A 144,179-nucleotide genomic window follows, 5' to 3' on the forward strand; every position below is an offset into this window, starting at 1 on the left:
ATATCATACAGGATACAAAATACTTTGCCGTAAACACCAGGCTTTTTCTATAAATTTTGCTAAAGCAAAAACATGATTATCAAACAGCCAGCACAAAATCTCCCCTTCATACTTCCAAAATATATCAGGATTTTTTAACTGAACTAATTCAAAAAGAGAGTTCCTTAAATCATAGTATAAAGGGCAATAAAAAACAAAGTGAAATTCATCTTCCACAACCTTGAGATCACAGAATTCACATAAACGTAAATGTTCAGGTATACCCTTAAATCGACCCACTTCCACTGCCAGAGGTAAGGTACTAGTTCTCAATTGCGCACAGAGAGACCTCTGCCTTCTCTTTAAATTAAGGAAAATATAAGGTTCTGTTACAAAATCATTCTTAAACTGAACATAATTTCTGAGTTTTGGCTTCTTCCATATATCTTGTTTCCAGTGATTCTCATATTTACTTAACAGTCTTTGTCTGACATCCTTTATATTACATTGAAGCTTATTGTAGTACCTTATATGCAAGTCAGACACAGAAAATATTGACAAAACTTCTCCACACCAGGGGTGATGATTTGCTCTGTCCCAGTTAAAAATTTTCTTAGTTAGCCTTTCCTCTGGCAGACTAACAAGACGGTTCCACAATCGCACCATTTCACACCTTTGTTTTACAATACATGGATCCCATCCTGCATCTCCATTCACAGCTACCTTCGCTGCATATTTATGTACCCCAAGAAAACATCTCAAAGCACGATTTTGAACAGAATTACAATCAAAAACCTCTTCAAATCCCCAAACTCCTGCAGCATAAAACAAAACTGAGTCAACCAAAGATTTATATAGTTGTGTAAATGTCAAAAAACCAAGATCTGTACATAGTTTCATTTTACTCAACACAGAACCCAATGCCCTTCCAGCAGACTCTGCTAGTATTTTTCTTCCCTCTGTAAACTTCATATTTTCATCAAAAACAAAACCAAGGTATTTATAATGACTGGTATATTTTAAGGACACAGGCCCAAACTGAAATATATAAGTACTCTGTAATTCACTTTTTTTTCCTAAATTGAACAACTTGTGTTTTTTCATTATTAATAGTAAGACGCCATTTCCTACACCAGGAACTCATAATATTCAACATATTTTGTAAACTTACTTCATTTTCAGCTATCAAAACAATGTCATCTGCGTAAAGCAGAATACTTAGATTCATGTCCTCAATTTGTACACCCAGATTTCCCTGCTTAATTTCTTGGGCTAAATCATTTATGTAGAAAGCAAACAGGGAAGGGGAAAGTAAGTCACCCTGCTTCACCCCAAAAGGTGTCGGAAACCAGTCTGTTCTCAAATTATTTATCTGTACACAAGCAATGGGGTCTCTGTAAAGGAGTTTTATAGCATTATAAAATTCCCCATTAATACCAAATGAAAGTAATTTAAACAGTAAAAGGTCTCGATTAACACAATCAAACGCCTTTTTGAAATCAACAAAGCAGGCAAAAGTACTTTTACCCCTATCCAAACGCGCTCTCACCACCGAGGATAGCACATAAATATGATCAATACAGGACCTGTTTTTCCTAAAACCATTCTGTTCATCTACTAATCCCCCATAAGCCTCCAAAAAAGCATTAAGTCTGTTGTTAAGGACTCCTGAGTAAATTTTATAGACTGTACTAATCAAACTAATCCCTCTATAATTCAACGGGACCCTATGGTCATCTTTTATGGATTTCGGGATAGGTTTGATAATTGATCGATTCCACACAGATGGTATAATACCATTCTGAAAACATATACGACATAAACAATGTAGAACATTACACAAGCTAGGGTTCCTAAGTACCTCGTTAGGGAGATCTTCAATGCCCACAGCTTTATTTACCTTAGCTCTATCTAGTACTTTAAGTACTTCCTCTAACGTAATATCACTGTTCAGTATATCATTTTGATAGTATATTGTGTTCATCCCGGTTTCCAACTCCAATTTTACTTTACAAGTTTCTTCTAAGAAATGATCATCAAATAAAGAGAAACTACTATAGGAATATAATTCACGATAATCCTTTTCCCACTTTTTTAATATTTGTCCACATTCAAAAGAAGATTCGCCAGTTTCAAATAAAACCTCCATAGGAATTAATGTTTTCTTTTTTGGACCTAACTTAAGTAATTCCCTCCAGAATTGCTGAGGGTTACCAGTTTGTAACTGTTCTAATTTGAGGGCCTGGCCTCTTTTAAACCTTCTTTTACAAAACCTAAGCTTTCTATCAAAGCTAGTCTGGCACTGTACAAATTCACTATGCAAAGCCCTCCTCTCCCCAAATTTCCCAGGATTACCCTTAAGAAATAATCTTTCTGCCGATCGCAACTTCAACCATAATTCATTTAATTCATTATTCCAGTAAGGTTGTTTAACTCTGTAATATTTCTTTGTAGCACCCATATTCTTTACAGGACAATATTTGTCCATCTCAGCATGTAAAAAATTACAAAGATTAGAATAACGTTGGTCCATATTTTCTTGATTTTTATGTACACTCTGTAATTGGCCTATTACCTCCAATAGGGCCCTACAACACATATTTGAAGACAGGAAATCAACAGGGTAATTCCTGTCTCGTCTTGCATATTGTGGACAGTCAGCCTTACTCTGAATATTGACCACCTCCCCCGCTTGAAAACGTAAACAAAGAACTGAATGGTCAGGGATTCTGCTATGATCATCAATCAGATCAAGACTTCCTGGACCAACCCTGTCAAAAAGTTGTGAAGGTAGATAAACATTAAATCCAAGACATGTATTCAAATTAACATGAGGCGTTACAATATAATCCACAACAGCTTTGCCCCTTACAGAGATGGAAGTAAAGTTATCATTTTCCGGATTCAGCCTCCCATTAAGTATACAGCATTTAGAATCCTTCAAAAACTCAAGAAAGGTATGACCATGCTTATTTACATTGGCATCCAGAGCTATTCGAGGAGGAAGATCATCTCCTTCCACATAATCCTTAAGCGCCCCGATCCGGCTATTAACATCACCACATATATAGATTGAGTCCACCTTGTCGGTAACAGTATATATCAATGCCAATAGATGGTTGAAATAGAGATCTGCATTCCTGCCCCAGACAGATGATTCTGGAGACAGGTAACATGAAATTAAAATGAAAGAGAATTGCGATTCTCTATGCTCAAAACATAAACAAAATATCCCATCAACTGTTTTATCAACAATGCAAACTAAATACTGTTCCAACACAGCATTTTTAACCAAAAATCCCACTCCACCCGAGGCTTTAACAGCCCTCTTATGAGCAATACGATTGTGTCCAAACCAGGTGAATCCATCAAAATCCAAAATGTCATTACATAAGTGAGTTTCATTCAGAGAAATAAAGTCAGGCTCTAAAGATTTAAGTAACAGTCTCCGGAGTTCACAGTTTGACCGCGTCCACCCATTAACATTCCAGTGGACTAACAAAAACTGTTCATTCACAAACCTGACGGGCTGGGCAAGCCCCTCTCAAGCATCTCCACTAACAGCAGTCGATCCCTCTCTCGTTGCACGGCGAGGCACCCGCGTCTGCTTCATCATGCGTCCGTTGGCTGCCAAATAGAAATCCCTCCCAACCGCAGTTTCACGAATCAAAGTTCTAAAGTTAAATTCCATCATCCGTTCGGCATGAGTTTTCACTGAAGAGACGTATACATCCTTGAAGCCGTCGTTATCTTTCAACTCCGATTTTCTGCGTAACACGGCCACTTTCTCTCGAACCAATTATGGTAATTGATGATGCACTCTTTGGGGAGAGGCAGAGGGGTTTTGCCATTTAGTGGTCCGTGTACTCCTGGGAAGACGAATGGCATTGATTATGATGCTAACAGAGTACATTTTTCTACTCCAGTGTCTCATGATATACCACCACTTGAACTGAGCTTATCAGAATCTACTGTAGCACTATCTGATGAACAGGTAAAACAACTGAGCTCTGATATTTGTCAGTCAATTAAAGCCAGCTTGTTTCCTGACAGTCAGCTACCTACATCCAACTTGTTTCATGACTGTCAGAGGTGCTCACAAGTGAATCAGTGTGGTGCCACCATCATTGATGCTTCAAAGATGAATCTGGTACTGAAAAGTGGTAGAGAGCCACCATACTTTCGTGGTGACAGCTCAGATAAGTGTTCAATCTTTGAATGGGAAGATTTGATGAGAGCTTACCTCAACAAAGGGAATTATTCTGATTTGGAACGCATTGATGAAATCATAAATAAATTGATGGGCCATGCAAGGGATGTCATTCAGATATGGCTGCGCAATAGCGTCTCAGTCTCTAGGAGTGGTGATATAGATATGGTGTTCCGTATCCTCAAGCAGCACTTTGGGGGTGTGATATCCACAGGTCTTCCTCTGGCTGACTTTTATGATACCAAGCCATGTCATAATGAAGGCCCTTTTGATTATTGGATCAGATTAAACAAAGCTGCTGACCTAGCTGAACAGCATCTTAAAAGTGAGGGCAGAACATTGCAAAATCGGGACATGGAGCTTGCAGTTATGTTCATACGTAATTGTCCCGATAAAGGTCTCTCCATGATGTTCTTGAGCAAACCACAGCGGGAGTGGACAGCTGCAGAGGTACAGGACCGTTTGGATGAATTTGTAAGAGACCGCAAAGTTTATGAGTGTCAGCTCTCACAACAAACAGCTAGTTCTGTCATTCCTGATGTGGGTGGTATACCACCTGGTAGAACCCAAGTGGTTAGGGCTACAGGGGGTGCAGTTGAGCCTGATAATGCAACATGTGAAAGTAACACAATGGATAGGATACTAGATATGCTGGAGAAAGCATTGACATGTAACGCACAGTCCTCCAAACCAGCCATGCATCGCAAACAGAATGTTAAGAGACCACAGGTGTGTAGGGTCTGCCAGAGTCTTGATCACAGCACGGTTGCTCACTGTAGATTGCACAAATTGTGTTCCACTTGCTACCTTCCGGGACATACACGTGACATGTGTGAGATGTCTGCTTCACAGGTTCGACCAAACAGCTCGACTGCTGCTGTCGATGGTCACAGTCAAAGGCCCCCTCAGGGAAACTATTGAGCCTACATCTGGAGGAGGGCGATGGTAGGCATGTGAGTTCAACCTCCTTTGATAGTGATGACATTGAGTCTGTATATGCTTTCTTTTGTGAAAATGTCCCAAAGTCTAGCAAAGTAATCTTGCAAAACACCATGAGAACAGCTCAAAGCGAAGGTTTGTTCTACACTACTATTTTAGTGCAGGATAAAGTTGAGTTGAAAGGAATGTTGGATACTGGGTCAATGGCGACTACCATCAGTGCTGATATAATACCCATGTTAAAACAGGCAGGCGTCATGACAGAAGACATGCTGGCGCCTGCAGATATTGTTTTAGTGGGTTGTGGGGGTAAACAAACCAGTCCTTTAGGACTATGCGATTTGAAACTTGAAGTTTATGGGTACAAGTTTTTAGTCCCAGTCCTGTTTGTTGAAGGACAAATTGATCCCATTGTTTTGGGTACAAATGTGCTTAAGCCACTTATACGACATTTCAAGTCAAATGATGAATTTTGGCGTGTTATGAGTAAACCTGATGCATCGGGCCAGAGTGACAGTAGCCAGTTTCTTCGTCTTCTGTCTAACCTAGAGAGATGGCGAGGGGGGGGCCATCCCAGACAAGGTCGGAACTCTGAGGTTGAAAGGTGCTATAACTCTTCAGCCTATGACTGAACATTTGGTGTGGGGTCGTTTACCGACGGGTACAGTGTTATCGGCTGGTAGTACGGTACTCGTTGAGCCATGTGCATCACCATGTGTGAACAAACGCATAATGGTTGGGCGAATAGTTTCTCCACTGTGGGGAGATGGGTGGCTACCCATGAAGATTATCAACCCCACTACGGCAGAAATAACTCTACGCAGAAACTCAAAAATTGCAGATGTTTTCCCCTGCGTTGCTTTAGAGGATTTTGATCAGTTGTCTGACACTGTTCACCAAAATGTGGGGGAAGTGCAAAGTTATAGTTCCTCTGGTAGCCTTACTGCCAGAAGCGTGTGCAGTGACATCTGTGATGTGAATGATAAGCTGGACAAGCTAGAGCTTGGCTCCATTCCAATTGGTGGCTGCGAAGTTTCTTGGCAGTGTAAAGACAGACGGTAACACTTTATAATAACTACACGCTAATAATCATTAGTTAAGCATGAGTAAACAGTTAATTCATCATTCATAAAGCATTAATAGACATTAATAAGCAGTTTATAAATACAGCTATAAATGCTTTCTTCTTGATTTACAAGCATATCTATACATTATTTAATACTTGTATTTTCATCCTTTATTAATGATCAATTTATTATTTCTAAATGAATAATTGCATTTTTTATAAACCAGTTATTTAAGAGTTGTCAGTGGTTCATAAGATTACTTAGAACGTGTAAGTAAATGATTAATAAACTATTTAAATGTACATTCATACATATTATTATTCAGACATAAAGTGATGGTTACTTAGTGTGTTAATAAATGCTTTATTAACATGTATTTATGCTGTATTTCAGGGTTAATTCGGGTAGTTATAAAGCATTTAGTAGTGGTCAGTTAACTATGTTTGTGAGCTCATCTAAAGTGAGGACTATTCATGCCTTGTAAAGCATTTATAAAGGATATTTAAAGGCTGTTAAATATTTCTATGTTCTGTATCACTGTGTTGTGTTTGTTAGATTTTACTGTTTAGAAGATTGATGCACCTTCAAATCTCCTTTATAAATGCTTTACAAGGCATGAATAGTCCTCACTTTAGATTAGCTCACAAAATATTTAACTGACCACTACTAAATGCTTTATAACTACCTGTATTTACTACATTTACTTACACTTTCTAAGTGATCTTATGAATGACTGACAACTCTTGTTTGTAAATAATGCTATACTTCATTTAGAAATTATTAATTGATCATTAACAAGGTATGAAAATACAATTATTAAACGCATTATAGATATGCTTATAAATCAAGAAATAAAGCATTTATAGCTGTATTTATAAACTGCTTATTAATGTCTATTAATGCTTTATAAATGATGAATTAACTGTTTACTCATGCTTAACAAATGATTAATAGCATGCAGTTATTATAAAGTGTTACCAGACAGACTTGTTGATTTGATTGGGGCCTATGAGTCTGTCTTCTCGAGACATACTCTGGATTGTGGTGAGGCGCAGGATTTCTGCCATCGTATTAGACTAACAGATGACCGACCATTCAGGTTACCATATCGCAGACAATCGCCTGCTCATTATCACAAATTGAAAGAGACCTTGGATGAGATGGAGGCAAAAGACATAATTCGTAAATCCTGTAGTGAATTTGCCTCTCCCCTGGTTCTCGTGTGGAAAAAGAACGGCGATCTACGAATCTGCACAGATTTCAGATGGCTTAATGCCAGAACTGTTAAAGATGCCCATCCGCTTCCACATCAGAGCGATGTCTTGGCTGCGTTGGGGGGAAACATGTTCTTTAGCACCATGGACTTGACGGCTGGCTATTACAACATACCTCTCCATGAGCTTGACAGGAAGTATACTGCATTTTCATCACAGTTAGGATTGCACGAATACAATCGTCTCCCACAAGGGCTGTGTAATAGTCCAGCCACGTTTATGCGCATGATGCTTACCATATTCGGTGACCAGAACTTTTTGAGTCTTCTGTGTTACCTTGATGATTTGTTGGTATTTGCCAAGTCTGAAGAAGAGAGTTTAGCCCGATTGGAAATGGTATTTCAACGCTTGAAGGAGCATAACTTGAAACTTTCACCTTCAAAATGTCAGTTTTTGAGGCGCTCAGTTAAATTTCTGGGTTATGTAATTTCCCAAAATGGTATTTCGAGGGATCCAGATAAAGTGGAAGCAGTAGTCAAGGTGGTAGAGGCTGATTTAATGGAGTTAGATGGTGTGACTCCATCGCCTTCCAAAATACGTTCCTTTTTAGGGATGGTGATCTACTACCAGCATTTTATTGAAAACTGTTCTGTACTGGCCAAACCCTTGTTTGCTCTGACTGGTGGTCAGAAAAGGCCTCGGAATTCAAAGAGTAGAAAAAGGCCTTTGCTGTCCCGCAAACTTGGCCCAGATGATTGGACCCAGGAGTGTAAACAGGCGTTTCAAAATCTTAAGGCAGCGCTCGTTGAGGAGGTACTTTTGGCTCATCCTGACTTTAGTAAGCCGTTCATTTTATCTGTTGATGCGTCTACAGCTGGACTTGGTGCAGTATTGTCGCAAATTCATGACAACAGTGACAAAGCACAACCAATAGCTTTTGCCAGCAAGTCTCTAAATCATGCTCAGGCAAAATACCCGGCACATCGCCTTGAATTTTTTGCAATGAAATGGGCAATTTGTCATAAATTTAGCCATTGGTTGCGTGGTCACAGGTTCACTGTGTGGACCGACAACAACCCCTTGAAGTACATACTGACCAAGCCCAGGTTGGATGCCTGCGAGCAGCGCTGGGTGGCGCAGTTGGCACCATTTGACTTCGACATCCAGTATATTCCAGGACCTAAAAATGTGGTGGCTGATGCCCTCAGCAGAGAACCTTTTGTGCAATCGAAAATTTTACACAGATTAACTAGAGCTCCTTATTCCACCCTCCTCAAGCAGGCAGACAATTTCAAAACCAATGAAGTTCAGAATATGTTTCGGCTCTCGGCGGAGCTTCCTGAGATGAGGGGGGTAATGCTCAGATTGGCACTGGAGACGCTACCACGAGAGATGTGGGTATTACAGAAAGTGTACATATGTGTAGTGAAGAGATTTCTGCTGTCATGCAGACACATCAGCATTGGGAAGATGCAGGTACTATAAGAGCTATTTCACATGTGCAGTACTTAGTGTTACGATGCGGCTGAAGCAGAGGCAGAACCAGGATCCACGTGCAGTAGTGTCTTTATTTAAATAAACTAGAACCTAAACAAATACAGACTCAGGAACAGGACAGCCAACATTCAAAATTACAACATTAAGAACTCATAAAGACTGAACAAGACACAGGGCTTAAATACATACTGGACTAACAACGAGACAAGGGACACCTGTGAACATTTAAACAATCAACCAATGACAACATGACACAACAGACAGGGGAACACAAGGCAAGATCACATGACTAAAACAGGGGATCACATGACAGACAAGAACCAGGAACAAGAAACAAAACCCAAACCGTGACATAGCCCCCCCTCTATGGGCGGCTCCCGACGCCCATCAAAACAAAACCAAAAACACAAGTTCAGGAGGGTGGTGAGTGGAGGCGGTCTTGGGGGAGGGACGGAGGGCCAGGCTCACACTGGGACCAGGAACCAGGACACAGGGATGGCGAGCCTGGGCCACGGAGCATGGGTGGACCTGGCTCGTGAGCGACCAGGACGGAGCAGGAAGCGCAGGCGGCGGCCGGGGCAGTGAAGAGCCCTCGGGCGGCCACGGCGGTGAAGACCCTTCGGGCGGCCATGGTGGAGAAGACCCCTCGAGCGGCCATGGCAGAGAAGACCCTTCGGGCGGCCAGGGCGGAGCAAACAGTCCATCGGGCGGCCAGGGCGGTGAAGACCCTTCGGGTGGCCACGCCGGTGAAGACTCTTCGGGTGGCCACGGAGGTGAAGACCCTTCGGGCGGCCACGGCGGTGCGGACCCTTCGGGCGGCCACGGCGGTGCGGACCCTTCGGGCGGCCACGGCGGTGCGGACCCTTCGGGCGGCCACGGCGGTGCGGACCCTTCGGGCGGCCATGGCGGTGCGGACCCTTCGGGCGGCCATGGCGGTGCGGACCCTTCGGGCGGCCATGGCGGTGCGGACCCTTCGGGCGGCCATGGCGATGGAGGCCCTTCGGGCGGCCATGGCGGTGCGGACCCTTCGGGTGGCCATGGCGGTGCGGACCCTTCGGGTGGCCATGGCGATGGAGGCCCTTCGGGCGGCCATGGCGGAGCCCTATGGCCCCCCCCAAAAAATTTAATGGGGAGAGTGACAGAGTCATTACTAGTCTCTGGGCTGGACGGAACCAGCGGTGAAGGGGTCTCTGGGCTGGACGGAACCAGCGGTGAAGGGGTCTCTGGGCTGGACGGGACGTGAACAGTCTCTGGCTGGGCAGACGGGACGTGATGCTCAGTCTCTGGCTGGGCAGACGGGACGTGAAGCTCAGTCTCTGGCTGGGCAGACGGGACGTGAAGCTCAGTCTCTGGCTGGGCAGACGGGACGTGAAGCTCAGTCTCTGGCTGGGCAGACGTGACGTGGACGGCGGTCTCTGGCTGGACGGCGGTCTCTGGCTGGACGGCGGTCTCTGGCTGGACGGCGGTCTCTGACTGGAGGGGCATGGGAGTGATGGTTCTCTTGGTAGCACGAGCTGACATCAGCGGGGGGTCAGCCACACTGGAAATAAGTCCTGGATGGCCATAGACCGATCCGATGGCTGGGTTGATGGTTGGCGCGACGTGGGGAAACTCAGGCTCTGCAAGTGCCGAACCGCCCAAGGAAAGGGCCAGATCAACAAACCCTTTCAGGGTCCAGCCACTATGATCATCCGGCATAACTTGAGCGATGTGCCAATCCAGCCCGCTACAAAACAGGTCCACGAGCTGGGCGTCATTTAGTGCTCCCAGATGACAACACGCCAAAAAGTCCCTCACATACCTCTCCAAGGGCTGGCCATCTTGAGACAGAGATGATAGAAATTTCCCTAAGGCCTGATTGCTAACAACTGCTGGATCCATTGGCGATGAGTTCTTCTGTTACGATGCGGCTGAAGCAGAGGCAGAACCAGGATCCACGTGCAGTAGTGTCTTTATTTAAATAAACTAGAACCTAAACAAATACAGACTCAGGAACAGGACAGCCACCATTCAAAATTACAACATTAAGAACTCATAAAGACTGAACAAGACACAGGGCTTAAATACATACTGGACTAACAACGAGACAAGGGACACCTGTGAACATTTAAACAATCAACCAATGACAACATGACACAACAGACAGGGGAACACAAGGCAAGATCACATGACTAAAACAGGGGATCACATGACAGACAAGAACCAGGAACAAGAAACAAAACCCAAACCGTGACACTTAGGATCTCTTGTCGCAGTGGGTCAGAACCCGGTCCCCAATTTCAAGCATGATGAACTTCTTACCAAACAAGTCAATGATGTTGTTGTGGGTCGGGTCAAGTTTTTTATTGACCGCGGTCGTCGTCCCTCTAGGCGCGAAAAAGTTCATGAATCACGTGGGACGTTAAGGATTTTGAGACAGTGGGGTAAACCGACCATGCGCCTGGGGATAGTGTATCGTGTGTCCAAGCACCCAGTTACCAAACAGAAAGCTTATCAATATGTTGTGCCGGAATCGCTCCGAATGGCAGTATTGAAAGGCATTCATGATGATGCGGGCCATCAGGGTCAGCAGCGCTCATTGGGGTTAGCCAGACAGAGGTTTTATTGGGATACAATGGAGAAAGATGTCAACGATTATGTACACAACTGTAAGAGGTGCATTGTGAGCAAAGCTCCAGAGCCTGAGGCTAGGGCCCCATTAGTTTCCATTACCACTTCGTCGCCACTCGAATTAGTCTGTATAGACTTTTGGTCAGCTGAAGACCACAACAATAAGTCTGTTGACGTTTTAGTAGTCACTGACCATTTCACGAAGTTGGCGTGTGCATATCCTTGTCCTAATCAATCAGCGAGAACAGTGGCACGGGTTCTTTGGAATAACTTATTTTGCGTGCATGGTTTTCCTGTTAGAATTCACTCTGACCAGGGCGCCAATTTTGAGAGTCTTTTGATTGCGGAGCTGTGTCAGTTGGCTGGTATTGACAAAACGCACACCACACCATACCATCCAATGGGCAATGGCCAGGTGGAACGAATGAACCGTACTCTTGGTAACATGATCCGTGCACTGCCCCCCAGATCTAAAGTCAGATGGCCGCAAATGTTGAACACCTTGACTTTTGCATATAATTGTACAGTTCATGAAACTACAGGTTTTCCCCCTTTCTTTCTCATGTACGGCCGTACTCCGAGACTACCCGTTGACCTTATGTTTGAACCCGTACTGTTGAGTGGAGAAACAGTTGACATTGACAAGTATGTGCAGTTACTCAAGCGAGACCTCTGTGAAGCTATGGACCTTGCACATTTTGGAAAAACAACAACACAAACAAGCAGAAATGTATAACAAAAGGAGTAAGGGACAATCAGTTGACATTGGGCAAAGAGTTTTATTAGCCAACAAAGGCGAAAGAGGTAAAAAGAAACTGGCAGATTGTTGGGAGAGTACAGTTTATATAGTGATTGCCAAAAATTCCTTGTTGAACACGTACAAACTCAGAAGCCCTTCGGGTGTTGTTAAAACGGTTCATTGGAATCTGATTATGCCGGTTGACTTTCTGCCATTGCTTGATGCAGACGCTGTCGAGGAACAGTTATCCAGTTTGAGTGGTGATGAACCTGAGGACTCTAGTTTTGAGCAGCTTGCAGAAGAAAGGACTACTCAGTGGGTTGCTGACCTCTCTAGCAGCTCTGTTGGTTCTGTATCAAATAGAGATGAATTGGATGAGCAGAATGTGATGTGTGAGGAAACTGTTCAGGCAAGTGATGGTGTAGGAATTGAAGGGGAGTTGGTAACATCTGCTACCAGTGAGTGTGATGTTACGGTTACTGGTGTTGACTTCCATGTGGGCTATGATAAACGTGATTGTGACCCCTCTGAAGACAGGAAGGGGAATCAGCAAACTGAGCGGCTGAGGAGATGGCTGAGTAACGCGAGATTCACGCAGAGAGGGCGAGATTCATCATGGCGGCGCGCGCTCACTGAGAGAGCTGTACCAATACTGGCAATATTTTTGAACCGCATACCGGTCACCGCGGGAACATATTACCCTACTCTACACTGGATAAATTAACAGACTTAGAGAAATACATCGATCACCACTACAACCGCTATACAATGGATACCACTACAACTCAGCAAACTCCGAAACCAACCAAACGAAAGAAGACATCATCTACTGACACCAGCGATTTACAAACTACAGAAATTGAGGTCAGTGTACTCGCATCCATTAACAACAAACTGGATTTACTGGTCACGGTACATGACGAAATAAAAGAACTTCGATCAAGTCTGGAATTTGCATACACACATATTGAGAAGCTAGAACAGTCGAATAAATCTCTACAAATTAATGTTGAATCACTCAACAAACAGATGGATACAGTCATAAAAGAAAACAAATTAATGAAAGAAACCATTCTGGACACTCAAACGAGAAGCATGCGCGATAACCTGATATTTTCTGGCATCACTGAAAACTCCCCCGACGATCCCGAAGCAATGATCAGAGACTTCATGAAGACTCAACTCAAACTTCAACCGGACACTGTAAATGAAATAACCTTCCACAGAGTTCACCGTCTCGGAACACGTTCAAATAAATCACCTCGACCGATCATCGCTAAACTGGAACATTACAAACACAAAGAACTCATAAAAAGCAAAGGCAAAGAACTGAAAGGAACCAACTACGGATTAAATGACCAATTTCCACGCGAAATAAACAATCGGCGCAAAATTCTCTACCCCATCATGAAAAAACACAGACAAAACAATAAACGTGCAAATATAATTGTGGACAAACTTTTTATCGATGGACAGCTCTACCATGACTCAAAAATTACTCCATGGCTCTTTTAATACAGTAGCTATAACATCGAACAATTTGTGACTGTCATATTATATATTGATGATGCATCACCCTCTCTCTGTTCTTTAAACGGATACGTGGATCTTAATCCACCGATCCTTATGTTTTTGTTTATTCTGTCTCACTATGTCACTCTGTACTTGTTTATATGTATACTCTACATGTGTATAGCCTACAGTCTCTTTCCTTTTTTGTTTTTATTACTATTATCATCATTTTCCCTTTCTAGACATTTAATCAACAATCATGCAAACACTTAAAATAGTATCATGGAATGTGCGTGGCTTCCGGACCCAGGCAAAAAGGACTAAAATAATTAACCATCTGATGAAATTAGGGGCCGATATATCTTTTATACAGGAAACACACTTATCAAAATCAGAACTTGGAAATCTAACATTTTATCAATTTAACAACATAATATCATCAACATACAATAGTAAACAACGAGGAGTTTCAATATTAATAAATAAAAATATCCCACTAATTCTTAACACGTCTGTTATTGACCCAGAAGGGAGATTTGTCATCATCAATGTATCCATTAACCATATAACATACACACTAGCTAATATTTATGGGCCAAACAATGATGATTCATCCTTCTTTCATAATTTCTTCTCACTACTACCCGATACAAATAATATTATTATTGCTGGAGACTTCAATACTGTTATAAACCCACAAATGGACCGATCAAATTCATCAAATTCTACAAGAACCTGGCAGGCTACTGAAACAATCAAACAATATATGACTAATTTTGGACTTGGCGATAGTTGGAGAATGAATAACCCTTCACTCAGAAAATATAGCTATTTTTCTTCTTTTCACCAGTCCTTTTCCCGAATTGATTTCTCTCTCATCAGTAACTCACTAACCCAACATGTAGTAGAAACTTCAATTCATCCAATCATAATCAGCGATCATGCTCCCATCTCCATCTCATTAAATACTCAATCCTCTATTAAACGCCCCAATAGATGGCGCTTCAATACCTCATTACTTCGCGATTCTGACTTCGACAGTTTTATTAAGAAAGAGTGGGCTTTCTTCCTGGAAATGAATGACTCTCCTGGGATTTCACCATCATTATTATGGGAAACAGGCAAAGCAGTAATTACAGGAAAAATAATATCATATTCATCATACAGGAAAAAACAACAACAACAACTGGAAATTAACTTAGAACAGAGAATTAAACTCCTCACAGATACCTACTCTACCAGCCCTAGTGAACAAATACAATGCGAACTAAACCGTCTTAAAGCTGAACTCGATAGCATCATTAACCAAAAAACACAATTTATTATCCAACAACTCAAATACAAACAATACCAATATTGTAACAAAATGGGTAAATATTTAGCAAATCAACTAAAGCGTAAACAAGAAAAAGCAATTATTCCATCCATATACGATGATTCAGATAAAATAACCCAGAACCCACAAGAAATTAATAATGTATTCCGAACTTCCTACCAAAAATTATATTCTTCTGATCGCAATCCAGATGAAGTAGAAATAGAACATTTTCTAAAAGAATTAAAGCTACCATCAATGTCAAAAGAACAGGCAAATGCATTAGATACACCTCTCACTCATGCTGAACTCCATAAAGCATTAGACCAAATGCCAAATAACAAATCACCCGGACCTGATGGACTACCAGCTGAATTCTATAGACACTTCTGGCCAATTCTATCTCCTTTATTTATCAAAGTTATTAAAGAAATTAAAACTACTTCGACAATACCAGCACACATGAATACGGCGGTTATGACACTTTTGGTAAAACCAAACAAAGATCCAATGCACCCCTCTAGTTACCCCGCCCCCTTTCATTAATAAACACAGATTTAAAAATCATTACCAAAGCATTAACTACTAGAATAGAAACAGTTATCCCGATGTTAATTCACCATGATCAAACAGGTTTTATTAAACACAGGAATGCTTCGGATAATATGCGTAGATTATTCAACCTAATTAACCTTGCACAACAAAATCACACTAAAACTATAATTGTATCACTTGATGCCGAAAAAGCATTTGACAAAGTTAACTGGACATTTCTTTTTAACACTCTACATAGATTTGGCTTTGGAGAGTCATTCATCCACTGGATTAAAATACTATATACTTCACCTAGGGCCACAATAACAACAAATGGGATCACATCACAAAATTTCACACTTCACAGAGGGACCAGACAAGGATGCCCACTTTCTCCCTCTTTATTTGCCCTGTTTATAGAACCACTTGCAGCAGCAATACGACAAAATGATAATATCAAAGGAATACAAAACGTCAATACACAACATAAGATCTGTCTTTATGCAGATGATCTATTGTTATGTTTACAAAACCTTTAAAATTATTAATATTTTTTCAAAACTTTCTGATTATACAATAAACTGGAATAAATCAACAATATTACCCCTTTCTGAGGGCGCCTGGGATTCCACAGCTCATGATTCTTCTCTCCCAGTCCACATTGGCAACGTTACATACTTGGGTATCAACATTTCCTCCAGACTGTCAGAGTTGTTTAATCTTAACTATACCCCACTTTTTAAAAAAATTGGAGATGACTTAAAACGCTGGACTAACCTACCACTATCACTTATCGGTCGCATTGCTACAGTTAAAATGAAAACTTTACCACAAGTCAACTATCTGTTCTCAATGCTTCCAACAACACCCACTAATAAATGGTTCAAATCACTGGATTCATTAACCTCTCACTTCTATTGGAAAAATAAAACACCTAAAATATCACTGGAAAAATTACAAAAGACAAAATCACACGGCGGCCTAGAATCTCCAAATTTTCAATATTACTTTTGAGCAAACCAGCTACAATATTTATATAAATGGATTCATAAAAATAATCATAATAATTCATGGATGGCATTAGAACAAAACCATTGCAAAGATACTTCAATTTCAGACCTTGCCTTTCTACCAAAATCAATTAAGAAAATGCTCTATTTTAATAATATTACAATTGCATCAACACTGACAGCCTGGTGGCAAGTAAACAAAATGAATAATTCACCATTAACATCATGTAGACACACCCCCATTTGGTTCAACCCTGATTTTCAATTATGCAATAAACCGATCAATTTTCCATCTTGGAAACAAAAAGGAATCACTCATCTCCATCACTTATTTGAAAACAACCAATTCGTATCATTTAAAATACTAGTCCAGAGGTACGGTCTTGGGGGAGAACAGTTTCTACAATATCAACAAATTAAATCCATAGTTAAAACCAAGATCAACATAATTAATAACCCACTTCATCCCTCTCAGTTAATGGAAGATATAATGAAAATCACTAATACCAACAAACTAATATCCAAACTACATAAACTTATATTAAATAATGATACTACAATTATAATACCCATGAATAAATGGGAAAAAGATTTAGCCTTCTCCCCCAACACCGACCTCTGGAAGGAAATCTGTAACAACACATTTTCAATGACTAATAACACTAACCTCCAGCTCATACAGTTCAAGATTATTCACAGGATTCACATCACCGAAAGAAAGATGTTTGTAATGGGCCTGAGGGACACAGACATTTGTTCACAATGCACACTGGGGAGCACAGATGACTATTTTCATGCCCTATGGACCTGTCAATCAGTTCATTCATTTTGGATATCAGTGACCACAAAACTCTCCGTTATCATGGGTTGTGGAATCCCTCCATCCCCGTCACTCTGTTTACTTAATAACTGCATGGAAGTTGATAATCTCCCAAACAAATACAAAAACCCCCTCCTCATCTCTCTAACTATCGCCAAGAAAGTAATTTTGCAAAACTGGAAGTCCAAGAACTGTATACATATTAAACACTGGACTAACCTTCTAATAGAATACATCACATTAGAAAAAATAACATACACTAACAAGAATATTATATCTACATTTCTTGATATCTGGAAACCATTCCTAACTTATCTTCATATAAATCAATAACCTGGAACCGGACCAACGCATTCTCCAAACTACACGTTTATAGACAAATAATGAATAATCTCTGAGTATTACTGTACAAGTACTATAATTATTCAGTATAGATGTCCTTTATATATATATATATATATATATATATATATATAATATATATGTATGTACATGTATCTATTTGTATGTGTGTGTATGTACACTCACCGGCCACTTTATTAGGTACCCCATGCTAGTAACGGGTTGGACCCCCTTTTGCCTTCAGAACTGCCTCAATTCTTCGTGGCATAGATTCAACAAGGTGCTGGAAGCATTCCTCAGGGACTTTGGTCCATATTGACATGATGGCATCACACAGTTGCCGCAGATTTGTCGGCTGCACATCCATGATGCGAATCTCCCGTTCCACCACATCCCAAAGATGCTCTATTGGGTTGAGATCTGGTGACTGTGGAGGCCATTTTAGTACAGTGAACTCATTGTCATGTTCAAGAAACCAATTTGAAATGATTAGAGCTTTGTGACATGGTGGAAGTAGCCATCAGAGGATGGGTACATGGTGGCCATAAAGGGATGGACATGGTCAGAAACAATGCTCAGGTAGGCCGTGGCATTTAAACGATGCCCAATTGGCACTAAGGGGCCTAAAGTGTGCCAGGAAAACATCCCCCACACCATTACACCACCACCACCAGCCTGCACAGTGGTAACAAGGCATGATGGTTCCATGTTCTCATTCTGTTTATGCCAAATTCTGACTCTAACATGTGAATGTCTCAACAGAAATCGAGACTCATCAGACCAGGCAACATTTTTCCAGTCTTCAACTGTTCAATTTTGGTGAGCTCTTGCAAATTGTAGCCTCTTTTTCCTATTTGTAGTGGAGATGAGTGGTACCCGGTGGAGTCTTCTGCTGTTGTAGCCCATCCGCCTCAAGGTTGTGCGTGTTGTGGCTTCACAAATGCTTTGCTGCATACCTCGGTTGTAACGAGTGGTTATTTCAGTCACTGTTGCCCTTCTATCAGCTCGAACCAGTCTGGCCATTCTCCTCTGACCTCTGGCATCAACAAGGCATTTCCGCCCACAGAACTGCCGCTCACTGGATGTTTTTTCTTTTTCGGACCATTCTCTGTAAACCCTAGAGATGGTTGTGCGTGAAAATCCCAGTAGATTAGCAGTTTCTGAAATACTCAGACCAGCCCTTCTGGCACCAACAATCATGCCACGTTCAAAGTCACTCAAATCAACTTTCTTCCCCATACTGATGCTCGGTTTGAACTGCAGGAGATTGTCTTGACCATGTCTACATGCCTAAATGCACTGAGTTGCCGCCATGTGATTGGCTGCTTAGAAATTAAGTGTTAACGAGCAGTTGGACAGGTGTACCTAATAAAGTGGCCGGTGAGTGTATATTTGTATATATGTGTAGATGTATGCATGCGTGTGTGTGTATATGTATGTGTGTGTGTGTGTATGTATGTATACATGTATATGTTCGATAAGTTGTACTTTTATTTTATTTCTGCATACTATTGCTATTATTTTTATTTTTATTAAAGATGGTGGTAGTAAGGATGATGATATTGACATTATTATTATTATTATTATTATAGAATGATTAGTCTTCCCTTCCTCCCTCGTTCTATATAAATGACAATTCAGAAAATATTACGTATAAATATGTATAAAATTTTGTTCAAAACATAAATGGTCTGGGTCGGGCGTCTGTTCTAGGTGCTGGTGGTGGGTACAACTGGCATATCCTGTTGGCATAATCATTACAGACTTAGTGATTGGACTGACTGGCCCCTCCCTTTCACTGCCTCTGGCCAGATCCCTCCCTCAAGTTAAAGAATAATAATGATTTGATACCTGGGTTGGATGTGGTGTCTCTGGCTGGGGAGCTAACCAGTGCACACCTTGCTCAAAGCCATGGAAGAAAAAAAAAAAAAAGAAAAAAAAAAGGGGGGCAAGAGGGCCAACCACCCATAACATTTGGTTATGTCAGGTCACAAACAAACTAAGGGAGCTTGGTTTGGAGGTGCCTGTTATGGTGCCCCGGCGCACTTTTTAGAGGAAACCTCAATGGAGCCTTAAAACATAACTACGGGGGTTGGGTGTCGCTGGCGGCGGTGAGGGGGAATCGGATTATTGAATAGAGGAGAGGTGTCGGTGTTTGTGTGGGTAGGGGGGTGGGGATGTCTGTTGGTTGTGCTCACTGGCAGCTGTGGATCAGCCCCCTGACCTAGAGTTTAGAGCAGGTACGGTGACATTTTTTTGACTGACCTAAATGTATTGTTATTAGTACTATTGTTACTATTATTATAGATTTCTAGAGCTAATGCTCCTATTATTGTCATGAATTATCATTATAAATATTATCATTGATACTATCACCACTAATAATAATATATTGCTGTTGTTGTTGTGATTGTTGGGATAATTAATACTTCACTAAAACTATACTGATACTACCGAACTGTCCCTATCCATACTTGCATCACAGAAAGGATCTCATGTCCCTACATACACCACTTTATCGATGACTGTACTGGGCTGTTTTGTATTTCGTTGTTTTTGTTTTGTTTTTGTGCTTTTTCTCTCTTATGTATTGTATATGTGTCTCACTACCTTGTATGTATTATTCCTTTGTTAATTTGCAATAAAAAAAAAAAAAATAAAAAAAAAGGAAGGGGAATCAGGATGATTTGGCAACAGGTGCCAATTTGAGTGAGGAGTATGTCATTGAGGTTGAGGCAGTTCACGGAGAAAGCCTGGTTAATGAGCCTTCCCCTACTGTACGACCATCTACCTTTGAAAAGGACTTGTCAGTGGAAGGACCAGATAAGAATGAGGGTTATCGTACTAGACATGGCAGACTTGTAAAGCCGTTAAATAAGCTCATTCAGACTAGGTCTAGTCAATTTGTTAAGAATCTTTTTGGATAAAAGAAAATGATACTATGAGTAATTGGTAGATGGTTACTTATTATTGTATATGTATGTGTATGTATATTATATATATACTTTTCTGTTGTTACGATTTCTATTGATACATTTTCTGTTTTCTATTTTGTTAAAGAGGTATAATGTGTAATAGTGTATAGTCTGTTAAGACTGGTAAAGCCGTTAAATAGGCTCATTCAGACTATGTCTAACCTATTCGCTGTCAATCTCGTTTGGAGAAAACGAAATGATGTGATAAAGAGGTCATGTTTTTTTTTTTTTTTTTTTTTATGTATTTCACGCTTCCAATGTCCTTAAGAAGGAATAATGCACATTTGCGTGTAGTCTATGAAGATAGACAATTATGCAATTTTGGATGTAATCTGTCGATAAGATGTGTATATGGCATGTCTTCCTATGGTTGGGTGAAGGAGTAGCTAACCTTTGCCTTTCCTAGTCCATTTGTGGACAGCAATGATGTTGGTAGACTTTCTTCAGTCTGTATGTTTGGGGGTTACACCTGATTGCTAAGTGATCTCACTGTAAAGTTGAGTAGTTTGTGAATGATTTTGTTTATTTTATTTTGTTTCTTTTTGAGGATGCATTTCGTTTTTGTATGATATTAATTATGTTACGCAAAATCTAGTGAAATCAGTGGGGGTGAGTGTAACGAGGTTAAAATGGTTTTATTTCACAAGATTTTTCTGTTATTATACAGTTAAAGCTGTTCTACAATTGTTTATAAAAATATATTAAAAAGGGTCTGTAAGGTGGTTACCCCCCCCCCCCCCCCCCCCCCCTTCTTACAACAAAGTGGTTCGGGCCAGGCAGCTCTATCTACCGTATTGCTCTTTTATCGGTCTTTTCTGCCTTTCTCCGAACTAAGAGGTATGCTGTGTTCCATGCTACAGATTAGCATTGGTTGAAAATAATTCACACACAGAAATACACTGTTTAAGTTGTTTTTATTTATTTTGTTATTCACAAATGTAGGATCATAAATATACAATATGGATTGGTATATTTGAGAATTGTATTTTTGTTGGCAGTGTTACTGCGAGCTGAAGCTGGTGTGACGGCCTGTTTATATAAAAATACATTCTCTATGCAGGTATGCATTGACGAATCATACTTTTGTGTTTTTAAGTTATATACTTTTGATTCATGTGTATAAGTTTAAGTGTACGGAGTTACTGTGTTTTCTCCGTTTATGCTTCTTTTTTTTCTGCCTTTCTCCCGAACTAAGAGTGTTACTGCGAGCTGAAGCTGGTGTGACGGCCTGTTTATATAAAAATACATTCTCTATGCAGACCCAATCCGAAGCTCTCCTGTCTTTCTTCATTGGTATCCAACACAACGCAGACTAGAGAAGCATACGGTTACACAAGCATCGCGGGAAAAACGCCCTGGAATGGCGAATCCATCCTTGGAAGGCCTCCATTGGGATGTCAACACAGGCCAGCTCCATTGCCCTTAGGAGGTTCTCTCTAGTGTATGGTTGTCTGTCATAAACCTTCCATCTCCACGATGAGAAGAACTCCTCTGTAGGGTTCAGGAAAGGGGAGTAGGGTGGCAGACAGATGTTTAAAAAGTGGTTACTGTTGGTGGTGAACCACTCTCTGATTTGGTTTGTTCTGTGGAAGCGTACATTGTCCCAAATGATCACATAAATGTGATGTGCGGGCCCAGGATGGTGTTGTTGGCGGTCCAGGAGGATGTCTTTTAGCTCCTCTAGGAAGGTGAGGAGACGTTGGGTGTTGTAAGACCCAAGGACAGCATCCCGGTGGACAAGCCCCTCCAAACCCATGGCCGCACAAAGAGTAATATAACCCCCCCGTTGGCCAGTGTAAAGTATTTGGGCCATTGGGGAATATGTATTCAATATTTAGTAATTACAAATTAATAACTATTGATACGGGTTTGACCCAGATAACAATACATGTTAAAAATCACCCGGCAAAGGGGTTACGTTGCCAATCTGTTATGAACGACTGAATATAATGGATGTATAATCAATTATTCATACAGATCGGCAAGATAGATCAATTGTATTTATCAATAATCAAATCATAACGAATTATAATTCAATATTCATATACAAATCGTCTGGAATATATAGATTCTCAGGATACTCCTCAATGGAATTAATTATTATCGAATAATCTGTTTGTCCAGCAAACTGGTCATGGATCTTCATCAATTTCCACAGAGAAATTACCTTTAAGAGACTCGCAGGAAGAGACGATCTTTACGGCCGTAAAAGATAGCTCTCCTGTTTCGTCACAATACTATTTAAAGTATTATACCATTTCAAAGCTTATAGCTATTCGAAACATTTAAGTGATTTGAAGTATGAGCACAGGCAGAATCAATCAATGAATATATGTATTTAATAAAGGTGATTACGTATACGGTTAATAAACGTTACAAGGAATAAGTGTATTTACAAACACAATAAAACATCGAGGAAGGAGAATGCATATAGAAAGAGAGAGAGATAGAGAGAGCTGGTGAGTTTGGCCAAATTCATCAGACACAGAACCGTTAAGAGAGACAACTAGTCAAATCGTACCCTAATTAGGGCAGGCAATCTTAGCAGTATTTAGATCTCGGTAGGAAACGAATACTTGCTGATCATGTTCTCTTGTGTAACGTTACGTGTGTTCCGAACCCGGTCAGAGGTCCTTTCCGGCGCGCCCGTGTGGCGGGATGTTCAAATCGTCCGTTGAAGGTGTTGCCAAAGAAATGATTCAAACTAAGTTCATTTCACTCGCCGGTGAGAATGAACAAAGGAGAATACAAAAAGGAAAATAAAACTGAACTAGACAAACAAAGGAAAGATGGGTCATCGCATGAACACGAGGTCCCGATGGACCAAGGAGTCACATGATGGAGGAAGGGAGAGTCCAGAGTATGAGCGAGCGAGAGAGTCAAGCGCGCGTCACATGTTGGAGGAAGAGCAGTCCAGGGTACCAGCCAGAGAGGGAAGAGAGAGATACCGGCCAGAGAGGGAAGAGAGAGCCAGGAAGAGCGAGTCCAGTTCTCTTTAAAGGAACAGGAGTCCACACCTCTGAGGTGCGAACTGGCCAATGACATTCAACGAAACTCTTGGCGGCAAAATTCTCTTTGTCTTGTCAAAGCTAAATTATGGCCGCATTCACAGGTTTTACGATCAGTCAGAATTTGTTCAGAATCATTTAAAAGATGGTAAAACATAGTAAAATACATTTTATGGCTTGTTCAATTACATAAATGACCTTGTCAGCTCACTAGGATCCTGGACATAGGAAGAAAGACATTTAAGGAGAGTTATATTGCAGAGTTACATTAAAAGCATAATTAACTGCACTTGCAGTTTGTTTTAAACTAACACACACTCATAGATCCCTTCATAGGACCTGGGCAATCGACAAACATAACAACATATCAAATATACCTCAGTAAATGTCTTTAAATGAGGAGAGTAGTAAAAGTTCATATATGTGTGTGTGTTTGTATCTGCGTGCATTGAGCATCCAACAGGGGGGGTTCTCTGGAATTCCTTTGAAGCTTGGATTACGTGAGTGGGAGAATGCAGGGTTAGTCTCTGGCGAGTGTTCCAGGGTCGTAAAAGTGTTAGAAGCAGACTTGTTGGCACCAAAGTCCAGTAATTTTCATTAATCCTAAAAACTTTGGGTTTTAGGACGAATGTGCTTTATTTGCGTTCAGGACAGAGTCATGGATTTACCCCAGATACCTTACAGTCCCCCTTTTCGTCCGATGACGTCCCTTTGTGGACATCATCGGACGACACATCACAATGGGCGGATGGGAGGTGAATCATGACTCATGCAGCAGGTGGTTATTAGGGCTGAGGATTCAGCTCTATGAGGTTCGAAGCTGCCTCTGGCCTGGTCTCTGACTTGGCACCCCCTTTTTGCGGGTTTCGTCCGAAACCTTTCATGAGCTTGGCTGAAGATGTTTGCATCTCGTTCAGTCTCCTGTATAGGATGAAGGCCAAGCCCAGTGTCAGGGTGTGTCTGACTACCATAGAGGTACACAGTGCAGTGTCGGCTGCGGTCCAGGCTTGGACAACAGGTGAGGTAGTCAGAATGGGTAGTCGAGACAAGGCTTGGAGGGCTGTGTCGATAGGAGCAATGTCAATTAGCTGGGATGGCACCTTTCAGTACTCGACTCCACATGCTCTGGTTGAGCAAGGTGACACGGGTGACAGTGTCGTGCTGGTCGTAAGTGAGTGTACCTGTCACCTGCAATCTCTGCTTGCGTCTTGGTGACTTGAGTGCGAGGCTTGGCTTTGGCAGGACAGCGGGTGTCGCTGAATATAGGTTGCAATCCACAGATTCCGTCAGTGTTGTCTCTGAGGAAGGGTTTGCTAGGACAGGGATAATGAATGTCTTTAGTCAAGGTGCACATGTGCCGGTTTGGGGCCAGGTGCATTTGTAGAGGGTCAGTTGGGGTGGTGATGGCGGAAGCCAGCACGGTGTTTACAAGGCTTAAGGGTATCAGGTGCGGTGGAATTTTTACCCATGGCTAGGCTGGCAATGGGGGAGGTCACCTCCTGTAGCATGTCTGTCATCAGAGCTTTCTGGAAAACAGTAACCAGCTGTTTCATCGAGTTCACTGTCTGGTTCAGCAGAACGCTGTGGGTGTTGAGAATTACCACGGTTCCCTTAAATGTCTTGTCAGTGATCTGCAGGGAGGCACTCTGTGTTGTGAGTTGCTCCTTTAGCAGTGGGATCTCAGTTTGAATTTCAGTCACATGCCATCTCACGGTGGCTAGGTTCACTGCGTTGACACTGGACATGTCAACGTTGAACAGAGTTCCGACAGCAGCGGCGGCTCCGAGCAAAGCTACCAGGAACCGTTTGGAACGGCGGTTGTGTCCACCTAAGTCTGCTTGTGTGACAGTCATTTTATCACGTTGGTTGAGCATGTGTTCGAGAGAGTCCTCTGTCCATCGGGCACGGGTCCAGATGTATTGGGCTACTGTGCTGGGGTGAGGTGCTCTGTAGACATTGCGTGGGTCGCGTCGAACACACACTTCCTGGGTGTGGGTCCTGTGCTTGGTGATCAGGATTCCCGGTTGTTCTCTCCGGACGATGCCTGCTGCCGGACCTGGTGAGATGTCCGATTGCGGCTGTCCTCTGGTTGGCTGGAGGCACCGGATGAAGAACCACACCAGCATCCTGCAAAAGACAAAGGGGAGAGGGAGAGAGAAAGGGAGGAAAGATCTCAGCGGGTGTCGTCCTTGCTTGGCTAGGACAGTCTTTTTGCTTCGAGGACGCCGGTATGCCACTTGCTTCGGTGTTCTGGTGCTGCGGTTGGCAGCGCATGGTGCATCGTGGGCATACACTGGCATGACCCCCCTTTTGCACTGTGGCATCACAAGCTGTGGCGCAGTGATGTCACCAGGTGCAGAACACGTAAAGTTGTCCCGTGCCCGCAGCATGTGCTTGGTGAACTGCAGTGGTCTGGGGCACCGGGCATTGAATTGTCATTGGTGAGCTGGAAGGTGCAGGGTAGCGAATTCAAACCTTCATGTGGTGCTGAGGCTGTGTCTTCATGGCTGGCTGCGGGAGTTCCCGTGACCTTGAAGTCTGGCTCTGCGGGAGTTCTCGTGACCTCTGTGACCTGACAGTCTGGCACAGGTGGCCTGTCTGATGGGAGGGGGAGAGGTTCCTGAACTTGAGCCCAAACTTTCAGCTGTTTGAAGTCCAGTAAAGGCTCAAAGCGATCTAACAGGTCTTTGCCAATTAGAAGTGGGTGAGTGTTCATTTGTGAGATGTACACTGGGTGGATCAGACCCATAGAGCCAAGTGTAAGGTGAACTGGAGCTACCTGTTCGAGCCGAATGTCGTTCTGGCTGTATGACTGCACAGTCAGCTCACACGTTTGAGATGTGAGAGTTCGATCTTGTTGTTTAGCTTTGAATCTGAGTCTTTCAAAAAGTTCAGCTGATATCAAAGTGAGGTCTGAGCCCGTGTCGACCAGGGCTTCAAGCCTCACCTCATTTTCCAGCGTGACTGCCAGGTAGAGTTTCCGGGCCACCCCCTTTTGGATTAGGTTCCCCAGAAATCTTTGCGTCGGGGCTGGTGTGGTGATCGATGGGTAGTTAGGGCTGGTCTCGGGTGGTTCGCTGCGGAGGCAGTTAACCAAAACAGCCTTTCCTGGTCCTTTGTGGTGTTGGACCCAGTTGTGGGAAACTGTGCCGTCATGCTCAGGAAGTGCAGCTGTCAGCTGAGGTGGCTGGACGATCCTGTCACTTTGTGATGTGACAGTTGGCTCTGTGGCCTGTGGCCGACGAGCAGTGTTCAGGGTGCTTGGTCTTACGCTTAGACACAAGACGTCGGGCTCATCCTTCCTGTGTCCCTTGTGAAGTTTCCTGTGAAGAAGCTCTTTCAGCACCTTCAGGATCTCCGCCGTCTCTGACGGGGCCATACGATTTCTATCTGATGTGGGCTCAGACCTGGGCTCGTCGGTGGCATGTCGAGAGGGGCTCCATGGCCTGTTTTCTGGGCTTGGGGTTCTTGGTGATGGGGGTCGGCTATTTCTGGGTCGCCGGCTGGTTTCCCAGAATCTTTCAGAGCGCTCGCTCTGGTGTCTAGGACGCGCACCATCACAGTTGTGCTGCCCTCTGTTAGCCTGGAACGGTTCTGACTGTCTGTGAAAAGGGCTGTGGTGTTGTGGGGCGCCCTCTATAGCCAGCTCTGAGTAGTGCTCAGAGACAGAGTAGATTGTGTGGTCTTTCAAAGTCTTTTCGGACACAATCTTTTGCTTAATGTGAGCTTTGTGGGCCAAGTCTCGTAGCTGTTGGGTAGACATGCTACGGGGACAGGCCAGGATGCCTAAGTGATGACTCACTGTGGGATGCAGATTTCGAAGGAACAAAGTTCTGAAATTGACATCCTCTTCCATATAAGGCTGGTTCCGTGCTCCGAAGTAGGCTTGTCGGAGTCGGCTGTAGTAGGTCTGTGGGGTTTCAAGTCGGGCCTGCTGGAGGTCCATGGCGGTGAACAACCCTTGGTCTGATTCTGGATCAGAGAATTCACGGATCAAAGCTTGTTGCAGCTGCTGGTAGTCCGTTTTGATAGTCTCTGTTTGACGGTCAAGGAAGCTGCGCACATCACGACTGGACGTAATTCTTAGCAGGTACAATCTGTCCCAAGCGGTCGCGTTGGTGACAGTTTGTAAGTGAAAGTCAATGTCTTGCAGGTAGGCATGCACGTCGTGGCCTCCTGCAGGGTTCGGAGTGAACGTAGGGATGTGTCTGGCCAGCTTGTCAAGTTCTTTGGGGGCCGTGCCGTGGTTAGGGGCAGGGGTTCTCTTGAAGGCCCCCCTCCTTGCTGCTGGCGGGGGTTCTTGTGCGCTGGCTAGTGGTGTCTTGAACGGTGGACTTTCGCCCCCCTTTTCAGCTCTTAGCTCTTGGCTGAAAGATGCGGACCGGCTGGTCAGGGGAAACTGTGTGGTGTGTGTTTCCCCTTCCCGGTCACTCTGCAGTCTATACGAGTGTTCCAGCTCTGTGCGGACAATGTCAAGTTCGTATTCGAGATCGTGTCTCTGCTGAACAAGCTCGTGGATTTTAGCTTGGGCCGCTAGCAAGTGTTTTTTGCAGGCCTTGGCTTTAGTGTCTCTTTCTTTTAATTCAGTCTCTGCTCTTGCAAGGAGAGCTTCGCCATGTCGGAGTTTCTTGTCGAGTTCCTCTCTGCTTTCTTTCTCCGACTGCTCTCTTTGGTCTGTGTCCAGACGAAGATCAGACAGGGCTTTTTGGAGTTTTTCCACTTTTTCTTGTAGCTCTGGGTCTGTTGCATCCTTTTTCCCGCGCTGGTCGTGGGTCTCAAGGAGTAGCTGGTCCAGACGAGACTGAGCGTGGGTTTGGTTCCTCCGGGCCTCCTCCACTTGAAGCTTTAGCGTTGCGGCTTCCTGCTCCAGGTTGATGCCGTGTCTTTCGCTGAGCCGTGCCTGGTTGACAAGTGTGTGAGCGAGATGTCCAACGATTTTGGCCCAGTCTTTGTATTGGTAGCTCTGGGTTGGATCGTGTTCCATCAGCTTGTCCAAGTCGGCGTCCAGCTGCTCTTGGCTCGGGGGCTCTGAGTCACCAGCTTCCTCGGGCAGGAAGGTAGCCGTCATGGCTGTCAGCCATGTGTCGAGGTTGTCCCAGTGGGCTGCGGGACTGGAGGCACGGGACATACTGGCTCACTGTGGGCGAGAGAAATACAGCACACACACAAAGAGACCAAGGCAAGTTCGTTCTACCGTTAACGAATTTATGCTAATACGGGCTATGCCGTCTATGAGAATTTTGGCTAACTGATGCAGACAGTTAGATTGGGACAATTTGCGTAGGTCAGCGCAGGGCCTAAATAAAGATTTTGACAGGGCGGCAGCCTAGGGAGTCACGTGGTGACGCTAGCTGCTCAGTGGTCGATCTGTTATTTAGCTGTCCTCCAGTGTCTCTCATAGGTTCTGTCTCAAAACAAAACAAATCACAACAGAACGGAAAAATAGTGAGATAGAAAAGATTGCAGTAAAATGAAACAAAACAAATTATTAGGTCTGTAATGAAATGGGAGATATACTAACACAGAGAGTGTTGCAGGGGATAACGAGGCCTGAGCCTGCTCTCCAGATGGGTTTTACCTTATTTAGTTTGCCTGGGTGACTTGCGGTCACTCTGGTTGGAGCCAGCGTCGTGGTTAATCCTTCCGTCGTCCCCACACTCAACCGCCGTGTCCCCGGGCCTCTCTGTTCATCTGTACCAAGGTGCGTTCCTCTCAAACAATCTGCGACTTTGGAGTGCCAGATTGCTGATGACACAGTTCATGTGTCGCACCAAATGGAAAGAGACAGAAAAGTCCGAGACTCACTCACGGTCCGCGTCGGTAACGCCGGTCAGACAAACCAGCTTGCCGGAAACCAACCAGAGATGCCTGTCGAATCACCACAGTGCCCTAGGGAATTCTACGTACAAATACAGAACAGGATTTAGCAAGTGAAACCTAAAGTGAATTAAGGCTTTCTTGTTTATCCAAATTGAGTAATTATGTGTGTAGAAATAAAGGCAAAGGCTTTACTAAATAATAATAAACCAAAAGGAAATTACGATAATGTTGGTAATTATCAAAATGACCTAACCCAAAAGAGAAAATAGAGAATAAGGAAAGCCAGATGAAACACGGAGGAAGCAGGCTGTCGTAGCGTGTTTGTGCCACAAGGGTACGTACTTCCTCAGTGGTGGCCCACCTGACTTGAATGGACAAACTTAATTCAAATCAAATTCAACGAAGGTTAAATCAAATTTAAATAAGCATGTAAGAAGAATTAAAAGGAAAATCAGAATAATATCCGATAATCACCAATGATAGCAATGAAGTATCATTAATAATTATGAAATAATCAAGAGAGAAAGGTAGAACTAAAGAGCAGGCTGAACGCAGGAGGAGGTGTACCGTAGTAGTGGGTTTTCGCCACAAGGGGACGCACTTCCTCTCTGTCGTTAACCTGGTTGAATCAGCCACCTTAATTTAAATTTAAATTCAAAGTTGTTTGAACCAAATTTAAATAAGCGTGTACAGAAAGTTCAAGATCAGAATTATATCTGATAATAGATCAGATGGCTGAATAGACAAACTTAATTAAAATTAAAATTTAAACTTGTTAAACTCAATTTAAATAAGCGTGTACCGAAAGTTAAAGATCAGGATTATCTCTGATAATAATCAAGATTACTGCAAGGTATCATTAATAATTATGAAATAATCCAAAGAGAGAAGTAGCAATAAGTGATTCAAAACAGAATTGAAAAGAGAGAGAGTGAAGAGACTCGACAGCTGCGAACCGACTTAGCAGGAGACGGCCATTAGATGGCTTAATTCCCTCCAAGTGGGTCAAACAGCGGCTGAGTCTGAGCTGAGACTTCACTCTAAATTTTAATCCAAATCCTGTTTGAATCAAACTCAAGCCAAGTACAACAGTCAGAGGCAGGATAACTATCTAACGTTCAACAATATTAACACAAGCAAAGCTTTCCAATGCGAATATGTATTGAAAGTTAGACTGCAAAGTTCCTAATCACAGGGAAAATGAAAAAGAACGAGAGAATTTTTAGAACAGAGTGACCTGTTTGCGAATGCCCACACGATGGCGCAATTTTCGTTCATGCGGGGTGAAGTAAGGGCGTGGTAGTACTTTGAGACTGTCACACACTTAAAGGTTGCCCTCTTGTGTTTGTCAGCGGAATAACAACCAGCCTGCTTCAAATGTGATTCAAATCTAAGGGCACGCCCCGTTACTGCATAGATCACAAACATAAAATTTAAATCTCGGCGGATTTTTGGTGCTATATTTCACAAAAGTGTGTGGCAGGATTTCTTCGCTGCACTACACGTAAATTGTGGACAACAGGAATTAGGCATCTGTTTTTCGGATCCAAATAACATTTATCAAATAGCATTCATGATGAAAAATGTTTTCAGTGTTGGATTTTTCCGGTGCTATGTTTTACAAGCACATCTAGCAGGATTCGTCGCTGCGTTGTGCGAGAGAAAACAGGAATTATTCATCTGTTTTTCGACTCCCATAACATATATCAAATAGCACCTATGATTAAATATGCTTTAGGTTTTTACAATTGAGTAGCTACGTCAATGTTTAACCAGGAGTTTATCGTTAATCTAACGATTATAAGGCCTTTTTAAGAATAGTGAAAGAGCATCGTTTCACTAAATCTTGTCTTCACCCTGTTAGAATAATCTCGTTCGGGCAGGGGAGCTTTTAATATTGAAATGTAGCGCGTCTTTACAGAGGCAATTTTAATATTATTAATATAACTGCAGTTTAATTTAGCAATTAACAGTGACTAAAATGTTAAGACATATTTAGCAGCTGTTAATGTGCTTACCTAAATTCGGCTTTGTGCCTTTACTCAGTTTAGTCAGTGAGTTCGCGCTGCTCGCTTTGGCTCACGATTCGAAACGCGCATACAATACTAAATAACAATATACACACAGATTGAAACTGAATTGCTCATAAACAAATTTAAAATGTGCCCGCATTCTCCACCAAACTCCTGTAAAGTATTTGGGCCATTGGGGAATATGTATTCAATATTTAGTAATTACAAATTAATAACTATTGATACGGGTTTGACCCAGATAACAATACATGTTAAAAATCACCCGGCAAAGGGGTTACGTTGCCAATCTGTTATGAACGACCGAATATAATGGATGTATAATCAATTATTCATACAGATCGGCAAGATAGATCAATTGTATTTATCAATAATCAAATCATAACGAATTATAATTCAATATTCATATACAAATCGTCTGGAATATATAGATTCTCAGGATACTCCTCAATGGAATTAATTATTATCGAATAATCTGTTTGTCCAGCAAACTGGTCATGGATCTTCATCAATTTCCACAGAGAAATTACCTTTAAGAGACTCGCAGGAAGAGACGATCTTTACGGCCGTAAAAGATAGCTCTCCTGTTTCGTCACAATACTATTTAAAGTATTATACCATTTCAAAGCTTATAGCTGATCGAAACATTTAAGTGATTTGAAGTATGAGCACAGGCAGAATCAATCAATGAATATATGTATTTAATAAAGGTGATTACGTATACGGTTAATAAACGTTACAAGGAATAAGTGTATTTACAAACACAATAAAACATCGAGGAAGGAGAATGCATATAGAAAGAGAGAGAGATAGAGAGAGCTGGTGAGTTTGGCAAAATTCATCAGACACAGAACCGTTAAGAGAGACAACTAGTCAAATCGTACCCTAATTAGGGCAGGCAATCTTAGCAGTATTTAGATCTCGGTAGGAAACGAATACTTGCTGATCATGTTCTCTTGTGTAACGTTACGTGTGTTCCGAACCCGGTCAGAGGTCCTTTCCGGCGCGCCCGTGTGGCGGGATGTTCAAATCGTCCGTTGAAGGTGTTGCCAAAGAAATGATTCAAACTAAGTTCATTTCACTCGCCGGTGAGAATGAACAAAGGAGAATACAAAAAGGAAAATAAACTGAACTAGACAAACAAAGGAAAGATGGGTCATCGCATGAACACGAGGTCCCGATGGACCAAGGAGTCACATGATGGAGGAAGGGAGAGTCCAGAGTATGAGCGAGCGAGAGAGTCAAGCGCGCGTCACATGTTGGAGGAAGAGCAGTCCAGGGTACCAGCCAGAGAGGGAAGAGAGAGATACCGGCCAGAGAGGGAAGAGAGAGCCAGGAAGAGCGAGTCCAGTTCTCTTTAAAGGAACAGGAGTCCACACCTCTGAGGTGCGAACTGGCCAATGACATTCAACGAAACTCTTGGCGGCAAAATTCTCTTTGTCTTGTCAAAGCTAAATTATGGCCGCATTCACAGGTTTTACGATCAGTCAGAATTTGTTCAGAATCATTTAAAAGATGGTAAAACATAGTAAAATACATTTTATGGCTTGTTCAATTACATAAATGACCTTGTCAGCTCACTAGGATCCTGGACATAGGAAGAAAGACATTTAAGGAGAGTTATATTGCAGAGTTACATTAAAAGCATAATTAACTGCACTTGCAGTTTGTTTTAAACTAACACACACTCATAGATCCCTTCATAGGACCTGGGCAATCGACAAACATAACAACATATCAAATATACCTCAGTAAATGTCTTTAAATGAGGAGAGTAGTAAAAGTTCATATATGTGTGTGTGTTTGTATCTGCGTGCATTGAGCATCCAACAGGGGGGGTTCTCTGGAATTCCTTTGAAGCTTGGATTACGTGAGTGGGAGAATGCAGGGTTAGTCTCTGGCGAGTGTTCCAGGGTCGTAAAAGTGTTAGAAGCAGACTTGTTGGCACCAAAGTCCAGTAATTTTCATTAATCCTAAAAACTTTGGGTTTTAGGACGAATGTGCTTTATTTGCGTTCAGGACAGAGTCATGGATTTACCCCAGATACCTTACACCAGGAACCTCAGTGATGGCTCTTTGGCCAATGATGTTACGGCCTCTTTGCCTTCGTTTCTGCAGGTTGAAGCCAGCCTCATCCAGGAAGAGGTACTCATGAGGTCTGGCCATCGCGTCCAACTGTAATATCCTCTGTGAAAATGTGAAAGTGCACAGGTGTTCAGAACAACAGTCAATCAGGTAGCACAGTATTGTCCAGAAGTAATGTAGGCCACTGAGCAACACAGTATGTCCACTAGCTGTACTGTGAACATGGATGTATACTTACTTGCACATACTCGTAACGTAGGTCTTTGTGTCGCGCAGAGTTGCGCTCAAAGGGAACCCTATAGACCTGTTTCATCCGCATCTTTTGGCGCCGGAGAACTCGGTCTATTGTGGCCAAGCTGACATCATCAATGCTCTCAAAGTTGACATTATCGGCAATGACTTTGTCTCTGATCTCCCGGAGTCTGATGAGGTTGTTCTCACGAACCATATACACAATGAGGGTTTCTTGTGCCGCTGTAAATATGGCAACCCTCCCACCTCTAAGTGGCATTCTTTCAACTCTAAAGAAAGAAACATGTGTTATCAATTGACATGTTTTACAATACAGTAACAACTGATTTGAAACCAATAGACTACTTTCACAGGCTTGTAAAATTGTATTGTGGCAAAGAAAGCAAGTACAAAGTACTGAATGCCCTGATAATGGTGGCCACGGTGAACCTACTCAGGTTTGGACGGACTCTAGTCCTGCTTCAGCCATTGTCATGCCATGGACAATGACATGGTCAATGACTGTTGCTCGCATCTCGTCCGTAATGATGGTGCAAGGTTGTCTTGCTCTCCCTCCTGGACCTTCTCCTCTCCCGTGTTGGCCTCCTCCTCTTTCTCGTTGGCCTGCTCCTCTTCTTCCATGGCCAGCTGGAAGAAGAGTCCCTCCTCTGACTCGAATTCCTCTTCCCCTGACTCTGCCTTCATCCATTGTGTTTGTTTGGAATCTTCAGCAAACTGTGCACTCTGAACTTGCTTTTATACATGTGGTCACAGCATTAGCAACAAGTGTCTTCAATTTTGAGTCGTTGTGTGTAATGAATGACGCCAGGTGTGTTCATTGTGTTCAAATATTGCTGACTGTGGCAAGCATTTTGCATCACTTGAGCTTTCATTTGAGAATATGAGCAGAGTTCTTTTGCAACTTGTGTTTTAGCAAGGAAAAATGTGTTAAGATTTATGAGAACGGAGGATTGTGTTTTGTGAATTGTGTCTTCATGTGAAATGTGTTTATGATATTGGAAAATGATGGCTAGATTTAGTAAATGTGTTTAGACAACTGGTCATGTGGTTTAGAGGATTGGCTTTTGTGTTTTAGCATTTGAGAAAAACTGTAATGTAAAATTAAGGATAATTTTTTGGCTTCAGTATTCTCGAGAAAAGGGATTTTCCCGTAGCGTAAGCTAGCTTATGCAACACGAGAGTACTCTCGTAAGAGAAGCACATTTTCTTAGGGTGTGCATTTAGCCCCATTGTACCCTACTATGCTAAGATACAACTTATTTAGAACATTTATGGTATATTATCTTTTTTAAATTATGTATACCATTAATATGGTCTTAATAAAATATTATAAATATGATGTATGTTAAAGATACGAGTATCAACTAAGACAATTGGGTAACACTTTATTTTAAGGTGCTTGTAATAAGCAGTAATTAACAGTTAATAAGACACTTATAAGACCTTATAAGATGCATATAAGATGCATATAAGCATTAACTAATGATAATAAATAAATTAAATTAAATAATAAATTTCTCAAGTATCAATACATTGCACTTTTAGAACAGCCGAACAAACATAAATGGTAACACAAACTCCCAGTCCCTTAAAAATTGACCTTCCCAAGAGGGAGTAGTTTGCCTGATCTCTTCAGGGCCTGGACCTTTAAATAACCCTTATATGAAGTAGTTAATGCTTATATGCATCTTATATGCATCTTATAAGGTCTTATAAGTGTCTTATAAGGTCTTATAAGTGTCTTTTTAACTGTTAATTACTGCTTATTACAAGCACCTTAAAATAAAGTGTTACCGACAATGGATTATAATGGGAAGTATACTTTGCAGGAGTTAAAGTGTGACAAACTGTCTGCTAAATATTCTATTTGCATGCTGGGGCTTTGAATCCGTGTTTGCAATGTTGAGTGGGTATTAACAGCCTCCCTTTGCTCTTTTTTTGCTACATATCAGGTACCAAAATCTGATTAGACATGAATTCTAATAATCTTCCAAGAACTTGGATATTTTGCACAAGTTGTTAGCACTATTAAAAGACCAAGAGCAAAACATTACTGACAGAAATACAAAAACAAACTACCAAACTACTAATTCCACGGATCAACCACTGTCTGTAATGTTGATTGTAATTTGTAATCTACCTTTAAAGGGAACGACGTTCTGGAACTATCGTTTTCACTTTCCAGAGAGCGGGCACTGACTGTGAGTGCTCTGCAGACCGAGCGGGAAAACAGAGCTGATTAGCGGAATCAGTGGATCTTTAGCGGAGCGATAACAGAGTGCTTTAATGGGAATCCTCTGGAGGGAGACTCCATTGCCTGTTCTATTTATGCAGTTTTTCTTCGACTACCTTGTAAATCCACGTCCCCAGGGCATGGTTGCCACCTTGTGTATAAAAAAAAGTGCGGTTACAAAAATACAGCGGTGCACATACTTGAGTTGGGGTACTCGAACTCGGACTCGAGTCCAATTTTGAATGAACTCAGACTTCACACACTCGGGTGAATTTGTACTCGGACTTGACACGGACTACTTGAAAACTACTTGCATTGTGTTGTTTCAGCGTTGAGCATTGTTGCCAATCACAGACATGTATTTATCAAGCGCATGAACAAAGTGGCCAATCAATCAGATGCGTTTTAGAGTCACCATGCGGATAATTCGCTCATAATATACACTCACCTAAAGGATTATTAGGAACACCATACTAATACTGTGTTTGACCCCCTTTCGCCTTCAGAACTGCCTTAATTCTACGTGGCATTGATTCAACAAGGTTCTGAAAGCATTCTTTAGAAATGTTGGTCCATATTGATAGGATAGCATCTTGCAGTTGATGGAGATTTGTGGGATGCACATCCAGGGCACGAAGCTCCCGTTCCACCACATCCCAATGATGCTCTATTGGGTTGAGATCTGGTGACTGTGGGGGCCATTTTAGTACAGTGAACTCATTGTCATGTTCAAGAAACCAATTTGAAATGATTCGAGCTTTGTGACATGGTGCATTATCCTGCTGGAAGTAGCCATCAGAGAATGGGTACATGGTGGCCATAAAGGGATGGACATGGTCAGAAACAATGCCAAGAAAACATCCCCCACACCATTACACCACCACCAGCAGCCTGCACAGTGGTAACAAGGCAAGATGGATCCATGTTCTCATTCTGTTTACGCCAAATTCTGACTCTACCATCTGAATGTCTCAACAGAAATCGAGACTCATCAGACCAAGCAACATTTTTCCAGTCTTCAACTGTCCAATTTTGGTGAGCTCTTGCAAATTGTAGCCTCTTTTTCCTATTTGTAGTGGAGATGAGTGGTACCCAGTGGGGTCGTCTGCTGTTGTAGCCCATCCGCCTCAAGGTTCACGAGCTCACACTTACATACAATTAAAGGGAATAAAGTATAATGCGTATTTGCCGTGCTGTCCGGGGGGAGGGCTCCGAGCTCGGAATTCGGCCCGAACCCAGAGTACTCCCCCCGTATGTAAGGTGGTTTAGGATTAGAAAGGTGGAGAAGGGGTGGTGGAGGGACGCTGCTAAACTGTCAGAGAAATGAGGTGAGACTGCTGAGTCTATATGTACACGATTTAATCATGATTGCTGAGTGCTCTCCACCTGTGTTAATTATCTGAACGTGCTTCACCTGAACTTGTTAATGAGACATCATTTAATCATGATTGCTGAGTGCTCTCCACCTGTGTAAATTATCTGAACGTGCTTCTCCCGAACTTTGTTAATAAAACATCATTTGTGCGTGTTGTGGCTTCACAAATGCTTTGCTGCATACCTCGGTTGTAACGAGTGGTTATTTCAGTCAAAGTTGCTCTTCTATTAGCTTGAATCAGTCGGCCCATTCTCCTCTGACCTCTAGCATCAACAAGGCATTTTCGCCCACAGGACTGCCGCATACTGGATGTTTTTCCCTTTTCACACCATTCTTTGTAAACCCTATAAATGGTTGTGCGTGAAAATCCCAGTAACTGAGCAGATTGTGAATTCCTCAGACCGGCCCGTCTGGCACCAACAACCATGCCATGCTCAAAATTGCTTAAATCACCTTTCTTTCCCATTCTGACATTCAGTTTGGAGTTCAGGAGATTGTCTTGACCAGGACCACACCCCTAAATGCATTGAAGCAACTGCCATGTGATTGGTTGATTAGATAATTGCATTAATGAGAAATTGAACAGGTGTTACTAATAATCCTTTAGGTGAGTGTATGTTCAGAATCAGAGCGAGCTTTATACTTTCGCAAATCCCTTCATAAACAACAAAGTCTAGATGTGATATAAATAAAAAGAGATTCACTGTGCAGTATGGACAAATTCAGTGTTTATGACGAGAGTTTTAGTGACAGTGCAGAACACGGTAAGTGATGGCTTAAAGGGAGCGCTATTGATCTAAATAATAGTTTTGTTTTTCATGCTTTTAGAGGACCAGTGGTTACGTTCACTCTGTAAAGTTTAGGGAGTGACAACTGCATTTAAATGTGGGAGTGAATCCGCTAAATTATAGTCCTGTGTGAGTCATGAAATTGCGATGATTGACATAGTAACCATAGAAACATTTTGGCGTCTAATAATGTTATGATATTTGTTACATTTACACGTTAGTCATACGTTTACATACACCTTGCAGAATCTCCCAAATGTTACATAGGCAAATTACAAAATTACATAGGCCTACGCTTGATTTTTAATATTGTGTGTAATTACCTGGATGATCCACAACTGTTTTTTTTTTTTTTTGTAATGGTTGTTCATGAGTTCCTTGTTTGTCCCGAACTGTTAAACTGCCCAATGGTCTTCAGAAAAATCCTCCAGCTCCTGCACATTCTTTGCCTTTCCAGCATCTTCTGCATATTTGACTCCTGACTAGCAGTGATTGTATGATTTTGAGATCCATCTTTTCACACTGTTGACAACTGAGGGACTCATACACAACTATTACAAACGCTGCAAACATTCAGTGAGGCTCAAGAAGGAAACATCCATTAAGAGCCAGGGGGTGTAAGTTGGTGTAGTTTCAAGTTTGAACTTGAAAAATGGTGTGTATTGGCATCTTTTTATTTATTTATTTATTTTATTTTATTTGTAGAAAAAAAAGACAAAAGACAAAAGGGACAATACATATTAATGAACATTTTTCACAAATGTAAATATGCCAGATTATAGCCATAGGCTAATTTCCATCTGCAGACCCCCAAGCAGGTAGATGTTACACATAAATACACATAAATGCATACAGACACACAGGCTATATGCAGAGAAGCAAGGACAATAAGGGTGCTTTCACACCTGGATCGATTTGTTTTGTTCCGAAACAGATCCGAAACAGAATACTTTGTTCCGAATCAATTTAATACGTCACTCTGTTCACACCACACTGTTGTAAAGCGGTCCAAATCGTGCACCCTTCCAGGGCTTTCCTTACGCCATTACGTCACTACCTCATGCGTGCAGGTCGCGCATTCCATTGTGGGACATCGTCATGACAACAGTAGCCTAACACAAAATGAATCGCGGTTGACTTGGTGCTACGAAGAGGTGAAAATGCCTCATAGATATTTGGTCGGAAGAACACATCTCCCGGATGTTGGACACTACACACAAGAACACCGAAGTGTACAAGAAGATCAGCTATAAAATGAAAGAGAGGGGTTATGAACGGTCCGTCGAGCAGTGCCGCGCAAAGGCGAAAAAACTCCGACATTGATTTGTTCCGGTTCGTGGGTCGGTTGTGTTCTCACTACAAACGAACCGCTCCAGGGTTCGTATGGAATTGAGCCGAGACCACCTCTTCTAGGCGGTCTCGGCTCGGTTGTTTTGTTCCGATTCAGAGTGCGATTGTTGTGTTCACATATGACCAAACGAACCGGGCCAAAAGGGAAACGCCCCTTTGTTTCGGAACAACGTCTCCAATCGATCCAGGTGTGAAAGCACCCTAACAGTGATAACAACATACAAGCCCATATTACACTGACCCCTTTTACACAACCCATCCTATACTAACTCCTATTACACAACCCATATCACACTGATAATTCTATCCCCTTTATTTTTGTAAAACACTAACTCTATTTTACATCTGATATATATACTAATGATTACTAAACATGCTCACATATTTGTTTGTCCCTCAACCATACTTTTAAACGACTCCTGAAAATAGGAAAACTTGTGCTTTCCCTCACTGACTGAGGAATACTATTCCAGGAGCTCACCCCCTGATATGATAGAGCGTTCTGTGAAAAGGCGGTCCACCTAAACGCCAAGTCACAGTCACCTCTCAAAGTGGCTCTAGTCACTCGAGACCCGACAGCACTGATAGACTTTTGTTTAATAAAATCACTCAATGGTGGAGGTGCCAGACCATGTATAACTTTATAGATTAGACAGGCTGATTTAAATCATTTGAAATTCGCAAAATTTAAAAACTTATATTTATCTAGAATATTACAATGATGATATGACGGTTTCTTATCTAATATTTTCAATGCTCTTTTGTAGCATACTTCAATTGGCCCAATAGCAGCATAACTCGTATAAGACCAACATGTGATACAGTACTCAATATGAGCCAGTATCATAGAGTGCAAGAACGTAATCGCTGCTGTATCCGTTAATGATGTACGAATCTGTTTAAAGTTCCGTAAATTAACATTTACAGTTTTCACAACTTTTTTGACATGTTTTTTAAAAGATCATTTCGAGTCTATCAGAACTCCCAGATACCTAAATTCCTCAACATTAGTTAATTCTTGTCCACCCAAGCAAACTTTTACTGTGGCCACAGTTGTTTTAGGTTTACTAAAAAACATTGATACAGTCTTTTTAACATTAAGACACAAGCATGAATCATTCAGCCATTTTTGCAGATCATTTAAAGCAAATGAAAGCTGATGGGCTGCATCATCAGCACTTTTGGCATGTGTAAAAATTACCGTATCATCAGCATACATAATCGTGTCGACATTTTTGCATACATTGGGCAAACTATTCACATACAGTGAAAATAGCAGAGGTCCCAAGATTGATCCCTGAGGAACACCCTGTGTATATTGAAGATAGGGTGACTTACAATTCTTTATTTGCACACATTGTTTTCTATCCGATAAATAAGACTGTATCCATTTAACTGTTTGATTACTAAAGCCAAAAGTTAACAGTCTAGACAAAAGCTTAAAGTGATTCACAGTATCAAACGCATGCTTAAAATCAACAAAAACAGCAGCAACATAACTCTTTTTATCTAAATAAAACTTCACCTTCTCGACAAAAACACAAACAGCCGTTTCAGTCGAGTGAAGAGATCGAAATCCAAATTGCATAGGGTGCAGACCCGGATTGGAATCATTAAGATGTACAATGATAGAGTTGGCGACCCACTTCTCTGCTATCTTAGAAAATATAGGAAGTATGCTAATAGGTCGATAATAATAATAATAATAATAATAATAATAAATTTTATTTAAAGCGCCTTATCAGGACACCCAAGGACACTGTACAAAGCAGATAAAAAACATTAAAACAGTAAACAATAAAATTGGCAAGACAACATTGAGGTGAAATGGGTCAAGCGGAATATGAATGTCTAAACAACAGAGTTTTGAGTTTGGATTTGAAAAGATTAAATGAGTCCATGGTACGTAGATCTGGGGGGAAGGAATTCCAAAGATGGGGAGCAGAGCGACTAAACGCCCTGCTCCCCATTGTGACAAGACGAGCAGGGCGAACAGAAAGCAGGCAGGTGTGGGAGGATCGGAGTGAACGAGTAGGGATGTTTAAATGGAGAAGATCTGAAATATATGGAGGGGCCATGTTATGAACTGCTTTGAAAGTAATGAGAAGTATTTTAAAGATGATCCTCTGTTTGACAGGAAGCCAGTGAAGTTGTTGCAGGATGGGAGTGATATGATGAGAAATGGGGGTCTGAGTGATCAGGCGTGCAGCAGAGTTCTGTAGGAGCTGCAGCTTCTGGAGCGACTTATTAGGAAGGCCAAACAGGAGTGAGTTGCAGTAATCTAACCGGGATGTGATGAGGCTGTGAACCAAGATGGCGGTGGTTTTGGGAGTAAGAGAGGGACGGAGGCGGGAAATGTTACGCAAGTGGAAATAGGCTGACCGGGTGATGCTATTAATGTGAGAGTGGAAAGATAATGTGCTGTCAAGGACGACACCCAGACTCTTAACCTGAGGGGAGGGGAGGACAGTTGAGTTATCAATGGTAATGGAAACGTTATTAGCTTTGGAGAGGGTATGAGGTGTGCAGGTATTCAGTTTGAGAAAGTTGGATGAAAACCAAGAATGAATTTCTTGGAGACAGAGGGTAAGAGAGGTTGGTGGGAGTAGAGAAGATGGTTTAGAAGAGAGGTAGAGCTGGGTGTCGTCCGCGTAGCAATGAAATTTAATGTTATGTTTACGGAGGATGTGACCAAGAGGGAGGATGTATATGATAAAAAGGAGAGGCCCCAATACAGAGCCTTGGGGCACTCCAGCGGAGACGGGGAAAGTAACGGGTTTCTGGGTTTTTAGTTGTATGAACTGTGTGCGATCAGAAATGTATGAAGTAAACCAGGCTATGGGAGTGTGAGTGATACCAATAGATGATAATCGACTAAGGAGGATGGGATGAGAAATGGAATCAAAAGCTGCTGTGAGGTCCAGAAGAATGAGAATTGAAAGTAACCCAGAATCAGAAGCCATGAGAGGGTCATCTGAGATTTTGATGAGTGCGGTTTCAGTGCTGTGAAGGGGACGGAAGCCAGATTGAAACTGCTCGTAGATGTTATTCGACATGAGGTGATTATGAAGTTGAGAGGCGACTGTTTTTTCCAGAATTTTGGATATGAAGGGTAAGTTCGATATAGGACGGAGATTGCTAAATTTAGTGGGGTCCAGACCAGGTTTTTTTCAGAATGGGTGTGGCCGAGGCAATTTTGAGTGAATGGGGGACTGAACCGGAGCTTAGGGAGGAGTGGATAATCTCAGTGATGAGAGGGGCAAGATAATTAGCAGGGTCTAATTTATCACCCGATTTATATATTGGAATGACATTTGCAACCTTCCAAACTTAAGGGGACGACTGCCTGCGTAATTGACAAATTAATAAGATGGGTCACAGGCACCAAAATACAAGATTTAAAAAGCTTCAGAAGATTGGTATCAAATCCAAACACATCCCTTGCTTTAGAATTTTTTAATTTAGAGATTATGTTATATACTTCATTTTCTGTAATTATTTGAATATTAAACTTAGAATTTAGAGTTACAGCATCTATATAAAGGTCAGTGTGGACAATATTTTGTTAAGAGTCACAAGAGCTAGAAAACAATTGAGCGATCTCATCAATGGTATTTTGAAAATAATCATTTAATTTAGTTGCTAGGTTGAGAGGCTCTGATACCAATTCATTAGCAAATTTGAGTTCAAAGTCTTTATCAGCAATATGCTTACTTTTACCAAGGAGTTTGTTAATATTTTCCCAAATCAACTTACAATTTCCTTTGGCACCATTAATTACAGACATGAAGAAATTTGCTTTTGCCATTCTCAAAGTTTGTGTGACTTTATTTCTTGCGGATACAAAATGTAATCGATCAGTAGTTAATCCAGATTGTAATGATTTTTTTAGTAATTTATCTCTGAGTGTCATAAGCTGTTTACACTTACTATTGATCCAAGGCAAGGAATAAACTCGTTTCTTTAAATGACCCACTTTCTGAAATTGAGACAGAACCTTTTTAATAGAAGAATATATTAAATCACAACATTGATTAGTGTCATCACATAATACTATACTAGACCAATCAAAAGTATTTAGAGCTGCAATTAAACATTGTTCTTGGCTCTGTGGAATGTACGTTTGTTTTATATTAATGTTTTTACTGACACTTCTCAATCGTTTTTTAGTCAGCTTTCTAGAAAAGAATGTGGCATTGTGGTCAGACAAGCCAGTCAGGAAATTGTACGTTTTTCTTATTCTATCTGGTTTGTTAGAAAACACCAGGGGCCTGTACCATGATGGTAGTTGAACAAACTCGGGGTTACAGGATTGGTTTTGAGTCGACAAAACCAAACCGATGCAATCAGGCTTTATTGGTACCATGACGCAGCTCATCAACTTTCTCTGTCAACTCAGGCTTTGATCCTTAAGCTATGATTACTCCACGCGCGCATGCACATAAAAGAGTGACATCGGCTCCGAACAACCAATCGCGTTCGATATGGATAGAGCGAGAGCTATATATTTTTCTGCGGAGGAGCAACAGATAATTCTTCAGAAATACGAAGAATATAGAAATGTCTTCCAAGCACGCAGTAACACCGTCTCTGCTGCCAAAGCAAGAGAACAATCTTGGAGGAAGATTGCTGATTGCGTTAATGCGTAAGTTAAACAAATACATTCTATAGGCCATTAATGTAAAATTATGTACATATTATGTACAGATTTTAAATGATTATGTACTACATAATCATATTAAAAATGTATTAAATAAAATGAAAATGTGTGTATTCATGTTAATATATAAAACATTTGTGTGTGTGTGTGATATATATATATATATATATATATATATACACTCACCGGCCACTTTATTAGGTACACCTGTCCAACTGCTCGTTAACACTTAATTTCTAAGCAGCCAATCACATGGCGGCAACTCAGTGCATTTAGGCATGTAGACATGGTCAAGACAATCTCCTGCAGTTCAAACCGAGCATCAGTATGGGGAAGAAATGTGATTTGAGTGACTTTGAACGTGGCATGATTGTTGGTGCCAGAAGGGCTGGTCTGAGTATTTCAGAAACTGCTAATCTACTGGGATTTTCACGCACAACCATCTCTAGGGTTTACAGAGAATGGTCCGAAAAAGAAAAAACATCCAGTGAGCGGCAGTTCTGTGGGCGGAAATGCCTTGTTGATGCCAGAGGTCAGAGGAGAATGGCCAGACTGGTTCGAGCTGATAGAAGGGCAACAGTGACTGAAATAACCACTCGTTACAACCGAGGTATGCAGCAAAGCATTTGTGAAGCCACAACACGCACAACCTTGAGGCGGATGGGCTACAACAGCAGAAGACTCCACCGTGTACCACTCATCTCCACTACAAATAGGAAAAAGAGGCTACAATTTGCAAGAGCTCACCAAAATTGAACAGTTGAAGACTGGAAAAATGTTGCCTGGTCTGATGAGTCTCGATTTCTGTTGAGACATTCAGATGTTAGAGTCAGAATTTGGCGTAAACAGAATGAGAACATGGAACCATCATGCCTTGTTACCACTGTGCAGGCTGGTGGTGGTGGTGTAATGGTGTGGGGGATATTTTCCTGGCACACTTTAGGCCCCTTAGTGCCAATTGGGCATCGTTTAAATGCCACGGCCTACCTGAGCATTGTTTCTGACCATGTCCATCCCTTTATGGCCACCATGTACCCATCCTCTGATGGCTACTTCCACCATGTCACAAAGCTCTAATCATTTCAAATTGGTTTCTTGAACATGACAATGAGTTCACTGTACTAAAATGGCCTCCACAGTCACCAGATCTCAACCCAATAGAGCATCTTTGGGATGTGGTGGAACGGGAGATTCGCATCATGGATGTGCAGCCGACAAATCTGCGGCAACTGTGTGATGCCATCATGTCAATATGGACCAAACTCCCTGAGGAATGCTTCCAGCACCTTGTTGAATCTATGCCACGAAGAATTGAGGCAGTTCTGAAGGCAAAAGGGGGTCCAACCCGTTACTAGCATGGGGTACCTAATAAAGTGGCAGGTGAGTGTATATATATATATATATATATATATATGTAGATAAAATGTATTGGCCAATGTATTGGCCATGACATCCTAAGAAAGATTGATATTCATTGGTTTTTAGATGCAACCCCAACTCCAAACGTTCTTGGCAGCAGCAGATCAAGACAAAATATAAAAATATAATTCAAAGTGGTGAGTATTTACAACAACCTTTTATTATTTTTTGTGAACATTTTATCACAAACACTTGTTTGCAGCAAACAAAAAAAAGTGTGAAATCCGGAAAACTGGGGGAGGGCCACCTCCTCCAGAATACACTGTGGCGGAGGAGTTGGCTCTGAGTAGCAATAAGGGGCGCCCGATTATGGATGGGATTGCAGGTGCTGTGCAGTCTGACCCTGGTGCTGGCTCCTCGAAGCAAGTGACACTGGGTATGTGTGTGCAATGCATAACTAATTTTTAAAACGTGTTAAATATGGCTGACTCTATTCTGCAGTAGAGGGAAATACAGTGTCTCTGTTGAAGCCAGCACACATGCACACAGTCTCCCACACAGAGGTCAGTATACAGCAGACAAAACACAACAGTTTTACAACAGTTATGCTTTATATTGGCCTACTTTTATTTATTAGGGTGAAGCAGATGAAGACACTCTGTCTGTGTGTTCTGAGGCAGTTGCTGAGGTGAATGCATTGGGCTTTTTATTATGGCACACATTTAAATGTCTTAATTAAGTGACATCTCTTTTATTGTAGGATTTTTCACAACCTGCCCCAGAAACTGAAGCCTCTACCTCAATGGGCTACAGAAGGAATGTGAACAAGGTAATACTTTAAACCATTGACTTAAATTACAGTCAGTCCTATGTTTGTAAGGCATGCCACTTTTTGTGATTTGATGAACATCCAGAAAACTTGTAATGATTGTTTCAGGTGGAAACCGACTCAGTCAGGGCCCTTTACAAAAGGAGTCTAGAACTAGACTGTTCACTAATGGCGCTTTTCCATTACCAGTACCAGCTCGACTCGACTCGCCTTGGCTCGCCTCGACTCGGCTCGCTTTTCGCTCCGTTTTCCATTGCAGAAAGTACCGCCACAAATAGTACCCGGTCGTCATAGCGACGCATTTTGTTCCTCGTTGCCCCATCAAGCTCTCGCTGGATCCTCTCTTCGGCAACCAAACAAAGGAATGTCTGCACCTCCTCGTTTGACCACGGCGTATTCTTCCGAGTTGCCATAATAATAGTAGTAAGTTTAGTAACTATCTCTGGCCAAACTATTTAAAAATGGCGGGGTTATTCTGGATACTCCATCTGGCGCGTGCAATGATGACGCAGATTCTCTGTGACCAATCAGCAGTCGGCATTGTTTTCACGTCACATTTTAGTATCGGCTTAGCTCGCCTCAGCTCGCTTAGAACCTCGCCGGAGGTGGTACGAAAAAAAGTACCCGAAAGCAGGTACAGGTACAACTTTTACACAGTGGAAAACCAAACAAAGGCGAGTCGAGTCGAGCCGAGCCGAGCCGAGGCGAGCTGGTACTGTGTAGTGGAAAAGCGCCATAAAAGAGCTGGACTGTGAGCTGAGGAGGCTCCAAATTAAAAAAATTAAATTGGAGATCAAACAGCTGGAAAAAACAGATATCGGTATGTGAACTTATATAACCAAGTAACCCTTTAGTATGAACACTATGAATGTTTATTAATGTAACTTTCTCTTGCTCTTTCTTCCTCCCTGGCCACATGACCAATAAAACAATGAGACCTATCTGCAGTGTTAATGTGCTTTTTATTAAGTAAAATATTGTGTTGTGATTGCATCTCTGACAGCTGCGCCAGCTGGGTGGTCAAGTGTGATGGGGTCAATTTCATCGAGTAGAAGCTGGTTTTGTGGTGGTACTCGCTCCTTTCTGAGAGTGGCTATATTGTGCAGAATGGCACATGCAGCCACTATCTGTGATGCCCGCTCTGGTGATACTCTTAAGCGTCTAAGGCAGTTGAAACGTGCCTTTAGGATGCCGAAGGTCATCTCAATCTTGACCCTGGTTTTACTGAGGGCCACATCGAAGCGGTTTTGTGGCCCTGTCTGAGGGTCAGGATAGGGGGTTAGCAAAAACCTCTGGCATGCATAACCCCTGTCTCCTACCAACAGGCCATCAAAAAGCCCTGCCACAGAAAAGGGAAAATTGTGTAAGTTTTGCTGTGTCACAATTAACCCTCTGGGGTCCTTCGGCCCAAATGGACCCGAAGCATTTAAATAATTTTTTTTAAAAACTCATAGCTTTATCGGAATGGTCCGAAATTTGGTGACTTTGTTGGTACTTGGTATATGAACACCCAAAAAAATTGGGGACAGGATTTGAATAGTCTAAGTGGTTGTAAAAAAAATAGTCACACTCAGGACCTTCGGGTCCAAATGGACCCGCATAGGAAATGAATGGGAAATTGGTAAAAATGTGAAAATACAGAGTTTTTTTGTGCGTACAATCTACAAATCAGCCACGATCCAGAAAAAAAGCACACAACAGTGAAGGGGTGAATCTATAAAACATCAAGAGTGCAAAACAGACACATCCACACACACACACACACACACACACACACACACACACACAAACACACTTTTATACACATACACACTAATAAATTCAGATTACATATGGGTTTTGAATTTTTAAAATGCTCAGTTTGTCCACCAGATGGCATCCATCTCATTTCAAAAATTGCTTTCATGAGGCCTAGGCTTGACTCTAAAATGAAATACAGCTTTAAAAAAAAAAAAAAAAAAAAAAAAAAAATTCTATTATATTCAATGGGGAAAAATGGGTCATAATTATTGAATTAATACTAATTATAAATCATTTTTATTTTTGAAATTATCTCAAAACACCAAAAAAGAAAAGAAAAAATATTATAAAAAACAAGTAAAAAAATATATATATATTTTTAATAAATATTAATCCCACCCTTCCGGCCCATTTGGACCCGAAGGTCCTGAGTGTGACTCTGAAATGAAGGACCCCAGAGGGTTAAAATTAACACTTTTAAAGTGTTTTGTACTGTACCAAATTTAACTTGCCTTCCTCAAAGCGCTGACACAACATAGACTCACGGAAAATTCGTGAGTCATGCACTGAGCCGGGCCATTTGGAATCCAAGCTTGTGATCATGCATTCATGATCACAAGTCATCTGCAGATGAAATGTACAGTAAATCATTGTCCTATGTTAGTTACTATTCATTTAAAGATTGATCTAAATTGCAAATAAAAATCATCTCACAGCCCTACCTGAACATTAAGGCTATGAAAGGACTTTCTGTTCACATAATCCGCCTCATGTTCTCCTAGAGCTGTGGAGATTGCAATATGTGTGCAGTCTATTGCTCCAATGACTCTAGGGAATCCTATCATAGGAATAAAAAAATAGGCTACATATTTAAAACCATTCTTAACATGTAGCTACTGTAGTGCTTTAAGTGAAATCTTTTTTTTTTTTTTTTCTTCTTTTTTTTTTTACTGAATGTGAAAGGTTAAATTTGTTCATGTCACCCTATCAATATATCTTACCGGCAATTTTATAAAAGCCCTCTTTTATGGACATGGTCGATAAATGTCCAGGGAACACAATGAAGCTATTTATGTACCCCTGCAGTGCGAGGACCACCTTGTGAATGCTTCGACAAACTGTGTTTTTCCCAAGGTTCTCTGCATCACCGACCGCATACAAGTATGTACCACTTGCAAAAAAAACGCAACGCAATACATACCATTTGCGGTACAGTAAGTGCATGGCTTCGACGAGTCATATTTGTTATGTGCGGCTCAAGAAGTTTGCAAAGATAAGATATTCCTTCCGTGGAAAATCTGTATCTTTCATACAAGTAAGTATCAGGAAAGTCAAGGGGATTTTGTCTGTCCCTAAAAACTCGTTCTCTACGAAGTGCTCGTCTAACAATTTGAGCGGAGATGTCTACAGGATTTGGAAGAAAAGGTGAAGCCATTGTAACAGAGAACAGAAGCTGGGAATTAGTTACGTCACCTATGTTTCTTTGCTCACAGCTGATTGGTCAAACTTCAGTCTGAGATCTCGAATCCAGAACATAACCTGCTCCGGAGTAGGTTAGCCGTGCAGCGTAAGATACCATGGCGACGAACACCAATTAAAGCCGAGCTACTTTCATAGTACCTAAAACCCAGGGTTGCCGAAAAATGGAAGCTTTAGCGTTAAGTTCTGCCAGGGAGACTCAATTGCTACGTCACTTATGACCTTCTCATCTATCCAATCGTGTCTAATACTTGTGGTATAAAAGACCAGTACTTACACATGTTTGAGTTCGCAGATGCTGACGCTTTCATTCATGCTCTCGTTCAGTCGCCAGCCAACATGTTTATGGACACGCATATTGTTTACTATTATTGAGTTCCGATGATGGATATGTCCCGCCGTATCTCCTGCTACACGTCGAGGTTCCCGCGTTCAGTGCCGCATCTCCCCGTAGGCACAGTGGTCTTCGGAGAGTTTTTGATCAGCCAAGGCCTCTCATGAGAAGTTCTGCTCCTCTAGGCCTAAAACACCCCGGGTAACCAATCAGTTTCCATTTCACGTCATCAAAAGCCTCAACAGCGTCAGCTCAGCCAGGATAATCCGGCAGGAAGAGAACTATGTCATCCTCAACAACTTGTCCAGCAAAAGAACCTCGCTGTCTGCACGGGTGCATTATCCCGCAGATCACTGATCCACCGTCATGAATCAACAACTCTGCAAGTCACGAGAGGCGATCTTCTCTCGCTGGTTCAAGTTCAAGCTCCACTTCCAAGGCTTTCAAGTCGGTTTTCAAGTTTTGGTAGGCGCTTCCATCAGCCACTGTTAAAATGTCCCCTCTTTCATGATTAAACTTCATCCAGGTAAGTATTTCTCCGTTACTTCCTACACCAGCGGCAGAGTTCAAATTGGAGTCCACGGTGACGTGGCGTACGTGTTCATAATTACTACTGTTCTGCAGATTGCAACGGGCCCGGTTAGCTCGCCTTAAAGGGGAAATGTTCATAGCAAGTGTAAGCAAGTTCGCGTCACCGATATTCCACAGTACTAATCTAATAATATCAGCGTTGTCGATACCACGCTCTCGTGGGCAGTTTGCAAATACCCACTAACAACTGAGTAACTGATTTAAAAATAAATAAATAAATAAACCTGAGCTAAAGAGAGCAAGTTGTTCATTTGGCTGTTATGCATACTGTAGTGGATATCTCTACAATGGCAAGTTAATTACATATTTACATAAGTGTTGTAATTTCACAAACAACTATTTTCAACATATTTAGGCCTACTTTAAATTCATATTATAAGTCCCTTAATGAAAATTAGATCTACAATATTGGAAATGTGTACAATCGCTGTAATATTCAACCTTTCCTGGTGACTACTTAATCCACTGATATGTGTGATAGAAATATTTTATGTGATGGGTATTTCCACATTAATGTACAGAAAAATGCAGACTAAGGATGCTCCTGTCAAAGGCCACATATCCTTAGAAAAAACTGTTAACTCAGTAGAACTAACAGTCATATTAGTTTTATCAAGTCAAACCAATCAACAGACTAATCAGTGAAGGAGACTCGAGTGGCATTGTCTTTGCTCAACTGTATGAATCTTCTAAGCTTACTCAAGGTTCGTTTCGTCCGCTCTTCACAAAATCATCCTATAGCGGTCGTTAGCGTCCTTAGGGATTTGACGTGGTCGCAAAATATATTATATCGTTGTGCTAACAAAGCATGGTTGTCATCAAGGCAGATCTTATTGTTAGGCGATCATGCCATTCCTGAGACGTTAATTTGGCTATCAATCGTCTTCAATTTCATAATTAAGGTTGTGCTTATTCCTGCCAATGCAAAGCATAGCTACGCGCTTTCATTCTTTGTTACAGGCTTTCAGACGGCTTTTGCCGTTCAGCAACCCGGATCCATCACCCTGCCCTCCTCTAACAGAGTTTGTTAAATTAGTAATGTTTGCTTTTCTTTTCAGATTCCTGTTTTCACATCCTGATCACGGCCGATTGTTCCTTCCTCGTCTACAATTACGAATCGTAATTTAATATTTCTTCCATTCATAGTTTGCTCGCAGTTATTCAAATTCACGCAAGTATTTTAATACTAATTATCCAAGTCTGTTCACCGTACCTTCTCTTTGTTTGCTACTTAAGGCATAGCCAAGACTTGTAGTAAACCTCCGATAAACGCCTGCCAATCACATTGTATCACAAAGATAAAAAATTTGTATAATTGTGCCCTTTTTCGCAGGATATGTGGTGGGTCTCCGGTGTGTATGCGGAGTTTGGCTCGGAATGCCCCACAGATAATTTTGAATAGCATGTTGGAATGGTCATTTCGAAGGTGATTAAGTATCGTTTGTCTATCCCTTTGGATGTGGCAGGGCTGCTACTCCCGGCACAGGGGTCAGAGTTTTGCTGCTCGTTTTGCAGCTTCGATTACCTCTCACCAACAATTTTAAACTTTTCACTTTGTTCAACCAGAATCATTCAAGATGGAGAGACTCAAGAAGTGTCAACATATAGACAACATTCCGAATGGTCGGTGATGAATTATGTAGCTCATCGTAGCTATCTCTAGTCACTAATTAGCTTATTCTGTCTTGATATTCTTTAAATCATGTCCCGTGGGCAGGATTCATGTAAATTTAGGTTGTGATGCACTAACCCAGGAGGAATTTCGTTAGCTCCTCTCAGCGCTGTTGAAGTCTTTAAAAAGCAATTCTTAAATTAATTTCTTCCATTGCTCGAACTTTGAGTGTTGTAACCTTGAAGATGTTGGTTATGCTTATACGGCAACATTTCACACTAAGTAAGTAAGTTAGAAAAGCAAAATCCATCCAACCCCCTTTTTATTACTTCCTGTCCGCAATGGTCTCTTTTCTATTGGTATTCAGATTGTAGCTGTCTGTTACAGCGTCATGGCTCATGCATCCAGGGGATTCACTCCAGGAGCTAAATACTCCGATTTCTCCATGGTCTTTTTCTGATTTGCGTTTCTCACCTAATTCTTTACTCTCTTTCTTAAGAACTCTAAGAATGACTCTCAAGGCTCTGTTTCACATTATCAATTTATTAATTAGTAATAAATTCTGTCCCTTCTCATCTATGATTAATTTCTTTAAATTCCCCTCCATTTATCCTAACTAACTGAGCACTTCTCTCTAAGCCTAGTTCAGGACTCATCAGTTTCTGTCCTCAAAAGCTGCAGTCTATCTCCCTCCCAGTATACTGGTTATTCCTTCAGGATCGGGGCAGCCACTACAGCAGCTGATCATGGCATTTCTACTTCAGCTATTAAGATCCTGCGCAGATGGTCTTCCTCTACATTAGAGTCTATATAAGACCCGATTCAAAATCATCCTCGAAGCTCAGCAAGCTCTTCACTAAAACGGTTCAGGTAAATAACCTTTGCAACTACTGGTGGTGGTGCCATGATAATCCATTCTCACAATTGGTCTTAAATTCTGCTTGCATTTACAAATGGTCAATGAGTCATCGTCTATATGTGGCCTAGTGGCCTTGTCTTAATGTGGCCTTGTCTCTATGTGGCAGTAGTAGCCGTTGTGGTCTTGTCCCATGTGGTCTTTATGGTCTTAAAAAATTAAAAAAAATTAAAATCATGCATGTGCATGATATACATGTTCAGTGTGGTCTACTGTGACCATGTAGCCTAATGTGGCCTTGTCGCGTGGTCTTGTGGCCAGTTATGGCATGGTTCTCTGTGGCCTAGTGGCTGTGTCTCGTTGGCCTTGTATCCGTGTGGCATTAGCAGCCTTGTGGCCCAGCAGGCCTTGTCTCTGTGCGGGTCTCAAGGCCTTGTGGCATAATGTTGCCTTGTCCTATGTGTGGCCTACATGGTCTTGTGGCCCATATGGCTTCGGTTCTGTGTGGCCTAGTGGCCGTTGTCCCTGTGTGACCTCGTCTCAGTGTGGGCTTACGATATCGCGGCCCTTGCGGCCTCATTCTATGTTCAGTGTGGTCTACTGTGACCGTGTAGCCTAATGTGGCCTTGTCCCGTGGTCTTGTGGCCAGTTATGGCATTGGTTCTATGTGGCCTAAGGCCTTGTCTATGAGTGGTTCTGTCTCTGTATGGCTTTAGCAGCCTTGTGGCCCAGCGGGCCTTGTCTCTGTGTGGGTCTAGAGGCCTCGTGGCACAAAGTTGCCTTGTCCTGTATGTAAAAAATGGCCAGTGGTCTGTGGCCCTTAGTGGCGCGGTTCTATGTGGTCTAGTGGCCGTTGTCTGTGTGGCTTGTTCTGTGTGGTCTATAGTGGCCTCGTGGCACAAGTTGCCTTGTCCTGTATGTAAAAAATGGCCAGTGGTCTGTGGCCCTTAGTGGCGCGGTTCAATGTGGCCAAGTGGCCGTTGTCTGTGTGGCCAAGCGGCCTTGAGGCATTGTTGCCTCGCTAAAAAATGGCCATGTGGTCTTGTGGTCCTTGCGGCCTGGTTTTGTGTGGCCTTGCGGCCTTGTCCAGTCTACCTCGTTCTATGTGCGGCATTAGAGGCCGTTGTGGCTCATTGCGGCCTTGTCTCTGTGGTCTAGCAAGGCCATGTGGCCGGGCGGCCTTGTCTCTGTGGTCTATCATGGCCGTGTGGTCCAATGTGGCCAGTTTGCGGTCTAAGGAGGCCTGCTCTGTGTATGGCCCTAGGTGGCCTGCTCTGTGTGGTCCAATGAGGCCTGGCCCAATGTGGCATTGTCTGTGTGGTCCAATGAGGCCTGGCCCAATGTGGCATTGTCTGTGTGGTCCAATAAGGCCTGGCCCAATGTGGCTCTGTTTTGTGTGGTCCATCGCGGCCTTGTCTCTGTGTGGTCCATGAGGCCTAGCCCTATGTGGCTGTTCTGTGTGGTCCATCGCGGCCGTGTCTCTGTGTGGCCAAGGTGGCCTGGCTCTGCGTGGTCCATCGAGGCCTTGTCTCTGTGCGGTCTTTTACGGCCTTGTCCCATGTGGCCGGTTCTGTATGGCCAAGGTGGCCTTTTCTCTGTGGTCCTATAACAGCTTTTGTTCCAATGACCTGTCCCTATGTCCTAAGTTAGCCTCATTCTCAGTTTAAGTCACTTTTCCACAACACTTGCTTCCCTCCAACTCATTCACAGGGAAACTGGTTTCGATCAGACGTAAGTGCGTCTCAAAACATAAGTCGCTCTGGATGAAAGCGTCAGCATGGATAAATGCTAATGTACATACAGCAGCAGAACATAAATGCATTATTCACGTCTTCTCATAGTACCTTTCAGGCTTACTATGAAGTCGTCTCTTACTAATTAGTTATTGGCTACGAGGCTTTCCACATTTCATGTTCATGCCCATTATTAACTCCCTTTTCTTTCTATTTTAGGCTCTACAGGATACACGACTGGTGGGTATACTTTTCTTTACCGTTCTTTGGGGGTGGGCTCCGTCCTGGTGGAATTATCTTCCACCTATTTTTGGGGGTCGGCTGCGCCCCTGCCTTCGTCTTCAGGCAGGAAATGCAGAGTCCGGACCCTCGGATTGCGAGCTATGGACGGGGCCTACGCCAAAGAACTTTATTGCTTGCTGGGCTATCAATAAATGTATTTATTGTTACAGTATTTATTCTCCCGAGTCTTTCTGGTAGAACTAAACTGAAACATAGCTGGCTAGCCAACTAAACCGGCTTCATGGTATAGGCCCCAGGTCTATCAAAGTTTTAGAATGATTTGTTATTCTAGTGGGATCACTGATCATTTGTGTTAATCCAAAATTATCTGTAATAATATTTTTGCAGTTCTGATGTTCATACATGTTTAATTCGTGCTATAACTAGAAGAGATGATCAGTTCACGTGCTGCTTAAACTGAGGCGCTACACATTAAAGCACCACAAAATGGTATTTATTGTTTGAATTTCACAAAAGTAAAAAAAATTGAAAGCTGAGACTTTATTTCATAACAAAAGTAACCTGCTCTGTCTTGTCTGTTGGCGCATTGTCAGTGTCCTCTTTGCTCTGAAATATATGTTTCACTGTGTGAGAACATGATGTGTGGAGTGAGAGCAGAATGGCTTGTCGGACGTAGCAACAGTAACTAAGAGGGGCGGGTCTTTTCGGATCTATTTCAAATAATTAAAATCTTTGTGGACTCGGCCAGACTCGACTCGGACTCGGATATTAAGGACTGGGACTCAAGTCCAACTCGACCCCCTTTGGACTCGGACTTGATTGATAAGGACTTGGACTCGACTCGGACTCGACAAAGGTGGACTCGGACCAAACATTAGCGCATACTGTTCTGATGACGAAATTCGCATCACGCGCACTGTGCACTGACCCTCGCGTATGCCTAAAAAGGGAAGTGTACTTTGGCCTTTAGTTTAAACCGTGTCTGGGAAACTGCCTAAATACTTAATAGGGAAGAGCGGCAGTGTGATCAGAGTGGCTCGAACAGTTCAGTAAATGCTGCTCCATCCCTGCAAGCACTGTGAGTTTGAGTCACTTATGATGTTTATTTGAAAAGCAAAATGTGTCAAATATTACAAATTTTTACTCCAAACTCACTTCATAACGTCAGTCTAGTGTTTGAAATAACTTCCATTTGGGATCTGAAGTGGCTTCTTATCACAGAATGAGGCAGACCGTATATTATTTTGTAGTATTATATACTGTAACTAGAAACAAAAGTTTGATGAGACAAACTTTAAGTTGGCTTGAGAAAGCTGGACCAGAGAGTTTGAAGAAGTTTAAAGTAGTTTGAAGTTTGATAGATGGATTAGTTATGAAGAAAGAATAGTTATAAAGAAAGAAAATGATTGGTTAGAAAGAAAAGAAAGATTAGTTAGAAAGATAGATAAATACTACATAGATAGAAAGATTAGTTTCAATGAAAGAAAAATTAGAAAGAAAGAAAGATTAGGTAGAAAGAAAGAAAGAAAGAAAGAAACAAAGAAACAAAGAAAGAAAGAAATAAAGATAGATTAGTTAGAAAGAGAGAGAGAAAGAAAGAAAGAAAGATAGATAGATTAGTTAGAAAGAAAGAAAGAAAGAAAGAGAGAAAGATTAGAAAGAAAGAAGTTAGAAAGAAAGAAAGAAAAATAGTTAGAAAAAAGAAAGAAAGAAAGAAAGAAAAATAGTTAGAAAAAAGAAAGAAAGAAAGATTAGGTAGAAAGAAAGAAAAAATAGTTAGAAAGAAAAAAGAAAGAAAGATTAGGTAGATAGAAAGAAAGATTAGTTAGAAAGTAAGAAAGAAAGAAAAGAAAAGAAATAAAGATTAGTTAGAAAGAAGAAAGATTAGTTAGAAAGAAAGAAAGAAAGAAAGAAAGAAAGAAAGAAAGAAAGAAAGAAAGAAAGAAAGAAAGAAAAAAAGATTAGAAAGAAAGAAAGAAAAAAGAAAGAAAATTTAGTAAGAAAGAAAGAAAGACTAGTTAAAGAAAGAAAAGTTTGTTAGAAAGAAAGAAATATTAGTTAGAAAGAAAGAAATATTAGTTAGAAAGAAAGAAATATTAGTTAGAAAGAAAGATTAGTTAGAAAGGAAGAAAAAAGAAAGAAAGATTAGGTAGAAAGAAAGAAATAAAAAAGAAAGAAAGATTAGTTAGAAAGAAGATAGATTAGTTGGAAAGAAAGAAAAAAGAAAGATGGATTAGTTAGAAAGTAAGAAAGTTGGATTAGTTAGAAAGAAAGATAGATAGATAGATTAGTTAGAAAGAAAGAAAGATAGATTAGTTAGAAAGAAAGATGGATTAGTTAGAAAGAAAGATGGATTAGTTAGAAAGATAGATAGATTAGTTAGTTAGTTAGTTAGTTAGTTAGTTAGAAAGAAAGAAAGATAGATAGATTAGTTACAAAGAAAGAAAGTTAGATTAGTTAGAAAGAAAGAAAGATTAGGTAGAAAGAAAGAAAAAAGATTAGGTAGAAAGAAAGAAAGAAAGAAAGAAAGAAAGAAAGAAAGAAAGAAAGAAAGAAAGATTAGTAAGAAAGAAAGAAAGATAGATTAGTAAGAAAGAAAGAAAGATGGATTAGTTAGAAAGAAAAAAAGATGGATTAGTTAGAAAGAAAGAAAGAAAGATTAGCTAGAAAGAAAGACAGAAACAAGAAAGAAAGATTAGTTAGAAAGAGAAAAAGAAAGAAAAGAAAGATATATTAGTTAGAAAGAAAGAAAGAAAGAAAGAAAGAAAGAAAGAAAGAAAGAAAGAACGATTAGTTTGAAAGAAATATATATTAGTTAGAAAGATAGATAGAGAGAAAGAAAGAAAGATATATTAGTTAGAAAGAAAGAAAGAGAGAAAGAAAGATAGATAGATAGATTAGTTAGAAAGAAAGAAAGATAGATTAGATGGAAAGAAAGAAAGATGGATCAGTTAAAAATAAATACAGATATATTAGTTAGAAACAAAGATAGATTAGTTAGAAAGAAAGAAAGATGGATTAGTTAGAAAGAAAGTTGAATTAGTTATAAAGAAAGAAAGAAAAAAGAAAGAAAGATTAGGTAGAAAGACAGAAAGATTAGGTAGAAAGAAAAAAGATTAGGTAGAAAGACAGAAAGATTAGTAAGAAAGAAAGAAAGATGGATTAGTTACAAAGACAGAAAGAAAGAAAGAAAGAAAGAAAGAAAGAAAGAAAGAAAGAAAGAAAGAAAGAAAGAAAGAAAGATGGATTAGTTAGAAAGAAAGAAAGAAAGAGAGAAAGAAAGAAAGAAAAATTAGCTAGAAAGAAAGACAGAAACAATAAAGAAAGAAAGATTAGTTAGAAAGAAAGAAAGAAAGAAAGATAGATAGATTTGTTAGGAAGAAAGAAAGAAAGATTAGTTTGAAAGAAATATAAATTAGTTAGAAAGAAATATAAATTAGTTAGAAAGAAAGAGAAAGAAAGAAAGACAGATAGATTAGTTTGAAAGAAAGAAAGAGAGAAAGATATAAAGAAAGATAGATTAGTTAGAAAGAAAGAAAGAGAGAAAGAAAGAAAGATAGATAGATTAGTTAGAAAGAAAGAAAGAAAGAAAGAAAGAAAGAAAGAAAGAAAGAAAGAAAGAAAGAAAGAAAGAAAAAAGAAAGAAAGATTAGGTAGATAGAAAGAAAGATTAGTTAGAAAGGAAGAAAAAAGAAAGAAAGATTAGGTAGAAAGAAAGAAAGATTAGTAAGAAAGAAAGAAAGATGGATTAGCTAGAAAGAAAGATAGATTAGTTAGAAAGAAAGAAAGAAAGAAAAGTTAGTTAGAAAGAAAGATAGATTAGTAAGAAAGAAAGAAAGATTAGTAAGAAAGAAAGAAAGATTAGTAAGAAAGAAAGAAAGAAAGATAGATAGATAGATAGATAGATAGATTAGTTAGAAAGAAGGATTATTTAGAAAGAAAGAGATTAGTAAGAAAGAAAGAAAGATAGATATTTAGAAAGAAAGAGATTAGTTAGAAAGAAAGATTAGTTAGAAAGAAAGAAAGAAAGATTAGTAAGAAGGAAAGAAAGAAAAAAGAAAGAAAGAAAGGTTAGGTGGAAAGAAAGAAAGATTAGTAATAAAAAAAAAGAAATATAGATTAGTTAGAAAGAAGGAAAGAAAGATTAGTTAGAAAGAAAGAAAGATTAGTAAGAAAGAAAGATAGAAAAAAGAAAGAAAGAAAGAAAGGTTAGTAATAAAGAAAGAAAGAAAGAAATATAGATTAGTTAGAAAGAAGGAAAGAAAGATTATTTAGAAAGAAAGAGATTAGTTAGAAAGAAAGAAAGATAGATTAGTTAGAAAGAAAGAAAGATTATTTAGAAAGAAAGAGATTAGTTAGAAAGAAAGAAAGAAAGAAAGACAGAAAGAAAGAAAGATTAGTTAGAAAGAAATATGGATTAGTCAGAAAGAAAGAAAGATGGATTAGTCAGAAAGAAAGAAAGATGGATTAGTTAGAAAGAAAGAAAGATGGATTATTTAGAAAGAAAGATTAGGAAGAAAGAAAGAAAGAGATATGGATTAGTTTGAAAGAAAGATTAGTAAGAAAGAAAGATTAGTAAGAAAGAAAGAAAGAAAGAGAGAAAGAAAGAAAGAAAGAAAGAAAGAAAGAAAGAAAGAAAGAGAGAAAGAAAGAAAGAAAGAAAGATAGATAAGTTAGAAAGAAAGAAAGAAAGATTAGGTAGATAGAAAGAAAGATTAGTTAGAAAGGAAGAAAAAGAAAGAAAGATTAGGTAGAAAGAAAGAAAGATTAGTAAGAAAGAAAGAAAGATGGATTAGTTAGAAAGAAAGATAGATTAGTTAGAAAGAAAGAAAGATGGATTAGTTAGAAAGAAAGATAGATTAGTTAGAAAGAAAGAAAGAAAGATTAGTTAGAAAGAAAGATAGATTAGTAAGAAAGAAAGAAAGAAAGATTAGTAAGAAAGAAAGAAAGAAAGATAGATTAGTTAGAAAGAAAGATTATTTAGAAAGAAAGAGATTGGCAAGAAAGAAAGAAAGATAGATTAGTTAGAAAGAAAGAAAGAAAGATTATTTAGAAAGAAAGAGATTAGTTAGAAAGAAAGATTAGTTAGAAAGAAAGAAAAAAGAAAGAAAGAAAGAAAGAAAGAAAGGTTAGGTGGAAAGAAAGAAAGATTAGTTAGAAAGAAAGAAAGAAAGAAAGAAAGAAAGATGGATCAGTTAGAAAGAAAGATTAGTTAGTTAGAAAGATAGATTAGTAAGAAAGAAAGAAAGAAAGAAAGATTAGTAATAAAGAAAGAAAGAAAGATAGATTAGTTGGAAAGAAATATTATTTAGAAAGAAAGAGATTAGTTAGAAAGAAAGAAAGATAGATTAGTTAGAAAGAAAGAAAGATTATTTAGAAAGAGAGATTAGTTAGAAAGAAAGAAAGAAAGAAAGAAAGAAAGAAAGAAAGAAAGAAAGAAAGAAAGATTAGTTAGAAAGAAATATGGATTAGTCAGAAAGAAAGAAAGTTGGATTAGTTAGAAAGAAAGAAAGAAAGAAAGAAAGAAAGAAAGAAAGATTGGAAAGAAAGATGGATTAGTCAGAAAGAAAGAAAAATACATAAGTTAGAAAGAAAGATGGATTAGTTAGAAAGAAAGAAAGATAGATTAGTTAGAAAGAAAGAAGGAAAGAAAGAAAGAAAGAAAGATGGATTATTTAGAAAGAAAGATTAGGAAGAAAGAAAGAAAGAAATATGGATTAGTTTGAAAGAAAGAAAGATTAGCTAGAAAGAAAAAAATATGGATTAGTTAGAAAGAAAGAAAGATTATTTAGAAAGAAAGAGATTAGTTAGAAAGAAAGAAAGATAGATTAGTTAGAAAGAAAGAAAGATTATTTAGAAAGAAAGAGATTAGTTAGAAAGAAAGAAAGAAAGAAAGACAGAAAGAAAGAAAGATTAGTTAGAAAGAAATATGGATTAGTCAGAAAGAAAGAAAGATGGATTAGTCAGAAAGAAAGAAAGTTGGATTAGTTAGAAAGAAAGAAAAATACATAAGTTAGAAAGAAAGATGGATTAGTTAGAAAGAAAGAAAGATGGATTATTTAGAAAGAAAGATTAGGAAGAAAGAAAGAAAGAAATATGGATTAGTTTGAAAGAAAGATTAGTAAGAAAGAAAGATTAGTAAGAAAGAAAGAAAGAAAGAGAGAAAGAAAGAAAGAAAGAAAGATAGATAAGTTAGAAAGAAAGAAAGAAAGAAAGAAATAAAAAAGAAAGAAAGATTAGGTAGATAGAAAGAAAGATTAGTTAGAAAGGAAGAAAAAGAAAGAAAGATTAGGTAGAAAGAAAGAAAGATTAGTAAGAAAGAAAGAAAGATGGATTAGTTAGAAAGAAAGATAGATTAGTTAGAAAGAAAGAAAGATGGATTAGTTAGAAAGAAAGATAGATTAGTTAGAAAGAAAGAAAGAAAGATTAGTTAGTTAGAAAGAAAGATAGATTAGTAAGAAAGAAAGAAAGAAAGATTAGTAAGAAAGAAAGAAAGAAAGATAGATTAGTTAGAAAGAAAGATTATTTAGAAAGAAAGAGATTGGCAAGAAAGAAAGAAAGATAGATTAGTTAGAAAGAAAGAAAGAAAGATTATTTAGAAAGAAAGAGATTAGTTAGAAAGAAAGATTAGTTAGAAAGAAAGAAAAAAGAAAGAAAGAAAGAAAGAAAGAAAGGTTAGGTGGAAAGAAAGAAAGATTAGTAAGAAAGAAAGATGGATTAGTTAGAAAGAAAGATAGATTAGTTAGAAAGAAAGAAAGAAAGAAAGAAAGATGGATCAGTTAGAAAGAAAGATTAGTTAGTTAGAAAGATAGATTAGTAAGAAAGAAAGAAAGAAAGATTAGTAATAAAGAAAGAAAGAAAGATAGATTAGTTGGAAAGAAATATTATTTAGAAAGAAAGAGATTAGTTAGAAAGAAAGAAAGATAGATTAGTTAGAAAGAAAGAAAGATTATTTAGAAAGAGAGATTAGTTAGAAAGAAAGAAAGAAAGAAAGAAAGAAAGAAAGAAAGAAAGAAAGAAAGAAAGATTAGTTAGAAAGAAATATGGATTAGTCAGAAAGAAAGAAAGTTGGATTAGTTAGAAAGAAAGAAAGAAAGAAAGAAAGAAAGAAAGAAAGAAAGAAAGAAAGAAAGAAAGAAAGATTGGAAAGAAAGATGGATTAGTCAGAAAGAAAGAAAAATACATAAGTTAGAAAGAAAGATGGATTAGTTAGAAAGAAAGAAAGATAGAATAGTTAGAAAGAAAGAAGGAAAGAAAGAAAGAAAGAAAGATGGATTATTTAGAAAGAAAGATTAGGAAGAAAGAAAGAAAGAAATATGGATTAGTTTGAAAGAAAGAAAGATTAGCTAGAAAGAAAAAAATATGGATTAGTTAGAAAGAAAGAAAAATAGATAGATAAGTTAGAAAAATATAAAGAAAGATAGATTAGTTAGAAAGAAAGATATAAAGAAAAATAGATTAGTTTGAATGAAAGAAAGAAAGATTAGTTAGAAAGAAGAAAGATAGATTAGTTAGAAAGAAATAAAGAAAGAAAGAAAGAAAGAATGAATGAAAGAAAGAAGATTAGTTAGAAAGAAAGAAAGATTAGTTAGAAAGAAAGAAAGATAAGTTAGAAAGAAAGAAAAAAGAAAGAAAGATTAAGTAGATAGAAAGAAAGATTAGTTAGAAAGAAAGATATAAAGAAAAATAGATTAGTTTGAAAGAAAGAAAGATTAGTTAGAAAGAAGAAAGATAGATTAGTTAGAAAGAAAGAAAGATTAGTTTGAAAGAAAGAGAAGATTAGTTAGAAAGAAAGAAAGAAAGAAAGAAAGAAAGAAAGAAAGAAAGAAAGAAAGAAAGAAAGAATGAATGAAAGAAAGAAGATTAGTTGGGAAGAAAGAAAGATTAGTTAAAAAGAAAGAAAGAAAAGTTAGAAAGAAAGCAAGAAAAATAGTTAGAAAAAAAGAAAGAAAGAAAGATTAGGTAGAAAGAAAGAAAGATAAGTTAGAAAGAAAGAACAAAGAAAGATAGATTAAGTAGATAGAAAGAAAGATTAGTTAGAAAGTAAGAAAGAAAGATTAGTTAGAAAGGAAGAAAAAAGAAAGAAAGATTAGTAAGAAAGAAAGAAAAAAGAAAGAAAGATTAGGTAGAAAGAAAGAAAGAAAGATTAGGTAGAAAGAAAGAAAGATTAGTAAGAAAGAAAGAAAGATGGATTAGTTAGAAAGAAAGATAGATTAGTTAGAAACAAAGAAAGATGGATTAGTTAGAAAGAAAGAAAGAAAGAAAGATTAGTTAAAAAGATATATATATATATATACACTCACCTAAAGGATTATTAGGAACGCCAGTTCAATTTCTCATTAATGCAATTATCTAATCAACCAATCACATGGCAGTTGCTTCAATGCATTTAGGGGTGTGGTCCTGGTCAAGACAATCTCCTGAACTCCAAACTGAGGGGGCTTTCACACTGGCAGTTTAGTTCGGAACGGGGCACAGTTCGCATGAAAAATCGCTAATGTGAACGCTGTCATGGGACCCGGATGCGCACTGGGGTACCGAACCCGAGACTACCTGGAGGAGGTGGTCTGAGTTCGGTTGCTCCCGAACCGTGCTGCGGTTCGCGTGAATGTGAAAGCAGCACGGACTCGGGTGCGCACTTGTTCAGGAAGTAAAGTGACCTGCGCATGCGTTTTAGCTTATTGTGATGTATTCAGTTAAATAAAACACTTGTAAGGGATGATAGTGTTGATGATTTACCTTGGATACGAGCGAGAGTGAGACTGCAGTGTATTCGTGCATTGCGCGTGAAATCAGGGCACCAAATTTGGAAATCCTCTGTCTCCTCAAAAGAGTCCGTTTGCAAGCAGCAGAAGGCCACCTTATGTGACACACGCACAGTAAACCTGTATTGTTCACTCAACTGTGCATAATAGCAGCGAATTAATAAAATACACAATATTGACCCGTGTTCTGTTTTCTATCATGCGCCGTGCACGTTTGCGATGACGTAATATGCACGCAAACGCACCAGGGTTTGATAAAATCAAGTTGAGTGTGAAACCAGACCAACGCTGCGGGGGGCGCCGGGAACAAACGCGCTCGGGCTCGGACCGCAGCAAACGAGCTCAGTGTAAAAGCCCCCTGAATGTCAGAATGGGAAAGAAAGGTGATTTAAGCAATTTTGAGCGTGGCATGGTTGTTGGTGCCAGACGGGCCGGTCTGAGTATTTCACAATCTGCTCAGTTACTGGGATTTTCACGCACAACCATTTCTAGGGTTTACAAACAATTGTGTGAAAAGGGAAAAACATCCAGTATTTATCGCAAGATTAATGGTCTTTTTAGCCTAGCAAACTTTGTAGTTTTTTTCACATGCTTTTGCAACAGGACGCGGCATGTGCGAGGACGTTTTGTTGCTTCGTCGACCAAAGCGCAAGAGCAGCGGCGTACACACCGAGGTCAAAATTCAAAATAGTTCAACTTTTGCCGCTGTGACGATTACCAGCGCGGCCAATAGAAACTTTTTGGCATCCAAAAAGTTTTGAAAACTGGCGTAGCGCCGTGCATTCCGCGTCCTGTCTGAAAGCACCGGATCAGCTAGACCGGAAACACACTTGTTGCGAGCCGGCCAAATAGTAGGTTAACGTTACTTTGAGTGGATGGATTCTTAATCTTAATTAAAAAAGTTTACTTTTAAAAAGTTGCCAAATGGTCCCATTGACAAGACCAAAGTGATCTGTGTGTTTTGTCGTTGTGAACTGAGCTATCATCGCAGCACTTCCAGTATGAAATACCACTTGATGGCCAAGCACACACACACCTGATGCGAATTCTCCGCCCCCTCGTCAATAGGACCTCATCAGTATTTCTTTCACCCTTTTTTTGATGGACAGTGTTACATTGTGTGAGAGATTATTTGCTCCAAGTGAGAATGTTTTAGTGTGAAATTGAACACAGTATTGTCAATGTTGTTTTCAATAAAAAACATTTGCACAAAGCAAGCCGATCCACTTTTTCATGTTGATAAGAGCATTAAAATTAGAAAAAAATAATGGGACAAAAAGAAATCAAGAGACATTTAGAATAGATAAAAATGTGTGATTAATTCAGATTAATCGCGAGTTAACTATGACATTAATGCAATTAATCGCGATTAAATATTTTAATCGTTTGACAGCACTAATATATATATATATATATATATATATATATATATATATTTAGTAAGAGATAGATAGATAGATATAGATAGTTAGAAAGAGATAGATAGATATAGATATATAGTTAGAAAGAGATAGATATATAGATAGATAGATAGATAGATAGATAGAAATAGATAGAAATAGATAGATAGATAGATAGATAGATAGATGATAGATAAAGTTTATTAGTACATTGAATGGTCACATTGAACACGGATAAACCATATATTGTCGCAGTCGTGTGTTTGTTGTCTTCAGATTTAATAAGTCAAAGTGTTTCTATCTTCTTTTTAATTCAGCTAAAGTGATAGCTGTATGCCTTTGTCCATATTAGGGATTTCCTGGAACATCATAATTTATATTACTTCTGTGAGGCATATTTGGACTTTCTGTGCCCTCCGGCTTCCAGTATGAATGAAACAGACATAACGTGTTTATAGTGCTCAATAATGCTCACACCACCCTATTTTGTGTAAAAATATTTTTTTAAAAACTGAGGTAAACATATGATAAAAAATTGGCGATACCACCCAACCAATACGAGAAAAGACCTCACCTGTTTCTTTGTCTTAGGCAAGGAACAGGACTGAATAGCTTGCACCTTCCCCACCTGTGGCCGAATTACCCAATTTCCCAGGACATAGCCAAGGTATTCCGTCTCTTTCTTTGCCAGGGCATATTCACCAGGATTGATTGTCAGTCCTGCTTCTTGAATACGTCTTAAAACCACCTGCAAATGCTTCAGATGCTCTTCACAAGTTTCACTAAAAATCACAATATCATCAAGGTATGCTGAGGTAAAATCAGACAAGCCATGCAATACCTGATTCATCAGTCTCTGGAAAGTGGGCGGAGCCCCATGCAGGCCAAGAGGCATAGTGTTAAAATTATGTAGGCCCCAAGGTGTCCGAAAAGCAGTCAACTCTTTAGATCTGGAACTCAAAGGCACTTGCCAGCAGTGTAACGCGTTACAGTAACGTAACTACTTTTTCGGGTAAAAAGTAGTGTAACGCGCTACTACTGAAAATTTGGTAACGAAACGTAGTTCCTTTTTCAATTCGGCGAAACGTTACTTTTCCCAGGGACAGATTTGACAGCGATCTCCGTCATTTGACAGATTTGACAGCGATCGCCATCTCCGTAGTGAACGCCTACAGAGAGAAGTGCACATAATGGATTACATAATCAGAGAGTAGCCTATTTCTTTTAGTTTTGAATTGTTTCGTTTAAAGACATTTCAAGCTTTTATATATATAGATATATTTATCATGCCTGTGAGGCATACGCTGAGTTTCGGTTAATTTATGATGAGGTGCGCTCCAGTTCACGCGCAACAAGTGACCGCGCCGGCGCCTCCATGTCATGATTATATTGTCTGCTATATTTGCTACTTATTTATTAAATCCAGGCAATTGGTTGATAAAAAAAATAAATAAAATTAAGATACACTTTATACAAAACGAAATTCACTTTAAAGAAAGGCTTTCTTCAAAACAAAACTTAATGAAGTGGTCAAAATCATGTCTGACCCACTCAATGTCTCCTGATATATGGCGCATCCATCTTACTCATGCTGTTCACTTTTCATAATCAACATAGATGGAAAATAATAATATAATATAATATTTTATATTTTATATAATATTTTAACAAATATGAAACTAAATGCGCTTATTTAATGGCTACAACACGTATAGTAGGCTTAGACTCTTTATTTGTACAAATTGCTGCACATTCATTTAATTCTGAATTTTGCACACATAAGTTGAAAGGCATTTGTTTACGTGCATAGTAAAACATATTTGCAACATTTATCAAGTTCACGGATAATTGTGCGTGTATTTATTAATCATTATGATACTAAAATCATAATAAAGTAGGCTATACTATGTACAAAAAATCAGATGAGCCCAGAATATGAACGCAACGTGTTTAATTCAGCCCGTTCTCATCCCAAGGCGTCATACATGTGGCGCTTTTGACATTTCGTCGAAATCTTACGCACATGGCATCCTTTAGCGTCAATATGAGACGCAGAACCCAAGGCGTCATACAGGTGACGCTTTTGACATTTCGTCTAAATCCGACGCACATGGCATCCTTTAGCGTCAATATGAGACGCAGATCCCAAGGCGTCATAACCATAACCCTACCCCAGACCTAAACCTACCCATAACAGTGCGTGTTATATTGACACCAAAGGATGCCATGTGCGTAAGATTTCGACGAAATGTCATATGGCGTCACCTATATGACGCCAAAGAATGAGAATGTGTTGGTTTAATTACACGTTAAGCATTATCCTCCCATGGAAAACCATTATAAGAACGCTTAATTTGGCTTAATGCAGATTAGAATGTCCCCTTATTATGTCGAAATAACGAGATCAATTTTCTTTTCTTCACCATGCGGTTCAGGACTTCCATAAAATACAGCCTGAATATAATTGCTTCCAGAAATTATTTTTGGGGGTGCTAACGGGGAGCTTTGGTCTTTCTTGGGGGCTTTCTTTCTAGCCCCTCCCTAGCGCCGCCCATGCATATGCCTATCCATTAACGGGCATTCATAAATATTCAAAATTTTTATAAATGCATTATGCATTTATGGCATTATATATGGCATTATGCATAGTAGAACTTTATGTAGGCCTACACATTTAGGAACAGATATTGGGTTCTGCCCAAAGTCAAGCAACATAAAAGTAACGTAAAAGTAACGAGTAACGTAAAAAGTTACTTTCCATATGGGGTAACTAAGTACAGTAACGGATTACTTTTTTTAATAAGTAACGAGTAACACTACTTTTTAAAAGTAACTTCCCCAACACTGCTTGCCAGTAGCCTTTACATAGATCAACATTGCTAAGATATTTTGCATTACCCAGGCATTCAGTCAGTTCCTCAATACGAGGCACAGGACTGCTCCGTTCACTTTTAGATGGTTAAATTACCCCAAATGAAGTCATCAGGTCCAATTCCTTTTTAAGAGCTGGAAGTAGTCTTTCAGGTACACTCAGTCTCTTTGGAACTGCATCTTCTTTCTAGACGATGTCATGCTCTACCAGCTTTGTTCGACCAAGCTTTTCTTGGAACAATTCAGAATGACACAGAGATTGAAGTTGCCATTGTTGGGACTCAAAAAGATGATTAAATTGACCACTGCAGAATTTTGAACAGGAAAATACTGCTCTTCCACCTCTTCCTCATCTTTAACAGCCCGAATCAGCAGACATTCCCTCTGAGGGGACCACTCTTTTAAAAGGTTCACATGCAGAATTCTCTTTGAACGGGCTTGTCCAGGCGTTGAGATCTCATACGTTGTAGGTCCTACTTTTTTGAGTACTTTAAAGGGCCCTTGCCACTTGGCTAAAAGCTTACTGGACACAAGCACTTGCTGACCTGGTACAAATGAATGAGTTCATACCAGGATTTTTGTTTCTGCTGAACCTCTGCCATATGTTCTTGAGCCAAATTTGTCATGCATTGCCACTACAAAGGATGCAACATCTATATCTTCCCCCTTCTTACTGGCCCATGTCTCTTATAACAGTGACAATTGTCCTCTCACATCATGGACATATAACAATTCAAAGGGTGAAAAACCTGTTGAGGCCTGGGGTACTTCACAATAAGCAAAGAGCAAATAGGGCAACAATTGATTCAATCTGAACCAGTCTCATTAATGAATTTACGGAGCATATTTTTGAGGGTTTGATTAAACCTTTCTACTAATCCATCTGTTTGAGGATGGAACAGCGTGGACTTCAAGCCCTTTATGTAAATAACTGATAAACTTGCTTTAAGAGCTTTGATGTGAAATTAGTCCCACAATCAATCAATATCTCTCTAGGAAATCCTACACAAGAAAACAATTGAATCAGGCAGGTAGCTACAGGCTTAGCTCAAATAGTCCTCAAAGGAAACACTTCTGGATATTTGGTAGCATAATCACTCACCACTAACATAAACCTATGCCTTGCTCTACTTTTCTCAACTGGACCAACAATGTCCATGGCAAGTCGTTCAAATGGAACCCATGACTGGAAGAGGATGAAGGCGAGCTTTAGAGGGGAGTCTATTGGAGGTCAACTGACACTCTGGACAGGTTTTACAGAATTTTATCACATCTCTTCTGAGGCCAAGCCAATACAAATATTTCCTAATTCGGGCCAATGATTTATGCCTACCCAGGTGGCCTGCCCAGGGAATGGAATGACCCGAAGATAGGACTACATTTTGAGCTGCCTTAGGTACCACCATCTGCAAACTATCTCCGTTGCCGATACAACACCTCCTCCTGAAGGATAAACCTCTCACCTACTCTGCCTCTTGCACACCCCTCACATTCCCCTTGTCTTATCAACTTAGCTTGTTGATACAGCAAAGATACAATTAATTGATATAAGTAGTGTAGAACATTATATAGAAACTATGTCTATTCCTCGTCTAGTGAGGCCAAACAATAAATCTAGTGTAGGATCTAGGAAAAATCTTATTGTAATTAAACCAGAAAATCTAAATATCAGTGAACAAAAACAATTTCTAAAACTAGGTCTTCTAAACATTAGATCGCTCACACCTAAGGCGGTTATTGTAAATGAAATGGTCACAGATAATAGCTTCGATGTACTTTGCCTTACTGAAACCTGGCTTAAACCAAATGAGTATTTCGGTCTAAATGAGTCTACTCCGCCAGGATACTGTTATAAGCATGAGCCCCGTCTGATCGGTCGTTGTTGCAACAATCTATAGAGATATTCTTAATGTTACTCAGAAAACAGGTCACAGGTTTAATTCGTTTGAAGTACTTGTGCTAAATGTTACGCTCTTAGATGTAAGAAAGAAATCCCTATTATCTCTAGCCTTGGCTACTGTATATAGACCTCCAGGGCCCTACACTGATTTCCTAAAAGAGTTTGCAGACTTTCTCTCAGATCTATTGGTCAATGCCGATAAAGCAATAATTGTTGGAGATTTTAACATACACGTAGATAACACAAATGATGCGTTAGGGACTGTGTTTACAGATTTATTAAACTCCTTTGGGGTCAAGCAAAACGTCAGTGGTCCCACTCATCGTCTAAATCATACACTAGATTTAATTATATCATACGGAACCAATCCAACCGATATAGATATTATACCGCAAAGTGACGATCTCACTGATCATTGCATGGTAACGTGCATAATACGTACTGCTGAAATTTGTCATGTTGCGCCGCGTTATCGACCAGGCAGAACAATCCTTCCAATCACTATAGATAGATTCTCAAATAGCTTACCTGATCTATCTCAGCTGCTCAGTGAACCCAAACAAACAGATGAACTAGAGGAAATGACCAGCAGTTTGAGCACCATTTTCTCTAGTACATTAGATATTGTTGCACCAATTAGATTGAAAAAGGTTAGAGAGAAAACTAAAGCACCATGGTACAATAGTGCTACACATGCTATCAAGAGAGAAACTCGTAACTTAGAGCGTAAATGGAAGCAAACTAATTTAAAGGTCTTTAGAATCGCGTGGAAATACAGTATGTAAAGGCTTATAAAAAGGCTCTAAAAGCAGCCAGGGCTGAGCATCTCCGCAAACTAATAGAAAATAACAAAAATAATCCAAGGTTTTTATTTAACACCGTGGCTAGACTAACAAATAAACAGACATCGCCAGAGCAAAATATTCCGTTACAGTATAGTTGTAATGATTTTATGAATTACTTCAATGAGAAAATAGAAAGCATCCGAAATACAATTGTAAATGTACAATCCTCTATGGTGTCTTATGATTCAGCCTCAATTATCGCCCCTCAAGAACAACTACACCGCTTTACAACTGTAGGACAGGAAGAGCTAAATAAACTTATCATTGCATCTAAACCAACAACATGTTTATTAGATCCAATACCCACTAAACTACTGAAAGAAGTGTTACATGTAGTGGAAGAGCCTCTTCTCAATATTATTAACTCGTCTTTATTCTTAGGTCATGTTCCAAAAATATTCAAGCTGGCAGTTATAAAACCTCTTATTAAGAAACCGCAATTAGATCAAAATAACTTAGCAAATTACAGACCCATTTCAAATCTTTCATTTATGTCTAAAATACTAGAAAAAATTGTGTCCGCTCAATTGTGCTCTTTCTTGCAAGAAAATGATATCTATGAAAAATTTCAGTCAGGATTCAGACCGCATCATAGCACAGAAACTGTGCTAGTTAAAATTACAAATGATTTACTTTTAGCTTCTGACCAAGCCTGTATCTCAATACTAGTTCTACTCGATCTTAGCGCTGCGTTCGACACTATAGATCACAAAATACTCTTGGATCGACTACAAAACTACACTGGTGTTCAGGGAGAGGCATTAAGCTGGTTCAGATCGTACTTATCAGACCGTTACCATTTTGTCTGTTTAAATGGGGAAAAATCGAAGATAACATCAGTAGACTATGGAGTGCCGCAAGGATCGGTGTTAGGCCCTCTGCTATTCTCAATATATATGCTGCCACTTGGTAATATTATAAGAAAACATGGAATTAATTTCCACTGCTATGCTGATGACACTCAATTATATATTTCATCACGACCAGATGAAAACACTAACCTATCTAAATTGACAGAATGTCTTAAAGATATAAAATGCTGCTATTAAATCCAGATAAAACGGAGGTATTACTTATTGGTCCAAAAAACTACCCACAAAATCTCTTGCAATACAACTTTAATTTAGAAGGATGTCCTGTTACCTTATCCACTACAGTAAAAGACCTGGGTGTTATACTAGACCGCAACTTGTCTTTCGAAAATCATATTTCATATGTTACAAGAACTGCCTTTTTCCACCTTAGAAACATTGCTAAATTACGTAACATGCTATCTGTTTCAGTGTTTCAGTTAGTTTCAGTTAGTTCATGCATTCATGACCTCGAGACTAGATTACTGTAATGCTTTATTAGCTGGTTGTCCTGCATCTTCAATAAACAAGCTACAGTTAGTGCAAAATGCAGCCGCTAGAGTTCTTACTAGGTCAAGAAAATATGATCATATAACACCGATTTTATCATCTCTGCACTGGTTACCTATTAAGTTCCGTATCAATTACAAAGTACTACTACTGACCTATAAAGCCCTAAATGGTTTAGCTCCTGTGTATTTAATGGACCTTCTATCGCCCTACAATCCATCGCGTTCTTTAAGATCCCTAAATTCGAGGCTTCTGGTCATTCCTAGGATATCTTAGTCCACTAAAGGAGGGAGGGCGTTCTCACATTTAGCTCCTAAACTGTGGAATAGCCTTCCTGATACTGTTCGTTGCTCAGACTTGCTCTCCCAGTTCAAAACTAGATTAAAGACGCATCTCTTCAGCCAAGCATTCACATAATGCTTACCTTTTATACCACTGTTGAATCAGATCGAATGCATTAATATTATGAACAGCAGCTACGCTAATTATTTCCCATCTGCTTTTCTGCTGTTATCTCGGGACGCTAGTCCCAAGGTAAATAGCGTTCGTCAGCTCCAGTTTGTATCCAGCCTCTCACGGAGACTTCTGATGCCCCAACACCTGCGATGAGACGACTCGACGCCTGTGAAGAGACGACTCAACGCCGGCGATATGTTATGCCCTAAATCAATACATGATGATTAACTAACTATATTCTTCTATGTACATTTCTGAAATGCACTTTCTGTAAAGCTGCTTTGAAACAATATGTATTGTGAAAAGCGCTATACAAATAAATTTGAATTGAATTTAATTGAATACAACAGAATCTTCCATATTATCAGCCATATTACTGGGAATCTTAAACCCAATCACTTCATCCAGCTTACCACCCTGTTCCTGACCAGCAGCTTTCACGTATCTGTATATGTCCAGCCTCCAGCTCAGAGTCAAAGAATGGAAAATCTGTAAGAGTTTCAGATACATCAGCAGACTGCTTACTATGAGCCTGGGTCATCACCATACTAGAAGCAGAGTTAGAAGGCAACAAATTCAACAGTGAAGAAAAACCTTGACCTAAAATCACAGGATAAGGCAATTTTTCTACCACTCCTACTCTCAATAAATAGGGTAGCTCATGTACCATTACCTACACTTCCACTGTAGGGTAAGTCTGCTCCTCCCCATGGACACATTTAATGACAACATTACCTTCACTCTCTTCTGAAGGCTTTGGGACCAAATGGCTTTCCACTAGCGTCTACATACTACCAGTATCCATCAACGCAATCACAGTTTCGACAATTCACTTCTACAGGAACGCTCGTGCTTTGAGGTGGAGTCAACAACTTTCCTACCCCTGATTTTGGTACAGAACATATTTGGGAAGTCTTAACATATAGCTTAGGACACATTGGCTGTTTATGCCCTTCATGTCCACAATAATAACAAATGGGCACCTGATTCGCCTGTTGTAGAGGCCTAAATGACTGATTTTCTCTTTTAGGCTTCTTACTAGAATAATTACATTTTAAGTCAAGTCAGTTCTCATATAATGTGTCAATGCATGCAGATCAATATTATTGTTAAATTAAATGTTAAATTTAATGTCCCCAACTAAGCAAGCCCAAAGACAATGGCAACAAAGATGAAAAAAGGCGACAGTGGCAAGGAACCAAAACTCCATCAAGTGGCAGGATGGAGAGACAAACCTTGGGAGAAACCAGGCTCAGTCGGGGGGCCAGTTCTCCTCTGGCTAACGGACGAACAGTGTATGATTATGATTCAGGCAGCATTATAGGTCAGAAGTCTGATTGGATTGGAACAATCAGAATATTATCCAGTTCCATATGGTTTAAGATCGGAGTCATCATGCCGGTATGGAGATGGGTTTCTTGAGGATCAGTGCCGATGGCTGTCGTGTTGATGAGGCCTTCACAGGGGGAGTCTAGTTGACACAACCTCTGCTGACACTTCAGGGATGCGTTGTGGTCGTGTCTAGGCGTAGGTCCTCCATCTGATCTGGATACTGCCCGGATCCGGCTGACTACATCATGCGTTGTGGTCGTGTCTAGGCGTAGGTCCACCATCTGATCTGGATACGGCCCGGATCCAGCTGATTACAGTAAACCTCGGAATAAGCAGAAAGACTAACATTAGCGTAGATGCCATTCTTCTTATGATATAACGAGTACATCGGGTGTTATAGGAAGTGTTCCCGGTTCCGGCTGACCTAATTTATGTAGCCTAATAATCATTTAACTGATTTGAATAATAGGATTGATAATTTTCTATGTGTATGCCAGGTTAAAGAGATGTGTTTTTAGTCTAGATTTAAACTGACAGAGTGTGTCTGCTTCCCAGACAATGTTAGGGAGACTGTTCCAGAGGTTTGGTGCTAAATAGGAAAAGGATCTACCGCCAGCAGTCGATTTAGATATTCTAGGTATTATTAACTGGACGGAATTTTGAGATCGCAATAGACGTGAAGGACTATAGTGCGTTAAGAGCTCGCTCAAGTACTGCGGAGCTAAACCATTTAGTGCTTTGTAAGTAATCAACAATATTTTAAAATTTATACGATGTTTAATAGGGAGCCAATGCAGTGTTGACAGAACCGGGCTAATATGGATATATTTCCTGGTTCTGGTAAGAACTCGAGCTGCTGCGTTTTGAACTAGCTGTAGTTTATTTATTAAGCGTGCAGGGCAACCACCCAGTAGAGCACTACAATAGTCTAGCCTTGAGAACAACTAATTGTTCTGCATTTCCCAATGAGAGCATATGGCGTATTTTAGATATATTTTTAAGATGGAAAAATGCAGTTTTACAGATACTAGACATGTGGCTTTCAAAAGAAAGGTTGGTATCAAAGAGCACACCCAGGTTCCTAACCGACGACGAAGACTTGACAGAGCAGCCATCAAGTATTAGACAGTATTCTAGGTTATTACGTGTGGAAGTTTTTTGTCCAATAATTAGAATCTCTGTCTTTTCAGAATTTAGTAGTAGGAAATTACTAGTCATCCAATTTTTTATATCAGCTATGCATTCAGTTAATTTTGTGAATTGGTAAGTTTCGTTGGGTTTTGAAGAAATAAGATAAGATAAGATAAGATAGTACTTTATTGTCCGTGTACACGGAAATTTGTCTTGCAATACAAGCTCCAACAATTATAGCACACACAAACTAAAAACAAAAACATACAGTCATCAATAAAAAGTATACAAAAGTACTTCCATAATATTATGGGTACTCCGCCCTGCAGGAGTGTTCTTCAATAGCCATAAATATATACATATATTAAAATGCAAGTGGGGGGAAAACTATCTCTTCTTTCCCCTCATGTGTTGATTCAGCATCGATATAGACAGAGGAACAAATGAGTGTTTATATTTGATCTTCCTGCACTCCGGGACCCTATAGCGTCTCCCAGAGGGCAGGAGTTGATACTCTTGATTCAACACATGGGAATAATCTTGGGTGATTTTATGAGCCAATCGTACAGTATGTACTTCATGACTTTCAATAAACGCCTTCTCAACCGACTGTCCCACCAATTTGGAACAAATTCCCAGGAGTCGGAAAATCCTGGCCTTCAAATGAGCTGAGAGGCCCCCAAACCACACTGCGCCTCCATACTGCAGAATGCTTTGAATGGTTGACACAAAGAAAAGAGACAGGATTTCACTACTCGCTCCGAATGACCTAAGTCTCCTTAAAAAATAAATTTTCTGTTGTACCTTTCCGCAGATGTAGTCTACATGATAGGTCCAGGAAAGGTCACAGTCCACATACACTCCAAGATATTTAAATGATGATTTTTGTTTTATGATTTGATTATGGATGATTAATGGTGTAATGTGGCATTCATGAGAGGTGCCGAAGATGATCTCTTCCGTTTTCTGTGTATTGAGAATGATAGCATTTTCATCGCACCACTCTACAAGATTATTCACTGTTTGCACATAAAGTTCAGCCCCTTCCCCCTCCTTCATCAAAGCTACCAGAGCAGTATCATCAGAAAATTTGATGATATGATGGTTGGGTGCAAAGGTAACACAGTCGTTGGTATAGAGTGTGAAGAGCAAAGGAGAGCTAACACATCCTTGAGGGGCACCGCAGCTGGTTGTGACCATGGGTGAATAGGTGTTATTGACCCTAACCAGCTGTTGCCTGTTAGTGAGGAATGAACAGTACCAATGAATGAGATATGGATTTGTACCCATTAGGGCCATTTTAGATAACAATATGTCCGGTTTTATTGTATTAAATGCAGAGGAGAAGTCAATGAACAGTACCCTGGCATATGGCTTTATTTTCGGGGTGTCCAGATGTTTTGAGACCAGATGCGTAAGAGTGCCGACAGCATCCTCCGTGCTACGATGTTGTCTATATGCGAATTGGAACGGATCCAGGATATCCTGTACAGACTGAGAGAGCTCATTTGCTACGATTTTTTCCAATGACTTCATTAATACGGATGTTAAAGCCACGGGTCTGAAGTCATTACACTCCTTGGGGCATGATTTCTTTGGTAGGGGAATGATATGCAATGTTTTCCAGGCCACAGGGACCGTGTGCGTATCCATGGATTGTTGGAAGATGGGTTGCCACACTGGTGCTAGCTCCTTGCTGTAAGTTTTCAGGATAGAGGCACTGATGTTGTCCGGGCCGGTGGCTTTACGTGAATTAAGCTGACCAAATACTTTTTCCACCTGACCCACTGTAAATATACAGCTGAGTATCATCGGCATAACAGTGAAAGCTAACTCCATGTTTCCTAATGATATCTCCTAATGGTAGCATGTACAGAGTGAACAGCAACGGTCCTAGTACTGAGCCTTGTGGTACGCCATACTGAACTTGTGATCGATAAGACATCTCTTCATTTACTGCTACAAACTGATAACGGTCAGTTAAGTATGATTTAAACCATGCTAGTGCAATTCCACTAATGCCAACATAGTTTTCTAGTCTATTTAAAAGAATGTTGTGGTCAATGGTGTCAAATGCAGCACTAAGATCGAGTAACACTAATAGAGAGATACAACCACGATCGGATGATAAGAGCAAATCATTTGTGACTCTAATGAGAGCAGTCTCAGTACTATGGTACGGTCTAAATCCGGACTGAAAATCCTTGCAGATATCATTTCTTTCTAGAAAGGAACATAGTTGTGAAGATACTGCTTTTTCTAATATCTTTGACAGAAAAGGCAGATTCGAGATCGGCCTGTAAATTGACTAATTCTGTAGGATCAAGTTGTGGTTTTTTAACAAGCGGTTTTATCATAGCCAGTTTAAAGGTTTTTGGTACGTATCCTAGAGACAAAGATGAATTAATGATATTAAGAAGAGGATATATGACCTCTGGAAACATCTCTTTCAGTAGCTTAGTCGGTATAGGATCTAACATACAAGTTGTCGATTTAGATGAATTAACGAGTTTGCAGAATTCTTCCTCTCCTATAGCAACAAATGAATCAAATTTTTGGGATTTTTTCAGGGAGACTACAATGCACTCCCTGATGCGATACTGTGGTAGACGGTTGCATAGTTATAATTTTGTCCCTGATAATATCAATCTTATAAGTGAAGAAGTTCATAAAGTCATCACTGCTGTGTTGCTTGGACACTTCTGAGCTTGAAGCTTTCTTTTTCTTTAATTTAGCCACTGTTTCAAATAAATACCTTGGATTATGTTTATTTTCTTCAAATAGGGTTGAAAAATAAGCAGATTTAGCAGCGTTTAAAGCCTCTCTGTAAGCAACCGAGCTCTCTTTCCATGAAATCCGAAATACCTCTAGTTTAGTTTTCTTCCAGTTGCGCTCCATTTTTCTGGCTGCTCTCTTAAGGGCCTGGGTGTGCTCGTTGTACCATGGCGTTGGACTATTTTCTTTAATCTTCTTTAAGCGCAACGGAGCAACTGCGTCTAAAGTTCTGGAAAAGAGAGAGTTAAAAGTTTCTGTTGCAATATCAAGTTCTTCTAAGCTATCCGGGATGGTGAGATGATGAAACTGATTAGGAAGATTATTGTTAAAGCAATCTTTAGTGGCAGAAGTTATAGGTCTAACGTATTTACAACACGGGGTCGGCTTTGCAGCCTTGGCTAAATGTAATTTACATGAGACTAGATAATGATCTGAGATGTCATCGCTCTGCTGCAGAATTTCAACGGCATCAACATCTATTCCATGTGATAATATTAGATCTAGAGTATGATTACGACAATGAGTAGGTCCTGACACGTGTTGTCTAACTCCAATTGAGTTTACAATGTCTTTAAATGCCAATCCCAATGCATCTTTTTCATTATCTACATGTATATTAAAATCACCAACAATTAGTACTTTATCTGCAGCCAATACTAATTCTGATAGAAAGTCCGCAAATTCTTTGATAAAATCGTTATGGTGCCCTGGTGGCCTGTATACAGTAGCCAGCATAATTCTCAAATGTGATTTATCGTTTACACTATATATTTACACAGCATATCAAGATTATAATCTGAAATCATATCATTAACTATGAGAGATTTTGAAGTAAGGGATCGAATATTCAGCAACCCAAGCTTTATCATTTGCTCATCTGTATTATATCTGTTTTTTATTTGTTGAACATCAATTCAATTTTTTAACCTGACGTTTTTTGGATTTCCAAATTTGGGGAACAGACACAGTCTCTATATGATGATATCTAGGTGAAAGAGGCTCTATGTGATGGGATTTATCTGACCTTGGTGACGTGAGGCCGCTAGCAGACGGTCGGTTTAGCCAGTCTGTCTGCTTCCTGACCTGAGCCCCAGATTGTCATGTTTTATCTCTAAGACTATGAGCCAAATTACTAGAGAGAAGAGCAGCACCAGCCCAGAAGGGATGGATACCATCTCTTTTCAACAGATCAGGCTTGCCCCAAAAACTTTTCCAATTGTCTATGAATTCTATATCATTCTGCGGACACCACTTCGACAGCCAACCATTGAGTGAGGCCAATCTGCTAACTATCTCATCACTCCTGCGTACAGGAAGGGGGCCAGAGCAAATTACAGTGCCTGACATCGTACTTGCGAGTTCACACACCTCTTTAATATTAATTTTGGTGATCTCCGACTGGCGGAGTCGAACATCATTAGTGCCGACATGAATAATGATCTTAGAGAATTTACGATTAGCATTAGCCAGCACTTTTAAATTTGCTTTGATGTCAGGCGCTCTGGCTCCCGGCAAACATGTGACTATGGTGGCTGGTGTCTCTATTTTCACGTTCCGTGTGATCGAATCACCAATTACCAGGGCACAATCAACAGAATTCTCAGTGGGTGTTTCACTGAGTGGGGAAGATCGGTTTGTTATGGGAATCGGAACAGAAGAGTGGTTCTTTGATCCACGACTAGAACGATCTCTCACTGTCATCCATCTGCCCTGCTGCACGGGCTCTACTTCAGCCGGAACCGAATCATGTAAAGAGTTCACTATGCTAGGCGCATCCAAAACAGTATCTAAAGATCTAGCATTCTTACCATCCTCAATTAAAGTTTGGATGCGTGTCTCTAGTTCTGAAATCTTCTCCGTCAGCCTGACTGTCTCCTTGCATTTATCACATATAAATCCTATATTGCCATCGGAGAAGGCTATACTAAACATATGACATGTGACACAGGTGACAATAACAGGACAAGAAGACATTACTCACCGTGTTTGTTTACTGATTCTTACTTGCCTGGACTTTATGAACTCAAAGGCGCGGGTGCGCGAGAGAAAATAAATAAATAAATGAGCGCATGGGTGGCGCGTTAGCAGGCTAACGTTAGCGAGTTACTAGCGTGCTGTGTTAACAATAACGGAAGCTAGAGATGTAAGGTTTATCTGAGATGTTGGGTAAGCCTGTATTTAGTAGTATAAACAACTAGATAGTAAATGATGGCTCAAAACATAAAGAAATACGAGGCTCAGGCGGAGCTTTCAGCCTCGAAGCAAACAAACACACAGCAGGCAGCGAGGCAGACAGGAGCAATCGATCAGCGATCAGCAGAGAGAACACATTTTCAGACACATTTATTATCATTAGCCTATAAATCATCGCTCTGTATGGTTCCTGAGACTCTTCTCATTCAGCACTGCGGGGGAAATGTAATTTCCAGGTTCTAATTTGGCCTTAGAAAACCAGTAAAATCGACATTTTTTCCATATTAATTTGTGAATATTTTAAATGTGTAATAAAGGGGCAAAAAGTCATAAACAATTTTTTTGCGCAGTATTTGTGTAGCCTACTGTTCAAATTCAAATTTTGGTGTTCAACTTTGCGTTTTAAAAATACAACAACCGTTCATTTTTGTTTCTCAATTAGGCTAGGGACCTTATATTATTAAATATTTCAAATGATTTTGTAGAAAAGTTTGATAGTCTTCGGTCCGTGTAAATTTGCGTCCATTCGTTTTTTTATTTTTATAAGCCATATTTTAAAAACGAAAAATGAACGGTTGTTGTATTTTTAAAACGCTAAGTTGAACACCAACATTTGAATTTGAACTGTAGGCTAGGCTACACACCAAATGCTGCACTAAAAATGTTTTCGTCACCGGCGCGCAATGACTTATGGGGTAGGATAGGCCGCTGAGTGTCCATTTATGTATCCTTCCTTTCACGGGGAAACGAAGGGTGCATTTGGCGTCGCTTTTGAATCAGGGTAGCCTTCATCGCGGCGCGATGACGCAACCGGCCTTCGAATATGGCCTTCGAGGATGCAGCCTTTGAATTGGGACAGCCTTTGTCACGCCGCTGTGACGCAATCGGCCTTCAAATGCGGCCAATCGGCCTTCAAATGCGGCCTTCGGAGGACGCAGCCTTCACATTGGGACACAGCTCTTATCTCCGAGAACCACATTCTGTTCCGCCAACGCGGCGCTATCAATAAGAGTCAAGACCCTTGCTGGTGAACTCTGGCTAGAACTCCCGGGAGCAGAGCCACTGGAGGAAACGCATACAGGCGCATTTTGGGCCATGTGTGCGCCATTGCATCCAGACCGAGGGGGGGCTGGGTGACTCAGAGAAAAGTAGAGGGGACATTGCGCTGTCTGATAGGAGGCGAAGAGGTCCACTTCCGCTTTGTAAAATCTGGTCCAGATCTGATTGACTACTTCTGGTTGGAGTTTCCATTCCCTCGTCAGCAGTTTCTGTCTGGACAGTAAATCTGCTCCCACATTCAGGTGCCCAGGGATGTACATTGCCCTGAGTGACAGGAACTTCTCCTGGGCCCAGAGAAAATCTGCCTCGCTATTCTGTTCAGATTGCATGAGTGCAGACCTCCCTGGTGATTATGTAAGAGACTGCTGCTGTGTTGTCTCCCCACACTAGGACAGCCTCTCAACTGAGGGAGAAAGTATTTCGGGGCCAGAAATACATATTCCATCAACTTGAGACAATTGATTTGCCAATCAAGAGGATGCCTACCCAGATCCCCTGGGCTGGACGACCACTTAAGACCGCTACCCAGCCCGACAGGAAGGTGTCTGTCGTTAGCATTCTGCGACAACAAGACGCACCTAGAGTGGGACCCAAGGTGTGGAACTGGGGTCTGAACCACGTAGAAAGGGAACGAAGCCACAGCGCGTAACCCTTACCATAAATATGGATTTTTGAAAGTACACGAAGCGTTCAGCGCGTGACTTACCATAAACATGGATTTTTAGAAAGGACAAGAAGCACTCAGCGCATGCTCTTGCCTTTATTTGCCCTTGGGGATTGTATAATTATTTGAGCCACAACTGAAGTGGTCTCATGTGCAAAAGGCCAAGAGGGATCCCTGTGAACGCAGCTGCCATGAGACCTATATAATGTCCTGACCTAGCCAGATGCTGCTTTAGGGTGTTTAAAATGGTCTTGACACAAGCAGGGGACAGTTGTGCCCCCGATGGTGACAGAGTCCCATTTAACCCCCAAGCACGTTACCCTCTGGGGAGGAGAGTGAACACTTTTCTTGGCGTTGCAACTCAGCCCCATATAGAGAAGATGAGCGGGGATCGATCTAGATAACGAAGCGCAAGCTCTTGAGACTGGGCCAGTATCAGCCAATCGTCTATGTAACATGGCTATTGGCAGGCCAAACACAGTGGCGCCATAACTCGAAGATGGTGCCGCTGTGTTTGGCCTGCCACTTGCTCCTCTGCTTTGTTATGTTTGTTTTTGCTACCGTCTCGCCGTTTATTGTTTATGATCGCACTACGCTGTTGGAATTGCATACTACAACTTATCGCCTCTTAAATGCCCAGTCTTTCAAACAACCACCGCCACTATTGACATTAATTCCTCCTTTCCTGAGACGCCCTGTCTGCCTGCTACCAAGCGGTAAACACCGCAGAAGACGCGGTCGGAGAGGCGGATTATCTGTAAGGCTGAGGACTCACCTGGATTCTCCGTCGTCGAGGGGTGGAGATCGATCAGGGCTTGGCGGAAGATCGCGGGAATGCTATCGGTGGCTTCGGCCGGTTGGCCCCGACACTGACGTTCCTCTTTCGTTGCTGCGTCCAAGGAAACCTCCGTCCAATTCCTCGTGTGACACCACCGCCTGTCAACTCGACCACGTTCAGCATGGCTCTTTGCAACACCAGATCGCTCAATAACAAAACATTTGTTCTCAATGATGTCATCTCCTCCTACAATCTGGATTTGTTTTTCCTCACCGAAACCTGGCTTCCCCGTGACGTCAGTGCCTTTTCGGAACTCCTCCCCGCTGGCTATCTTTGCTTAAACACTCCGCGTCAAACGGGTAGGGGCGGGGGGATAGTTACTGCACACAGACAGTCCTTGAAGTGCCGCCAGTTGCTTACTAGAGGGTACTCCAGCTTTGAGTTACAAGTATTTGTACTCACACTGCCCTGTCCTATTTTATGTGCAGTAATCTATTGGCCGCCTAAATTAAATAGGGATATCTTAAATGAGTTCTCAGAGTTTTTGGCAAAGTTTGACAATATTTCAATTTGTGGTGATTTTAACATTCATGTCTGCTGCCCCTCTGATAAACCTGCTAACGATTTTAATGCACTTCTAGACTCATTGGATCTGACTCAATCCATATCCTGTCCCACTCATAGGTTAGGTCATACTCTTGACCTTATCATTACTCGTGGGGTGTGTTGTGGAAATTTTGTACCTGAGTCTTAGACAACAATTAAAGAACAAATGAAGATCTCGAAAGTCATAAGTATACGTATTTATTTCTTGCAAGAAAGGCAGTTCACACACAGACAGAGTCTGATATGAGAAGGGCAAACGTCTTCTCCCTTCACAGCGTTTATATACCCAAAAGATCACCCTCCAAGATGTACCCCTCCTCTTCTTGTCTTTGGACTAAGGCCCCTGCACGTTCACAGTTCTTAGTTCCCCTTATTTTGACACCCCTTATCTATTATCTCCTCAGTCAACACATATGTCACTTCAAGCAACACTTAACCAAACATGTCTCGCTCTTAATGCACTCTAAGTTAACTATTGCTAAGAAAAACAGATCGTTCTGTCCTTTTGCACTGTCCTATTGCCCTCTTAGCAAAGAAGACACTATTGAACTATTTGCAGAAAAGATAATGCATCTTGCAACTTCCTTAACACATCTAGGTTCAAAGAACACGTCTACATTTTTAAAACCCACATCTATTGTTTAAAGAACACATCTAGAAATATAAGAACACATCTATCATCTAGAAATATAAGAACACATCTATAAAAATAAGAACACATCTATAAAAATAAAACACACAAGCAGATATATGTTGCAAAAGATACATTCAAATGTAAATTTCCATTACAGGTGACTGTGTCAACTTGTGAGGTCTTGGATTTTCCTATCTCTGAGCACTCTCTTATACGGTTTGACATCTGTGCTGTTCCTCCTGTTCCCACGTCCATGCCCCCCCCCCCCCCCATCGTCGTCGCATCATTACCTCTTCTACAGTTGATGACTTTGTTGCTGCTTTCTCTGTTTCCGATTTCGCCTCTGGTGCTGGACTGGCATTGCCTCTATGTCCTGACCTTTTCCTCTCCTCCTTCCATACCATCTGCTCCCAGATTATGGACTCTGTTGCGCCCTACAAGCTAAAGACGACCAAAGGTCCTATGGACCCCTCGCTCAATGACTCAACTTGAGTTGCCAGGCGTCAGTGTAGACAGGCTGAACGTAAATGGAAGAAGGATAGGCTGCAGGTGTCACTGGAAATGTTTAGAGACCGTCTTGCCACCTATCAGAAAGCATTGAAGGAAGCTAAAGGACAGTACCTTTCTAATCTCATCAATAGTAACAGCCACCGCCCTGGAATCCTGTTTACCACCATTAACCCTCTGGGGTCGGCAAACGCGCCGGCGCGTTTTGCTGGATTTTTTTCACATAGCAGCAACTTAGACTTAAAATGCTTCATCATTTTTGGTCATATAAATAAAATCAATACATGATTATAAACTATAGAGGGTCTTCTTTTATTTGTGTACACTCACATTATCATCAAAACCTTGTGTTTTTGTAAAATAAATAAAATAAACAGGGTGCGCTTTCAGCTCACTCTGTCTCCGCAAAAATCTTTCTGAAACAAGTCTGGAAAATCAACTGAAACTCAGCTAATACTTATCACAGAAACATTAAAACATACGTCTAAAGAACACTTTAAATTTCTACTTTTAAATAAAACAATTCACATTTAAAACAAATATTCTCATGCAATGTAATCTGTATGAAACTAAACTAATTCTCACCTAATTATCGCTAATGTGTTCACACCCACTCGCAGAGCGCGCTAATCATAAGATAACGTGTGAGGTGATCTATGCAAAATAGATAAACGCCCCCAGGCAAATGCCTTACAACCAGCAAGTTTCATCATTAGATTCATTCACTATCCTGCGCGTTTGGAAGATGGCACGGTACACCGGCGAGGAAGCTCTTCCTGGATAGTGACGACGAGTTCACATTTTCCTCAGAAGAAGAGCGTGACTGATGACGAACGTTTGAATTTTGAAGAGCGACTTGAATCCAGCCGTGGATACAATTTCGGATGAGTAAGTCTTTTAAACTTACATTAGTTGACAAGCTATTTTGTAGGCTACATATATTACTGGTTGGACTATTTGTATTTGTATATTACTGGATGGCCAGACTTGCCATCCAGTATTCAGAGTATTGAAATGTAAAATATGTCTTAATAGGCAGTTTTTAGTTACGTTTAAATTGTCTAGGCTATATGCTGTATATGTAAAATTACGTTTAAACTGTCTAGCCTATATGCTGTATGATATGTAAAATGATATTTTTAAAACAAATATTATGTAGGCCTATGTTTAGATTATATTTTTGACTATAGTGTTTATGCTGACTCATTCACTATAGTGTTTATGCTGCCTCATTATCATCAGCGAAGCGTGTGCTCGCAAAATATCTGTTGTAAATGTGCTGAAATGTGTAAATATGCCCAGTTGATGTCACGGTAGATGTATTCGCTGGTTCCTTCTAGTCTTGTGTTTATGTTGTTGTATGAGTGCACGTGTGCAAGGGGCGTGTCTGTATGTCATTACCTGATCCACTCCAGCTGTTCATCATTACAATCACCAGCTGCAGTTCATCTCACCACGCTTCTTAAACTCACCGCTGTTCTCTCACCTTTGTCAGATCGTTGTTTGATTTTCCCCTGTCTTCTGGTTCGTGTTCCTGCCTGTTGTTTCCTGTTCGTCGTCTTCCGTGTGGATTTGGATCGTCTCACCGTTTGTCTCCACGTCACCGGTATTGACCATCGAAGTCCCTGCGTCACCTATCTCCACCTGGCTCACTGCACCCTGGACTTGTGTGTTTTGTGCTTCAAATAAATATTGTATTATACTCGCGATTGCTTCCTGTGTTTCTGCCTAACATGACAGAACGATCTGACCATGGTATGGAAGCAGCGAGCGCCTCGTCATCCTCACTCGAAGAGTTCATCCATCACAGCATCCGTAGAATGGACTCGCAAGAGAAGGAGATTGGAGATACGGGCCGTGCAGTTCAAGCCCTGGTGACGCAGGTGTCCGAGCTCACCCAGCAGATCCTGCGCCTACGACCTCCCACTGCGCCACCCACACCGGCCGTTCCTCCCGCACCATCAGGAAGCCCCTCCCAGTCAGAACCCCGGCTACCCACCCCAGAGGCATACTCAGGTGAACCGTCATTTTGTAGAGCTTTTTTGACTCGATGTTCTATGCACTTTGCCCTGCAACCTCACACTTTTCAGACCGAGCAAGCCAAAGTGGCGTTTGTGCTGACGCTATTGACTGGGAGAGCGGCACTCTGGGGAACGGCGGTGTGGGAAAACCAAAATCCATGCTGTGCCTCGTTCCAGACCCTCGCCGCCGAGATGAGACTGGTTTTTGACCGTGCGGTCACTGGAAGAGAGGCGGCCAGAACATTGGTCGAGCTACGGCAGGGAAGAAGATCAGTGTCCGAGTTTTCCATCGAGTTCCGGACCTTGGCGGCGGAGTGTGGATGGAACGAGGAGGCGCAGTGGGACATGTTCCTGCATGGGCTGGCTGACCACGTCCAGAAGGAGATCTACGCCCTGGATCTTCCCACTACCCTCAACGGACTCATTGATCTGGCCCTGCGGGTGGACGCTCGGCTGTCCAGAGTCGAGCGTCGAGCCACGCCCACCCGCACACTTGAGGCAGCCGACGGGCTACGATCCAGCGGCAGGGACGTGGTCAGCCCCGTCTACGATCACGAGCCCATGCAGGTGGGTCGAGCTCGGCTTTCCCGGGAGGAGAGGGAGAGGCGGAGGTCCCAGGGCCTTTGCCTGTACTGCGGAGGAGCCGGACACTACGCCTACAACTGTCCGGTAAAAGGCCCAGCCCGATAGTAAACATGAGGCTACTATCGGGTGGGATCTCCGCCAGGAAGACCTCATCCACGACAAGATCTACCTCCACCCTCCTCTCGGTAAGACTAAGATGGTCAGTCCGCCAGCACGATTGTCAAGCACTGTTGGATTCGGGGGCCGAAGGTAATTTCATGGACCATAATTTTGCACGCAGATTTCAGATTCCCATCAAATCCCTCCCACAGCAGATTGCAGTTCATGCACTCAACGGACAAGAACTTCCCACCATCTCATTATCCACTGAAGAAATCACTCTCATCACCTCTGGCAATCACTCGGAAACTATTTCATTTTTTATTCTGGATTCACCCCTGGCACCCGTTGTTCTAGGACACCCATGGCTCATTCAACACAACCCCCGAGTGGACTGGATACATAGATCTGTGCTGGAGTGGAGTCAGGAATGTCATAGGTCTTGTCTCGTGTCTGCTTGTTCGTCTGTACCTGTTTCTGTGTTTCAGGAGGAAGCAGGGGATTTGTCTAACGTGCCCGCGGAGTATCTGGACCTGAAGGAAGTGTTCAGTAAGTCTCGTGCTGCTTCTCTCCCTCCGCATCGTCCCTACGACTGTGCAATAGATTTACTCCCAGGTAAGTCTCCGCCTAAGGGCAAGTTATATTCACTTTCGATTCCTGAAAGAGAGGCTATGGAGAAATATATTTCTGATTCTCTAGCAACCAAGTTCATTCGCCCTTCCTCTTCTCCAGCGGGGGCGGGGTTCTTTTTTGTGGGGAAAAAGGATGGTTCTCTGCGACCTTGCATTGATTACCGAGGGCTGAATAACATCACGGTAAAGAATACTTATCCTTTGCCGTTGATGTCTTCAGCCTTCGAGAGGTTGCAGGGAGCATCCATCTTCACCAAATTGGACTTACGTAACGCTTATCATTTGGTCCGCATCAGGGAGGGTGATGAGTGGAAAACTGCGTTTAACACCCCTAGGGGGCACTTTGAATATTTGGTCATGCCGTTTGGGCTGTCCAACTCCCCAGCAGTTTTCCAGGCACTGGTCAATGACGTGTTGCGAGATATTATCGATCAATTCATATATGTCTACCTGGATGACATATTGATTTTTTCTGCATCTCTCCAGGAGCATGTGCAGCACGTCCGACGAGTGCTTCAGAGGTTGCTAGAGAATGGGCTTTTTGTCAAGGCGGAGAAATGCGATTTTCATGCACAGTCTGTTCCTTTTTTAGGATACATCGTGTCGTCTGAGGGGATGCGGATGGACCCTGAGAAGATTAAGGCTGTGGTGGATTGGCCAAGTCCAGATTCCCGCAAGGCCCTGCAGAGGTTTCTGGGGTTCGCCAATTTCTACCGGCGATTCATTCGCAACTTCAGCCAGCTGGTCGCGCCTCTGACTGCCTTGACCTCCCCCAGAACTGCGTTCAGGTGGTCCGACACAGCCGAGACTGTGTTCAAGAAACTCAAAGGCTGCTTTGTTTCAGCCCCCATTCTAATTACCCCTGATTCATCACGTCAGTTCGTGGTGGAGGTCGACGCATCAGAGGTGGGAGTAGGAGCGGTGTTATCTCAGCGTTCACCTGTAGACGACAAGATGCATCCTTGCGCGTTTTTGTCCCATCGTTTATCTCCAGCCGAACGTAATTACGACATTGGTAATAGAGAGTTGTTGGCAGTCAAGTTGGCGTTGGAGGAGTGGCGTCACTGGTTAGAAGGGTCGGGGGTACCTTTTATCGTCTGGACTGATCATAAGAACCTCGAATATATCAGAACTGCTAAAAGATTGAACTCCAGGCAGGCTCGGTGGGCACTTTTTTTCGGTCGTTTTGATTTTTCTCTCCAATATCGTCCGGGTTCTAAGAACATCAAACCCGACTCACTTTCTCGTATATTTGATTTTTCCGGTCGCCCGTCCACTCCCGAGTGTATTTTACCCGAAACCGTAATTGTTTCAACACTCACATGGGAGGTCGAAGCGAAGGTCAAAGAGGCCTTGGAAGGGGTAACGCCTCCGCCCGGGTGTCCACCGAACCGATTATTTGTGCCGGAGGGCTTACGGTCTGACGTTATCCAGTGGGGTCACAGCTCCAACGTAGCTTGTCATCCAGGAATTAATCGCACTGGATTTCTAGTCAAGCAACGATTCTGGTGGCCACTTATGGCTCGTGACATTCGCGATTTTGTTTTGGCTTGCTCTGTTTGTGCCACGGGTAAGTCTTCCAATCGACCTCCAGATGGGCTACTTCAACCGCTGCCGGTGCCTTCGAGACCCTGGTCCCATATCGCTCTAGATTTTATTACCGCCCTCCCAGGGTAACACAGTAGTTTTAACTGTGGTGGACCGATTCTCGAAGGCAGCTCATTTCATTCCCTTACCCAAATTACCTTCAGCTAAGGAGACAGCGGCTACGGTCGTAGATCATGTCTTTCGGTTACATGGCCTCCCGATAGACGTGGTCTCCGACCGGGGACCCCAGTTTGTGTCCAAATTTTGGCGAGAATTTTGTAGATTACTGGGGGCGACGGTTAGTCTGTCATCTGGGTTTCATCCCCAGAGCAATGGTCAAACAGAGAGAGCCAACCAAGATTTGGAGAGAATGTTGCGATGTTTGGTTTCCAGAAATCCTTCGTCTTGGAGTCAACAACTGTCTATGGTGGAGTACGCACACAACACGTTGCCAGTGTCAGCGACGGGCCTATCTCCGTTTGAGTGTAGTGTAGGTTACCAGCCACCAATTTTTCCCAGTCTGGAATCCGAGGTTGCGGTTCCCTCCGCTCACGCCTTTGTCCAGAGGTGTCACCGCACCTGGACTAGAGCCCGGGAGACTCTACTCCAGGTGGGGGCGCGCACCAAGGCCAAGGCCGATCGCCACCGGTCAAAGCCTCCCGTATACGTCGTTGGTCAAAAAGTGTGGCTTTCAACTAAGAACATTCCTCTTCGCACCGTTTCTAATAAACTTGCTCCCAAATTTATTGGCCCGTTTCCTGTCACCAAGATTATTAGTCCGGTGGCAGTCCGCCTCAAACTACCTCCTGCGTACAGGAGGGTTCATTCCGTGTTCCATGTATCTAAAATCAAGCCCGTTTTTCATTCTCACATTAATCCGCCTGTCCCGGTTCCTCCCCCACCGCGGCTCGTAGATGGGGAGACCACATATTCGGTCAACCGTATTCTGGACTCTAGGCGGAGGGGACGCGGATTTCAGTACTTGGTGGACGGGTAAAGGTTACGGTCCGGAGGAGAGAAGTTGGGTTCCTGCTAGGGACATCCTGGATCACTCCCTTATCGATGATTACAATCGGCAGGTAAGGGAGTCTGAGAACGCCAGGAGGCGTTCTTAGGAGGAGGGGTACTGTCACGGTAGATGTATTCGCTGGTTCCTTCTAGTCTTGTGTTTATGTTGTTGTATGAGTGCACGTGTGCAAGGGGCGTGTCTGTATGTCATTACCTGATCCACTCCAGCTGTTCATCATTACAATCACCAGCTGCAGTTCATCTCACCACGCTTCTTAAACTCACCGCTGTTCTCTCACCTTTGTCAGATCGTTGTTTGATGTTCCCCTGTCTTCTGGTTCGTGTTCCTGCCTGTTGTTTCCTGTTCGTCGTCTTCCGTGTGGATTTGGATCGTCTCACCGTTTGTCTGCACGTCACCGGTATTGACCATCGAAGTCCCTGCGTCACCTATCTCCACCTGGCTCACTGCACCCTGGACTTGTGTGTTTTGTGCTTCAAATAAATATTGTATTATACTCGCGATTGCTTCCTGTGTTTCTGCCTAACATGACAGTTGATTACGTGCGCAAATGTGTTAGGTGTGCTATCTCCGCTAATGGCCCATTGACACGCGTCTACCATTATTGACATCAGTTATTCATATAGGCTAATGGTACTATACTTTGAAATATTTATGTAATAATAGTTTTCAACTTTTTTTTTAAAGGAATGTTGTTGCATCACTACCTTCACCTGCAACTTGTAGGGAGCGCAGCAACACAGTCGGAAATCAGAAAGAGTAAGTACATACAGTATTTACCCACTATTTTACAGATGTTAGCTTGTATGACTTTATTATTTATTTTCGGAGGTTGGTTGATAAGGTTACATATATTTTCTTTGTGTTATCAGCATGCTAATGCCTATCAGTTATGCATGTGCTGGAATAGTACTCTGTAAAATATATGATAATAATAGTTTTCAACTTTTTTGAAAGGAATGTAGGTTGCTCACTCTCACCTTCAACTCTTCAACTGCAACTCGCACTAGGAGGACACGCAGCAACACAGGCGGAAATCAGAAAAAGTAAGTATATTTACCCTCTATTTTACAGAAGTTAGTTCAATTTTGTTTATATTAGTGATGATACAATATGTACACTCACCGGCCACTTTATTAGGTACACCTGTCCAACTGCTCGTTAACACTTAATTTCTAAGCAGCCAATCACATGGCGGCAACTCAGTGCATTTAGGCATGTAGACATGGTCAAGACAATCTCCTGCAGTTCAAACCGAGCATCAGTATGGGGAAGAAAGTTGATTTGAGTGACTTTGAACGTGGCATGATTGTTGGTGCCAGAAGGGCTGGTCTGAGTATTTCAGAAACTGCTAATCTACTGGGATTTTCACGCACAACCATCTCTAGGGTTTACAGAGAATGGTCCGAAAAAGAAAAAACATCCAGTGAGCGGCAGTTCTGTGGGCGGAAATGCCTTGTTGATGCCAGAGGTCAGAGGAGAATGGCCAGACTGGTTCGAGCTGATAGAAGGGCAACAGTGACTGAAATAACCACTCGTTACAACCGAGGTATGCAGCAAAGCATTTGTGAAGCCACAACACGCACAACCTTGAGGCGGATGGGCTACAACAGCAGAAGACTCCACCGGGTACCACTCATCTCCACTACAAATAGGAAAAAAAGGCTACAATTTGCAAGAGCTCACCAAAATTGAACAGTTGAAGACTGGAAAAATGTTGCCTGGTCTGATGAGTCTCGATTTCTGTTGAGACATTCAGATGTTAGAGTCAGAATTTGGCGTAAACAGAATGAGAACATGGAACCATCATGCCTTGTTACCACTGTGCAGGCTGGTGGTGGTGGTGTAATGGTGTGGGGGATGTTTTCCTGGCACACTTTAGGCCCCTTAGTGCCAATTGGGCATCGTTTAAATGCCACGGCCTACCTGAGCATTGTTTCTTACCATGTCCATCCCTTTATGGCCACCATGTACCCATCCTCTGATGGCTACTTCCACCATGTCACAAAGCTCTAATCATTTCAAATTGGTTTCTTGAACATGACAATGAGTTCACTGTACTAAAATGGCCTCCACAGTCACCAGATCTCAACCCAATAGAGCATCTTTGGGATGTGGTGGAACGGGAGATTCGCATCATGGATGTGCAGCCGACAAATCTGCGGCAACTGTGTGATGCCATCATGTCAATATGGACCAAACTCCCTGAGGAATGCTTCCAGCACCTTGTTGAATCTATGCCACGAAGAATTGAGGCAGTTCTGAAGGCAAAAGGGGGTCCAACCCGTTACTAGCATGGGGTACCTAATAAAGTGGCCGGTGAGTGTATATGTGCCTGTGTGGCTTTGCAAAAAATGTGTTGTTATGCATGCACAATATTACAGCTATTACTGTTAGTTATTGGTAATGTTAATATAAAAGAGCTTATTTTCTGTTGTTTTATCAACATCGGTTGATAATCGGTTATGCACGTGCTGGAATATTACTTTTTTCAACCTTCATTAATATTATTATTTTTATAGGAATATGGTAGCATCCCTCTCACCTTCACCTGCAACTCGCACTAGGAGGGCACGCGGCAGGTGTTCAGTTTTGAGAACAATTGAAAATGATACTAAGTACACTTTTTTCCTTTCTTTCAGATATTAGTATAATTCTGTTTACATATTCCATACAAAAATCATGCGTCTGTATGGCTTGACAAAAAAAAAAATATTTTGTCAATGTCTGGGCAATATAACTTTTAGTGATTGAAATATTTTTTTTGTGTAATAAACGTGCTCACAATTGTTTGTTTGTTTTACAGCTACAAAGATGATGGTGATCATCAGACACCTGTTGCAAAGAGGGCCAAGACAAACATTCAGACAAGCAACAAGCAGTCCACTCTGTCATGGAAAACAGAGACTGACATTGATATGGTTCCACAGACTCTGAGATTCCTGCCTGCACAGGAACCTGGACCACAACTGAGACCTGCTGACACACACACTCCTCAGAGTCTCTTCAAAAGGTTTTTTTCTGAGAATGCAGTGTCAACTCAAACCAATGCTCAGGCTGCTGGTGCAATTGCAAAGGGCCGCAAATATAAATGGACAGATGTCAGCATCAGTGAGATGTTCCGCTACATTGGGCTGCTGTTTTACATGACCATGGTGAAGGTGAGCTCTATCAGGGACTACTGGCGGCAAGACAGTCTTTTCTCTTCGCCTGTTGACTTCAACGTTTACAAAGCTTTTGTGCAATACTATGTGAGCGAGTAGGCTATACACATAGGTGGATGAATGGGCTCATACAAGCATCTATCTTCAGTAAGACTCTCGTCTCACTCTGTGTGTACTGAACACTTTAATTATTTTTATTTCATCTTGCACTCTCTGTTTGCACTTTTGGCCCAAATGTTTCTTTTGATCTGTCTTTTGTAAATAAATGCAGCCTTGGTGAGCAGAAAAGACTTCTTCCTTTTTTTTTTTTTTTTTTTTTTTCTGACGTACAGACCTAAAATTTTTGAACGGTAGTGTAGGTCTAAAGTTTTTAAGTAAAGTTTTTAAGTAAAGAAAATGTATAACCAGATTACTACTTTTAACTTAAACTTGATTTTGTGAATAAACTACAAACAATACATTCAATCATTAAGTCTCCTCACATTCATTCTCTATAGTTCCCTCTGTCACATTCCTCATTGATATTCCCAGGGGAGGGTCTTTGTCTCTTCAGGTGTGAATCACTGCATTATTAATGATGTTTCACCCCTCCCACGCATACAGCCATTCGGACACTAAAGCTTATTCGTTATTCGCCAGCGTTTTTCAACGCGTTTTTTGTGTTCACACCCAAGCGATTTTCGCTGACGATGAGCCGAGTGGACATGCAAATTCATTCCCTGACATTAGATGGCGCCCATTTGCTCTGCAATACTAATCCATAACATTCTCTTTTATTAAGATTTAGATGTAGTCGCTGTCGCGTTTGTCATATAGTTCTTTATGTTCCGACAGCAACGAGACCAGCAGCTCTACATTCATCTTGCCTTGCATCTTCCTCATCTTATTTCTTCCCGGCAGTGTAGACGCTACTTGGCGTATATCTTCTTCGCCGTTACGTATGTGTGCTCGGCAAGACCGTTTTATGTTTGAGCGCCCCCAAGTTGTGTTTTACTGTAACTTCAGAAGCTCCAGACACGTGAGCAAAAGCGCCAATCTCATTGGTCGGGTATTTTTTGACGCGGTGCGTCAAACCAAAAAAACGAACCCGAGGCGTTTTTTAAAAAAATGACACTCACATTGGCGCCCTGTGTTTAGTCACGAGGCGATAAATGTCGGTGAATATCGTGCGCGAAATTCGTCCCGGTGTGAACGATCGGTTTCAGATCTAGACATAGCACCGAATCGGCACTGCTGAGGGTCAATAATGACATTCTTGGGGCCCTGGACTGTAAAAGCTCTGTGGTTTTGGTGTTACTGGACCTGACCGCTGCATTTGACACCGTGGATCATGACATTCTCATCTCCCGTCTTCAACATGTTGTCGGTCTGCAGGGCGCAGTGCTTAATTGGTTCACTTCATATCTCACCAACAGAACTTTTTCAGTAATGCTAAATGACTTTTCCTCCTCACCTGCTCCTCTGTCCTCCGGTGTGCCTCAAGGATCCATTCTCGGTCCGATTCTGTTTTCTTTGTACATGTTGCCACTTGGTCAACTCATCTCCAATCACAACGTTAATTTCCATTTCTATGCTGACGACCTCCAGATTTACCTTCCTGTGATTTTGAGTATTCGTTCTGTGCTGGATCCTCTCCATAACTGTCTTCAGGACATCAAACAATGGCTTTCCCAGAATTTCCTTAATTTGAATGAAGGAAAGACTGAGTACATCCTGTTCAACCCTGACTCACCCAATGGGTCTCTCAGTTTCGATCCTCTAACACCTCAGTTTGCTCCCATTGTGCGTAACTTGGGTGTTATTTTAGACAAGAGTATGCAGTACGATGTACAGATCAGTGCGGTCGTGAAGGCAAACTTTTACCAGTTGAGGCTCTTGAGTAAGGTCAAACCATTTCTGTCAAGAGCTGACCTTGAAAAGGCCATTCATGCCTTCATCAGCTCGAGGATAGACTATTGCAATGCCCTTTACATTGGACTTAATCAATCACTCCTCAATAGGCTTCAACTGGTACAAAATTCAGCAGCACGTCTCCTTTGTAATGCCTCCAAACGCTCTCATATCACCCCAGTCCTCCGTTCACTCCACTGGCTTCCGGTGCGGTTCAGGGTAGAGTATAAGGTTCTGCTGTTCGTGTTCAAGGCCATCAATGGTAAGGCCCCGGCCTACCTAGCAGAACTATTAACGGTCTATCAACCTGTCAGAAATATATATAAGAAGTTTGGAGGATGGTCTTTTGCCGTCCAAGGCCCAAGGCTGTGGAACGCACTTCAACCTCAACTACGAAGTATTACTTCGCTGAGTACTTTTAAAATGCAGTTGAAAACACACTTATTTAGACAAGCTTTTAACATGTAGTTTCCGTCCCGATTCAATTGCTTATTATGTACACTTATGTTTTTATTTATTGTTGTCCATTGATGTTTTTACTGGAAAGCGCCTTGTGCACCTTTTGGCTGTTGTAAGGCGCTCTACAAATAAAATTTGATTGATTGATTGATGGCTAGGTTGAATGGAAGGACCCGGAATTGGTAAGCTTTGCCCCCCAAAGCAAACATCAGGAACTTCTAGTGTTGTGGCAATATTTCTATATGAAAATATGCGTCTTTTAAGATCGACCGTGAAGATCCAAACGCGATGTTGAATTTACAACACGATCTTCTTGATAGTTAGCACCTTGAACTTGAGCGTTCTAACGGAACGGTTCAAGCCTAAAAGATCTAAAAACGAACGCAGTCCCCCATTTTTTGTGACAGCAGATGAGCCTATTCCTGTTTCACGGTAGCGGGAACCACACCGTTAAAACGAGGAGGGCAACATTCCTTTTTACTGTCTTTAGGACACAAAAAGAGATACACGGCAGTAGCTTTTACGCTGCCAAAGTCTCTTTAATACTTCCTTTTAGGGGAATGTTGAATGTTATTTGTCCTTGGCGATAACAGGAAACAAAAGAACATTCAACATTTCGCTGGAAACCGCTGCCCCCTGAATCACCAGAGGTGGCAAGGATGTTACAGTGGTTTCGAAAGGGCTGCTGAGCGTGACGAGCCGGTCCACAGTCTTTACGAGGGGGAACGCAACTTGCCATACTCTGCTTTGAGCCCCCCTTTTTTTAATCAGATCAGCCTGATATGCCTGCAACACTGCCATAGTAGCCAGTCTGACCCCCACCAGCGTGGTTGTTATTATACACGTCTTGGTGGGGAGTGCTGACTCCTTAAATAATGTGAGCCCCAGAGAAGAGAGAGCCCGCGAGCGTCTCTTCGGACTGGCGCATCATCGTGAACCACATGCCCGTGCACCCACAATAGGCTAATAGATTGACGTCGAGGGCACAAAGATGCACGAAGAATAAGGTTTTCCCCATGCACGAGTTAACGTCATGGAGATCCTCAAGGAGGGCAGTTTAGATGTAATCTGGCCACAGCACGAGTCACCACCTCGAGTAACCTCTCACACGCTTTATCATAACGAGAGAAGTGCTCGGAGGCGGTACTCCCAAAGTCCATCATTTTAGATGGATTTTTCAATATTTAATTCCTCAGAATTAAATGTGACCAAAGAACAGCTATATATTAATACAAGCATTTGATACATTGCATTGAATATCTGATTTCTCATATATTATCATTTAATTCATCAGCAATAAATACAGCCAAATATCAATCAGACAAGCAAATGACAGACAGGCTGACAGGCTGTTTAAATCTTTCTTAAGATCAGCCTAGTATGCCTGTAACACAGCCATGGTGTATAGCGCAGTACCAGCCTGACCCGCTGAAAATGCATGTGATAATGCGATCGCAGGGGAGAGAAAGCCCGCGAGCGTCTCTCCGATCTGAGGAAGCATCATATAATCTCGTGCCTTTGCACCCGCGATGGTCGAATTGGTCAACAAATCAATATTCAACAAGGTGCTGAAAGCATTCTTTAGAAATGTTGGCCCATATTGATAGGATAGCATCTTGCAGTTGATGGAGATTTGTGGGATGCACATCCAGGGTACGAAGCTCCCGTTCCACCACATCCCAAAGATGCTCTATTGGGTTGAGATCTGGTGACTGTGGGGGCCATTTTAGTACAGTGAACTCATTGTCATGTTCAAGAAACCAATTTGAAATGATTCGAGCTTTGACACTGTCGATCACGACATACTTCTTGACAGGCTGGAAAACTGGGTGGGGCTTTCTGGGATAGTCCTAAAATGGTTCAGGTCATACTTAGAAGGGAGAGGTTATTATGTGAGTATAGGAGACAATAAGTCTGAGTGGACATCCATGACTTGCGGAGTCCCTCAAGGCTCAATTCTTGCACCACTCCTATTTAACCTGTATATGCTCCCAATGAGCCAAATAATGAGAAAGAACAAAATTGCTTACCACAGCTATGCAGACGACACACAGCTCTACTTAGCCCTATCGCCTAACGACTACAGCCCCATTGACTCCCCAGCCCATTGACTCCCTGTGCCAATGCATTGATGAAGTAAACAGTTGGATGTGCCAAAACTTTCTTCAGTTAAACAAAGACAAAACTGAAGTCATTGCGTTTGGAAACAAAGATGAAGTTCCCAAGGTGAATGCATACCTTGACGCTAGGGGTCTAACAACTAAAAATCAAGTCAGGAATCTTGGTGTGTCTCTAGAGTCAGACCTTAGTTTCAGTAGTCATATCAAAGCAATAACTAAATCAGCATACTATCATCTGAAAAATATTGCAAGAATTAGATGCTTTGTTTCCAATCAAGACTTAGAGAAACTTGTTCATGCTTTTATCACCAGCAGGGTGGATTATTGTAATGGACTCCTCACTGGCCTTCCTAAAAAGACCATAAGACAGTTGCAGCTCATACAGAACGCTGCTGCCAGGATTCTGAGCAGGACCAGAAAATATGAACATATCACACCAGTCCTCAGATCTTTACACTGGCTCCCAGTTACATTTAGGATTGATTTTAAAGTATTATTACTGGTATATAAATCATTCAATGGGTTAGGACCTCAATATATTGCAGATATGCTCACTGAATATAAACCTAACAGATCACTCAGATCATTAGGATCACATCAGCTAGAAATACCAAGGATTCACTCTAAGCATGGAGAGTCTGCTTTTAGCTATTATGCCAGCCGCAGCTGGAACCAGCTTCCAGAGGAGATCAGATGTGCTCCTACAGTAGTCACATTCAAATCCAGACTCAAAACACATCTGTTTAGCTATGCATTTACTGAATGAGCACTGTGCCACTGTTCGTCCAACTGTTTTTACTGTACTGGTTTAGTCTTTGTTTGTTTTTTAATTTAATTTATTTTTAATTTTTTTTTTTTTATAATCTCTGGACGAGATTTTGAAGGAGAGCGGTGTTTGTGTGCTATGCAATGAACAATCCAGAGCTGATTCAATGTGCGTCTTTATTCTTCCATACTCCATTAACAACTGCCCCCGAACCGGGCCCAACCAACGTCACAACAGGATGCAAACCATATATGGCATTTTACCGTAACATCTCCCTTTCTTTACAACGTTACCACACTTCAATAAGAACCCCCTCCATTAATTAACAACCCGAACATGAGTGGTTACTAAACCAACTTCTGCTGTGCATTCCTAGAACTGAACTGCATTACTTGTGCGTTAGTCTGTCTACACCACTAAGGGAAAATCACAAGTCCAGTCTCTGTGGTGGACGTGACTGACGGCCGCTGCGCGTAATGATCAGGGTTTCGCGCTGGGCAGGCATATTACTCACTGACAGCTTTTGTTCTTGAACTTGCTCTGGCACATTTTCCGTGCTGTCCGATGTGTCGCCCTCTCTGATTGCTGTTTCACCGTCGCTGGCTACCGAGCCCTGACTGATCCCTGCTCCTTGGTGATTAAACTGGGCGGAGCGCTCAGCCCTTCGCAAATCCACACGGTTGCGCCTGTATAATGTGCCATCCACATCCACCACATAAGACCGCGGATTCACTTTTCCCAGACACTGGCCTCTCCGCCACCGTCCCGTGCGGTCTCCAGGCAGTGGTTTCATTCTGATGTGTTCACCGACATTAAGCTCTGGCAGGTCTTTGGCTCTCGCGTCGTAATGAAATTTTGCCATGCGTCGTTTCCACCTTAGTTTCTCCGAAACTCCTTCGACCACCTTGGGGAAAAGTAAACTGTTTGTCATGGGAAGCCCCGACCTAAGTCTGCGTGACATCAGTCGTTGAGCAGGACTGCTGTCCAATCCCTCAGTGGGCGTGTTACGCCAGTGCAGAATTGCTAGCCATGGATCTGTTCCGTCGAGTTTTGCCCTCTTACAGAGCGATTTCACAATCTTCACGGCCGATTCTGCCTTTCCGTTAGATTTTGGGTGCTGGGGAGAGGATGTGACATGCATGAATCCCCATTGGGCCGCAAATTTTCTAAACTGTTCACAAGCGAATTGCGGCCCGTTGTCGGTAATCACTTGATCTGGCTGGCCGTAACGCGCAAACTGCACTTTGCAGCGTGTAATGACTGTGTCCGCCGTCAGATCTGGCAACTGATCAATTTTCCAGTAATCTGAGTAGTGGTCCACTATGATCAGAAATTCTCTGCCACCATATGCATACAGGTCCATACTAACTATTTGCCAGGGGCGCACAGGGATGTCGTGGGACATCATCGTTTCCTTTTGCTGGTTGTGCGCGTACTCGTTACATGCGGGACAGTTAGCCACAAAATCATTTATCTCTCCTCTCATGTTGGGCCAGAACAGCGTTTCCCTCGCCTGTCTGTAACAGGCTTCTCCTCCAATATGAGTGGCGTGAATGCGATTGAGCATTGCTGCTCTCAATGCCTTCGGTATAATGGCACACTGACCTCTATAAAGCACACCATTTTGAATGTTCACTTCATCTCTGAATGGCCAATACTCGCGCACCAAGAGCGACGCGTTTTCTTTGCGTTCGGGCCAGCCAGTTAGCACAGTCTTTGCCAGCTCCTGCAACGCGTCGTCAGCTTTGGTCTCGGTCACAATTTGACGGAGACTGATGTCTGTCACGTTGAGATGTAGGGCTTGGTCTATGAATGCGAGCACAGCCTCGGCGCTGTCCATGGTACTCACGTGTTGTGGTGGTCCGGGCTCGTTGGACACCTGCTTGTCGGGCACTGCCCTGCTCAGCGTATCACTTATGTACATCTCTGGACCGGGTTTGTACACAACATTCAGGTTGTAGCTTTGAAGCTGTAATAACATGCTTTGGAGGCGTTTGGGGGCATTAAGAAGTGGTTTCTTAAATATTGTCACGAGGGGTTTATGGTCGGTTTCAGCAGTAATTGTCTCCCTGCCGTACAGATAGTGATGAAACCTCTGACATGCGAACACGATACTCAAGCACTCCTTCTCAATTTGGGCATAATTTTGTTCGGTTCTCGTAAGCGCTCGAGAGGCGAACGCCACAGGTTGTCCTTGCTGCTGCAGACAACAGCCCAAACCGTTCTTGCTGGCGTCGCTTTGTATTGTCACTGGCTTGTTTATGTCGTAATACATCAAAACGGGCGTGTTCGTGATCATGCGTTTTATTTCTTGAACTGCCTCGTCGTGTTTAGGGAGCCAGTGCCACGCTACGTCTTTGTCCAGAAGCCTGCGAAGCGGCTCGCATACCTCTGAAAGCCGTGGGAGAAACTTGGCCAGGTACGTCACAAATCCAATGAAGCGCTGAACTGCTTTTACATCCTGCGGTGTCTGCATTGCCAGGACTGCTTTTGTCTTTTCTGGGTCAATACGTAATCCTTCCGCCGACAATATGTGCCCATGAAAGTGCACCGCTTTGAGTTTGAATTGTACCTTTTTTTCACTCAGCCGGAGTTTCACAGCTCTGCATCGCTCCATCAGAGCGCCGAGATTTCTGTCGTGATCTAACTCGGCCTCTGCGTCCGAGTCACCGCAGCCAACAACCAGTATGTCATCCGCTATGGGCTCTATGCCTCGGAGTCCCATCAACAGCTCGTGTTGCTTACGTTGATAGATTTCTGGTGCTATGGAGACGCCGAAAGGCAGTTTACGCCATCTCATCCGCCCCCATGGTGTCCAGAAAGTTGTCATCAAGCTGCTTTCATTATCCAGCTTGCAGTGTAGAAAGGCATCGCGAACGTCTACCAGCGTGAACAGACGTGCTTTGGGTAATTTATACAGAACGTCTTCCAGCGTTGGCATGTGATAGTGCGATCTTTGCAGTGCTTGATTAAGGTGTTTTGGGTCTATACATATTCTTACTTTGTCTGGCTTGGCTATGACTACCATGTTGCTGATCCATGGTGTGGGTTCCGTGACACTAGTGATGTGACCGTCTCTCATGTATTTATCCAGCTGTTCTTTTACTCTGGCTTTCAATGCCACTGGCACGTTCCGTGGCGCGCATTGCACAGGCGACACGCTGCTGTCGAGCACAAAGCGGACCTCTCCTGGGACTGAATCGACTGGGTCATTAAACACGTCCTTGAAATTGTCAATTAACTGCTGCTTTGTGAGAGGCATGTCGGAGTAAGCAATCAGTCTGTGAAGCTCTTCTGGGATGGTAAATTTCATGAGCCCTAGCCGCTCACATGTGTCACCTGATAGTAATGGTTCTTGATCGGCTTCGACCACTTCAAAGACTAGCTTGTGTTTGGTGCTCTTTATTGTGCATTCTGTATGAAATCGGCCTAAAGACAGCATTGTGGCACCAGAATACAATTTCAGTCTTGTTGTGCTTGGCTGCAAAGGGCTCTCTGAATCCAGTTTTTCTTTGGTTATACGGCTCATAACGTTACAAGTTGCTCCCGTGTCTAGCTGAGAGGCCTGCTTTCTTTTATTAAATGTCAGGTTAACGAACCATCTTGGACCGGGGCACTTTACTGTGTCAATGCATTCCTCAGCAGCAAAAAGTCGACCCTCGCTGTAGGGCCCTTGCACATCCTGCTCATCATCCATCATTACATTCACTCTGCCGGACCTGTCGGCAATCTGACGCGCTCTACACACTTTTGCGAAATGATTCAATACACCACATGATCGACAAGTCTTTCCATATGCGGGGCACTGATCTCTGCCTTTCTTGTGACCACCCCCACAATATTTGCACTTCACAGTTCTGGGCGTTTGCTCATTATTCATTTCCCCATCCCTGCGTTTCAGCCTTTGTGCTTGTGCAATATTCACAGCGTCACTGACTGTGTTGTCAATAACTTTAACTCGTTGTTCCGTCGCTTCTGCCAGTCGGCATATTTCGACAGACTGTGACAAAGTCAGCTGACGTTCACGCAACATGCGCCGCCTCGTGTTCTCATTGGCAATGCCCAGGACAAGTCTATCGCGAATCATTTCATCTTTGAGCTCCCTGTATTCACAGGTCGATGCTCGTTCCCGCAGCCTCGTGAGAAAGTCTTTTATCTTTCCGCGAAATATCTTTCGTAGATCACATTTTTCGCAGGCTTGAAATAATCTCCCAATGCATCAAGTATGAATTTCGGATCCTTCGTTTGTTCCTCGCTCAACACAATATTATGACTGTAGATATGCCGACATTCATTACCCATTAATCGCCGCAGCGCTGCCGCTCTCACCTCATTGGGCTTCTCACTAAGCCCGGTAGCTAGCTCGTAGTCCTCGAATTGCGCTCTGAAATTGTCCCAATTTTTGGAAATGTCTCCTGACATCCGCATGCCCTCCGGGGCAGGAATGCTGTTCAAAGCCATGTTCAGGATCTAGTGTTCACTTCTGACACCATGTTTGTGTGCTATGCAATGAACAATCCAGAGCTGATTCAATGTGCGTCTTTATTCTTCCATACTCCATTAACAACTGCCCCCGAACCGGGCCCAACCAACGTCACAACAGGATGCAAACCATATATGGCATTTTACCGTAACAAGCGGGAGAGTCTTTACTCCGATGAGGCGAGTGAATGAGTAAGTTAGTTATACTGCTGAGAGTATAAGAAGTTGCTGAGAGCAGCAGACAGCGCACGCGAAGCGTGCTCTGTGGGGGCCCCGCTGGTAGACTGATCTCATGAAATGGCGTATGTATGACACGCCAATTCGTATTTCCATTTTTGGCGTGCTATCAACATGCATAATCGCTTTTCAGCGTGTTTATCAACGCCGTTGACTTAACGTTATATTACTGTATATATAAATATATGACCTACCCCAACCCCGTCCCTAAACCTACCCGTCACTGGGGTTAATACCATTTATGAGTCTTCCCCTACCATCCTAGGAAAAAAAATATCACTCCCCAGATGTAGATCTACATTTTGCTTTGTTTCGCTCGGACATTTAACGGCGTGTACATACACGCGGAATCACTCGGACATTTAACGGCGTAGACATACACGCAAAAGATGACGGTTCGTTTCGGCGTGGACATACACGCGGATAGCTCAAAATGCGTATAGATAACACGCCACTTGACTTGAAAGTGGCGTGTATGTTTACTCAAAGTCATGATGTCATGTTGCCACTGGGCATTACTGGTGTAGCACCACCCCAGCAGAGTACGTCCCTGGGCTAGAGGTCCAGTGGCACCGTAAACCGGCTCAATCTCTTCCATCTCAGATAGGGGTGGACCAGTATTACTTTATTTTATTTTTTATTCTAAACTGTTTTAATTATTCTTATTTGTTTTGATTATTTTAATTTCTTCTATGTAAAGCACTTTGAATTGCCATTGTGTATGAAATGTGCTATATAAATAAACTTGCCTTGCCTTGCCTTTGTGACATGGTGCATTATCCTGCTGGAAGTAGCCATCAGAGGATGGGTACATGGTGGCCATAAAGGGATGGACATGGTCAGAAACAATGCTCAGGTAGGCCGTGGCATTTAAACGATGCCCAATTGGCACTAAGGGGCCTAAAGTGTGCCAAGAAAACCTCCCCCACACCATTACACCACCACCACCAGCCTGCACAGTGGTAACAAGGCATGATGGATCCATGTTCTCATTCTGTTTACGCCAAATTCTGACTCTACCATCTGAATGTCTCAACAGAAATCGAGACTCATCAGACCAGGCAACATTTTTCCAGTCTTCAACTGTCCAATTTTGGTGAGCTCTTGCAAATTGTAGCCTCTTTTTCCTATTTGTAGTGGAGATGAGTGGTACCCGGTGGGGTCTTCTGCTGTTGTAGCCCATCCGCCTCAAGGTTGTGTGTGTTGTGGCTTCACAAATGCTTTGCTGCATACCTCGGTTGTAACGTGTGGTTATTTCAGTCAAAGTTGCTCTTCTATCAGCAAGATCTGTAGTAGATAGAGAGGAGTTAGCTAAATGCTTGCACACCAAACACAGAGAGGTCTCTGAAGACAAAAGACCTGACGATGCACCTGCGACTCATCTAATTATAGCCTTGTGTCGCGGGTGCGCGCCGATGACGTCACCGACCGAGGCTATATTACTTTCGGTCGATTAAATCGACGTGTTTACACACTATATTCACAGCGGGTCACGATTAAAGATGTTCCCAATGCGCTAAGCAGCACAGCATCGATTGTAGCTTTTGAAAGGGAACAACTACTAGTCGACTAGAAAAAAACTTTAGTCGGAGGCAGCAATTATTCCACATATTTTCGAACAAGCAGGCCATTTCTGGGTTGAGCGAGCGGAGCGGAATATTCAGAAATGCGCTCTCCGCTCACATGCTCTGATCGGAACAAAGCATGACAAATTCAAACTTTATTTCATTTTCTCCGTAGCTTGAACACTCACTACATTAGGCATAAGACTGAGCTTTAGTTAAAGCTGTCCATTGATGCCCACTTCATCAATCATCAATCACGAAAAATGAGAGGCCAAGTCAGAAGTCAAATAAAATGTTTTATTTACGATAATAGTGATTGTCGGACGAGATAGGGGAAGCCTGGCTTTTATTTTTTTTATTTCACGCTTTTAAGTACAATATTATTTTAGTCCACAGCCCCCCACCAGGGCTACTGTTGGCGCGTTTTGCTTTCAAATGCACAACGTGAGTGACCCAATCTTACAGTGCTTTACATTATTGTTACCACATTACATCTACGTTTGAACAGATATCCACGAACACAGTATTTAACAGTAAACACGGGTCTAAACATTATAATATTCATCATGTTAGTGTAAACACTCATACTAGCCTACTTTTATATAATCAAGCTTAAAACATCCTCGTGTCGTACATATATACTGTATTCATTTAGCATTGAAAGGTTGCCTGTCTATAGTTCATATTTCCGTCGATTTCATACATTTTAGTCTGGCACCAGTTCAACTAGTACAATGTGAAGTTTTTGCAACATTAACAAGCTAACTATTATAAGTGATAATGCATTTCTTACCTTTAAAATCTTACCTTTAAAAGGTTGCAGAGTGATCGCTGAAAGGGGAAGACAGAAGACGGATGATGATCTCAGGACAGGTAAAGGCGGGCATACACTGTGCGATGTCTGTGTGATTTCATTAAGGTTACCGGTAACCTTGCTGAAATCGCTGAAAGGGGAAGACAGAAGACGGATGATGATCTCAGGACAGGTAAAGGCGGGCATACACTGTGCGATGTCTGTGTGATTTCAGCAAGGTTACCGGTAACACTTTAGAATACGGTTCCTTTGTTAATGAATAACTACACAAGAACCAATGAGTAACACAATATTAACAATCTAGTAACTATTATTAACTAACAAGAAACTCTGATTAACGAACTAGTAAGTAATAGCGCACAGATGAAAGTGGTAGTTCACTATTAACTAATCAATAACTACTATTTTTTTAATGCTTCCCAGAGAACTACTGAAAAAGTTTATTAACAATCTAGTAACTACTATTAACTAAAAAGAAACTCTGATTAACGAATTAGTAAGTAATAGCGCACAGATGAAAGTGGTAGTTCACTATTAACTAATCAATAACTACTATTTTTTTTAATGCTTCCCAGAGAACTACTGAAAAAGTTTATTAACAATCTAGTAACTACTATTAACTAAAAAGAAACTCTGATTAACGAATTAGTAAGTAATAGCGCACAGATGAAAGTGGTACTTCACTATTAACTAATCAATAACTACTATTTTTTTTAATGCTTCCCAGAGAACAACTGAAAATTTTCATAATTCGTGCAAAACTAATCAATAACCAATGCAGGACAAATGACTAGCACTACATTAACATTTTAACTGCTACTGTAAACAATACACAAGGTTGTTTACATTATCAATTTGTAATAGCATAGCAGTTCTCTTATGAGAGTATCTCTCGTACTGCGTAATATCTTACGCTATGGGGAAAACCTCTTTTCCTCGAGATATTGAAGCCAAAAATTATCCTTAATTTTTAATCAATGTAAAACGCGTTGCGACAGCATGCAGACATAGGCAAGGCGGCTCGCGTGCCTATTGGCTGACCTGTGGCAACAGCAGCCCATTTACGTCACGTTCCGCCAGAATAGGCGTGGCCTTGGCCTATAAATATAGCTCGACAGGCTGATACAAACTGATTTTCATCTCTTCAGCGAAGCTACACGCATCGCTGGATCCGGAGTGAGAAGCCATCCTTTACTCTGCTCTGTGTGTATGTGTGTGTGTGCTCGCCCCGCGACTCACACGTCTATCATCTAAAAGAGCCGCGTCTTTTTAAAGATGCCATCCTCCTGTGGCTCGTGCCGAGCCACACTCAGCGACGGGGACCGCCTTGTGATGCATTCCTGCCTGGGAGAGGATCATGCAGCTCTCGCGCTCGCCGACGGCGGCTGCCCTCACTGCGAGCTATTGCCTACGGTGACTCTGAGGATTCGCCTGGCATCCTTCAGCGAGACTGCACTTCCACCCGCTACAGTGCCGCGCCGTAAAGCGCCGTACTCAGCGGGTCCCCGAGCCTTCTCCAGCCCGTGAAAGCTCGCCGGTTCGCCCGCCAGCTTCACCAGCTTCACTCGAGTCGCTCACTGACGGATAACGGCCGCCGCGCGCCGCCGCTTCCGCCATTAATGACGACGAGATAGCTGCATCTGTAGAGGAGACCTGCTGCTCTATCCTGGCGTCGGACAGTGAGGACTGGGCGAGCTCTGTGGACCTCCCCCTTCTGTCCGCGAGTCGTCAGGGAAACGGGCCAGCATCAAGACCGCGAGCCCTAAAACCGCGGCTAGCTTTCTTTACGTTATAAGAAATCTACCCCGCCCCCCATGGGCGTGCGTCACCGGCAAATGAGAAAAGAGTGTTTTTTAGTCCCCGCCGAGGCCGGACTAATCTCCATTTCTCAAACATTTCTCAGCTCCTCTTAGTTTGAGCGGCTGAAAATGTCAATATTCCAGCAATGAGCCTGTTGTGTAACACGCACACCTGCAAACAAACGCCGACACACACAAAACTGTGATGAAACTCTCTTATCTGCTTCACTAATGTAGTTCTCCCCTGTGGCTCAGTGGCGGAACCCGAAGCCTTCACGCGAGAGACCCGTGTTCGATCCCGGCTCTCGCAGCAGATAAAAATTTAGTCTCGCCGCGGCCAGACTTCCACCGAAACTTTTCGCTCGTTCAGTTCCAGAAAATGCGACTGTTCCAGTGTATTTTGCAGTAAACAAGCCGGTACCACGGCCCGCTTGCCTGCACATAAATGCCGTTTCCACGGCGACCCAGAAAAATCATATAAGCATTGTATTTTCTGGTTTTCCGGCCACAGCCGATGGTGTTATGAGTGTAATAAAATGCCCACAGCCCAGTGTTCATTTCTACACACAAATACAGCCCGCCACAGTACAGGGCTCGCACAAATAAAATCGACGCATGTCAGTTGTGCATTAAATGTAGTGAATGTGCCCACAACCCAGTGCCCACAAACACTACCATGGTTTCTGTAAAACGAAACCAACACAAGTCTTCCTAGCCTCCTAGGAAATCGACGGTGTTTCAGTCTCGCCGCGGCCAGACTTCCACCGAAATTTTTCGTTCGTTCAGTTCCAGAAAATGCGACTGTTCCAGTGTATTTCGCAGTAAGCAAGCCAGTACCACGGCCCGCTTGCCTGCACACAAATGCTGTTTCCACGGCGACCCAGATAAATCATATAAGCAGTGTATTTTCTGGTATTCCGGCCACAGCCGATGGTGTTATGAGTGTAATAAAAATGCCCACAACCCAGTGCTCATTTCTACACACAAACACAGCCCGCAAAAATGCAGGGCTCGCACAAACAAAATCGCCTCATGTCGATTGTGCACTAAATGTAGTGAATGTGCCCACGTCTCAGTGCCCACAAACACTACCCACCACATGTCCCACGGGTTCTGTAAAAACGAAACCAACACACATTCAGTCAGCTCAGGCCGACGGTGTTTTCAGTGCAGTAAATGTGCCCGCTGTCCCGCGCCCACATTCACTCACAGACATGTTAAGCCCCACGGGGCTCGCCCCGCTCTCTCTCCCTCAGCAAACTGCTATAAGGGATTTGAGCGCGGCCAGGCTGCCCGCCGCGATCGGCGCGCCCCCCGCCTCACACACTGTAAACACAGTGTCTGCGTTACAGCACGCCGGAGCTCCCTTGCCGTCACTATGTCACGGCCAGAGCCCAGATCTCATTCTACCCCTAGCTAAACAGAAGTAGCACACTCTGTCTCCTCTCCACCAGTAAGCTGTGTGTGGTGGGCGTTCTGGCGCAATATGGCTGCCGTCGCATCATCCAGGTGGATGCTGCACATTGGTGGTGGTTGAGGAGATCCCCCCTTCTATGTAAAGCGCTTTGAGTGCCAAGAAAAGCGCTATATAAATGTAATGAATTATTATTTATTATTATTATTATAGCTATTCACGCGAAAGTGTGGGCACAGCTTCCTGGGGTATCAGAATGGGTGCTGAACACTATAAACACAGTGTCTGCGTTACAGCACGCCGGAGCTCCCTTGCCGTCACTATGTCACGGCCGGAGCCCAGATCTCATTCTACCCCTAGCTATTCACGCGAAAGTGTGGGCACAGCTTCCTGGGGTATCAGAATGGGTGCTGAACACCATAAAAAGAGGCTATTCGCTACAGTTCGCTCGACGCCCCCGCCGTTACACGGCGCGCGTCAAATCCACGGTGAAAACAGAAGTAGCACATCTACTTCGAGCCGAGATAGCGAAACTACTGAGCAAAGGTGCTATAAAACCTTTATCTCAGGCTCAGAGCGAAGGGGGCCTATACAGCAGATATTTTCTGGTACCGAAAAAAGATGGAGGTCTCAGACCCATTTTAGATCTGCGACAGCTGAACAGAGCACTTGTGAAGCGCCAGTTCAAAATGCTTACAACCAGGAAAATCCTCGCGCAAGTTCGCCAAGAGGACTGGTTTATGTCAATAGATCTGAAAGACGCCTATTTCCGAATACAAATAGCGTCCCATCACAGGCGATTCTTGAGATTCGCCTTCGAGGACCAGGCGTATCAATACACAGTCCTGCCGTTCAGCCTGTCCCTAGCACCCCGTACATTCACGAAGTGCATGGACGCGGCTCTCGCACCCCTGAGACTTCGGGGCATGCGAGTTTTGAACTACTTGGACGATTGGCTGATTCTAACTCGATCACACTCAGAGCTCATAGAACACAGGGCCACATTACTCGAACACCTCGAGAATCTGGGCCTCACAGTCAATTGGGCAAAAAGCTCGCTGTCTCCCAGTCAGAAAATGTCTTTTCTGGGAACAGTGCTGGACTCGCTATCCATGACAGCACGCCTGTCACCGGAGCGCGGACTAGACATTCAGCGCGTCGCGAAATCCTTCCGCCCTGGCTCTATAGTCCCGCTCAAAAGGTTTCAGAAAATGCTGGGCCTAATGACCTCAGCAGCCTCTGTACTCCAGCTGGGCCTGCTTCGCATGCACCCACTGCAGATGTGGCTGAAAGCGCGAGTTCCGCCCCGGGCATGGACCACTGATCTGTTTCGCCTCAGGGTCGATCTAAAGTGCGTTTCAGCTCTGGAACCTTGGCAAGTAACCGACTGGTATCAGTCAGGTGTGAGTCTGGGGACCTCCTCGAGTGTGAAGGTGGTGTCCACGGATGCCTCCACCTCGGAATGGGGAGCGCTGCTCGAGGGCAGACCGTTCGCTGGCCTGTGGTCAGAACGGGAAAAGCTCCTTCACATAAACTGCTTGGAAATGATAGCAGTCGACAATGCGCTACGGCGCTTCTGTCCCCAGATAAAAGGTCACCACGTCTTGGTCCGGTCGGACAACATGTTAGTGGTGGCGTACATAAATCACCAGGGCGGCATCAGGTCCCGAAACCTTTACAGGCTGACGGAACGCCTCCTGGTCTGGGCTCAGCACAACCTGCTCTCGCTGAGAGCAGCACATGTGCCTGGTCACCTGAATGTGGGACCAGACAGACTGTCCAGAAACAATGTCCCAGCAGGGGAATGGTCGCTGCACCCGCAGACGGTCCAACTGCTGTGGGAAACGTTCGGCAGAGCGCAGGTGGACCTGTTCGCGTCCCAAGAAAACGCTCACTGTCTGAACTTTTTCTCTAAGAGCAGGGATGCGCTGGCCCACGTATGGCCCCGCTGCCCCCTCTATGCTTTTCCCCCCGTTTCGCTCCTGCCTCAAGTGTTGGAACGAATCAGGGAAAACGGATGCCCAGTGCTGCTCGTGGCTCCGCTCTGGACGAACCAGATCTGGTTCCCAGTGCTGATGCGGCTGACCAGCACCGCCCCGTGGCCTATACCGGTGAGGAGAGACCTCCTCTCTCAGGCAAAGGGCTCGATTTGGCATCCTCGCCCGGATTTGTGGTCCCTACGTGCGTGAGCCATCAATGGGTACCCGCTTACCTCCCGGAGGGAGTGTTAAACATGATCTCGCAGGCCAGAGCCCCGTCTACTAGACGGCTCTATTCCTCGAAATGGTCGGTGTTCTCTGCCTGGTGTCAAGCTCAAGGCTTTTCACCCGTAGACTGCGGGGTTACGGAAGTACTCTCCTTCCTTCAGGAGCTGCTGGATAAGGGCAGGACCCCTTCCACGCTCAAAGTGTACGTGGCGGCCATAGCGGCGTTTGCAAAACCGACGTCTGGCCAGTCACTGGGGAAAAACGACCTGGTTGTGCGATTCCTCAGGGGAGCTCGGAGGCTGAATCCTCCCAGACCCCCTTCAGTCCCTGTGTGGGACCTTTCTATGGTTTTGGAAGCCATGAAAGGTGCCCCATTCGAGCCAATCCATTTGTCAGACATGAAACATCTGTCTTTCAAAATGGTGTTTCTTATGGCTCTCGCTTCAGTAAAGCGCGTAGGGGACTTACAAGCGCTTTCAGTAAGCGCGTCATGTATGGAGTTTGGGCCCAATGACTCAAAAGTCATACTCAAACCAAGGCACGGATACGTGCCCAAATCCCTCAACACACCGTTCAGGGCCCAGGTTATTTCTCTGTGCGCCCTCCCGGTTCATGATGAGGAGGAGGATGCGAGTCTCCTCTGCCCTGTCAGGGCACTGAGAGCTTACGTGTCCCGCTCGTCTGTCTTCAGACAGACCGAGCAGCTCTTTGTTTTGTTTGGCGGACGCTCCAGGGGACTGGCCGCATCAAAACCGAGCCTATCCGGATGGATAGTCGATGCCATAGCGCTGGCTTACACTTCTAAAGGCCTGCAGTGTCCTTTGGGTGTCAGAGCACACTCCACGAGAGGCGTGGCCTCGTCGTGGGCGTGGTCGAGTGGGATTTCCTTACAAGATATCTGTATGGCGGCAGGCTGGGCCTCGCCGTCTACATTTATAAGGTTCTATAACCTAGAGGTTCCCGCCTTACAGGCCAAGCTGCTGTCGGTCTAGAATTCAGTACTATCTGCCCCGCTGCGCCGGCGCAGAATGCTGAGTTTTTTGCTTGTGTATCGTTCACTGATCGATAAAACAGCTCCATGGGTGTTGAATAACCCGTACTGTCACCCAGTTCAGGCTGAACACGTTCACCTTGTCTGCGTGAAACATTGCTAACATAACTAGCTCCTGTAGGATGCTATTTCATGGGGAATGATGCTTGCAGCCTCTCTTCTCCGACTCTCTGTGAGTCTATGGTGATTATGCACTACATGAGCCCCGGGCTACTGCCCTTGGGACTTTGGTGTCGGATCCCAGTAAGCACGGCGTGTTGCATTGTGTTCCCCATAGCGTAAGATATTACGCAGTACGAGAGATACTCTCGTAAGAGAACGTACTCGGTTACTAACGTAACCTCGGTTCTCTCTAGAGAGGGAACGAGTACTGCGTATCTTGCCGTGCATACAACACGGCGTACAACATTTACGACGTAAATGGGCGCAAAGCACCCCCATTGGATATCACGTCACGCAGGGCCTCTCTCGATAGGCTGCTGCTGTTGCCACAGGTCAGCCAATAGGCACGCGAGCCGCCTTGCCTATGTCTGCATGCTGTCGCAACGCGTTTTACATTGATTCAAAATTAAGGATAATTTTTGGCTTCAATATCTCGAGGAAAAGAGATTTTCCCCATAGCGTAAGATATTACGCAGTACTTGTTCCCTCTCTAGAGAGAACCGAGGTTACGTTAGAAACCGAGTACGACTTATGATTTGGGAAAGCTGTTAATAATTGGCCTATGCTGTCTATTTATCAACTGAATAATTTTAAAGAAATGGATTTTTAAATGCAGTTGTCTGGACCTTACTTGTCCTGTGGCCAATTTTCCGGCATTCCTCTGGACTGGCATTGAATCACTAGAGTCACGGTGAGTACTGGGACATATTGAGTCTTCAGCCACCCAAATACCATATACAGTTATTTTATTATTTAACCTACCTCCCCAAAAAATATGTTTTTATGTATGTCTCCTAGCTCATATATATATATATATATATATATATATATATATATATGTGTGTGTGTATATGTGTATGTGTGTGTGTGTGTGTGTGTGCATATCTTGTGAGTGAGAAGATTCTACACTTTATTGGCTTTTCATTAGTAACTACTGTAACTAACTAGTAATGACTCAAGTGTTACTACATAGTTCTATGGGAATTACTAATTATTTGGATCCGTATTCTAAAGTGAAGATCATGGGAACTAACTAGTAATGACTAAAGTGTTACTACGTACTTCTAAAGAAATTTTCTAAAAGTATACTAAAGTTCTACTAAAGTTCACCAAAAATCTCAAACGCTTGAAATGACTTTTGTGTTTGGTTGCACAAATCATGACTAGATCAAGTAACACTTCAGTCATTACTAGTTAGATCCCATGATCTTCACTTTAGAATACGGATCCAAATAATTAGTAATTCCCATAGAAGTATGAAGTACCACTTTCATCTGTGCGCTATTACTTACTAGTTAATTAATCAGTTTCTTTTTAGTTAATAGTAGTTACTAAATTGTTAATAAACTTTTTCAGGAGTTATCTGGGAAGCATTAAAAAAATAGTAGTTATTGATTAGTTAATAGTGAAGAACCACTTTCATCTGTGCGCTATTACTTACTAGTTCGTTAATCAAAGTTTCTTGTTAGTTAATAATAGTTACTAGATTGTTAATATTGTGTTACTCATTGGTTCTTGTGTAGTTATTCATTAACGAAGGAACCGTATTCTAAAGTGTTACCAGGTTACCTACTCACACTGAACGAGAAGATCGCATGCGATGTAAAGCCAAAGCTCAGGATTTATGTACTCTCACTATACGGTCGAACTGCAACTTGACTGCTCACACTATCTACGTGTGAAATATGTGCGATAAACCCCCGTGCCGGGTTGCGCCAATAGATGATATCATGTATTCAGAGATATTGTCAAAACAAGCATCAGTTATCAATATCAAGATGATTTAGCATTTTCAATTTATGTATTAAATTATTATTATTATTATTATTGTATTATTATTATTAGGGAAGGCATAGGCTACTTTTATTATTAAATTGATAGGCTAGGCTATTCTAATTAATTTGCCACGCAATAATCTCATATAACCAACGCGCTGTGAGGATAATAAAATATTACATAGAAGCTTCCTCCTCATTGAAAATGGAAAAAAACGTTTAGGTCGATTACAATGAATTATAGGCATATAATTAAAATTATTAACAGTCTATAATATGTCCGAACTGCAATAATTAGTCATCAATGAAAATTAAAAACAGCTTATTTCAAAAACATTGTTTAACAAATTAATAAAAGAGGCAAGGTGTGGATACATCGCAGGTGGCTTGGAAGACGTGGGTAATATATGGTTAATCCATTTTGCAACACGAACTGGAGGTAAGCAACAGTAGCTAGTTTGAGCTACAGAACTTAGAGATCTCCCTCTTTTCGTTTTCTTTCTTGCTGCAGATGAAATGGTTAAACTTCTGTTTTCGCGCAGTGAGGGAAAAAACACTGAGTTTGGGGCAATCGGTTCGTAGCTCTGCTTCAACTGTGCGATATAGTCACGAGGAACGACCAAAATTTCTGACATGCCAGAAATTCGTCGGAAGAGGTTAATCGCCTCTCGTTTCTCCCTCTACACTGCACGAACACTGCACGACAAAGTTGAAAATCGGCCCGACGCGAAAAAGAGTCGCACGAGTCAGAATTCGGCTCAAAATCGGATGAAAATCACACAGTGCATGCTCGCCTTTAGTCGCACAGGAAGGTAGTAAATTGTAGCAAGACCAGACAAAGGTGAACTAAGTAGCGTGCTGTGATGAGCTGGTGCAGGTGTGTTGAATTAGAATTCTGGTGATTGGGATCGTGGACTGACTCTGTGACACCCTAAAGCCGGGCGAAAACAGAAACGAACCCATGGCGACACGGCATGTAGTGTGGACTGAAGTGATGGAGGCAAAACTTGTAGGGCTGGGTAAAAAATATAGATTTCTCGATATTAATCGATTCTCATTTTTATGAACCGATATCGATTCTTAAATATCAAGAATCGATTAGTCATCCTGTTTTCATTTGATGAATGAATGGAACATTGTAGCGCGCATCCCATCCAATAAATCGCAATAATCTTTGTGCTTTGTTACTATTGATACTAAATAAAGTCTCAAATTTCAAATTACGTCCATTTTCTTACGAAATTCAAAAAACATAATTAGATCCAAGTAAATAGCTGGGAGAGAAAATATCCTACCTCAAAAACTTAAAGCACTGCTTATGTAATTTGTATCTTTCTTCTATTGTATTTGTCTTATTGTTAGTAATAGTCTCCAGTTGTGTTTAATTTGCTCTCATTACTAAAAACTAGGGATGTAACGATTCACTCGGAACCGGTTGAAAATCGATAAACGTGTCACGATTCAAGTCGGTTGAGATGTTAAACGAATCGCGATACACGTTTTAAACAGCAGGGGGCGCTGAAGCAGTATTTTGACCTCGCTTTACAGGCGCGAAGCGCGATAGCAGCGAACAAGCTGACTGTAGCTTTAAACAGTAGCAATAATGGCGGCGGCAAGTGTAGATGACGTTGATATTGAGGATGCCCCAACCTCATTCAAATCGGACGTGTGGCGGCATTTTGGCTCTGCGAAGACTAAAAATGAAAGCGGAGAGGTGGTAACGGACAAAACAAAAACTGTGTGCAGATACTGCAAGAGGACTTTTATATACACCAATAGCACAACAAACATGATGCAGCATACAAACCGTCACCATAGTGAGAAGCTCCAGTCACCGCCGTCTGCACGTAAAAAACTGTTAGTGGGCCAAACCACACTGACTGGCAGCCCCACTCGCGGCAACGAGTGCGAGAGCCAAGGAGATCACAAGGTGTATCTGTGTTTTCATGGCAAAAGATATGAGGCCGTTTTCTGTCGTAGAAAATGAAGGATTTAGGCTACTCGTCAACAAATTGGAGCCCAAATACACCATCCCATCACGCCCCCACTTTAGCCAGACTGTCATGCCAGCGCTTTACAGGGAAACAAAATCTAAGGTAATTGAGACTGTTGTGAATCACCAGTTTCAGAGAGATCCATTTGCAGCATAAAGTTTATTGACAGAATAGTCAGACAGGCAAGGGTCAATAACAGCAAACACAGCACTGAAGACGAGGCAAATTCAGGGTCGATTACCAGGCTGACGTAACGTAGGCAGGCGGCAGGCAAGGAAGGTCTAGATGGAAAGGGTCGAGAATCGGTTAGGCAGTCAACAGGTATATTGCTCAGTAGTGTTTCACAAATAGCTAGACAAAACTTCGCACTGAGAGCTGTGCAAAGTGGAGATAAATAGCCTGATAGATAGGCTGCAGCTGAGCACAGTGATTGAATCATTAGAGAGGCTTATGGGGAATGTAGTGAAAGAGAGAATCAATATTCGGGCGAGGGCGGTCTCTGCTGGCCAGAGAGAGGAGTTGCAGAGACCGGGCTTGTGACAGAGCCCCCTCCCTGCGAGCGACTCCTGGCGCGCGGAGCCTGACGGCGTCGGGGTCTACCTCGAGGTCGTGGGGCCGGTTTGGTGGGATGAGCTAGGTGAAAGTCTGTGATCAGGCTGGGGTCCAGGATGTCAGAGGCGTCCACCCAAGAACGCTCCTCAGGGCCAAATCCCTCCCAATGAACCAGGTACTGCAGGGAACTTCCCCGACGTCTGGAATCCACTAGTTCCTGAACTAGATAGGCCTCCTCGCCTTCCACTAGGATAGGCTGAGAACTCTGGTCACGGGGCCTCCCCTCCTCTTCCACGTTGGGTCCATCAGCAGGTTTGAGTAGAGAGACATGGAAGGTAGGAGCGAGACGGAACTGTCTGGGCAGGTCAAGGCGATAAGAGACTGGGGTAATCAGTTGGGTAATCTTGAATGGACCCACAAACCTGGGACTGAGCTTCTTGCAGGGAAGACTCAGACGCAGGTCTCGGGTCGACAGCCAAACCCACTGGCCCGGGAGATACTCTGGTCCCGGCCGACGACAACGGTTAGCCTGTTCCCTCTGACGGCGAACTGCTCGTTGGAGGTGAGTATGGGCCTGGTTCCAGGTCTCCTCGCTGCGTTGGAGCCAGTCGTTCACGGCAGGTACATTTGTGGGCTCTCCTGACCACGGGAAAAGAGACGGTTGAAAACCTAGGACACACTTAAAGGGGGTTAGGCCGGTGGAGTGTTTCCGGATGGAATTCTGGGCGTACTCGGCCCAGATTAGGTAACGACTCCAATCCTGCTGGTGCTGATGGCAGTAGGAGCGTAGGAAACGGATTACCTCTTGATTTAGGCGTTCGGCCTGCCCGTTGGATTGTGGATGGTACCCAGACGTTAGACTGATATTGACCTGTAGGGTCTTGAAGAAGGCCGACCACACTTGAGAGGTAAACTGGGGTCCTCGGTCGGAGACTATGTCTTCAGGCAGGCCATAGAAACGGAACACCTGTTTGCAGAGGTGTTCAGCGGTTTGCAATGCCGTGGGGAGCTTTGCAAGAGGAATAAGGCGACAGGCCTTGGAGAAACGATCGATCACGGTGAGGATGGTGGTGTGACCTTCAGAAGCAGGAAGATCGGTGATTAAGTCGATGGCAATGTGTGACCAAGGACGTTGCGGAATGGGGAGAGGGTGTAACAGGCCCGCAGGTAATTGGCGGGATGACTTCTGAGTGTTACAGACCCGGCAGTGTTGTACGTGGGTTGTGGCATCTGAGGCTAAAGAGGGCCACCAATAATGGTTTTGGAGCAGTTGGATAGTGGCCGTGATCCTCGGATGCCCTGAGCTGGGATGTGCATGAACGAGTTCCAGGACCTGATGCCGAAAGGTCTCAGGGACAAAGATTCGGTCGGGCGGACAGCCGGGTGGGACTTCAGCGCGGGAGTTGAGCTGTTCGATTTCCGTGTCGATGTCCCACTGGATTGGAGCGACAATGAGGTTGGGAGCCAGCACCGTCTTGGGGTCCTGTGGTGTGAGTTTGAGGTCGGTTTGGCGTGAGAGGGCATCTGCCTTGACATTCTTGGAACCAGGGCGATAAGTGACAGTGAAGAGGAACCGGGCAAAGAAGAGTGACCAACGTGCCTGCCTGGGGTTTAACCTCTTAGCGGTGCGAAGATATTCTAGGTTCTTATGGTCAGTAAGAACGATGAAAGGATGGAGAGAGCCCTCGAGCCAATGCCGCCACTCTTCAAAGGCGGCCTTCATGGCCAGCAGCTCCCGATCACCCACATCATAGTTTCTTTCGGCGGCATTCAACTTACGGGAGTAGAATGCACAGGGATACAACTTGGGCGGCGAGCTTTGGCGTTGTGAGAGGATGGCCCCCAAGGCGGTGTTCGAGGCATCTACTTCGACTATGAATGGAAGACTGGGATCAGGATGGTGCAGTATAGGAGCTGTGGTAAAGCGTTGTTTGAGCGCATTAAAAGCCTGGGTGGCAGACTCCTTCCACTGAAGACGATGTGTGCCCTTCTTCACTAGAGAGGTGAGTGGGTTAACCACGGCACTGAAGTTTCTTATGAATCGTCGGTAAAAGTTAGCAAACCCGAGGAAGCGCTGTAGCTCTTTCAGGGTTGTGGGACGTGGCCAATCACGGACTGCTTTGACCTTTCCCTCGTCCATAGCAACTCCTTCCGGGCTGATGACGTAACCCAAGAACGAAATGGAGGTTTGATGGAACTCACACTTCTCCAGTTTGGCATACAGATGGTGGTGAATGAGTCTCTGGAGGACAGCTCGCACGTGCTGCACATGGTCTGTGAAGGTGTCAGAGTAAATCAGGATGTCGTCGATGTATACTATGACTGTACGATGGAGCATGTCTCTGAAGACGTCGTTGATAGACGACTGGAAGACAGACGGACTGTTCGCCAGGCCGAACGGCATAACCAAGTACTCATAGTGCCCCGTGTTGGTGGAAAATGCTGTCTTCCACTCGTCCCCCTTCCTGATGCGGATCAAATTGTATGCACAGCGAAGATCAAGCTTAGTGTAGTACTTGGCAGTACGACGTAATTCCAAGTCGGCTGGAACCAACGGGAGCGGATAACGGAACTTTACTGTGATGTCGTTCAGAGCACGGTAATCAATGCAGGGTCGGAGGCCCCCGTCCTTCTTCTGGACGAAGAAGAATCCGGCGGACGCTGGAGACGTGGAGGGCCGGATGAAACCCTTTGCCAGTTCCTCCTCTATATATTTCCTCATAGCTTCGGACTCCGGTTGAGAGAGGGGGAATATACGACCCTTGGGAGAAACCGAACCGGGCAACAGATCGATGGCACAGTCGCTGTCGCGATGAGGCGGGAGCTGAGAAGCGCCAACTTTACTGAAGACCTCTGCCAGATCATGGTATTCGGTAGGGAGGTCGTTCAGGTTGACCCTCGCCACGGGCACGGAGATTTCTTGAATGGTAGATGGAGCAACGGGTGAGAGACACTTGGAATGACAGAACGCGCCCCAGCGGGTAATCTGGTTGGTTCTCCAGTGAATCTGGGGATTGTGTTTACGGAGCCATGGCAAGCCTAGGATCACAGGGGTGCGTGGAGCGTGGAAGACATAGAACTGGATTACCTCAGAGTGGAGCGCCCCTGTCAGCAGCTGGAGTTCTTGAGTGAGGTGAGAGATGCGACCGGAGCCTAATGGTCTTCCATCGATGGCCTAGACTGCAATGGAAGAAGGGCAGCGGGTTAGTGAAATGTTGTGTTGACGGGCAAAATCTGCCGAGATAAAGTTCCCTGCTGCGCCAGAGTCAATCAGTGCTCTGGTGGGAACCCGCTTGCCATCTATCGTTAACACGACAGGCACGAACACAGACGAAGTGTGGTGTGGTGCTTCAAGGTCTGTGCTCACTGGACGAGAAGTGGTTGAACGGAGTCTGGATGGGCAGGAGGAACGAAGGTGGCCTGCCTCGCCACAGTACAGACAGCGGTGAAGCCGGATCCGTCGATCTCTGTCTTCCGTTGGCAGATGGTAGGCATTAATTTGCATGGGCTCGGGTTCTTCAGCGCGAACAGGGGGTGAGGCTCGGGTAACCTGGGCCGCGCGAGGAGCAGGAATGGCACGGTGACAGACTCGGCGTGATCTCATGAGGTTGTCTATCTGGATCGTGAAGTTGATGAACTGGTCGAGGTCCCTGCCCTCGTCACGACAGGCTAGTTCCGACTGTAGATCATGGTTCAGGCCTCTTCGGAAAATTACCTTGAGCGTGTCGTCATTCCAAGAAGTCTGTGCGGCTAGGGTGCGATGCGTGAGAGCATACTCAGCAGCAGTAGACCTTCCCTGAGTGAGCTCCAACAAGCGATCGCCCGCGCTCATTCCCTCCCTAGAATGCTCGATGACCTCTCTGAAGCGTTGGAGGAAAACTAGGAAGGACGGGAATGCTGAACCATCGGCTCTCCATACAGCTGTAAACCACTCCAATGCTCTCCCCATGAGCAATGAACTCACAAAGGCTATCTTCCCCGCGTCAGTAGAATACAAAGAGGGTTGTTGATCGATGTATTGAGAGCACTGCAGAATAAAGCCCTTACATTTATCGGGGTCCCCGTCAAACTTCTCCGGGAGCGCGAGACGAGGCGCCGCGGGGGGCGGGGCCGGTGCGGGACTGGCAGCTGCGGCGGGTTGTGGAGGAGCTTGATCCGATGCCGAAGCTTGGAGACCTCGAACAGCTTTAACCAGCTCGTCCATCAACGAAGTGAGGTGGTTGAGCTGATGATGATGAGCGGCGATCTGATCAGCTTGGGCTGAGTAAGCAGCAGACAAACTTGACATAGCTGCTGGATCTGGGCGTGGCAAAGTTTTCTGTTGTGAATCACCAGTTTCAGAGAGATCCATTTGCAGCATAAAGTTTATTGACAGAATAGTCAGACAGGCAAGGGTCAATAACAGCAAACACAGCACTGAAGACGAGGCAAATTCAGGGTCGATTACCAGGCTGAATGGTCAGGGCAGGCAGAGAACAAGCAGAGTCCAATAACCAGGCAGAGGTAACGTAGGCAGGCGGCAGGCAAGGAAGGTCTAGACGGAAAGGGTCGAGAATCGGTTAGGCAGTCAACAGGTATAATGCTCAGTAGTGTTTCACAAATAGCTAGACAAAACTTCGCACTGAGAGCTGTGCGAAGTGGAGATAAATAGCCTGATAGATAGGCTGCAGCTGAGCACAGTGATTGAATCATTAGAGAGGCTTATGAGGAATGTAGTGAAAGAGAGAATCAATATTCGGACGAGGGCGGTCTCTGCTGGCCCGTGACCAGGAGCCAGACAGAGACCCTCAGAAAAGCATATCCAGGCCTCCAGGGCTACCCAGAGTTATCTTACGGTCACAGCCCACGTGATAACCAGTGAGTGGGAGATGGTTAATTTTGTTCTCCAAACTCGCCCATTGTTCGAAACACACACAGGAGCTAATATTGCTGAAGTTTTAAAATCAGCTGTGAGTGAATGGGGGATTCAAATGGCCAACCATGGAATTGCTGTGGTCACGGACAACGCGAGGAATATGGATGTTGCTATCAGAGAGGCTGGGCTGGCCCCCCATGTCAGGTGTTTTGCCCACACTTTGAACTTAGCTAGCCAAGCAGGTTTGAGTGTGCCCCGCGTGAGCCGTTTGTTGGGCAGAGTGAGGCGTATTGCTGCCTTCTTTCACCGAAGCTCCACAGCCACAGCTGCGCTCGCAGCCAAACAGATACTACTGGAGCTTCCACCGCATAAGTTAATCATCGATGTCGCTACGCGCTGGAACAGCAGTCTGGATATGATCGAACGCTATCTCGAACAGCAAGCGGCTGTGACAGCAACTCTCCTGAGCAACGACGTTCGACGAAATGTCCGTGACATCGATACTTTGGATGGCTCAGACATCCGTGATGCGGAGGACATGGTGAAGCTTCTAAAGCCACTCAAAACGGCCACCACTGTGCTGTGTGACGAAAAAAAAACCCACTGTGTCTCTCATTGTGCCCTTAAAGCATATGATCGAGCATAACATGGCATCCAACGAAGAAGATTCCCCCACTGTGAGCAACATAAAGAGAGCTATACTGAACAACCTTTACAACAGATACACTTCAGAGTACAACCACCTGCTGGAGTGCACCGCATTAGACCCCAGATTCCGGGCTCTGCCTCATCTAAATAAAGACCAGATTTCTGCTATTCCTCTGTGCAGGATGAGGGCACAGAAGGTGCCAGTGGTCACCCCCCTGCAGCAGAGCAGCCTCTTGACCAGACAGACAGAGCAGGAGCAGAGCTGAAACAACCTCCTTCCAAGAAAACCGCATTGGAAGATCTCCTTGGAGGGATATTTGATGAACCAGTTGCACAGCACATCAGTCAGATTGATGCAGAAATTAATAAGTACAGAGCTGAAACATCCATTTCCCTCAATAGCTGTCCACTCAAGTGGTGGAAAGAGAATGCTCGGCTTTACCCACTGCTATCCAGTATAGCAAAAGCATATCTCTCCACACCAGCCACCTCTGTCCCTAGTGAAAGGGTTTTTTCATCAGTAGGGGACATTGTGAATGTGCAGAGATCTCAGCTTCTGCCAGAAAATGTGGATATGCTGATATTTCTTAAAAAAAACATGTAAATAAAAAAAAGATTCTAAGCTGGGAAAGAGCACCAGCAAAGCCTTAGTTTGTTTATATTAAAATATTTATTTTATTTGTATTATTTATTTGATTTGGGATTTGTTTTAATATTTCAATTTAGTTTTGTTATTTGACAAAGATATTTCAGTTTCAGAAATAAATGTGCAACATTTTGTCTGAGTGAGAATGAAACAATAAAAAGACAGTTTTTCATTTATCTTTCTTAAATCTCATTTTGTACAAAAAAACGTGAGAAAATCGTATCGTGAAACCAGTATCGTGAATCGTATCGCATCGCGAGTTCAATGAATCGTTACATGCCTACTAAAAACATTATCTATATTCATTACAAGGTGATTAGTTAAAACATTTAATTTTGTGTCTGTGTGTGTGAGTGTGAGTGTGAGAGATGATAGAAATATATGAAAGTATTTTTGGTGCAAAACAACTTAACGCCTGTTACAGTGGAATTTGTAGTTGTAGAGAATAGCCACACATCATGTGTATCAGTAAATTTGAAGTCACAGAGAGAAATGGTTTAAGAGTTGCAAACTTGTAGACTTTTTTTTATCTTCCACAAACACAACACAACAGTTACACCTTCTCAAATTCTTCATTGCATGTGCACAAATCCTATTCTACAAATCACAAATTAAGAAACTCGTACGCTCACATTTTTGCTACAGTTGCTGCAGTGAATATGGTGCAAAACGCATTTACACACCTGCATCAAAATATGTGAAGTCACGGAGAAATTTAGCTCATCTGCAAATCAGTATGTGAATTCATCCAATGAGAGTTGCACACTTGTAGAATATTTTCTCACAAATGTCTTGTGTATTTTATAGCACAAACACAAGTACATAACTACAGCTGCTTGAATCTACTGCGATGAATCTCAAGCTCTGTTTTTCGCTTTCAAGTGACAAGTTTCGCGCTTTTGCACCAAGTGCTGAAATGTGGGTCAAAAGTGAGTTGTGCATCTGTAGAGGCAGTGGGCGGAGCCTACATTAATATTCATGAGTTTTCCCGGGCATGCGCGTGGAAATGCTCATTCTAGTTCACGCTCCTCGTTTCTCAGCAGGTTTAATTGATTATTTCAAATAAGGTAAATATAGTTTCAGCGCGAACTTAACCCTTTAGGCGCCAGAGGTTTTTTCCTAAAACGTTCGATTTTGACATCTCAATTTCAAAAGGCTATATCTTAAAAGTGATAAAAGATAGAGACTTTCTGTAAATTAGAGAAATATTAAGGATGACCCAAAGTTTATGTAGGGATTACATTTTTCCATCTAATTTGCATATTATGACGTCATATGGTGGCGGCAATCTTGGATTATAGAATTTTCATGAAAAGTCACATGTTTTAATGATAAAATGTAGCACTTCTTACCCCCCAAAATGTCCATCACCTTCTGTATGTTATATTGCACAATACTGAATGCTCAGGTATATAGTAAGTAGTAAACAAACTGTGTAAATTATTACTAATAAATGGTAGAAACAAACCGAATGCATGTAGTGGTTGCCTTTTGCTGTAGAGATTTTCCATTTACTAAATACAGTAGACACTCTGATTCCATGTATAGGGCACATATATATTATTCATATGACATACAAACACAAGGAGACAAGACCTGTTTAGTTCAAACGCTCATTCGCACAGATCATGAGTGAGATGATACGAGCAGCGCGGCCAGATCTGCCTCGCGCGCGCGCCGAGTGTGCACAGCTCGGACTACTGTCATTGTCATTGCGACTCCCCACCCTGCCTCCACGTTGTCTCCTAACTGTCCTATGAATACTTCGACCTCGTCTAACATACCCAGTGGCATTAGACAAAGTCTCCACCACAATACGGTCGCCGCGATTGCGGAGAGGATCTGATAACATGGCTCACTCGCACACTAGCTCCGCTTTTGATCTCACTGATTCAATGCGCTCTAACTCGAACATTTTGTATAGAAACATGACGTTTTTTAGATTCGGGGATGAAGTATGACATGTCTGCCATCCAGTGGAGGGGGGGTCGAACGAAATTTGACACCCAATTTGACAAAATCGGCCGTTTTATTCAGTGCCTCATCTTGTCGAGTAAACTCGACCGTGGCGCCTAGAGGGTTAAACTACAATTGTGTATCGTTTCGTTTCGTTAAGTTCATAATGTTTTTATTAACCCTCTGGGGTCGGCCGTCGCGCCGGCGCGACGAGCTCGATTTTTTCCTTATCAGTGCAAAAGAGAATGTACTCTGTTGATTTTGATCTTACATATAAGTGTTGTACATCATTAGATCCTGTTAAGTGTCTATTTTTTTTGTGGGTACTCACAATAAAAACAAAGTGTTGTGCTTTTCGTCAAATAAAGAAAAATAAACCTGATGCGCCTTCTCTCTGTCAGTAAAGTCCATTCTGAAACGCGTCCGAAAAATTAACTGTAACTCAGTCAATACTTGTCACAGAGATACGAGAGATTTCTCTTTATGAAGCTGAAATTCTCTTCTTTTAAATGAAGTAATTTTGTTTGTTTTTTTATATTTCCAGTTTATGTAATCCGTTTGAAACCAAGGAGAGGTACAGTTTTTTCGTTCTCCCTTCATTATCTTTAATAAGCTGAGGCCGCCACGCCCCCAGAGCTTTTCACATGGTAAATAGGGGATCTAACGTTATGCATTGCACACGCCCAGCAGCGATCAATGGTATAAAAACACGTTTCTTAATCAGATTCACTGATAGTTCATCGCGTTTTGAGAATGGCACGCTACTCCTTCAGATGATTCTGGGATTCACCTTTTCCTCACAGGAATTTGAAACTCGGACGACGAACGGCTGCATTTTGAAGAACGAATTGACCCCGCCGAGGATACAAGTTCGGAGTAAGTTGTTTAGTGTTATATAATTCCTTTTCTGATTATAGAGCTCAAATTAATTTTCAGACTATATTTTGCCTAGTTTTGGCTAGCTTTTGACATAGGAAAGATTACCTCACAGTCAAAATATCCCTATACGTAGGCCTATACACTCGTGTAAACTTTTTAAATGTGATTTTAGCCTACTACATATATTTCACTCAGTTTTGAGATTAGTTTATGACACTGATTATCATGCTAAAATACTGCCTTATGCGTAATTTATTTTGTTTGCGAATAACTGCTTAGGTTATATAATGATTTAGTGAAATATATTTCAGCCTCCGGTAAAATATGTGATACTGTCTAAATACAATATATTATTTATGTATAAATGTTCAGTTAGGCTAACTGAAATAAAACCATGTCTATATTGTGAAGGGTAGTCAACTTTAGCATGGGTGTGTTCACTTATTCTAAGCACTGTGTGTGTGTATATATATATATATATTTATATAATTAAATCGCAATTTTAACCAGAAAAATCTACAATGCATGCCCAAAGTCGTGCAGCCATATAGTTTCTCTTGATATCAGCATGTTCAAAGGTGTTTATTTTATTTTTTACAGGGAGAGATGCCACTGATGAGTTCTGCTGACTTCAACATTCAACAGTCTCTGTACATGAACATGGTAAAATGAAAAATCAAACACCTTGGAAATGACAGGTATGTACTATGTTTCAATGGCACAAAGTTGTGTGACTGTTCAAGCCTCTGTCTTTAGATAAGTGTGTTTACTAATGTGCTTTTTTGTCCTTTGTTGTGTATCTTTGGATTATGTTGTGTTGTAAATAAATCCAAACAATCTAAAAGCCATTCTTTTTTAAATCTCCTCATTCTTTGTGCAAGGCTCCTCATAATGATATGGCCTGATAGCACCTAATAGGGCCATTATGGGAGGGTCTTTGTCTTTCTCAAGTGTGAAATGCATACATATTAATGAGAGATCATGCCCCTTCGCATAAAGCTTTCTGACACAAAACACGTCATTAAAAATGTAAAAATACTTTATTGTCTTATCTGAATGAGTAGTCAGGATGATTCTCACATAGTTTTGGAGCAAATATTCTAGGCTATGTGATACAATTTTCAAAAGTCTTATGAAGAAATAATCAATATGTGTTTTGTGGCCTTATTTCAGAAACTTTAATTTTTAGTTTTTTCAATAACCATGCATAAACAATATTCTCTCAAAAATACAAATATGTACATACATGTTGCTCACATATTATGGTAGCCCTGTTTGTGCTAAATAGAGTGTAATTACACCTGTGCCATTAATATGTTTATAAGCAACTGAAAAAAGCACAAATGTCAGGGCATGTCAAAACATCTCAAGGACCCCAAAAACACCTTAGACCCCAGAGGGTTAATTCGTCACTGACTGAATGATCATGAACATTTCACGGTGCACTTGGTGCAAAAGGGAGAGCGCGCGAAACTTGTCACTTGAAAGCGAAAAACAGAGCTTGAGATTCGTCGCAGCAGATTCAAGCAGCTGTAGTTATGTACTTGTGTTTGTGCTAGAAAAATATACAAGACATTTGTGAGAAAATATTCTACAAGTGGTGACACTGCTAAAAGGCCTAGGTTGGGCAGAACCAAGGCAAAGCCATCGGACAGTAATATTGAGATGGCAAAACTCACATTGTTAAAACAGGTGCATTCAACACTGTCTGCGACAAATAATGACTGTCTGGAGATGTTTGGCCAGCAAGTAGCAAACGAGCTGAGAAATGTTAAAGATAAAGCACTGCAGCTAAGACTTAGGAGAAATTTCATGAATATATTGTATGATGCTCAAGAGGCAGAGCAAGCAAGTCAGTACCAACCATCATTTGTGGGGGCACCTTCATCTCAGACAAGGCCTTTCACATGTGTACCAGTGCAATATCAGGTATACCAGGCCCAGCAGAGCCCTCAAAGTGAACTGGACCACCAGGCCCAGTCACAAAGTCTGCCTCCACCGGTCTCTTTTGTAAGGATGCTTAATTAGTTTAACACAAAAAATTTAATATACCTCTGTAAAGGGTTGCAATCAGGGTTCTCAAGTCTCACGCATTGGCCGTGAGACACACGCAATTCAACCAGTTCACACGCTCACACGCCACACGGTGTATTTCTCACGCTGAAAAGGCAATGCCAACCAAGTTGTCCTGCAAGCTTTATATATAACGTTGTATACGAGGCGCATGCACACAAAGATAAGTTTCCTGCCGCCAGCGCGTCCGCATCTCGACCAGATTGCGTTTGTAACTAGGCAACTTATAGACGCGCGAAGTCCGCGAACACACACGGAAGTTCGGCCACCGCGACATCGCGCGAACACACGTCGTGATGGAGAAAGTAAGTTGGAAGAAAGCTCGCCTAACATTTTTAGACTAGATGTTCTAGAACATTTAATATATAGCCCATCGTATACATTATTGATGCAGTCAAAAACTCTACAACTACTTTGCAACCAGGCCAAAAGCTTTGGCTCAGTTTGGCTAAGGAAATGTTATTGGGTATGGGAAGGAATGAAGATGTATTTCTTCAGTTTATTTTAAATTCTATATTATACTGTATTAATAGTATTTCTAGTTAGGCTACATTAAGGCTAAAGCAGAGTGCTCTTGGTAATATTGTATATCCTGTCAAAACATACATTAGCCTAATCATTGCCATTGCATTTGTATTTTTCAAAGATGTCAGGGAAAAATGCAAAAATATTTGTTTTTCCAAACATTTTGGAGCAATTTGTTATATATTTGTAGCCTAATTTGGAAATATAACATTAAAGAGTAGGCCTATATTTGATGTGATGAATTGCTCTGTCATTTATCAGATTTACCAATTGTTATAATTTCAATTTTTGCTGGTTAATTATGAACAATGGGTAAAATTGGGGGCGGGGCTAGGCAGGGGCGGGGCTCCATTTAGGCTCCTCCCCTAACCGCATGTGATCTCACTCCAAGCTTTTGATAAAACTTGAGAACCCTGGTTGCAATGTTTTTGAAAACTTAATTTCTTTGGGCTTTATTTTATTTAAAACATTATTATTTTTGTTTATGTATACTTGCACAGCTGTGTTTGAATGCATGTGCAAAACCTGTCTGTGCAATCTTAGTTTACCTTGAATACTGAAATTAGCCATTTTATGCTCTTTCTAGAGCAGTTACATTGTACTTGGTGTGTGATTCCTAGTAATTTTTTTGTTCGGGGAAAAAAACACCATCCAACTTTGGGAGAATTTGTAATCTACCTCTAATGTGGTAGTAAAGGTTGAAGGGTTATTATGCACTTGTGCCTTAAGAAAACATTTGTTTTTGAAAAAATATAATATAAAATAATATTTTTGAATATATATTTTTTAATGCAATTGTTTAGTTTTGATTTCAGGGAATTAGTCATTTGACTAACATCTGTTGTTATCTGTGCAGTAAAAAATAATGTTCTGAAGACTATTTGCTGAGTCATTTCAAAAGAAGTATTTTATTTATTTCAAAAATCATGTCCACCATCCAACTTGGTTAGACAATTTGTTTTCGGCAAAGAAATTATATATTGTAATAACCAATACAATTACTACACCATATCCTCTTGCCATGAAACACTCCCTGCAGGTGAAACAAAGTATTGGCAAAGTGTGTCTCATTGCTTCTTGGCTTCCACAGAGGGATTTCTTGCTCTTCCCGTTGATGCAGACTGTAGCGCTCCCTCTCTTCTCCGTGCCCCTTCAATAAGCTTATGGTTGGCATCCTCATAATCCACATAGGCGGGTGGCACATAGGCATCAGATCTGAGGGATAATCAGATAATTTATCACATGGGATAATGAGCTGATGAGTTGAATCAGGTGTGTTTGATTAGGGAGACAAAGAAAACGTGCAGTGTCGGGGGTCCTCCAGGACAGGTTTGAAAACCACTGTCATAGCCAATAGCAATATACTGTAAGTGATGTTCTAGGTAGTACATCGGGTGTTGCAGCATAAGGGCCTGCTCACATATCGCGTCTTTTGCGCGCTCAAGTTCGTTATTTCAAATGTAGGCGCGCGGCATGCGCGCTCATAATGGAAGCAACGCGCTCGTTTTTTCCAAGCGTGTCGCATCGAGATAAAAACATCTCAACTTTTGCCTTAGGCGTATTCACATATAGCGCCTAAAAACGCGTAGAAAACGCGCCTAAGGGCCTGTTCACATATCGCGTCTTTTGCGCGCTCAAGTTCGTTATTTCAAATGTAGGCGCGCGGTATGCATCGAGATAAAAACATCTCAACTTTTCAGAATGCCGCAAGCGCACCGTAGGTCACGTAGCTGATGGTTGCTTAGCAACGACAGATGCCTCCGGAGCGCAACCACCCTAGCGCTTTGGAAAAAGGAGAACGCGGCGCGCCCAGCGTTTTCTATGCGTTTTTAGGCGCTATGTGAATACGCCTAAGGCGCCATTCACATAGCGCCTAAAAACGCGTAGAAAAAACTGGGCGTGCCGCGTTCTCCTTTTTCCAAAGCGCTAGGGCGGTTGCGCTCCGGTTGGTTCTTGTCACGTGACCTACGCTTATGGTGCGCTTGCGGCATTCTGAAAAGTTGAGATGTTTTTATCTCGATGCGGTGAGGATGCGCTTGGAAAACCGCGTCGCTTCCATTATGAGCGTGCATACCGCACACCTACATTTGAAATAACGAACTTGAGCGCGCAAAAGATGCGATATGTGACCAGGTCCTAATACAGCCTATTATTTGAGCCACTTGACTGAAACACTACTTGTTCAGCAGTAGGTATTGAGAATGAGAATGTGACGTCACGCGTTTGCATTGTGGGAAGGCGTCGCCATCTTGGAAGGATACGCTATCCGTTGTCATGGTTACTTCGACCGTGAGACCGAGAGAAATAGCGACAGAGAGAGAGAGAGCAGCTTGATATTTGTTTGCATTTTTGCGATAAGGCACAGTTTCTTGGGAATAAATGGAGAAGGGGGAAGCAAAAGGAAAGGGGCTCTATCGGGAGAGACTAAATAACAACACCAAGCAGCGTTATTTAGAGAAACTACTTGACATCAACAACATGGACCCGTATGACCTGCTACAGAATGGACGAAAGACCCAAAGCACTACCACCTTTCACATACCCTGACATAGTCAATTACCTGGTTTATGGTGTCAGTGCCTAACGTTACTGCCTACACAATGCAAGAGTTCAGAAGCTTTTAGTCATTAGAAGCTTATGAAAAATTCTGCTGCGGCTGGGTGCAAGACTTAGAAACCCCCAAACCTGTAACGTTAAACTGCGAGAGTTCTGTCACACTTGATGTTTCAGGCCTCATTCATATGTGGAAATAAATCTGATATGAATCAGATACGTGCATTTGCACCTGCCGTGCAACGTTAAGCGGACAGATAGGACATTCCCCTGTCAATGCGAGTCGTACGTCATTAAAAAAAAAGTGTCTTTTTAAAACATTTCGCGGTACAGATATATCTATAACAAATTAAACAACTCTAGTTGAATAACAGTATTCATTTAGTTAGTTTGTGTTAAATAAAAGGCGAACTGTGCTGAAATGTGTTGCTTTTGAAATCATGCTTTGCACGCTGTTGCTGCTGTCAGTTTATTGACAAGCAGTTTCTCTAAATAAAGCTGGCTAGCATTGTTATTTAGTCTCTCCTGATAGAACCCCTTTCATTTCTCTTCTCCATATCTTCCAAAGAAACTGTGACGTATCGCTAAAATGTAAACAAATACTAAGCTGCGCTGTCTCTCTTTCGCTATTTCTGGAATGTTTAGTCGCGCCTCTGTGAAGTTCTGAAGGCGTTGCCCCTGGCAACCGATAGCGTCTCCTACCATCATGGCCGACCGGCTCAGACCCCGCCCAAATCGGCACGTGACTCCTCACTCTCAATAGGGTAGTATCACTGTTTTGTGCTCTAAACTGGGAAGACAACTGTAGATTTACGGACTGTGTATGGATTACATTACACTTGAAGATTTTAAGGTGCATGAGCAATAATAGATAAACAGATGTTTTAACGAAAGAAAAAGAAAAGAGGGAAGAAAACGCCTGCTTACCTGCTTAGTTCGCGTTGCAAAATGGATAAACCATATTGGCTACGTCTTCCGAGCCACCTGCGCGTCCAGATACGCCGACGCCTTTTTTTTTAAATGTTTCTGCACACAGAATTGCGCATATCATCCCGCGTTTCTCCCGGGAAAGCATGTTTATTCTGAAACAGCCACAAACAGCCGGGTTCTGAGGGATCCTACGTGTTGATTTCCCACGTATAGTGTGAGCAGTCAAGTCGCAGCTCGACGATCGGACCGTACAGTGTGAGGACATAAATCGTGAGCTTTGGCTTTGCATCGCATTCGATCTACTTGTACAGTGTGAGTTGGTACCTTTCCGAAATCGCACATAAATTGCACAGTGTATGCCCGCCATAATTAAGATAAGCATAGCTAAATAATGATATCTACTAAAATGTAAATTACCTAATCTCAGTACAACCCCAAAGACTGCTTTTTTCCAGGAAATACCTCAAGGTGGTTTATTGAATTATTGATTGAAAACATTGACATTTAAAAGTTTTTATAATTTTTTTGCTCTTTTTGATAGGCAACTAAACATAAAAATAATAGTGTCTGAATTGGTTTCAGTTCATACTATTTCAATAAACACTCACACACAGCTTATCTGTTAAATATTGATACAGTGATACATTCTATACAGTGAGATGTGTGGAATAGAGTTTTGACTGAGAAGCGATGTAAGGTCTCAAAAAGTACAGTTCTCTCTTCCTGGACAGATAGTGACCTCAGGGAGGTGTCTGCTGTGGATTTGGCTCAGACAGAGTGATGGTGATGAGTTGGCTTTACTGTGTGTAATCCAACGATTTGTTTGCCTTTTATGCTTGAATTTCAACAGAGGCCACCCAGGAGAATCTCTCTCTCTCTCGCTCTGGGTCACAATATCCCAGCTTCTGCCCAGAAAACTTTTTGGCAGGAGCTGCTGCATGTCCTGTCTTACCACTGATTCTCTGTTTACTCTACAGGGTTCCTGAACTCTGCAATTACAGATATAAGTCATATCGTCTCTTCCTCAGCAGACCAGTACTCTCTCTCTCTCTCTCTGCCATGAGCAACACCAGTTTTTGCATCACAAAAATTGTTTAGCTTCTGTTGTAATGCCAAATTAAAACACTCGTAAATCATTTTACAACATTCTGCACATTCCTGCATTTATCTGCATTAGATTTGTATATAATTATTATGATTGTGTAAGTGTTTCTGTAATGCAGGGACTGTCTATCATAATGTAACCTTTCAGCGCATCTTGAGGAACATGTTGTTTATAAATGTGTGAGGTCATGTTCAACTCAACATGGATGATTTCTAATGAATGTGAACCCTGATCTGTTCTGAAACTGGACTGAAGATTTGTTTAATTGATTTGTCTTATATTTACAACGTGTGGAAGCTTTTATTTCATGTCATTTTGAATGATGAAAATGGAGGGTTTTTTTTGCGATTAAAGGTACAGAGAAGTATATTACATTTTGATTTTATTTAAAGGGATACTTCACCTCTGGAAAGATGAATGTGTATTTAAAATGGGTCATTTATGTAGAAGAAATGTAAAATAATTTTTGAATTTGGAGCTTTCTAGACTGAGAAAAGCCAGAAAATGTATTTTTGGCTTATGTGGATGAAAGACAACAACTCCCAGAATGCACTTGCTTCGCTGCCCTGGGAGGCCACGCCTACCGGTAACAGAGCGCAGTAGTTAAACAACAAGTCTAGGCTACTAGTGAGTCTCCGTGATGATTCTCCCCGGGATTTCGAGATCGCCCAAAATGTCCGGGATTCGGCTTTTGCCTTCTACAGTCAACATTAATTATGTTTACTGTGGCGAGCAGGACGAGGCCGAGGGCGTGATTACTGATGAGAGACACCTGTGAGAGCACCGGTCTCGTATCTCTCACGGAGGAGCGGGAATTTTCTTAGCAATGTTAAAACGAACATCAACCGATCACTTGTTTAGCGTTCATGTAAACACTACATTCAGATTCACTAATCGGAATGAATTCAGTTAGATTGAAACAAAAGGTGTGCATGTAAACAACAAATGGCGACTGCAGAAAGCAAAAGCTGAATCCCGGACATTTTGTAGGATCTCGACGGCCGGACATGTCCGGGAAAAAGAGGATGAATGGTAACCCCTACTACTCAGCTTTCTCCTACTAAGTTACTCAGCTTTCTCCACAGAACAAGAGCCTGCTAGCTTAGCTTCCAAAAAAGATGTCTGATGTGTACATTCTGTGAGTGAGATCCCACCCTCTATGGGTGGGTTGAGAACATGCGGGACAGCTCCTTCTACTGGCTGTAGTCTTTAGCCTCTGGCCAAAAAATCCTCCGATGACGCAAAATGACGATTTTTGCGTCATCGGAGGATTTTTTCCAGACAAAAAATACATAAATCTCTCGTCTCAGGGGGTGTGACGGGGCGCATAGCTATCGTCACGGCAGCGATATGCTGCCTATTCCAGTACACAAAGACTGAGTGCAAATGTGACCTGTATGTGTTTGTCTAGCACATTAATGTCTTCTGTTAATATTTATACTGTTACAAATCTGCTGTTAATCTAGCCTTTCACTACAAAATCTCATATATCCCGTAGTTTTTGTGTGCACACTTTTAACAGCTAGTACTGCGGTGATTTATATGCTATAGCTACTTCTATCAATACATATCTTGCCGTTTTAAAGAAAATCATGTCATTTACGTTACAGTCATAATCAGTTACAATAATCACGCAACACATGTTTTCAGTATGTATCCGTTTATTTAGTTTAAGAGAAACATAGCTTTGACATACCATCTTTGTCGTACTGACGTCTCCGGTGTGTTTGTGTAAAGGAAAATTTGCCGCGATTGTGGGGTTTAAATGACGCTATGACTTCCGGGTCAATAGCAAATGACCCGGAGTTTGAGTTATTTATTTGTAGCTGTAGAATATGACTTGTTGCTTGTCAATTGTTAGCTGAAAATGTAGAAATAATATTCTGTAATTTTCTAGTTTCATAGAAGTAGTATTTTAGCTGTTTTTAAGCATTTGTGTCTTTGTCAGCTGAGCCACCCCTGCACCATAATCATGTGTTGGTATGTTCCAATTCCAGGGGTGACCTCAGGACCAGTGTTGCCAGATGTACGATAATTATCGTATTTGTACGATAATTTTGACCTCTGTACGATGTACGATCAATAATGAAAAAAATCCCATAATGTACGATAATTTCAGAATTTTCAGTCGTTCGTCCAAACACACATCCTACCGCTTCTCTCTCTGTCCCCGAATCCTTTCGCAGGCTCGCCTGCCTGCACGCAAGCACGTACACACACACACACACACACCACACGGTGTCGCCCGGCCCGCACGTCAACACTGTCACTACACTACAGTTTTGCCGAAGAAGACAGTTCAGTTTAGATCAGTTTAACAAAACGAAGCAGTAAAGTGCTAAAAAAATGAGTTCAGAAAGGGAAGGTGAGGACAGTGGAGGGGCGAAGAGGAAGGCAGAGTCTGAAGAGCAGCGGAGAAGTAAGCATAGGCCACAAACATATAGGACAGAGTGGGAAAAAGACCCCACTTTTGCAGGATGGCTAAAACCTGTCCCAGGAAATGATGCTAAAGCAGCCTGTCGTTGTTGCAACGTCCAAATGGTGGCAGAGATCACGGTTTTAAAAAATCATGAAAAGTCCAAGAAACATACAGATAAAAAGAAAAATCTAGCCCCATCACAAAGGTCCATAGCACAATGCCTACAGAAACCATCTGAAAAGCAAAAGTTAGATGAATCTGTGAAGAATGCTGAAATCAAGTTAACAGGGTTCATGGCAGAGCACAACGTACCTCTGAGAATCTCAGACCATTTGGTCTTGGTCTTAAAAGATACTTTCCACGATTCACAAATAGCCCAAAATATGAGCCTTGGGCGCACAAAGACGACTGCTATAACCAAGCATGTCATTGGGGATTGTTATTCTGAAAGTCTAACAGAAATTCTTAAAAAAAAGAAATTTAGTGTTTTGATTGACGAATCAACTGACATAGGCAATGTAAAAACGCTGTGTGTAGTTGTTCGTTTTTTTGATGAGGGACCAAGGAAGATTCAGACCAGGTTTTGGAAACTGGTACAAATTTTCTCGAACACAGACGACCATAGACATGCTAGAGAGGGAGCCACTGCGGAACGACTTTATAGCGAGATGATGAAGTCATTCACTGATGCAGGTGTACCACTCGAAAATATTGTGGGGTTCGGGTCAGATGGCTGCAACACAATGATGGGGAAACACAACTCTGTCTCCAGCCGCCTCAGGAGTGATCTTCCAGGCATCACAGTGCAGCGCTGCGTGTGCCATTCACTGCACCTTTGCGCAAGCGAGGCATGCAGACAACTCCCTCGCAGGTGTGAGGATTTAGCCAGAGACATTTATGGGTACTTCAAAAACAGCGCAAAACGTATCGCGCAACTCCGAGAATTCCAAGATTTTTGCCATGTTGAGCCCCACAAAATGCTCAAGCCGTCACAGACTAGATGGCTGTCACTGAACGACGTTGTAAAATGCGTGTCTGCGCAATGGGATGCTCTCTGTCTTTTTTTCACAGATCAGTGGCTTGAGGCCAGACTTACTGCTGCGGAGACTATTTTTCACTCACTCAATGACCAGTCTCTACGCCTCTTCTATTATTTCCTTGAATGGGTCCTACCGAAATTCACAGATCTTAATCAGTATTTTCAGAGTGAAAAGGTGGTGATCACTTCATTGAGAAGCAAGGTCTGCGAGACTTACAAAGATCTGCTTCTGACGTTCATGGATAGGGACCATGTCATGCGCACACCACTGAAAGACATTGACATCAATAATGGCCCAAAGGTGACACTGAGCTCAATGTACTTGGGCATAAAGGTGATGCAGCATGTGCAGCAGCAGCAGGCAAAAATTTCGCCAGCAAATCTGACAGATTTTTATGTGCGCTGTCAGAAATTTCTACAGGTTGCCTGCGGGGAAATCAAGAAACGATTCGATTTTGATGATGCTCTCTTGACCCGCCTTGTATGCCTTTCTCCTGCTACCGCAACAGACGCAAACGCACGAGTTGAGCATCCGTCTCTGCTCCCCCTCATGGAACAAGTGCCACGGCTGATTGACATGTCAGACACAGACAGTCTTCAAGTCATTGATGACCAGTGGAGGCGATTGCCTCTCATGGCCTTAAGTGAAGACACGAAAGAAATGGATGTCGATGAATTTTGGCATCATATTTCTACGTTGGAGGATGTCCAGGGGATAGCCGTGTTCAGTGAACTGGGAAAGTTTGCTCTGGATGTGCTTGTGTTTCCCCACTCAAATGCGTCATGCGAACGAGTGTTTTCAAAAGTCAATCTAATCAAAACAAAACCACGAAACCGACTCATTACAGACACTCTGAATGGACTCCTACACACATCGGAGTGTGTGAAGAATGCTGGTGGGTGTCACGCCTTCAAACCGACGAACACTATGCTGCGCTCCATGACGGCATCCAATCTGTACCGTAAAAGGATTCCTCAACCAACATCATCTGCCAACACAGCACAAGTGGATGTGGCATCCGATGATGACAGCGACTTAGAGATCGAATTTGAATCTTTCTAGTGTTAATTGTGCACTTTTTTCTCTCTGTATTATAGTTTAAGGTCTAGTTCAAAATGTGGACTGTCGGCATATCTTTTGCACTTTGGGAAAAAAAAGTTAAGTATTTAGACTTCCTCCAGTTAGTGTGAGCGTATTACAGAGCTTGTTTAAATAATTCAATAATTTTGGAAGATTGTGCTGAGAAGTACATGATTTTATGTAACCGTTATTTTAATTTTATATATGTATGCATGTCTGTATATATATATATATATATTTTTTTTTACATGTTCAAAATAAAATTTAAATAAAAAAATAAATTGCCTGTAAAATTATTTGGAAAATAAAATTGTTGGAAAATAGCTATATTGTATGCGTTTGGTTCGTGTACGATAATTTTTCTCAAAAAACGATAATTTTGAGGTTTTGGTACGATACTTTGACATTTCTAATCTGGCAACACTGCTCAGGACTATAAAGTTTAGTGTTGTCATTCTGTCGGGAGGAGCGTGAGTGAGAGGACATAAGTCTGTCTTTACGCTAAATATAGTGACTTGTGTTAAGGTCAATTTTCAAACAGCTGTAACATTTGATTGTTGTTGGTTTTTTTTTACTCTCATGTCAATTTACTTTATTTACTAAACAGTTTTTTTTTCTTTCTTTTTTTTTCTTTTGTTAATTTTTTATTGCCTTGCATTGGCCTTAACTGGGAAAAATAAAAAATATCCCATCTGAACCAAACTCATCCAACCTCTCCTGAGTGCTTTCATCTGCTCACGACAATTCAGTCACGTCTACCCATAACATTTGGTGGCAGCGGTTTCCGGGTAAACAGTGTCCGAGCAGCACTCGGGGAGTCAAGATGGACAATCAAGACAGAGGTGCGGCACCCCCTAGAGATGGTTCAGCTATGGGTGCTAGGCCTAAATCCACAGAGTCATCCAAGCATCACACTCCGGCGGTCGAAGACAGGACAGATCGCTTGGAGAGGATTGTAAGAACTATGGTGGAGTCTCAGCGGCATCAGCAGGACCAGTTAGAGGCAGAGGCGCTTCGACAAGATCGGAGATGGAAAGGTATGGAGCATCAATTCAAGCAACTACAGCAACTGGTGAGAGGCGACCCAGCATTAACACAGGCGACGAAGCAGCCACTCACCGGACTGCAACAGATGGACCCGCCCAGCTCCCGCCCTGCGACAGCCTTTGATCCACTCAATATGCCTTTTCTGGATGTACCAACTCCTCAGCCACATCCAGATCAGCATCTAGTACCAGGGATGCAGAGCTCCCTCAACTCCACTGCTCTCGGCATTGCCACACCTCTAAACCTCCAGCGGGGGTGGAAACCCCCTAGGATGTCCTCATATGAAGAGGATGAAGATATTGAACACTATTTGACCACCTTCGAAAGGCTGGCAGCGGCGAGTCAGTGGCCACAGGAGACTTGGGCATTGTACCTTGTGCCCTTGTTGAATGGTAAGGCCAGATCTGCCTATGTAGCCATGTGTGTTGAAGACAGCCAGGATTACATGAAAGTGAAGCAAGCCATTCTCAACAAGTTCAACATCAGCACCGAGACTTACCGCCAGCGTTTCCGCTCCAAGTCAATCAAGGAGGGGGAGACGGCGAAAGAACTTCAAGCCCGGCTAAAGGACCTGATGGAGAAGTGGCTAGTTCCAGAGACTCAATCTAGGGAACAAGTGTGCGACCAAATAGTGCTGGAGCAGTTCCTGGGCATGCTGTACCCTGAGCTTCAAGTATGGGTGAGGGAACGCACTCCGGTTTCGTCGGTGCAAGCAGCAGATCTGGTGGAGACCTTCATAGCTGCCAGACAATCAAGAAGAGGCTATCATCTGGGTCTACAACAACAGGACTGGAGAAGACCCTACCAAGCAGCCTAAAGAGAGCCGGAGATGACAGTCCCTGGTAGGTCTGCGGGTGGTAATAGTCGTGTGTTTAGACCATCCAATAGCCCCAATGTTAGCCCCACTCCAGCTGGAACACCTAGAGTACCTATATGTCACGGTTGTGGTCAACAAGGTCACATCAGGCCCAATTGTACACTGAAGAAAGTTTCTGATTCCAGACTATGTTACCTACCTGGCCCTAGCAAGCACTTACCTTGTGTGTCTTCTGATGTTACTGTCCCTGTGAAGATAAGTGGAAAGATAGTCCAGGCTTTGGTTGACTCAGGAAGTAGTCAGTCTTTCGTGCTTCAATCTTGTTTGAGGTCTGATTTCCAGCCTGTGGGCAAAGTGAGAGTCCGTTGTGTCCATGGTGATGTGTCTGAGCACCAGACCAGTGAGGTTCTCATAGATATTAATGGTCAAAAATATTTGTTAACCGTAGGGATTTTGGATAAATGCCCTTACCCAGTGATTTTAGGCCAGGATGTGCCAGTTCTTACAGAGCTATTGCAGAGTGTTAACACAGTCAGTGCTTATGTTACAACTAGAGCACAGGCCAATACCAAAATAGACTCCAACGTGTGGTCAGAGTTACCATTTGAGAATTGTCCTGGTGATAAACCTAAAAAGTCCAAGGCAGAGAAGCGTAGAGCAAAGGTGGCAGGTACATTGGTGCAGGAAAGTCTGTCCTTTCCACAGCTAGAGGACATTGAAGTCTTTGAAGACTTCAAGAAGCTTCAACAGGAAGACCCCACACTTAGCTCTTGCTTTTCTTCTGTTAAGACCGATGATGAGGCTAGGGATGCCATGAGGGAGGGTGACAGGTGTTTTGTTATCAATAATGGGAAACTGTATCGAGTGAGTACAGACACAGAGCAGTTAGTGGTTCCTAAGACTCTAAGAGCCAAAGTGTTACACCTAGGTCATAGTATTCCATGGTCAGGACATCTAGGCAGGGAGAAGACTGAGAAGAGAATCCTGCAAAGATTTTATTGGCCAGGTGTTAACAGGGACATAGCAGAGTACTCTAGGTCTTGTCCAGAGTGCCAGTTGTCTGCTCGCTCCAAAAGAGGCTTAAAAGCTCCCCTCATCAGTCTCCCAATTATTGACACGCCTTTTAGTCGCATCGCTATGGATGTAGTTGGTCCCTTAGAGAGGAGTAGGGCAGGGCACCGCTATATCTTGGTAATTTGCGATTACGCAACACGTTACCCTGAAGCATTCCCCCTCAGAAATACTAAGGCAAGGCAAGTGGCCAATAGTTTGATTCAACTTTTCTCCCGTGTGGGTGTCCCCAAAGAAATCTTAACTGATCAGGGAACTAATTTCACCAGTAAGGCATTGAGACAGGTGTACTCCCTGTTAGGGATTCGGGGTATTAAAACCACACCCTACCACCCGCAGACCGACGGTATGGTTGAGAGATTCAATCAGACCCTGAAGTCGATGCTGCGGAAGTTCGTGTCGGAATCAGGAACTGACTGGGACCAGTGGCTTCCTTACCTATTGTTTGCCTACAGAGAGGTACCGCAGGCATCCACCGGGTTCTCCCCCTTCAAACTCTTGTTCGGGCGGGAAGTGAGAGGCCCACTTGACATTCTCCGAGAGAGTTGGGAGGGGGACGCTCCTCATCAGCCAACCAACATTGTGAGTTATGTCCTGAAAATGCGAGAGAAGCTGGACCAGCTGAGTTCCAGGGCTCACCAACATCTGGCTCAGGCTCAAACGAGGCAGAAAACGTGGTATGATCGGACAGCACGTAGTCGCACCTTTGTGTCCGGACAGAAAGTGCTGCTGCTGTTGCCTTCATCAGAAAGCAGTTTGCTGGCAAAGTGGCAAGGCCCTTTCAAGGTACTTCGCAAGGTCGGTGAGGTTACCTATGAAATCTCAATGCCAGACAGACGTCGCTCTAAACAGATCTTCCACGTGAAACTCTTAAAACAATGGATTGATCGAACATCTTCTGTCCAAGATCAGCTGTGGGCGCGGACCGTGGAAGAGGAAGAAGAGCCGTTGGAGCAGTACTTTCCTACTGTGGGCGGCGAGTCAACCTACCCCTCCGTTACCCATTTGACAAATGAACAGCAGGAGGACGTAAAGAAAATCATCCCAAGAGGCCTGTTCAGAGACCAGCCAGGGCGAACCGACGTCATCGCCCACGACATCCGGCTGACTTCTCCAGGTCCTATCCGGCAGACCACCACCAGGGTTCCAGCGCGACTGATCCCCGCGCTGAAGCAGGAGGTGGTGGCGATGCTGGAAATGGGGGTGATCGAGACATCACACAGCGAGTGGTGCAGTCCCGTGGTCCTGGTACCAAAAAAGGATGGGGGGCTCCGCTTCTGTGTGGACTTTTCGAAGCTGAATACCATCTCAGCTTTTGATCCATATCCCATGCCTCGTGTAGACGAGCTGGTAGAGCGCCTGGGAAAGGCTGAGTTCCTCAGCACCTTGGACTTGTGTAAAGGGTACTGGCAAGTGCCACTCAACGCCCAAGCACGAGAACTGACTGCCTTCAAAGCTCCATCTGGATTATTCCAGTTTAAGGTCATGCCCTTTGGCCTTCATGGAGCAGCAGCAACATTCCAGCGTCTCATGGATGAAGTGCTGAGGGGCGCTGAGGACCATGCCGCTGCTTATATTGATGATGTCATCATTCACAGTTCGTCGTGGGAAGAACATCTTCAACATCTTAGTGATGTCTTCCGAAGGATTCATCAGGCCGGGTTGGTAGTGAATGCCAGCAAATGCCAGCTTGCCCGGGCTGAAGTGTGCTACTTGGGATATGTCCTGGGTTGCGGTACTATACGTCCTCAGGTCAGCAAGATGGAAGCCATCCGCAACTCCCAGCCGCCTACAACCAAGAAGGGGGTTAGATCTTTTCTGGGGTTGGTCGGATGGTACCGGCGCTTTATTTCCAACTTTTCAAGCCGGGCAGCTCCCTTGTCAGATCTCACTCGTAAGACCAGCCCCAATAAGGTGGTCTGGACTGCGGAGTGCCAGGCAGCTTTCCACGACCTTAAGGAGAGTATGTGCCACGAACCAGTTTTACAGAGTCCTGACTTTTCCTTACCCTTCACGGTGCAAACCGACGCTTCGGGCATTGGACTGGGAGCAGTGTTGTTGCAGGGTGAGGGGGAGGACAAAAGACCCATACAGTTTGTGAGCCGCAAACTGTTCCCTCGCGAGACTCGGTACTCCACCATTGAAAAGGAGTGCCTTGCCATCAAGTGGGCTCTGGACACTTTAAAATATTACCTTGTTGGCAAAGAGTTTGTCTTGGAGACAGACCACAGGCCCTTGCAATGGCTACACCGTATGCGTGACTTTAATTCCAGAATCACCCGATGGCACCTGTCCTTGCAGCCATACAGGTTTACTGTGAGGTATAGAGCGGGAAAGGATAACGTTATTGCTGACTTTCTTTCACGTCATGAGATGGACCTAGACGTTCGCTCTTAAGGGGGGGGGGGGGGGGGGGGGGTGTGTGACGGGGCGCATAGCTATCGTCACGGCAGCGATATGCTGCCTATTCCAGTACACAAAGACTGAGTGCATTGTGACCTGTATGTGTTTGTCTAGCACATTAATGTCTTCTGTTAATATTTATACTGTTACAAATCTGCTGTTAATCTAGCCTTACACTACAAAATCTCATATATCCCGTAGTTTTTGTGTGCACACTTTTAACAGCTAGTACTGCGGTGATTTATATGCTATAGCTACTTCTATCAAAACATATCTTGCCGTTTTAAAGAAAATCATGTCATTTACGTTACAGTCATAATCAGTTACAATAATCACGCAACACATGTTTTCAGTATGTATACGTTTATTTAGTTTAAGAGAAACATAGCTTTGACATACCATCTTTGTCGTACTGACGTCTCCGGTGTGTTTGTGTAAAGGAAAATTTGCCGCGATTGTGGGGTTTAAATGACGCTATGACTTCCGGGTCAATAGCAAATGACCCGGAGTTTGAGTTATTTATTTGTAGCTGTAGAATATGACTTGTTGCTTGTCAATTGTTAGCTCAAAATGTAGAAATAATATTCTGTAATTTTCTAGTTTCATAGAAGTAGTATTTTAGCTGTTTTTAAGCATTTGTGTCTTTGTCAGCTGAGCCACCCCTGCACCATAATCATGTGTTGGTATGTTCCAATTCCAGGGGTGACCTCAGGACTATAAAGTTTAGTGTTGTCATTCTGTCGGGAGGAGCGTGAGTGAGAGGACATAAGTCTGTCTTTACGCTAAATATAGTGACTTGTGTTAAGGTCAATTTTCAAACAGCTGTAACATTTGATTTTTTTTTTTTTTTTTACTCTCATGTCAATTTACTTTATTTACTAAACAGTTTTTTTTTCTTTCTTTTTTTTTGTTTTGTTAATTTTTTATTGCCTTGCATTGGCCTTAACTGGGAAAAATAAAAAATATCCCATCTGAACCAAACTCATCCAACCTCTCCTGAGTGCTTTCATCTGCTCACGACAATTCAGTCACGTCTACCCATAACAGGGGGATAAGACGGTGGAAAGCACGGTAATTTGAAAATACTACAGGTTTTCTACTAATACAAAGCTTAATGCTAAATCCTGAAGTATCCCTTTAACCCTCTGGGGACGGATTGGGCGGTACCGCCCAAAATGGCATACTTTTACAAATGTGTAATTATCTTAAAAACTATTAATGATAGAGAGCTGCGGTCTTTTTTACCGTCTTCCTCAGATTCCGCTGAAAACAGTGATACCCGGCTTTGTAAATATACACACTTCCTTGTTGCG

General features: G+C 42.5%; 1 pseudogene; it reads right to left on the minus strand.

Moving 5' to 3' along the window:
* Positions 1-47,517: 47,517 nt before the first annotated feature.
* On the minus strand, positions 47,518-49,727 carry LOC130086882 (putative nuclease HARBI1; annotated as a pseudogene).
* Positions 49,728-144,179: the final 94,452 nt, after the last annotated feature.

This window comes from Rhinichthys klamathensis, unplaced genomic scaffold (genome assembly GCF_029890125.1).
Source record: "Rhinichthys klamathensis goyatoka isolate OS25496 unplaced genomic scaffold, OSU_Roscu_1.1 h1tg000102l_1, whole genome shotgun sequence".
Classification (NCBI taxonomy): domain Eukaryota; kingdom Metazoa; phylum Chordata; class Actinopteri; order Cypriniformes; family Leuciscidae; genus Rhinichthys; species Rhinichthys klamathensis.